The sequence below is a fragment of the Martes martes genome, assembly GCF_963455335.1.
Source record: "Martes martes genome assembly, chromosome: 9".
Lineage (NCBI taxonomy): Eukaryota > Metazoa > Chordata > Mammalia > Carnivora > Mustelidae > Martes > Martes martes.
In genome coordinates this window covers 84,925,011-85,069,189 of record NC_137896.1, presented here as the reverse complement: position 1 = coordinate 85,069,189, position 144,179 = coordinate 84,925,011, and the positions used below count along the sequence as shown (strand labels likewise).

The window sequence follows — 144,179 nt, the reverse complement described above, 5'->3', positions numbered from 1 at the left end:
ATTTAGAAAATGGAGATAATAACAGTATTTACCTTATGGCATGGTTATGAGGATTAAATAAATTATGTAAAATGTTTAGAATGGTGTCTGACACATAACATTATTTTTCTAGTCTAATATCCTTTTTTATTTGAGTATAGTTGACACACAAATGTTACATTAGATTCAGATGTACAACTCGACCTGGCAATGTATACATTATGCTATGTCCACCACAAGTGTAGCCAAATCTGTCCCATTACATCGCTATTATAGTATCATTGACTGGCACATAGCATTATTCAGTATATTTTGTTTAAAAGACAAAAATGGGGGTACCTGGGTAGCTCAGTGGGTTCAAGCCTCTGCCTTCAGCTCAGGTCATGATCCCAGCGTCCTGGGATCGAGCTCTGTACTGGGCTCTCTGCTCAGCAGGGAGCCTGCTTCCCCCTCTCTCTCTGCCTGCCTCTCTGCCTACTTGTGATCTCTGTCTGTCAATGAAATAAATAAAATCTTTAAAAAAAAAAAAAAAAGACAGAAATGGGGGAGGGGTCATCTGGGTGGCTCAGTTGGTTGGACGTCTGCCTTCCGCTTGGGTCATGATCCCAGGGTCCTGGGATGGAGCTCTGCATCGGGCTCCTTGTTTAGGGAGGAGCCTGCTTCCCCCTCTGCCTGCTGCTCCCCCTCCCCCTGACAAATAAATAAATAAGATCTTTTAAAAAACTAAAAATAAAAGAGAGGGCAAGTACATTTTGAAACAAAATCATTAAAAATGTCAATTTTTTAATTTAAGGGCTAAAACTCCTTCTTCCAGCATATTCCTGACATGGGCGTGGAATAATGGCCAAAGTTTATGCTCTATTTTGTAAAAAACAAACAAACAAAGAAGACCTCCCCCCACATGTATAGACAGTATTTTAATTATTTAGAAGTAAATAGCTTGGGGGCGCCTGGGTGGTTCAGTGGTTAAGCATCTGCCTTCGGCTCAGGTCATGATCCCCGGGTCCTGGGATCAAGCCCCACATCGGGCTCTCTGCTGAGTGAGAAGCCTGCTTCTCCCTCTCCCACTCTACCTGCTTGTGTTCCCTCTCTCACTGTGTCGCTCTCTGTCAAACAAATAAATAAAAAATCTTTAAAAAAAAAAAAAGTAAATAGCTTGAAGTATATTTTAAGATATGCTGGGAAAAGAAATTCTCTACAAACAGACTTCCCTAAAGTTTCTTTTAGGAAGACCCAGTTTTGAGTAACATGGAAACATGAGGAGGACAGAGTCGGAGAACTTAAAATCTGGTAAAGGTCAAGAACGATGTCTCAAGTTCTATTTGTTATTTCTTTTACTCCTCCTAACATTCCGTGAGGTAGGCAGCGCCTGTCCTATCTCCATTTTACAGAAGAAAAGTTAGTCTCAGCTACTGATAATTAAGGCTCAAGCTTAATCACCTAATTTTATAGGGAACTCCTTTCTTTGATCCTCAGTGTCTCATTTAGGAAATGGTGATAGCAATACCCCCATCACAAAGTGTGTCAGGATGGAATAACATATCGCATGCAAAGCATCTTCTTTCTCTTCTCCCCACCTCCTTCCTCCTGACACATTTCATTCAAAATCATTTCATTACGTGCCCACACTCCTCCAGTGTTTGTGTTTTTAACTCAGTAGTTTTGTCTACATTGGTTTGCAGCCTAATTAATTAATCACTTTTCACAAAGAAAACAACTATGACTCTCTTACATATGTATTATATATCATATATATCTCACATATATCATCTATATATCATCTATATCTCATATATATACATGAGACTTTAAAATTACTGCCGATAAATAGAAGTGCTCAGTTTCTTGAAAGTCAGTACTCAGTATAGAAATCTCTGGCACTTGAGGCACCTGGGTGGCTCAGTGGGTTAAGTAGCTGCCTTTGGCTCAGGTCATGATTTCACAGTCCTGGAATCATAGCCCTGGGATCAAGCCCCATGACCGGTCCCCTTCTCAGCAGGGGAGTCTTCTTCTCCCTCTCCCTCTGCCTTTCCCCCTGCTTATGTGTTCACTCTCTCTCTCTCTCTCAAATAAATAAGTAAAATTTTTAAAAAGAAAAAAAAAAAGAGATGTATGGCACTCTACACAGCAAATATCTTAAAGATGACATTTTCTCTTCAAAGTCATACTAAGCACAAGATGGGACAGCACAGTTTTTCCCTAACAAGTATGGTGTTCCATTCTCATTTGCTAATGGATGAAAAATGGCACAGTACGTTTGGTCCCTCCCAGGCACTCTAGATTCTGGCCACAGTGAACTTCTGCTTCTCCTTCAGATATACCAAGTCAGAACCAGTTCCTTGGCACTGCACAGCCTGTTCTCTCTGCTTGGAATTCTCCACTCCATTTTCTACCTAGCAAGCTCTCAAGTGCCAGCTTAAATGTCAACCCCGCTATGAAGTCGCTCCTGACTTCTCTAAAATGGTGAGTCAAGAGTAATTTTGAAATCTTGTTTACTCATATATTTTACTTTTTTTTTTTTACTTCATTTCTGAAAAAGTGTCATCAGCCTCCATCTAACTTCTGCTTTTCTTAAGTTTTCTGGACAGCTTCCACATATACTTACTGACTCAGTGAAAATGAGCTGGCTCAATAAAAAGGTGATGAGATTCTAGAAAGAGCTGGCTGGCTGGCTGGTTGGCTGGCTGAAAAACCAGCCAGTGAGAAATTTGGAATGTATTAACCCTTAGGGGGTTAGTTCTGCTCCCTCTTAAGGAAGGAAAGCCTACGAGAAAGAAAAAAAAGCTTCTGAATTCTCTCACTGACATTGATTTAAGTAAATATGCCTTTTAATGTGAGTATTGTTAGTGATGATGGTATTAAGATGTGTAGTTCTTTTAAGGAGTTTATTTATGGCAGGAGAATCATGTGTGCTCCCCACCAAAGGTTTCCAGCCTTCCCCTGTTTAAGCACATGATAGGATTGCACTTCTACAGCCCCGCTAGTGCCATGTGAGTGTAGCTCAGGCCAGTAAATTATGAGCAGAAGCGACTCTGTCATTCCAGCCTGAAATATCCAGCTGTCTGTGTGATACCCAGCAGAGCTCGCCTTCCCTTTGCCATGGCAACCAGCCACTTTCAAGTTGATCCGTCATCCTGCATCCTAGCATGAGAAGGTGTAGAGTGGAAGCCTAGGCAACATTTGTTGGACCTGTAGCATAAGTAAGAAATAAACTTTTCTCCCCAACCTTTTAATGTGAAAATGTTGAAATACACAGAAAACTTGAGAGAACTGTACAACAAACACCCACATACCCATCACCGGGATTTCACAGTTAACAATTAACGATATTTGCTTTATCACTTATCTGCCCATCCATTCATTCATCCATCCTTCCAAGCTGTATGAATTCATCTTTTGGTGTGGTTTTTTTTGTTGTTGTTTGTTTGTTTGTTTGTTTGTTTGTTTTGATGAATGAGACCTATCATAAGACGCCACTAAGATCTGGGGTTGTATATTATGACAATATAATTTAGACTTTCTTGATGGACAGCTGAGGAGCCTGACAAACTACTCTCCTTTTTTATTGAGGATCCTAAGGTGGAACTACACCAGAAAGAAAAGTGAATGTTTTCAATTCATTCTAAAACATCACTTCCTGCCAGGGAAAATTTAAAGTCACGGAATGAATCAGGAAACTGATTAAACCATCTTTTTTCTCTCATGGACTTAAAAAAATAAGATAAACTCTGAGCTAGTTGAGGTGGGGCTCGGGAGGTAGTGGAATGGATTAAATGGGAAAAGGAGAGGCAAAAATCACATTCAGGAAGTTGAATATGTTGAATAGGTTGTGGGGCAGACATATTTTATATACTATCTCATTAACTCCTCCAACTACCCTGTAAACTGTATATGATTTCCATTGTTAGAATGAAGATATTAAGCCCAGAGAAGTTAGACTGGCTGCCCAAGGTCACATAGCTAGTGTGAGTGGAAGAGGCAGAATGAAAATCCAGTGACTTCCACACACACACCCTCCTCTGGGAGTCTGCAAACTCTTGGTCTCTGACAGCCCCAGAACCAGTTTCCCTCATACTGAGAAAGTCATTCTTAAAAAGGACATAGTCCATGGAGTAACAATGGTGTTAGTGGCACCTGCCCTCATTGCTTGAAGAAGAATTTTAAATGTCAAATTACTTGAGAAAAAATATTTTTTGAATGTTCCAAAAGTTCAACAGGCCCATTAAACATAGGCAAACACTGAATTTTTCAAAGTTGAAAGCTGTTTTTTTCTTTGCCTATATCAGTGACTTTGCTTAAAAAAACATTCTAAAGTACTTTTTTTTTTCCATTTCTTTAGCTCTAAACCCAGTCAGAATTTTTATTTTTCCCAGTTTATTCTTTAGGCTTTTCTTTTGTTGTGGAGTAGATGTGTGTGTGTGTGTGTGTGTGTGTGTGTGTGGTGTGTGCACACGCTTGCATGTGTGTGCACCCACGCTCACACAGGCACACCAGGCACTTTTCCCCCCAAATCTAGATAATTACACCTTGAAATTTAGAGAAAAGACCACACTGAGACATTTTAGAATTTTGATGGCTGCAGCCAAGTCACACCCAAAGTAATGGGTACGACGGGTATAACTTTAAATCATCATCAGGTTTCCATTCAGGCTGGGATGTTCTTCCTGAAGCTAAGTAGCTCTTGCTTGCCAGGGTGAAAGGGAATTGCTCAGCCAGGTTGCCTGGGAAGACAACCTAAAAACGACCCATTTAGCACTTGGGATTATGGGAATTTATCCTCACCCTGCAGATGTAGTCCAACCTGAACAACAAGTTCCTTCGAATACTGAACATAGACTTTTGTAACTTTTTATAATGCTTAACCTTTCACTAGTGATTTTTACGAGATCAAGCCTTAAAGTAAAGCTTGGATACATGCAAAGAGGCAGCATGAAGGAGTTGCCTGGGGTGTTGAAACTGTTCTACAACCTGATAGTGGTGTAGTGATGGTGGTTGCACGAATCTACCCACGTGTTAAAACTCACAGAACTGTGCACACACACAAACACTCACATACACAGTTAATGTTACTTTATGTTTACTTTAAAAAAAAAATGAAGATGGGGCACTCAGGTGGCTCAGTCGTTAAGCATCTGCCTTCAGTTCAGGTCATGATCCCAGAGTCCTGGGATCGAGCCGCGAATCAAGCTCCCTGCTCAGCTGGAAGCCTGCTTCTCCCTAGTCCACTCTTCCTGCTTGTGTTCCTTCTCTCACTGTCTCTCTCTCTGTCAAATAAATAAATAAAATCTTTTAAAAAAAAACAAAACATGAAGATACTGATGCAAAGTGGCCCATGAGTCAAGAAATCAAGTTTTCAAGGTCAATCCATCTCCCTAAAGCATCAGGGAATATAATTCCAGAGGGACACTCCACTGAATAGACTTCCCAATGGGTAAATGCCAGTGGGTTGTCTCCTCTTTCCTTCAGGTATATAAATCCTTCTGGAAACTGATAAGAATCAAATGTTTCTCAGAAATCATCTGAGAAGAGTTAAATGATGGTCTGTTTTGAATCTGTATGTACCTTACTTTGACCTTGTCGTGGTGTTTTCACCCAGTCTGGAGTAATGAAGCTGAAGAGTGGATATGCGAAGGGCCACCTGGGTGGCACACTCATTAAGCCTCTGCCCCTTGGTCTCAGCTTAGGTTGTGAGCTCAGGGTCATGAGACTGAGCCCGATTCTCTCTCCCTTTGCCCCTCCCTTCATGCTCTCTCTTTTTCTCTAAATTAAATAAATCAATCTCACCAAAAGGAAAGTCCCAGGAATGAGGAGTCAGGGCAAGACCAGGTAGATCCAGGTAGCTACGCCGGAGCCCATGGACCACTGGGAGAGCTAGTGTGCTGCCTCCAGTGGGCATCTGCTGCCATCACTACAAAATCCTGTCATTCAGTTGTATGAAGTCTTCACTTGGGTCAATGTGTTCCTTGGCAGTCCTGCATTGTCTAGAACCTGGGAATCTTTTTCAGCTCATCTATCTGGGGAGGAAAATTTCTGAGCCGACTTGAAGGCAGGGGTGGGAGCCACCTGCTGAAGACGCCAGTGAGCATTTGGAAGAGTGGGTGGAGGAAAATGAGAGAGAGCCGAGGTAGGGGCTGGGAATTATCCCACTCTCTCCCTCTTGCCTGCATCTGGTGCCCCAGGAGCTGTTCTTGAGCAACGCCTCTAACGAGTTGGCGTGAACTTGTACTTGTTCCTCCCTCAGGGAATGAGGGAAGACAGGCTTAAAGCTGCTAAAATGCTTGGAGAACATCCAAAGAGAAGCTTAATACAAATGCAATATATTAATCAAAACAGCTTGGGTCTGGCTAAATAGTGACTATTCTAACAAAACAAACATATGGGACTTGACAACTGTTCTGAAAAAGAAACAGCCCAGCCCTTGGACATAAAGCTTGCTGCTTTTTTAGAGTCTCCCCTGAATTGACTGCGCTGCGGTTTTCTCAAACTTGGACTGCTATCTATTTATTCTGGGACTGCAAACACCTCAGAAGAACAATCACCTCAGGGGATCTCTTATGGGCATAAGCACATTCTTCAGGGTATGCCATCTCGAGGAACAAATGTTCTTTGCTTTTTCTTTTCTTTTTCAGATAATTTGCTTCACTATCCAAGGGAAGGCTTCTTCTACAGGCCGTCAGAACCATCTGGGATGCTGGTTAAAACATGGATTCCTGGTTGCCTGGGTGGCTCAGTGGGTTAAAGCCCCTGCCTTCAGCTCAGGTCATGATCCCAGAGTCCTGGGATCGAGCCCCACCCACATCGGGCTCTCTGCTCAGCAGGGAGCCTGCTTCCCCCGCCTCTCTCTCTCTGCCTGTCTGTCTACTTGTGGCCTCTCTGCCTACTTGTGATCTCTGTCTGTCAAATAAATAAATAAAATCTTAAAAAACAAAAACAAAAACATGGATTCCTGAACCCCACCTTCAGCAGACCTGTCAAATAAGGCAGACTCTCTTGAGGGTAAATCCAAAGCATCTGCATTTTAATAAGCACCTTAGATGATCTTTATCAAGTTTAGAAACCACTGGATCTATTCACTCTAGTTCTTCTCTTTAATGTTCGTTTACTCATGAACAAGCATTCATGTTACCAGCTCCTCTGCGGGGCGGGTACTACAATAAATATTCGGAGCGCTCATTGCCAGATAATTGCGGTAAAATGTGAATGCTATCCTGAAGGGGCTATGAAACACATGAAAGGATAGGGGAGGAGCTGCAGGAGTTGAAGGCCATGTCATAGGTGGTATTTGAGATGCATCTTGACAAACGAGTAGAATCTAATCAGGAAGACACAAGAAAAAGCACATTTCACGCACAGAGAAGGAATCGCAGGGCATTCGCCTATGAAGGCAGGTGATCCGCTCCGGAAGAAGGGATTCTGTGCAGCCAGCGTATAGGGAGCAGTGGAGGAGAAAAGAGGCACCGGTTGGGGCCAGGGTATGAGGAACCTTGCGTACAGGCAAATGGTTGAGGCTTTGCTCTGCAGAAAATTTTTGTAGAGCTGCAGGAATTTTTGTAAGCGTAAAATGACAGGATGACATGTGTGTTACAGAATGATTGCCCTGTGGCAGTTTGGAGGCAGGGAGAAGAATACAGAAGAAAGCTTCTGCAGTGGTGAGGAGTGAGGAAGGTACACTGGGACAATGTCCCATGCAGACTGGGAGTTTTCCGAGGTGGGGTTAGCGGACCATGAGAATGCAGGGGAGGAGGCTGCACGGAGGCAGCCTGCCCATTGCCAGTTTAGACCACAGCATGGAGAGGTAGAGGGACTATTGCTCAGGAATAGGAATAGGAGGTAGGGCAAATGATAATGGCTGGTCTTGAGTCAAGAACCACTTAAATGGGAAAACTTTTTTTTTTTTTAAGATTTTATTTATTTGACAGAGAGAGAACACGAGCTGGAAGGGGAGGGGAAGAGAGAGGGGGAGAAGCAGGCTCCCCGCTGAGCAGGGAGTCTGATGCAGGGCTCAATCCCAGGACCCTGAAATCAGGACTTGAGCCCAAGGCAGCCGGTTAACCAACTGAGCCACCCAGGGGCCCAAGAAAAGGCATTTTTAATGACCTTTTAACTCCTCTACCTCATTTGACAGTTGAGCTTATGAGCAAATTATAGTGCCTGGACCCACTTGTGATTGTTTCTGCTGTGCTAGGGACTAGGTATACTTGTTAAGTGAAAACAAGTCACCCCATAATACGTAGTATGATTCCGTTTATATATTTTTTAAAAGATTTTATTTATTTATTTGAGAGTTCCCTATGGGGCTCAATCCTAGGACCCTGAGATCATGACCTAAGCAGAAGGCAGACACAACCAACTAAGTCACCCAGGTTTCCCTCCCTTTATATATATATTTTTTTTAAACTAAGTGCAGGGACTTGTGGAGCATAAGGAATAACACAGAGGACATTAGGAGAAGGAAAAGAAAAGTGAACTGCTGGAAATCAGGGGGGGAGATGAAGCGTGAGAGACTGTGGATTCTGAGAAACAAACTGAGAGTTTTGGAGGGGAGGGGAGTGGGGGGTTAGGTGAGCCTGGTGGTGGGCATTATGGAGGGCACGTATTGCATGGTGCACTGGGTGTGGTACATAAACAATGAATCTTGGAACACTGAAAAAATAAAATTAAATTTAAAAAAAAAAACGATTGCAGGGAGTAAGAGAGAGTCAGGGAGACAGACGCAAAGAAGGAGAAAGAGTGCACAGCAGATTACTATTAATAAGGAAGACAAATGGGACTGGGAGAGGGAATGGAGGGAACCTTGACAATTTGCTCTAAATTCCTGTGCATTTTCAAGTTGTTTTCAACAATGAGTATTATAGATGTATGCTTTTGTGGCTCTTCAAAGACATTTGTTCAAAGATCCAAGATGCTTACACATCTTCTGGCTGCCACTAGGTGGTACTAGCGGCAGGACGGATTCGACAGCCTTTAAGCTTCCTGTGCTCACCCAGGACGCCTGCATGTGGGTCTAACTTCTTAACACTAAAGAGTATGACAAATTACTTCACCCACTATTATTATTATTAGCATATATTCTCATAACTTAAGGGCTCAAGGGTCCCCAACTTCCCTTTTATTCCCCCTTTGGATATGGGGTAAAAGATGTTTTTACTTCCTTTGTATCCAAATATTTTCAAGTAAAAAAATTCCTTTCTGCATCAGTGTAAGTTATACACAGTTTGGTTCACATATATTCAGATTTATCTCAAGATCTCGGCTCTAACGATAATATTCCCAATCCAAATTTTAATCAGATGCATAAAAATAATTTAAACCTTTTCTGTGATGTCACCCTTGACCCGAGGTTTCCTAATTCCAAGAATTAGGCCTTTCTTTTCATCTACTTACCCTTAATTCTTCTGGCTTAATTCTTACATCTTCCATGCCTCAACTGATGTGGGCAGGAGACAGAAATGTTACCACTTATTCTCCTTCTGTGTCCCATTAGAATGCAGTCCTTGTGATTTTAGTTTGGGGAGGGGAGCTTTTCCCCTTTAAAGCAGGGCATACCTCCTTTGATATCATGGAGTGCTCTGAATCTGTTGTCCTTGGTTCTAAAAGAGTATTTCATCCCCAAAACAAGTGCTGGAGACTCCCAGTCCTAAAGTTATCACAGCTTAGCAGGATGCAGGGGAAACACTCATGTGCTGTCTTCAGAACACCGGTGAGACCAAGCTGGCACACACACAGCGACTCAGTCCCAAAGGCTGCAAAGCCAAGAGGTGTCTGCAGCAGCTCTCGCTGGGCTAAGACAGCACACTCCTGGCTGGAACCCTCACTAGACCTGCTGTGATTCTTCGACCTTCTCACCCCCAACCCCTGCCGGACCCCTCCAGCAGGGACAGTACACTGAGTCAGCCTTTGGATCAAACCCAAAAAGAAAGTGACCAAAGTTATATACAGTTGTACTTGACACTCCCTGCATGGCTGGTTGAGCCACTGATAAATATTAGAGAGGAGAGTCGGGAACATTCCATATCAACAGCATTAGATATCAGATAGATATTAGGCACTAGCCAGACTACTGTTTATTTGAGCTCTTGCTATTTGCCAAGCTCTGTGCTAATTCTTTCATGTACTTTATCTTGATTTCCTCAACCATGCTGTAAAGTAGCATTATTGCTCCCATTTTACGGATATGAAAACTGAGAGTTGGGAAGGTTCAAGTGGCAGGCTCAGATTTATCTATCTTCAAAGCTTGTCCTTTTAATCCCTATCCCTTTCTGAAGATATTTAAGGGCCCTGATTTTTCAGAAATCTGTTTACAGCCCCATTTAATAGATTACTAAGGATCTCAGCTTTCCCCCTTCCTATTACCCCTTAGTTTACTATCTTTTGCAAAGGGGAGAGAAAATTTCAAAGCAAGAAAGTAAATGTAAACTTGTCCATGTGATTTGTACTAACATCTTGCCTCATACATTTTTAAAGGCAAGAACTATGTTTTGGGGGCACCTGGGTGGCTCAGTTGGTTAAGCACTCGCCTTTGGCTCAGTTTATAATCCCAGGGTGGTGGGATCGAGCCCCACATCAGGCTCCCTGCTCAGCAGGGGAGTCTGCTTCTCCCTCCCCCTCTACCCCTGCTCATGTTCTCTCTCTTGCTCACTTTCTCAAATAAGTAAATAAAATCTTAAAAAAAAAAAAAAAGAACTGTTTTTCATTTGCTTTTTGTTTCCCCTCAGCACTTCCTATGATGGCAGCACAATGGTTTCTCAATACTTTGACGCTTCAGTGACTGGCTGGCTGGTCTCTGGTTCACATTCGGGGTCAAGAAGGTTAGTAATGGGATATAACTCAAGGTTTGTGATTTTCTGCAGGCCAAGATAATTTTCTACCACATTTCCCTTTGCCATGAATCCTTAAGAATTAAATGAAAATTGGTTTCCAAATTGAAATATTTCATGTAGTGTTTTTAGGTAGGTCTAATTGTATTATTTTAAGGAAAAAAAACAACAGATCAAGCGTGGTATGGTTGTTTGAAAGTAGTAAACAAGAATAAAGCCACCACAACCTTCTCTTTCCTAAGAACTTGGAACTAGAACTTGTTTTCATGGTATAATTAGGTAGGGACTTCTGTGACTTAATTTAAAAGCCTGAATTATAATCACCTTTCTTTTTTTTTTTTCTTTTTTTTTTTTTCAAAACAGTTTTCTTCTCTGCTACCCCTGGATGAACCTGGCTGTGCCTCTCCAAATTCAATGATGTCAGGTCAGTAGGGAGCAAATTCAAGACTGTGCAATGCCCATCAGCTATTACCTGGGGAGATCTCCTCATCCCTAAGGTATAAGTTCAATTCTAAAGGGCATGTTTTCTTTTCAACATATGTGGTTATCCCTTATGAACAGTAATGGATGTTAAGTGTGATCATGAAGAAGGCTCTAAGAACCCCTAAGATTTTCCCAAGCCTGAATTTCACGAGGCCAGACTAAACACGGTTTTGCTCTTTGTCTCCATCCTCCTCTGTGTTCAGACAGATGGTGATACCTGACTAAGAGACTCCACGCGATGAAATGTCGACACAGGTGGCTTCTGCATGCGTCATCTCAAGGATGTTGGCTTTGAAAATGGCTTCTCTGTATAATTCTTGGCCATTGTGACAGTGCGAGGGAGGCGAGGGGGGCATTTCTGAACCGGGTTTGTTTTTGTTTTTGTTTTTTTCTGCCCAGATGTCCTACAACGTGTGCCAGTGAATGAGATATACTCAGTGCTATGTTGATGTCCTATCTTGAAATGCTTACTTCCTGGTCTACCTTCGGCTGATTGTATCAGTATTGGATACTCTGACATCATGAACTGAAAAACAGGGAACAACAAAAAAAAAACCCCTAAAATATGAATAATAAACTGTTAGAGATGAGACAGACAGTTCTAGAGGGCTGGCTCCACTTGTCCAAGAGGTGTATAGCAACATTAAATAAGCCAAAATAAGAGGCGGCCTTGTTTGTATAGTACTTAATAGGCCCCAGAGGGAAAAGAGCTCAATGAAACTATCTTGCCTAATTTTTTTTTTCTCCTTAGGTTCTTTGCTCTCTATTTCACAGACCTGATGATTTAGAAAGATCTCTAATACGCACTGGTTGTAAGAACACCAGTCTGCTAGCGTTCTTAAAAGTATACTAACGGCTTTAATCTTGTTGGATATACAACTATCAATAGCATTAGTTGGATTTGCATGAACTTAAACTCCGTAATTTCTGTCAGTGAGGGCCTAACTGATATTTCCAAATTCTTCACCAGAAAAAGAGTGGGAAATTATATGATTAATGGTAAGATGAAGACACTTTTCTTCTGAAATTATTTTATAAGGATGTAAACAATTCATTCTCTTCTTTGCCGGGATTAACTGACAAAAGACAAAAAGTCAACTTGTGGTTATCTTTTCATGACTGTTGCGCTCAATTCCTGGCTCAGGACAGAATACAAAGCAGTGAAATTGGTTTTGTCTTGTATGAGAAACTAAAATTAAAATCTCAGGAGTTACTTATTTTAACCCAGAAACAGGAAAGGAAGCAGTCTATCAGAAAAAATCATAGAGACAGTTTCTCAAATGTGTGGACCTTTTTAACTTAGTTCCAATCTTTGAAAAAAAAGGAAAATGAAACAGAAGTGGGGTTTTCCTTGGGTTTTTAAAAATGTTTTTTAAAAAATGTCTTTCTCTTGTTGCAACTGGACACTGCTACTGGCATGTCATAAACTCCTCTGGGGAATGACTAACTAAATTACTATATCCATAAATATTCTAGTGGAAAACATTTGCAAGGCTCATTTTCATAAGTACACTGTAGTACCTCGAAGTTGAGACCAACCCCATAAGACTAAATTCAATTCTATTTTTCTACCTTATAGTCAACGATTTCAAGGTGTTATTTTAAACATCACAGCTCCAAAAGTATGACAGAAAAGAGTTATAAGGATGCAATATAAACCAATCTTTCAGTTTATTATGGAAAAAAAAAAACCTACTCAGGGATGGTGAATTCCATTTTTCATACTACCCAATTCTGAAAGTCAAGCAGCCTCCAGCATTTATTCTTGGCTAGGTAAATGATTTTTTGAAAAACAAAATTTGGACAAATGTATGTTATTCTGGCTCTTGACACATTCAATCGCTTTCTGGTTTTTGTTTTTTGTTTTTTTTTTAATCATAAATCACACTCCTATTGCCAAATTTTTAGCTTTTGAAGAAGAACCAGCACTAGGTGCTTATTTGCCAAAGCTGAATAAGTTGAAGTCATCACAGCTAACTCTGGCTCATTCCTGGGATACTTCTAATCACACATTACTTGTTTAAAGGAGTAAATGTGCTATATTAACTGAATGCTTGAGTGAGTGAAGTTGTTTATACATTGTGTTACCCATCAGACAATATTCTATACTAGTCACTGGTCAATTTGTAATTGGAAGGGGAATTGCATTTCAGCCAATAAGTCTTTATTGAATGTCTTCTATACATCAAAGGATTGGAACAGAGAAAGAGATCACAAAATAATCTCTAGATTATCTTAGAGGTTACAATTGTTGAAACAAAAATGTGAAAGTAAAACCACAATAAACAAGTAAATAACTTATCTGCTAAAGAGGAAAATCTTTTATTTTCCTTTTTGCTTTTGGTCTTCATTGTTACTAAATAATTCTATTTTTAATCCACTTACTGTCATAAAAATTTTTTTAAGATCTTATTTATTTATTTGGCAGAGAGAGACACAGTGAGAGAGGGAACACAAGCAGGGGGAGTGGGAGAGGAAGAAGCAGGCTTCCTGCCAAGCAGGGAGCCTGAGGTGGGGCTCAATCCCAGGACCCTGGCATCAAACCTGAGCCGAAGGCAGATGCTGAATGACTGAGCCACCCAGGGGCCCCTACAATAACAATTTGAAGCTTACTAGGTAAGTTTAGATCTGAAAAATTGAAGTGTTAGCATTATCAACAAATAATTTGTGATGACAGTGCCTGGAAACAAAGAGCTAACATTTTTTAAGGTCTCAGTAGGACACACAACCACCCCCCTCCACCACACCACTATATCAATCTAAAGAGAAATAGGTATATTTTAATATGTGAGGAACAAGTCTCTTCCTTTTTTTTTTTTCTTTTAAAGATTTTTTTTGTTTAAGTAATCTCTACACCCAACATGGGGCTCGAACTCACAAACCCGAAATTAAGAGTTACGTGTTCCACTAGCTGAGCCAGCCAGGTGCCCTGGAATGAGTCTCTTCTTACATTGTAAACACACAGGGCTCCAATTCCAACCTCTTTGGTTCTCTTTTCTGGCTTGGCAACTTCTTCCACACATCCCCAGGGTAAATTGCTTTGTCTCATGGACACTTCATCTTCTTGCCTGGTAAAAGGATAATAACACTTTTACTGCAGAGGTGTTAGTAAGAATTAATTAATATTTATAATGTGCTACATTAGGGTCTTCAAGTGATTCATAACTTAGAATTTATGAGCACTTGATTGTTGTTTAAAGTATTTAAAACAGTTCTTGGTTTTTCAGTTTAGGCAAAAAAATGTAACAAATCTTTATACTTCAAACAGTAGGATTAAGCATAGGAACATTTTGGCTTTCCTAGGAGTAATCATTTTCCTGATTTGAAAATATTGCTTTAGGCTATGAAGAGAGTAGCTTTCATTTAGAGCTGATAAAAACCAAAGGAAGGAGGTTTCACAAAAGCCATTTTAATAGCTTATTCTGCCATCTTTGGTTGTGTTTTCAACCATTCACTCTTCAAGGGGAATCGGTACATCTATTTTACAATTATATAATTTTATCACTTAAAAGAAACCCAAGAAGTCATTTGGTTGATGTCCTCTACCTGTAGTAATAGTATTGAGCACCTATTCTGTAAAGTAACACTCTCATTTTATAGATAAGGAAAGGATAGCTTGGTGAGCCTAAGTAACAGAGCAGGGGTTTAAACCCACATCATTGGAGGACACAGCCCATTCTCTTTCCACTACATCAAACAACCACTACATCAAACAACTACATGAAAGCTGCCCTACCCTGTACAAACAGGCATTTCTTCTTCTTTCTGTCCCCATCCTTTCTCTGAACTTAAAAATTAAACTAAGATATTCTTTTTTTAAAATATTTTATTTATTTATTTATTTGACAGAGAGAGACACAACAAGAGAGGGAACACAAGCAGGGGGAGTGGGAGAGGGAGAAGCAGGCTTCCTGCTGAGCAGGGAGCCTGATATGGGCATCGATCCTAGGACCCTTTGATCATGACCTGAGCCTAAGATAGATGCTTAAAGGACTGAGCCACCCACGTGCCCCAAACTAATGAAACTACAGCCCCAACCCCAGAAAGCCCAAATCACGAGTTATTTTTGAAGTTGTTTTTGAAGGAAGGTAGTTTATAATCACTTAAAAAAAACCACTTTTACAAATTTTGAAAATTTTATTTATTTATTTGAGAGAGAGAGAGAGAACATGAGCAAAGAGGAAAGGCAGAGAGAGAAGTAGGAAGCAGACTCCCCACTGAGCAGGGAGCCCGATGAGGCCCGTGATCCCAGACTCTGGGATAATGAACTGAGCTGAAGGCAGCTGCCCAGCTGACTGAGCCACCCAGGCACCCCCACTTTTATAAATGCATATTGAAGAAACAATAGCTATATATATCCTTTCTTGAAAATTGACTTAGTTCACTCAGTTTCAGTAATTTTTTATCAATTAAAATGCATATTTTCAGAGCCTCTTAAACTTTGTATTGAAGTAAAATATACATACAGAAATGAAGTATACTGTCTAAATAAATGTCTAAAACCCATTTCATCTTCATCGTAAGACGTGATGCCATTTCTCATCTCAGAGAAATGTATACAAGTAATAATGAGCTCTAGTAATGTATAAATTACCTCATATACTTCGGAGTGCTCTGAAAGGTTAATGTCATTATTTAAATTAAGGTCTTATTGATAAAGTATTATTATAATTGTGGTTATCATTTTAAATGATAATGATGTATTGTCTTATGCCTTTGGATAACAGGCAAGACAGGTAAATATAATTTTATTTTATTTATTTACTTTTTAAAAGATTTTATTTATTTATTTATTTATTTAGAGAGAGAAGAAAGATTATGAGTGGGGGGAAGGGCAGAGGGAGAGGGAGAAAGACTCCCAAGCAGACTCTGTGAAGCACAGAGCTTGACCCAGGGCTCGATCCCACAACCCTGAGATCATACCTGAGCTGAAATCAAGAGTCAGATACTTAGCCAACTGAGCCGCCCAGGTGCCCCAAGGTAAAGGTAATTTTAAAAATTGTAGGCACCTCTGCACACTACCACTATCTGTTAACAGTGATTAATAACCCATACAAGGGTGAGTAGGTACAAAATTTTGTTCATACAGTTTACCTCCATACAAGTTGCATAAATCATTTTTGTTGCTTTTTAGTGAAATGATACATCCTTAAGGTCCAGAAATACCTAAAAACTTGAAAAGCAATTGAGGGAAGTTGGTCTTAAGTTGATACTCATCTTTGTCCTTTCATTTAGACTCATATTCCTCTGTTCAACATTCACTGACCTGTAAATAGAAGGAGAGACCTTTTCAAACTCACATCGTTGTCCTAAGCTGGTAAATATCAGACCCCCAACTACCGAGGCTCTGTGATGCTCCTAGGCTAAGAATACACATTTATGGGAATATCGTCAAAGAGCACAGGGCTTCTGTTGTACTTGGTCACCCTCTTCTCATCTCTAGACAGTGAGTCGGTCCAGCCCTACTTCTAACTTAGATAGAATATAGGCCACCAAATATTCTGCTCTATGCCAAGACTCAAATTAAACACAAACAACATACGTACACCTTAAAAGATTAACTTGGACTTAGTCCCTATTCTCGGTGTCTATTATGACAGGTTCAAGAGCTGAGCAGCCCTCTGGGTACCACGTCTCAGCTGTGCAGCTCCCTCCTGGTCATGGGGTTCTGGCACCATTAGCAGAAAACACCCTGAGAAGGTTCCCTAAGGGCCTGAACTCAGCTTTTGTCTGCCTGGTGAAAAACATAATTCTTCTCCAACAATTCCCCTAGGATTTTCCATTGGGAGTAACATATAACACCAAACTGACCTAATTTGAAGAACAAGTTAGCTAAATGAGAAAGAAAACAATGTCCCATCAATATATTTACTGAAACTTCAGTAGTTTGAGTTTAATTTGCTATCGGATTATATTCTCTTTCAGCACTGAAATCTGGCTCTAAGTTTTTAGGAAAAAACATATTTTTAGAAAATATTAAATATAGGGACGCCTGGGTGGCTCAGTCAGTTAAGCGTCTGCCTTCGGCTCAGGTCATTATCTCAGGGTCCTGGGATCAAGTCCTGCATTGGGATCCTTGCTCAGCAGGGAGCCTGCTTCTCCTTTTGCCTCTGTCTGCCGTTCCCCTGCTTATGTGCTCTCTCTCCGGCAAATAAAGAAAATCTTTTCTGAAAAAATAAAATACTAAATATAAATGCAGGTATTAAAAATATCATAAAAACTTTTTAGGAGCTTTGTTGAAAGTAATTTAAATTATGCATGAAATTTATTAGAGCCCAATCTAATCACCTACTTAAATAATTTGATTTTCTAACATTTTGCCTTAGAGTTGAAATTTTTACAGAGTTTCAGATAAAAAAGAATTTTTATTTACATGGAAATACTTTTAGAGATCTTCATTTTATAAACATTATATGGTCCCAGAACTAACTAACTAAATAAATAAATAAGTAAAATAAAATAAAATAAAACAACCAGCCAATTAACAAAAAGTTATGGAGTGAGGAGTGGAGAGAAATGAAAACTGATCTATTGCCATATAACACATTCTCCTACTAAATCAGACAGGAATTTTAGATCAGCAGGTAAAAAGCTGTTCCAATTTCCCTTATAAATGCTTTAACAACTGCCATGATGAAAAAGCATTCCTAGGTATCTCCCATTAATGATAAAAATGAGTGGTCATTATCTATATAGAAACACTGTACTTCTTGTACAATAAAATTCAAAAACTAAATTCATAAAGCGACTAAAAATAAGTAGACAGAAAATCTATCTGAACCTATTTCAGAGAGGAGTCTCTCAACTAATTCAAAAAGTATCAGTATTTGCTCCGCTTCAAACACTCACTTGATTTCCTTAACTTCTAGTTACATAACTGATTCTGTGACTTGTAAACAAACAGCCCCATTGCTTGACAATTCTGGATCTGTGGGTTTGTACTGCTGTTTCCCTGTGGAGGTTGAGAGCTGCATAATGATTTATTCTTTCCCCGCCCCTGCCTTCTTTTCCTATTTTGCTCCCTCTTTTTTTGTCAAAGTAGGTTAAAAAAAAAAAAAATCCAAGGGAACTAAATGTGAAAACAAACCCCAGTGCTATAGGATTGAGGCCAGCAATTTAAACACTCAAGTCTCAAGAAATGCAAAATATGAGGGTCTCATAACTCAGATGAACTTCCCACAGGGAGATTACTAATATGTAGTATTTTTCAGCATCCCCTGGACTCCCAACCATATGCTTCTGTGTAAAGCAGCTTTGATTCTCCTGATTTCCCACGCATGAAACTCTCACAGCTTCAAAGTGAGCTCTGCATGCAAAAGATCCATGGGGGAGAGTTCAGAGACCTGGGCCAGTAGGCAGGGTGTGGGTGAATTAACATTCCAGTCTGTGCTCTAATTCCAGGGCTACCACTCACTGGTGTGCCCCCGTGATAATATCAACTGCTGGCAAATTAGATGCTTTCTATTCTGATAATTAGTCCTAATCAATTATCCGGAATTGAAACATACCTAATTCCATCACAGAGAAAGATTCCAGATGGGACATTACGTGGTAGATTTGATTCATTTTTGATACTGTAGATTAAATACAATTTATACTGTGGCATGTTGTACCATGCACTTACTGGCACTTTGTGTTCCTGATGGAATCTTCAGGAAACGGTTTCATGACATATTTTAATGCAGGAAAAATAAGCATGAATAAATTAGGTATTTGGAATTTTTAAAAAATAGAAATGTAGTCTAAAGTAAAGACAGACAATAGAGCCTTTAAATACCTTCAATGATTATGAAATGTTAAGTAACTCTTCTTTGGTGCTTGCTATTTTAGAAGACCTTTTCCCCTAAATATTTTTAAAACCATTTTCTCTTCCACTTATCACTTATTCTTCTATGATTCTGGGCAGTGTAAATTATTTCTATGCCAAAGAATCTCTTGGAACATTAGCATCTAACGTCCAACCTACTTGTGGACTTCTTTTTTAAAAAGCCCCTGAAAAGGGCAGTCTGGGTGGTTCAGTGGGTTAAGCCTCTGCCTTCAGCTCAGGTCATGGTCTCAGGGTCCTGGGATCGGTCCTGGGATCAAGCCCCACATTGGGAATCTCTGCTCAGCGGGGAGCCTGCTTTCCCCTCACCCTCTGCCTGCCTTTCTGCCTAGTTGTGTTATCTCTCTCTCTGTTAAATAAATAAGTAAAATCTTAAAAAAAAAAAAAAGCCCCTGAAAGTATTTTATTAGCTGTAACAGGACAGAAACAAGGATCTTTTAAAATTGTAAAAGGCGTCTTCGAATAGTGTCTGGCGATTTGGTCTTGGTCCCAGTAGTGTTAATTGATTTGTGTTGAAGGAATATTTGTTGATCTCTTGCTCTCTCTTTTTTTTTTTTTAAAGATTTTATTTATTTATTTGAGAAAGAGAGAGAGCATGAGTGGGGAGGGTGGGGGCAAAGGGAGAGAGAGAAGCAGGCTCCCCGCTGAGCAGGGAGCCCTACACCGGGCTCAATCCCCAGGACCCTGGGATCATGACCTGGGCTGAAGGCAGACGCTTAACTGATTGAGCCACCCAGGTGCCTTTGATGACCTCTTTATAGGATGTTTGCCCCTTCCCTTTAAAAAACATGATACTGGGGCGCCTGGGTGGCTCAGTGGGTTAAAGCCTCTGCCTTTGGCTCAGGTCATGATCCCAGGGTCCTGGGATCGAGCCCCGCATTGGGCTCTCTGCTCAGCAGAGAGCCTGCTTCCCCCTCTCTCTCTGCCTGCCTTTCTGCCTACTTGTGATCTCTGCCTGTCAAATAAATAAAATCTTAAAAAAAAAAAACCAAAAAACAAAAAACATGATGCTGGGGTGCCTGGGTGGTTCAGCTGTTAAGCGTCTGCCTTCAGCTCAGGTCATGATCCCAGGGTCCTGGGTTTGAGCCCTGCATTGGGCTGCCTGCTTGGCGGGAAGCCTGCTTCTCCTTCTCCCATTCCCTCTGCTGTGTTCCCTTTCTGGCTCTCTGTCAAATAAATAAAATCTTAAAAAAAAAAAAATGCTGCCCTGGAACTTTTTTTTATATTAGTATACTCTAGCTTTATTTTTAAAATTTTGTTCACATGTATGTTTTGAATAAGAAAGCCTTATTCTCTCTGACCTTGATTCACGTGATCCAGGTTGAAGGTGGCAGGCCCCAGTTCTGGAGCCAGCAGACTAAATGAGATTCTGAAGCGAATTAGCTGCTGAACCCAAGAAACGAAGAGGTGCTTCTGTGTTCCTCACAGACTGCTGTTGCAGCTTGCCTGGTTTTGCTCTGGCAAGTTTCACGAGGTCCGTTAAAAACAATGGAAGCATAGATCTGTAGAGCTGCATGGTGCTTAGCCTTCAACTCTTCTAAATCCTTTATGCTAGAGATGAGAAAATGCATCAAGATTATGATCTTGAGAGGCATATTTTCTATTTTTGTTCTTTTTAAAAAGGTCATTTTTAATTCATGTTAACAATATTTATATACTACTAATGGACAGAGACCCTAAAATCTATAGTCATTGCGCTGTTCACATAGTAGAAGAATTAGATGGAAAGACTAGTTTGCTTCTGTTAAAGGACTGAGAAAATACAGAGCAAAACACTGGACAAATCTTAAGGACCTGGATGTGATTTGCCAGTCTCCATGTTAGTAAAACCAACTATCTGACTTTATATAATCACAAACTTCCATTATAAAATAGAATAATAAAATATTGGGGCACCTGGGTGGCTCAGTCAGTTGAATGTGTGCTCAGGTCCTGATCTGTAGGTCCTGGGATTGTGTACCCCCACCTCCCAAGCAGGGAGTCTGCTTCTACCTCATTCCCTCCCTTCCCCCGCCCACGCGCGCTTTCTCTCTCTTTCACTCTCAAATAAATAAATAAAACCTTTTTTAAAAAAAGAATAATAAAACATCATTATAGAGGACTACATATTTCTCCATAGTGGAACATAATTGGTATTTTTAAAAGGTAGTTTAAAAATTAACTTTCTTACTTCACATATCTGCTTCCTGTGTATCTTGGAACCCACATTTATTTCCTGTATAAACAAAGATGTAGTGTTTTAAAAGTTTACTGTTACTGATTATTATCTAATGAGTAGAAACACAATAGAGGAAACAGTGGAGATTATATTTCTGCTCTTTCTACACACTTGCCCAAAACATTCCAAGTGAGAAAAAGTTGGTGAAATTGTTGTCAGGGATATCTCCATGATTTAACTGTCTGTACAAAGTCAGAAATATTGGACCATTGTCCTTCTTCTCATCACTATTTCTGGGCTTGCTGTCGGATGAATGGCACGAGTCATTGGTAGATTTAGTATGGCCTCCTGGAACTGTTCTTTATGGGGGGAATTGGTTTTTATTTAAATATGGTTCTCAGGCTTAAGGTTATGTAGCTGGAACCATTGTTACCAGAGCTCTCCAAAGGCTAAAGTGTTATGAATACAATAGTGGTGAGGGAAACAGTTACAAAAGTGTGAACATCCTGTTTTTATTTTAAAAAGAAAATTAAAAATATAAGGGATAATGCACACACAGGCACATGTTTGTGCGCAAACACACACCCGCCCCCCCACAGTAATTCACCAAATAGCAGTATAACATTGTGGTGAAAAGCTCAAGCTTTGGAGTCACACAGACCTGAGTTCTACTTCCAGGCCCAGCACTTAATGTCTTCTCTTCTTAGACCCACAGAATGATTTTCAGGCAACTGAGAAGAATTAAAACTATGGTGCAGTCTTCAAAGTGCTTAAAATCATATCTTTATAACTATTCATACTCACTTCCATGCCCTTTCAGCCATACTTAACGATTCTTTATGACCTGCTAACCAGCCAAGCTTGGATTCCTCAATTCTTCTCTACTAATGCTGGTACTGGATGGCTCTACTGGGGTTCAAAGTTCTTAAACTCAGTGTCTATAGTGCCTTAATCTTCTACCCACCACTTTCTAAACATCCTGGAGCCCCAGCCTGTCCAGCGCCTGTTTATTCTGTCAAAAGAACATGCAGATCCAACCATTAGTTGATTTGAATCTTCTGAGACTCTCCTCGTGATCTCAGCCCCGTACTTTGAAGTCCTTACTCTTAAACCCACACCCTTTGAGCACCAAGATATCATTGTTTGGGGCCTCCAAAAACCAGTTTTAAATGGTAGAACATGTAGAATTCACTGAGGACAACATTTACCAAACATTTCATCCTTAGTCAAAAACATGCAATTTGTAAGTAAAATATTTTCTTTGAAATATAATCACCTTCCTCATTCTAATAAAATGCATAAAATACGTCCACATTGCAATTTCCAGCTGTAGCCTTGAGATTTTAGCACTAGTGCAATTTGCCAATTATGCAGAACTAACAAGTTCTATTTACAACATTATAAATTTTGCATATCTCCTACATGTTTATGAACTCTTTTCAGAAGAGCAAATTATTTTAAAAAGCATACTGATTAATTTTAGTGTTACAGTCTTGAATAGGCAGTCATGGATCATTTACTAAATATTCACAATTTATAACATTGTACTGTATATACTTATTTCCACAAGTATTTTTCTTCAAAATATGCCTTTTTGGTTATTCTTATATTTCCTGGAAGAATAGCATTATAGAGAATATGCTAGTGAGTATTTTAAATTTGATTCCACCAAGTTTGCCCTGGAAAAAAACAATTTTCTATGATAATTTTAATCATTACAAGGAAATCTGATATAATCAGTCAATATTTTAAAAAGATATTTCTAATTTAGAATATTGCACAAGAAAGAACTCATTCCAGCTGAAAAACAGAATGAGGATTAACTATCCAAAATAGCTATGATGTTATTTTTGTTGAAGCAAATTGTTTTAATATACTCATAAAATATAGATAAAGAAGAACTATGCTGTAGTTACTTCATGTATAAAATAATAGGCAAGTTTAATTTTCTATCAATTAGGATACCATGGAGAGAAAGAATGATATGATATAAAATTTTGTGAAATTTTCTAAGTAGTGTAGGTACTTCAATGGAGAAAAATTGTAAAGCAATATTATCACACAGAACATTTTATAACTATCTACATTACATGGGCTATGTGTGCAATTGGTACAAAATTATAACAAAATAATATAAACAAAATTATAACAATATAATTCAAAATTATAACAAAATAAAAATTATAACAAAATAATACAATAATCTAGGAGTAGATGCTAGATAATATGACACTTTCAGAAAATAATATTTTCAACTCTGAAGATCTTTTAGTTGTACTCAATTTTATGGTCTTGATGCAGGATTTGCATACATTATTTGCCTCTTCACTAAAGAATATGACTGACAGATCAGTTTTGCTTTTTTTTTTTTAAGATTTTATTTATTTATTTGACAGAGATCACAAGTAGGCAGAGAGGCAGGCAGAGAGAGAGGAGGAAGCAGGCTCCCTGCCAGGCAGAGAGCCTGATGTGGGGCTCGATCCCAGGACCCCGAGACCATGACCCGAGCCGAAGGCAGAGGCTTTAACCCACTGAGCCACCCAGGTGCCCCCAGTTTTGCTTTTTTAAAAAAAAGATTTATTTATTTTGGAGAGGATGTGTGGGGCTTGGGGAGCAGAGGGAGAAGGAGAGGGGAAGCAGACTCCTTGCTGAGCACAGAGCCCAGCAAGGTGCTCAATCTCACTGATCTCAAGACCCCAAGATCATGACCTGAACAGAAACCAAGAGTTGGACACTCAACCAACTGAGCCACCCACGAGTCCCAGTTTTGCTTATTTTTTAAGTCAAATGAAGTTTTGAATGAATTGGATTAGCTATTCAATAGAAAGAAATGTAAGTAGCCACTGTCAAGACAGGCTTAATTCTCCCTCTGCCTGCCTCTCTGCTTACTTGTGATCTCTCTCTCTCTGTCAAATAAATAAATAAAATCTTAAAAAAAAAAAAAAAAGACAAGCTTAATTAACTTATTCTTTGTATGGAAAAAGTGGGTGGTAATTTCCTAGATTTTTTACCTTCAAATCTAATCACCAAATAGATATAGATATAGATGTAGATATAGATATATATGATATATACATGGGTATATATAATGAATATATATGGATACATAATGTATACACACACACACACACACACCAATGCACTCAATGTAGAGAGAGATTAACAATATGAAAAAATAGTTCATTACTACCCAGAAGAATATTTATATAGTAAGGATATGAACTCTTTTGTTGACATCTTTATATTTTCTTCCATATACAGAACAGGAAAATAAACTCAGAAAATACAAGTCAAACTACAGGGGCACCTGGGTGGCTTAGTGGATTAGCCTCTGCCTTTGGCTCAGGTCATGATCCCAGGGTCCTGGGATCGAGCCCCACATCAGGCTCTCTGCCCAGCAGGGAGCCTGCTTCCTCCTCTCTCTCTGCCTGCCTCTCTGCCTAACTTGTGATCTCTGTCTGTCAAATAAATAAATAAACTCTTAAAAAAAAAAGTCAAACTACAAGCTTGGGTGAAATCATCATAACACATGATAAGGGGATCATACCCTTCATATACAAAGAGCTGTTATAAATCACTAAAAATGATAAATCCTCCCCCCAAAAGTGGGCAATGAACAGGTAAAGCACAGGGACATATTCTTATTATTTGAGTTGAAGGGTCAAAATTTAAGAAAAATGTTCAATATTACCAGTAAACCAAAAAATGTAAATTACAACAAGGTGCCCATTTTTAAAAAAATAACAACAACAAAAAACCCCTACATTTAAAAGAAATGGGTGGCTCAGTTGGTTAGGCTGGGGTCATGATCCTGGGGTCCCAGGATCAAGTCCCATGTTCCAGGATCAAGTCCCACATTGGGCTCCTTGCTTGGTGGGGAGCCTGCTTCTCCCTCTGCCTGCTGCTCCCTCTGCTTGTGTTTTCTCTCTCTGATGAATAAATAAAATCTTAAAAAATAGTAAAATAAAATAATGTCAATACATAGTTTGTACAGTTGTTAGGAAATGTGCAATGCTTCTTGGTATGGTGCAAACTTTCTTGAGAGTAATCTGACTATATATGTATATATATTTTAAAAATCTTTAACATTTTTATACTCTTTGGTTTTATAATTTCACTACAATGAATGTATCTTTAAAAAAAAATCAGAGATTTGCACAAAGATTTGCAAAGATGTTTAATATGCTATTGTCTATAAAAGGAAAAAACTGAAAGCAACCAAATTCAAAATTAAGTCATAGATTTATTAAGTGAATTATGAGATACATTAATATTATTGAATACATAAAAACTAAAAATCATATCCTTGAGGAATATTTACAGATGTGGTAAACATTACCAAATATTAAGTGAAAAAGTATGTTATAAAACAGTGGGTCCCAATTATGTAAATAATATATATAAATAGATACATAAAATTTTTAATGTATATATTCATTAAAAAGATTGGATATACATCCAAATAAAAGCAATGATTATTTCTTGGTGGTATGATTACAGATGATTTCCCTTTCTTTGTACTTTTCTGTATTTAAAACATTTTCTATAATAACCATGTTAATGATCCAGTGGTTTTCCCCCAAGAGTCCCTTAGAATTAAGCTATTCCATTTATGTCACAAAAATTACCCAGTGCTCAGCACCAGGCAAAAGAGAGAAAGGCTTGTTCAAAAGTGGAATGTTCAGAGTAGTTCGCTCTACTGGATACAACGGATGTAAAGGACCACTTACTAATGCCTAATATTTAGCCTTGGTGTTCCCTACTCTCTCCACACCTCCATCTAGAAAATACCATTCTAAGAACACCTGGGTGGCTCAGTCCTTAAATGTCTGCCTTCAGCTCAGGTCATGATCCCAGAATCCTGGGATTGAGCCTCACATCGAGCCCCACATTGGGTTCCCAGCTCCGCGGGAAAGCTACTTCTCCCACTCCCCCTGTTTGTGTTTCCTCTCTCGCTGTGTGTCTCTCTCTCCGTCAAATAAATAAATAAAATCTTTTTTAAAAAAAGAAGAAGAAGAAGAAGAAGAAGAAAGAAAATGCCATTCTAAGTTATGCCCTAGTTATGGTTTAACCATAATGGCGATGTAATGGCATTGCATTGCCTCCCCACTCACGAGAGAAATCAGTGGGGACCTCTGAGGTCTGCCACCTCAAGCCAAGTAATCTCTAGTACCTGCAGGTTATAATCTGTAAAACACTGTTTCCTTTTCTAGAGGTTAGCTGGCTTCTGAGTGTGTATCTTTTCAAACATCAGATGAGTTAAATTAATGAATGGCTATTGTATGCCAACCAATCTTCTTTTGCCAGTTTATTTATTTCCATGGAAGTCACAGTCTACAATGAAAACTCCCTGAGAAAAACCCTGACAATTGAAAGAACTAGATTTAATACGTTGCTTGCTCAAGGTGCTGATCAGCGGTAAGGATTGTTATTTTTAGATGGACCATAAAACTGAAATCTTGATCCTTTATTTATTAAAGATCTCTTAAGAATCTTTGTAAGATGGCAGGGTTAATACTTTATCCCCTACTATATTCTCTTTGCATTTTAGAATTTCTCTACAGTGTACTGATTGGTACTTAAAATTTATATTAATGGCATGGATAAAATATGGAATTCGAATTATAGTAAGAAAAAATCATCAATGAAAACTAAATAAAGTATTAATTCTATGTAATTGATAATAATACTTTTATAAATATACTTTTTTCAGTAAAAGTATTGAGAGTATTTTGAATTTTTCATTTTTTAATCTCTCAATACATACATACACAATTTTTTTTTCTGACATCGGCACATTTTTATTTGTTCAAATATACTTTTCTGGTTTATTTTAAGTGCCAATTATATATCAAATGCTAAGGACACATAATAAGTTTCAATTAGTTTGTTATGTGTAAAATTTTCTTACCCAAAATGAACAAATATTATATTTGTGGTCAGTGATAAATAATTTCAGGTAAAGGATTTAGATGAGTGCTGTCCAAAAGAACTTTATGTGATGTCCAATATAGTAGCCACTAAATATGTAGTTATCACGCATTTGAAATGTATCTAATAAGACAGAAGAACTGGGGATGCCTGGGTGGCTCAGTTGGTTAAGCGTCTGCCTTTGGCTCAGGTCATGATCCCAGGTTCTGGAATTGAGCCCCACATGGGGGCCCTTGCTCAGCAGCGAGCCTGCTTCACCCTCTGCCTGCCACTCCTCTCATTTGTGCTCTCTCTGTCTGTCTGACAAATAAATAAATAAAATCTTAAAAAAAAAAAAAAGACAGAGAACTGAATTGAAATTTCGTTTAATCTTAATTAATTTAAATTTAAATGGCCACAAGTGTCTGGTGGCTACCATATTAGACAATGCAGACTTAGACTTAAATGAACTATCCAAAATTCATACAGATACGGACTGGAGCCAGTGGTGGGATTAGAACTAGGGTCTCACTCTCGACTTACGTGCTATCTCATGAGTGGAGCACATATAGATATTTGTGAGCATGTAAGTATATAAATGTGTTAACAAGTGTGAAAAACAGGTCTTCTCTAGTGTCATAATATGTCCATTTATTTAAGATTTTATTTATTCATTTGTCAGCGAGAGAGAGAGTGCCCAGCAGAGAGAGTGGCAGGCAGAGCAGACAGAGGGAGAAGCAGGCTCCCCGCTGAGCAAGAAGCCAGATGCGGGGATTCTATCCCAGGACCAGGGGATCATGTCCTGAGCCAAAGGTAGACACTTAACTGACTGAGCCACCCAGGTGTCCCGTTTATTGATTGATTGATTGATTTTAAAGATTTTATTCATATATTTGACAGAGAGAGAGATTGAGTACAAGCAGGGGGAACAGCAGAAAGAAGAAGAGGGGGAGGGAGAAGCTAGATCCCAGGACCCTGAGATCATGACTTGAGCCAAAGGCAGACGCTTAACTGGCTGAGCCACCCAGGCACCCAATATGTCCATTTTATATTTAAATCCTATTTTCTGTTATGCTTAGATAAATATTGTTCAGGTTAATGCTACATGGTAAATACTCTTAGTAAATGTGTAAAGTGGAAATACTAACAAAATTGAAACCACAACTTATTCTTTTTTTTTTTTTTAAGATTTTATTTATTTATCTGACAGACAGAGATCACAAGCAGGCAGAGACGAAGGCAGAGAGGGGAGGCAGGGAGGGGAGGCAGAGAGGGGAGGCAGAGAGAGGAGGAAGCAGGCTCCCTGCTGAGCAGAAAGCCCAATGTGGGACTCAATCCCAGGACCCTGGGATCATGACCTGAGCCAAAGGCAGAGGCTTTAACCCACTGAGCCACCCAGGTGCCCCTGAAACACACAACATATTCTTGGTACTCACTTTTAAGTGGAAGACACCAAAGAAACAAATGAGACTTCTAATTCAGAAAAACTATTTCAAGACATCATCGGGGACATCTCAATGGAAATGTTCCAGGTGTATACGAACTGTCTTAACTTTTCCACCTGTCTTGAACCTCTTTGACATGCTGCTGGACCATCCTTGTCATCTTGAACTCCTCTTCTTCAGCTTCCTGGGCATTCTTGCTGGGTCTCCCTCCCAGAGCCTCGTCCATTATCTTTTCTCTCATTTCTTTCTCCTTGCATTACTTAAAAGTAGATGCTGCCTTTTGTTCTGCCTGTGGTCCCTCTCTATCGCTTCTGTGCTCTCTGATTTCTGTTTTTAACCTCATGTTTCAACATTCATCTTTATGCAGATAACTACCCAATTGTAATGTACTTATCATATGGAAAAATTATCAGCACAGAAAAAGAATTGCTTGTTATGTAAAGAGTGTTAACAGACTGCCTCTAAAAGAACTGTGGAATATTCCTCCAACACACAGATTTAGATGTGGATTCAAGAGCTTTAGGAATACATTTCACAAAGACTTCTTTCTCCTTTTCTTTTTGGCCCAGTATATAATATAAAAATAACTTATACAACCACTTAATCACATAATTTTGGGAAACTTGTCCAAATTTAAAATTTTTGTGTTTTATCTGAAAACTAAATGACAGAGGATTTTATTTTGAACAAATCCAATGTTATTAATTCTTAGGAGAATTACAGAAGTTGCACATAGGGATGTCTGGGTGGCTCAGCTGTCTTCGTCTGTCTTCGTCTCAGGTCGTGACTCCAGAGTCCTGGAATCGAGTCCTGCATCGGGCTCCTTGCTCAGCAGGAAGCCTGCTTCTCTCTCTGCCTCTGCCTGCTTGTGCTCTCTCTCTCTGAAAAATAAATAAACAAAAATCTTAAAAAAATAAAAAATAAAATAAAGTACTTTAAAAAAGTTGCACATGATCCGTAATTTAAAATACTTATGCTTAAAATTTTAAGAATTTCATCTAGTAATTGGTATACATTTTCTCCAAACTCATTAATTCATAAAGCCATATGTTTTTAAGAGCATTGTTTTTCTACCATTATGTTTTAATAGCAAATGCAGAGTTTCGGCTATATTTTAATTTAAATACGCTTTTGCAGAAAGGCCATTGTTTACAAAACTCTTTGTAAAATGGTTTCTATGGAGAAATGAGTTTCCAAGATGGAATATAGAATCCTTGGCTCAAACCTCTGCTGCTTAGCAAGAAGGGAAAGGAGCTACTTCCATGCTCTCTCAGGTGCTGAGGAACACTACCTCAACCACCCACTTGATTAAGGGATGACCTGACATTCCTGCTCTTTCCTTGGTACAAAAGAGGATTCCGGGAAGGAAGATGATTTATTCCCCATGCAACCTCACGCCCACCAAAAGAGAATTTTGTGGTGTGAAACTAGGTGGCAAAAAGGTACAAAATATTCTTAAATCTGGGATTCTTGAACTGGAATGTATATGTTTTATCTAGGAGGAGAGGTAGACATTTCCTCTAAATCTACATTAACAACAAACATGTGCTACAAAGGAACAGACATTACTTTCAGGTTGTTTTAACTGGCTCTCCTTTTTAATTGGCATTTTCGTCCTATGTATGAGAGTATAAAATTAAACACTGTTTCTAGTTCACATTAGTCAGTATAATCATGAATAAAAGTGTGGACACTTTGGGGTTATACTGCACTGGCATATCTTCAACAACTACAGGAGTGGTAATTTGTTTCTTGTCACCCTTAAATCTTATATATGAATAAATGGCAGTTACCAGTCCTTTAAGAATAAGGTGGAACCTGGGGAGCGTGGGTGACTCAGTTGGTTAAGCAACTGCCTTCAACTCAGGTCATGATCCTGGAGTCCTGGGATCAAGTCCTGTATTGGGCTCCCTGCTTGGTGGGGAGTCTGCTTCTCTCTGACCCTCCTCTCTCTCTCTCTCTCTCTCTCTCTTTCTCTCTCAAATAAATACATAAAGTCTTAAAAGAAAAAAAATGATAAAAAAAAAAAAAGAATAAGGTGGATTCTGGATATCACAATGATCTGGAGACTCTATATATAAGGTTTCCTGGGACACAAAGATAATTGTGGAGACATTGAAGCTTGAGGCTGTTTGTGGTTGAATAGGACTATAAACATTCTTTCTTAAAACTTTTTTTCTCTTGAATTTGCTTTCTGCTGAGCTACTTAATTACTATCTTTGCATTCTTCCTTTTTTCCTATCTCTAAGATAAAATTTGAAGAGTTCACTTTCAACCTGTTTTGAAGTTGATTTCCTACTCCCTCCTAACCTGCACTTCCAGCTCCTACTTAGATGCTCCCACTGAGATCTCTCATCAACAACTCAGCATTCCTTTTTTTTTTTTTAATCTTATTTATTTATTTGACAGAGAGAGAGAGAGAGATCACAAGTAAGCAGACAGGCTGGTGGTGGGGGGGGGGGGGCGGGAAGCAGGCTCCCTGCTGAGCAGAGAGCCCAGTACGGGGCTCGATCCCAGGACCCTGAGACCATGACCCGAGCCGATGACAGAGAACCCACTGAGCCACCCAGGGGCCCCAGCAAATCAGCATTCTTAAATCCAAACACATCTTTCTCCACTCAGCACCCAAACTTTTCCTGATTTGTTTCTTTTAATAACATCATTATTTTCTGTCATCCAAACTAAAATTGGTCATCTTTTTTCTTTTTTAAGATTTTATTTACTTATTTGAGAGAGCGCATGAGAGGGGAGAAGGTCAGAGGGAGAAGCAGACTCCCCAGCAACCTGGGAGCCTGAAGAGGGACTCCATCCCAGAACTCTGGGATCATGACCTGAATGAAGGCAGTTGCCTAACCAACTGAACTACCCAGGCACCCCAAATTGGTCATCTTTTATTTCTTCCTCTCCTTGTGCCCTACATCCACCAACTTTGTCAGTGCATTTTTGCTTCATGTCTTTCTTTACTCCTTCCTTTCCTTTGCCATTTGTACTTCTCATTACCTCATGCATGGCTGTTATTGTTCTTGTAACTGGGATGTCTTAAGTATGTCTCCCTCCAACTTACCTGACATAAAACTCCCCAAGTCATCTTTTAGTTCTAAGTTTTCCAGGAAAAAGATCCACTTGTTAGCTATGTCCTTTGTCTTTCACTTACCTAGTTAACTAAAAACATGTCTACTTGCTGCAGGACTATTTGGTACCTGGCCCCTCCCATACTAAGCTTTACACCAAAACTTAATGGAAAGAGACAAGGGGAATGATTATTATACTTTCTTTTTTGAACCTTAGGGCAAAAACCTGTATACTAAAGGTGCAGTTTAGGTTTGCCTCTTTCAGTGGATTCAGAATAGATTAGTTTCAGTGTCAGAGATGGAAACTGCTAACATGTCTGTATTTTATGCAGTATACACAAGGCTGAGAGAATTTAAATCGTGTTTATCTGGGAGATCTGTAGAATGAGAAGGACCAAGTAAACTTGGCCCTTGTGTCTCACGCTTTGGTCAGTAACAGAGGCTAACCAATCTTTCACAGTGCTTAGCTTTTGAATTTCTGATTTAGGTTCATAGTACATACTTGTTGAATGATGGTAGTCTAAATTGGCTCAAATATTCACAAAATTTTGGGTTATTCTAAATCTACTGAATCCCATATAAGTCAAATTCTTTCTTGGTATTTAATCCTCAGTCAAAATGAGAATTTAATTTTCATTGAGTATGTCCGAAAGACATACACACCAATGCAGTTACAGTGATTACCTCTAAGAAGTGGAGTTAAGGGGGAGGAATTTTTTTACATACTACTTAAAAAAAATGAGCATATCTTAATTTTATGATGAACTAATTAAAAATAATATACCTAAAAAACATAAATGACACACATTTTAGCTTAGGGAGTTTTCCCAGTTTTAGAAGGTAACATATTAGTATATAAATAGCAACATATATAAGAAACTTAAATAGCAGAGGGAGCAGTGTTATTTCTTGGCCTTTCCTTGAAGCGTTCACCATATGAGACAATTTGTTATGTCTTAGTTACTTTTCTTTGTTCATCTGGACACATAAAGTAGTTCCTAGAAAGAGAGAGGGAGAGACAGAGAGACCGAGGGCATGTCTCTGAGCCTCTTTCCTTATCATGGAAAAATAATTACCACAAAGAATAACATTCTTATGGGAGAAGCGTCAACAGACTGCTTTAAAAACACTACAGCTTTTTATAAACTATTCAAAAGATTTGTCAATAAGGAGTTTCTGACCACTCAGAAAACATTATCTCCCCGTCTTTCATACACATAAGCCTCAAGATTATAAAAAATTTGAAAAGGAATAAATGGTTAAAATAGTTGCAAAATGTTTTCTTCACTAGCCTTATCACACCTCTCCCGTCGGCTCCCCCCGCCCCGGCCCCCAATAACTTTCTTCCTTATGCTCTTCCATTTCCCATTACAGCCTGAATTTTCTGGGAATGGTAATTGCCACCAAAGCAGATATAGCCCTACTAAAGGGATAAGTGGGCAATCTATCTTCGAATGTGTTTCAAAAACAAACACCGGGCACCCCGTCAAACGGCAGCTTGGAGGGTTTAAGGAAAATACAGAACTGGGTGAGGAAGTCTTTGCGGGAGTGGGAAGCAGTCCTTCCACTCAGCTGTTTTGTGGCTCCTCAAGCCTCACGCTGTAGCCAGCTTTGGCTCTTCTTCCCTGCCTTTCCAACCTAGCTCCTGACCCTGCCAGCTCATACTGGGGTGTGGGCCTGCGGGTGCTGCACCGGGGTGACGACAAACAGTCTAGATGCGCCGAGCCATTCTGTAGTGGGTCCAAGTCGGTACACCGATGCAAAGATAGCAATCCTCCGGAGTAAACGGATACTCTTCTAGCTCCAGGGCTCGGATTTTCCTCTTTTTTTGTTTTTGTTCTTTTGGTGCCGTGCCTGGGTGGCTCTGACTCCTTAAGGCCGCTCATCTGCGGCTCCCCCCGCCACGAGGTTCCTACTCCTGGAACCAAGTACGCCTTCGCCCACAGCTCGGGCACCCCTCGCACTTCCTCCCTCTCACTGCACCCTCGCATTTCCTCCTCCTCCTCCCGATCCAGCCTTCCTCCCACCTGCCCGCCTCCAGCCACATGACAGGAAGGGCTCCGCCACGCGACGTCACCGACGTCCGCGCCCCCGTCCCTGTCCTCCCCCCGCACCGCACGCAAAGGGCGGCCCATGGTGGGGAGAACGTGGTCGCGCGCTCCGCGATCCCCAACCAGAGCTCGCCAGAGCACCCCGGCGGCCGCCGCGGAGCCCGCGCGCGGGTTCCCGGATGTGCGCCGCTCGCGGAAGCCCCGCCCCCCCGCCGGCTCCGCGCGCGCCCCCGCCCTCCGCCCCGCTGCGCTCCGCTTTCCCCTCCCTCTCCCGCCCTCCCCCTTTTTCGTGCCTTGAGGTTGCGGGTCAGCGCGAGCCACTGCAGTGAGTCCGTCACGGCTCCGGCGCGAGCGCTAGGCTGTACCCCACGAGCCGCCTGACCCCTTCTCCCCCCTCTCCCCTTCCTCTCTGCCTCTCTGCCTCTCCCCTTTCTCGCTGTCTCTCCTCCCTCTCTCTCTCTGTCTCCGAATCTCGACCTTAATTTCTCTTCTTCCCCGCCCGCTCCCGTGTGCCCAGTCACCCGGCCGGCGCGGGCCCCGAGGCACCGCCTCCCTTCCCCCAACCTGCACCCCCTCCCCCGCGGGCGTCCCGAGGGCCGCAGCCGCCACAGCCCAGCGCAGCTGGGCCGCCGCCGCCGCTTCCTGCGGGAGCCCTTCTGAGCGCCGACACTCTTCTCCCGCGCGAGCCGCCGACCGCCGAGCAAAATGGTGAGACCTTTGCTTCCCCAATGCACCATCCCTCCTCCGCCCGCCGCTTCCAGGGCCGGGGGCGGGGGCGAGCCTCGATACCCCCGGCCGGCTTCCCCCAGTGGAAAATTCGAGAGACCTGGCCCAGCTGGGGCCGCGGAGGGTCCGGGAGAGCCCTCAGCGGCCCAGGTGCGTTGGCGGCCGGCGGCGGGTGGAGGCGGTGGGCCGGCTACCTGACAGGACCGCGGGGCCCCCGCGCCCGCCCCCGGGCCCCCGCGGGGCGCCCCTCCGCCTCCTTCCTCCGCGCGCGCGGGCCGCGACCCCCTCCTCCTTGGCCTTCCGCCTGGCCCTGGCCCCTCGTCGCCCTGCATTACTTCTTTCCGGACCCTCCTGCACGTGGAGCCCCCCTTCTACCCCCCAGACTCACTCCTTCAAGTTCGGGCACATTCCAGAATTCTGGGGAAATAATACGTGGTAAATGGCTTTTTATATAAGACCCACTTTCTCTCCAGAGCTGTTCTCTCTCCCACTCCGTTTTCCAACAGTGAGCCTTCGCAGGGATCCTGCCACTTACTTCTCCCCTCTCCTGTTAGTATTTTGGTGCTGTTTGCAACCTTATGGGGTTCCTTTCGCCGCAGCTTTTCTCTCTGCACTGGCGAACCGGAAAGGTCCAAGGTGTATATTCCTGAAAACGCAGTCTCTAACTCAGTCTTTGATACATGGGGATACTTGTTTTCAACGCTTCCTTGCTGTCCACGGCTTTTCGTTTTCTTTGTTACCTTCCTAAGTCTCTCTTGTGGTTGTTTTTGAATCATGGCGATTTAAATTTGTCTTTCCTTACCCTCGCATTAATCCCTAGGTAGAATTCATTGCTGTAGTGTTTCAAACCGACGCTAGGGGTGTGTCTCCCGCCTCTGTCACTGTAGCCAAGAAATCAACGACGCCCTTTTAGCCTGTTACCTTACCGGTTCCCTCGCCCCGGGTAGCCGCTGCAGTTTCCTCTCTGCAATCGCGAATTGTATACGTAGTAGGAAAAGTTCGCAGGGCTCTTCCATATGTATCAGATATTCAGACATGTGATTTGGTTGTTAGGCTTTTTCCAAGAGTCTTCCAGCAGTTGTCAGGAGATTTTTTAGACCGATTGTTTGACGTTGGGTAATTTCTTGGATTGTATTTCACCCTGTATGTAGAATTTAAGTGTTTCAAAATAGAGCGGTGGATTAGCGAAGGGAGAAATCCTGTTGACGGCAACTTAAAATCAGTTCGATGGGATTGTGAAGGAACAAAGTGAAACTAGAAAATTCAAGGAAGTCAGCTTTTATTTAAAATAGAGGACAAATGATTAAGTGCACTTATCAGTATACTTAAAATCCAGGTTAGGAAGAGGCTTAATAAATGATTAGTGAGTGATATATGGAGGAAGTTTTTCCCTGCCAACTTGGGAGACAGCTCAGATACAACTTTGGCCCCCAAAGTTAGAAAACTTCGGTTTTTCCAGAGTACAACAGAAAACAGTTTAGATCAAGGCTATTAATAGTGCAGTCTTTTTTTTTTGGCATAGTTTTTTTGGAGTTATGAATTGCACTTGAGTGCTTTACTGCCACTTCCTTATACATATATTTTACTTGAATGGCAGGATCTTGAAGATCTTTGACCATTGCAGTGAATGTTTTTACAAGCATTTGTAAACAATAAGTTGTGAGGAATAATGATCCAGCCTTTTGTTGCTTATGTGTTATACATCAGAATGAGCTGGTTTGCAAGTGGTTTTTTTTTTTTTTTTCCTGTAGTGTCCCCTTAGGAACCCCCCCCACCCCTTTTTTTGACCAACGGATTGAATTTGGGAAATTCTTCTTTAGCTCTTAAATTTACCTTCCTCATACTCAGTGTTTTCTTATCTTAAAAGAATATTCTAAGGTTTACCTTTTGATATTGTTTCCTTCTAGGTCATCATTTCCCTCTTTCCAGTTTTCTTTTCAGTATTTTCTGATTTATTCTTCTTTCTTCTGCCATTCTCTCAATACCATTTCAGGACCTAGTTAATTTGTTGTGACAGTGGCTTCCCAACCTTAGAATTATTTTAGTCTGTTGAATGCAGCACTGGTTTGAAGGTATCAAGACCATACCTACAGGTCACCTCTGCTGTATGGAATATTAATTAACTCACATAATTTGGGCTTTGGAGTGATCTGGTTCATTTTTCTAGTTAATTGAGCCTAGAATTCTGAAAATTTTCACTCCCTTTGGAAAACTTTATTATAACTCTTACTGCGTATCATGACCATATTGACAATTTTGTCAGTGGGTTTTAATTTATGAATTAACTTAGGAATATCACTGATTAATTGAAGTAAGGGGTAAGTAAAAAGATTGGATTGAACTTACCAACAATCTTTTCCGATAGGTATTTATTTTAGTTGCTGTGTTAAAAGTAGTTTATTTCCTTAAAAAAAAAAAAATAAATAAATAAAAGTAGTTTATTTCTTTTTTACCCGAGAGTTAAGTCTTTCCCTCCATCTACCTCTTTTTTGAATCTTAAACTGCTGAGCATCCAGGTGGCATGAAGATTTTACATACACACCTGAGTACCGAGCTTCTAGGAATATCCACCCCGCATCCAGTTGTCTGATAAAATTGTGTATGTTTACTGAAGTAAATAACTAGATGTCTTCACAATTCTTTTCTCTGGGTAGGCATCTGTATTTTAGATAGAGTACTTCAGAGTTACTGCCATGCAGAAAAAGAATAAAATGATTGAACAGAAGAATGTTTGTTTAGGTCTGTATGATTGAAAAGTCTCCGAGTAATTTTTGGAGGAGTAAATTTTGTAGGGGCGTTATTTTATTTTATTTTCTATTTATTTTAATTAATTTTTAAAGACTTTATGCATTTGAGACAGAGATAGAGAACACAGAGAGTGAGAGAAAGAAGCAGACTCCTTGCTTAGCAGGGAGACCTTTGTAGGGCTTATCCCAGGACCCTGAGATCATGACCTGAGCCGTAGGCAGATGCTTAACTGAGCCACTCAGGCCCCCCTTTAGGGGCATTTCCAGAAACTTAGTTAACTTTTCATGCATCAGAAATAGTTTTCACCATGTACTTAGTATAATTTAAAAATAGGATTTATTTTGGGGCGCCTGGGTGGCTCAATGGGCTAAGACCTATGCCTTCGGCTCAGGTCATGATCTCAGGGTCCTGGGATCGAGCCCCGCATCGGGCTCTCTGCTCAGTGGGGAGCCTGCTTCCCTTCCTCTCTCTCTCCCTGTCTCTCTGCCTACTTGTGATCTCTGTCTGTCAAATAAATAAATAAAATCTTTTAAAAAAAATAGGATTTATTTTGGATGCATATATCAATATGGTGCGTAAGTAATTGGCTTTTTAAAAAAGATTTCTTAGGAAAACCTTTAATTTTATAAATGACGTTTTTATGTCTTTGTGTTTTTAAACTTTTTATTAAAATTATTTCCACAATCTGGGGTGCCAGGGTGGCTCAGTTGGTTAGGCATCTGCCTTTGGCTCGGGTCCTGATCCTGGGGTCCTGGGATGGAGCCTGCATTGGGCTCCCTGCTAGGCGGGGATCCTGCTTCTCCCTCTCCCGCTTGCCCTGCTTTTGCTCTCTCTCTCAAATAAATAAATAAATAATAAAGTCTTTAAAATAAAATAATTTCCAATCTGTAAATAGAATTCAAAACATTTATTGCTGTCCGTGATACCTGCAGTTGGAGTTGCATACAACGTATTTTAGTTCAGATTCTGTGACAAAGGCTGTATAGCAACAACAAAGTAAGCAACCTCTGTATTATGACCTGTAGAATTAAAATTCACAGTAGTCATGAGAAGAAAATTTCTCTGTTCATTATGTCCCATAGTGGATGAGAAAATTAAAAGGGCATAGATTGTAAGGTAAAGAAGCTGAGGGTCAGTCAGCAAAGCAATGTGAGGGACAGATAACTGTGGATAGATCAGGCATCATTCTAGGTAGTAAGGCAAGCAGAAGTACACGGTAGTATAAGGAGGTCAGCTTGGGCCGGGAGAATTAAGCAAGTCAGACCATGGGCCCAGAGGCTGGTCAAGCAACAGGGATTCATTCATATCACAAATACTTGTAGCTTTTGTCTGCTGTTCACTGGTTACTGTGCTTGGTTGTTGAAGATATTAAAATGACTAAGGCAGGTTTCCTATCTTCATTTAAATCTAGAAAATAATCAAATGCTAGTAGGTATGAAAAAAGTTAGTCCAAGTTACAATATGAGTAATGCACACAAAGCCTGATAGAAATTGAGGAAAGAGCAAGATCAGTTTTATCTGGGGAAGTTTTATAGGGAAAGTTTTATGAAGGAGGTGAAAATTAACTTGGGTCTAAAAAGGTTATTAAGATTGCAGAAGGCAGAGTTGGAGGCATCTAGGAAAAGATTCTTTAAATCCTGGAGACAGAGAAAACATTATTTGGAGTACTGATACTTGGAACAGCATTGTCAGCATCATCTGGGAACTCGTTAGGTCCTACCCGGACCAACTGAATCCAAAACTCTGGGGATGGAGGCAAGCAGTCTAAATTTTATAACTTTCCAGGTAATTCTGCTATATGCTAAATTTTGAGAGCCACTATTTAGAAAATAGCAAGGAATATGTTTATCTAAATTTTAATTGAGAATCTGTTAACATACCTCACACTGACTGTACAAACATAAGACACATTTGTAATTTCCAAGGAACTTAATTACATGGAGCAAACAAAACAACTATGCATTGTGGCCCGTGCTATTAACAAACTAAACGTGGGGTGCTTGAGTACTTAGTAGGGGTGGGGTGCCTGGCTGGTTCAGTCAGTGGAGTATGTGACTCTTGATCTTGGGGTTGTGGGTTCAAGTCCCACACTGAGTGTAGAGATTACTTTAAAAAAAGAAAAAAAAAAAGTACATGGCAGGGGAGAGGTTTAATCCAAACTGGGGTGAGGATGGGGCAGGAAGATGAATGGCACCCAGAAAGCTTCCTCAAGAGAGAGATGGTGTCTGAGCCTGAGTCTTTTTATTTTTATTTTTATTTTTGGAACAAGGACCAAATTTTTTCATTTCTTGTGTTTGAAGTATTCCTCGAGGACATCCTTTGCCGGATATCCTTTGCCATATCCCTTAACTACCACACAACTGCAGCCAGCCACTTCATGGGGTTTTTCCATCTCTGTCAGTTTTACAGAGGCCTATCCATTCGCCTTGTTTCTTCTGTCCTCAAGCTTGATTAGGTTGATTTGGTGTTCAGCACAAAGGGCCTCCACCAACGTGATATACATAGGCTCATCACAGTTGGATGCAAGTATACAAAGATGGGCTTGGTGCTTGTCTAAGTCTTTGGCAGTTTTGCCAGTTCCGTGTGCTAGGCCATCGTGGATGAGGGCAGTCTTCAGCACCTCTTGTAAAGCAGTATTAACATCCATTACGCCCTCAGCAGCAATGCCTTCCTTGGCTATGGTACCATGGCAGTGGATTACGAGTGTACCTGAATCTTGACTGCACCCAAGCCTCTGGCTCTGAGAAGCTCTGTGGTGGCCCGGAAAGAGCTGAGCTGAGTTTTAAAAGGATGAGTGTTTAGCCAATGAGAGAGGTGGTCTAGATACAGAACTTTAAGTTTAAAGCCACAGAGGCATAATATATATAAGCCAGTTCAGTATGGCTGGAGGGTGGAGGGTTAGGGTGATTGAGGCAAGATCATAGAAGAGTTTGCATATCATATGGAGGAGTTAAAATTTTTTTCCTAAACCAGTGGGAAACTATTATTTTTAAGCAGGAGAATGATATTGTCTCCTTTGTCTTATTAGAGAGATCAGCCTGGTGGCCATGTGTATAATAAAATAGGATAAATGAATATAGGCATGGTGGCCAGTTAATAAATTGTTACAGTACTAATGTGAGGACTTAAAAGACTATGGGAACAGTGGAAATGAAGAGGAGAGACCAGGTATGAGACACATTTTGGAAGGTAGAAGATAGGACTTGGTGACTGTTGGATTGTAGGAAGAAAAGGTGTGTACAGTGTGTGGCTTCTGGCTTGGGTGACTGGACAGATGATTGTGCCATCCATTCAGCAAATATTTATTGAGCACCTAATGGGTAAGATTCAGTTCTATAGATATAAGAAATGTTGTCCTGTCCTCAAGAAACTTGCAGTTTGCTGGGATGACTGTCATATTATTTCCAGCATTCTCATCATTTGGTAATTAATACTTGGAATGTTGTATTGCAAGATTCTGTAAGTTCAGTAGGATAGAGCGCTATGAAATATTAATGGTGCTTACTGAATAGCTATCGTGGCCTAGGATAGAGGAGACTTGTTAACCTGAAGGTGGGAAGAGGTAATATATGTTAGAACAGTGATTCTCAGTATGTGAATCCTGAACTGGCTGCATCAGCATCATCTGGGATTGTTTCAGAAATGCATTTTCTGTGCCTAGGAGGTATAGGAAAAGGAGATATGAGGGAGTAATGTTGATTTCTGTTTTGGACATGTTGAATTTAAAGTAGTTGTGGATTGGAGCGCCTAGGTGGCTCAGTTGGTTAAGCGTCTGCCTTTCTGCTCAGGTCATGATCCCAGGGTACTGAGATGAAGCCGTGTGTGTGTGTGTGGGGGGGTCCCTGCTCAGTGGGGAGTTTGCTTCTCCATCTTTCTCTCCCTCTGCCCTTCCCCCCCGCTCTTTCTTTGTCTCTCTCTCAAATAAACAAAATCTTAGGGGGAAAAAAAAGTAATCGTGGGTCATCTAGGTGGAAATGGCGAACAGGTCATTGGATCTCTGTGTCTGGAGCTCAGAAGAGAAATCTGGATTGAGATTTAAGATTTGTGCATTGTCTGTCCAGGTCTCTTAGTTAGTAGTTGAAGCCATGAAACTGGATGAAATCCTATGGAGAAAGAATGTTAAATGAGAAGAGGGTAAACCCTAACACTGCATTTAAGAGGTAAACAGAGGTTGAGCAATTCGCAAAGGTTGTCTGAGAATAAATTGCCAGAGAGTGTTGGAAAAGTAATAGAGTGATGTCAGATTTGAAGGAGTCAGCAGTGCCTAGATATTACAGAGATCAGGAAAGAGAAGAACTTTAAAGTTTATCTTGGAGGCATCAGGAGAGTTCTGGTGACCCTGGCAACAGTACAAGAAAACACCATTTTGTACTGGTAACAAGAAAAGCCAGGATGCGGTGAGTTGAGGGATGAATGGGTGGCCAAACATTGAGTATAGATATTCTTTAAAATTTTGACTGGAAGGAGACCAGATAAAAGCTATGGAGTTTAGGTTTGAGGAAGAATTTATTTTGGAGTAAAAGGAATAGTCTGGAAAGAGGGAGTGTTGAGGATTCAGAGGGAGAAGATGGAATTGTTAGTAGTTTGAGGTTACCCAAGAAGGTAGGATGAAATAGGACTCCCCTTAGGCAGTTTAAGAGATTTTTTTCTTAAATCCATTAACAAGAGAGGGAAGGAAATAAAAATGAAAACAGTTATAGAGATCATAATCTTTAAGACAGAACTTCACTTAAATCCTAGGTAATAGAAATTAGATTGCCGGGGGAAGTAAACACTGAGAATGCAGAAGCCTTGTCTTAGTTTTTTCATTGTTCTTTTACAAATACATGTTACATACTGGATATTAAGTAGTGTTTAAAGAAGGAATATGTGAATGAGTAAGTGGAATAAACTAGTGAGTGCTGATGAGACAGTGGAGGCAATGAGTGTCAGTTCCTTTTCTGAGACATTTATTAAAAAAAAAGGTTAACCTTTACTGGTTTACAGTTGGGATGAGTTCTATTTAGGATAGCAGATGTTGTATTCTTTATTTTCAAATATTTCACTTATTTGAGATAGCGTGAGTGGGAGAGCACAAGCTGGAAAGGAGAGGCAGAGGGAGAAGCTCCATCCCAGGACCCTGGGATCATGACTGAGCCAAAGGCAGATGCTTAACCAACTGAGCCACCCAGGCGCCCAGATGTTGGTATTCTTTAGATTTACAAGAGAAGCCCACTCGAGGGAGCCGTAAGAAAGGATAATTAATGGAATGAGTCCTAGAATGCGTACTAGAAGTTACAGAAAGAAGAGGGATAAAGGGAAAGAAGGGACATCAAAAGAGAGGGGGAAAATATCAAAGAGTGAGGTGAGTAGGCCATGGCAACAGATAGTTTTAATGGAGTTCATGGGAGGTGGCCTAAATTCTCTCAGTAATTCAAGATAGTTTGAGGCAAGATCATCTGAAGTTGAGATTAAAGGCTGAGGCAAATGCGGTGAGATTGAGAGAGCGGAGTATGGAACAGGATTATAATACTGATTTGGGGGAGATTTGATATGCAGTTAATAGGGTATTAAGTAAATGTTATTAAATAGTGGACCCAGGAGCAAGCACCAGTGAGTCAGTGACCCAGGGAATGAATCTAAGAAAAAGGAGTATTAAGAAGAAAAGAGGTTAATACTTTGTCAGTGTTTGTTTTAATAATTTCTGACAAAGTTACATAGGTCTAAAAAAACCCATTTTCTGAGTACAGATTTTATATAAGGGGAACATACAGTTGTAGATTGATATTCTTAATTTTTTTTTTGAAGTTGTAAAGACACTGTTAATACATTTGCTTAAAATTCCGTTTATACCAGAAGGTATAAAATGGCAAGTGAGCCTCTTCAGGGCATGCCTTTTTCTTTTATTGATCACTGTTGAGTTTCTTGTGTACTTTAACGAAAGGGAGGGCTTTTTTGGGGGTGTTGTATTCTTCCTTTTTTTTCTTTTTTTTTAAACTTGGGACAGTGTGTGGATTTATTAACTTCTTTATAATTTAGTTCTTATTTGAAAGATTATACAGGTCAACTTTAAAGAGATTTTAACAATACCATGCTCTAGTTGACTCATTTCAGTTAGTTTTATTCGAAGGTTTTTAACTATTTCATTGTAAGCATGACTCAACAATTGAGCATAATTTTTTGATCAGGTAGCAATTTTGTAATGACTGAGTTTTAACAAGGTTTTTGTTTTGTTTTGTTTTGTTTTAAGGATTTTATTTATTTATTTGACAGACAGAGATCACAAGTAGGCAGAGAGGCAGGCAAGAGAGAGAGGAGGAAGCAGACTCCCTGCTGGGCAGAGAGCCCGATGTGGGGCTCGATTCCAGGACCCTGGGGTCATGACCTGAGCCGAAAGCAGAGGCTTTAACCCATGAGCCACCCAGGTGCCCCCCGACAAGGTTTTAACTATGACAATATTTTGCAAAATTACTCTTCGGAGAAAAAAAATTTTAAGTAATTTCTCCATGCAATGTGGGGCTTGAGTTCATAACCCTGAGATCAAGAACCACAGCTCTACTAAGCCAGCCAGTCCCCCAAGAAAATAATTTATTACAAATTTTTTTATACTTACTTTTTCCATTTATCACCTTAGTAAGTGTTAACAAAACAAATAACCATTTCTTAAAAAGAGAAAATGATCTCCAAAGTGTAGTCTATCAAACATCTATTCTATTTCAGGCTTGCCAGATTAAAATTACTTCCTCACTTTTATACTTCCAAATAAACCTTTTATTCAACAGCTCACATCTACTCTCCTTTTCTGAATTTTCTCCTTGAACTCCCATATCCTTTTTGTGGTCATGAGTTGACAGCTAATGCATAGATCTGGCACAGGAATAAATTTTGAAATGAGGTATAACTAATATGTTTCTGGATTTGTCTTTGGTTTTTATAATCTTGTACTGTAAAATTTTTTTAGATATTTGGAGATTTCTATAGGAAACCTTTTAAAATTTAGCACTGAAAATTCAACAGTCCATAGGTTTTTATAGGTTCCTTCCTTAGAGTTTTGTTTTGTCACTTAGAGCCCTTTGTTAGGAGTGTCACAAGGAGGGCCATGTGATAATCTATTGCTATCCCAAAAACATTTCTGTGAGATTGACACTTTGATTGGTTTTGGTAGCATTATTAAACTTATCTGTACTCTAACCAGTTCTCTTTTGTCCTTTGTAAATAATACATAGTATTAATTTTTGTGTGTGAGAATTAGATATGCATTTTAAAACCTAAGTACAAGACTGTGAAGCATAGCAACCTACAGAAAAGATCAGATCTTTATCATTGGCCTTAACGACGGAGCTGTTAGCAGTTTTATTAATCCTTAATCTGTCTAGTTTCAAGGCTGATACATAATATATTTTTTATCCTATCTGCCTGAGTGTGATGCCACAAGGAATCTCCTGTTACAGGTGTGCAATAAGCTGGCATCCTGTAGTATTATTTACTTGTAAGGCAATCTTTAATAAAATTTGGAATGTCAGGAAAAACAAGTGCTAATAGGTAATAAGGGAAGTCTTGATTTTGTATCTGTATATAGATATATCTATATTATATCTATATATAGATTTTATATGTATTTGTGTTGCAACTGTTTTCCTAACAAATGGAGTTTTATGAATTATAAACTAACTCATAATAGTCTTTTTCAAATAAATAATGAATTTATGAACAATCAGATTACTTAAACTCTGTTGCCTTGTGGGGCTGTCACTATCTTTACCATCATACTTCTTGACTCTTTTGACTCTTTTAATGCTCATTTTCTTATTTTCAATATACTACAGTCTAGATTTGTGATGTGCTATTTAGTAGCCACGTGATTGTTTACATTTTAATTAAATTGATTAAAATTAAATAAAATTATAAATTCAGTTCTTTAGCCACACTAGCTATCCTCATGTGATTGTTTACATTTTAATTAAATTGATTAAAATTAAATAAAATTATAAATTCAGTTCTTTAGCCACACTAGCTATATTACAAGCACTTGGTGGCTCCTTGTGTCTAGTGGTTCCTGCATTCGTGTAGATATAGAACATTTCTGTCAGTACAGAGCAGAAATTTTTATTAGATAGCACTGGTCTAGAATGATTATGTATCTGAAGTTCACTGAAGAGTTATTGTATTGGCAGTAATCTACTAATACCAGCACGGAGTTGGGAGTTGGAAAGATTTGAATTTAGATTCTGGTTCTGCCATTCATTGGCTGTATGACCTTGAACGAATACCGTAAACTCTTGACCTTATTAGTAGTGTAAAATGGGAATAAGAGCACCTCAGATTGTGGTGATAATAGAGAGTATCCAGAAATCCAGTTGGTACTCTTTAAATGTACTTAGTTCTTCGTTCTTACTTGAGTTTTTGGTAGTGTTGGAACTTGTTGGAAACTCTTGGAGTTCTTTCCTTTTTGGGCATCTGTGACATTTTCTGCTAGTTGCTGTTCTACATCTCTGACCATTTTTAATCTTTGTTGGTAGCTTCTCATCTGGGTTTGGTCCAAGGCCCTCTTAAATATTGATTGTATTACTTTCCCACTTAAAATCCTATATATTATAGGATTAACACCACCTTAACATAGCACATAGACTCTATGGGTTCTACTTGTTGTTTACTTCAGCTTTTTCCATGTTGCTGCTTTTTCTCTATACTCTAGCAACTTGGTCTTGTTAACGTTTCATTCAATATTGTATGCTGGATTTATTCTGCCATCTGCTTAATCTACCATCAGTCTTTTGCATAGGCTATGTTTGGAATGGTTCAAAGTGCCTCAAGGAAGTAACTGAGCCTCCCACCCCCATGCCAGGTCAGGCTGTGTTCCTCTGTTATGCCAGCTGCCAGCATAGATCCCTCCATATTACAGGAATTTAATAAATATTTGTTGAATGAGTGAATTGAGTGAATGCATATATTCTTTGTTTATTCCCAAAGTTCCATCATCGTCTATGTACTGATGATTCATACTTTCAGCCTGCATTATTCTTTTCTGCTCCAGTCCATGGATCTGACTGCTTACAGGATATTTATCTAAATGAGGGTGTCTGTCAGTCACCTCAGCTCAGCATAACTAAAACCACATTCATTCTTGTCTTCCTATTCATGCTTTCATTATTCCCTAATTTTTTTTTCCTAGAAACAGTATCTGTTCATTCACTCCTATCTGGAAACCTGGTATGCCTTTTTCTCCCTTTACTGCTATTTAAGTCTTAAGCAGTCATCAGTTGCATCTTGTACTGAAAGAGTATAACACAGGAATATGTGGCCTGACCTGGTGTGGGGGTGGGAAGATAAGTCACTTACTAGAGGGATTTTTTGAGGAATTCCACCTTGGTTCTTGTACTACTGATAAAGAGGAAAATATATTTATAATGTTCCCAGTGTATTAATGCTTCTTTCTGTTAAGTAGTGGCCGCTGAATCCAAAACACTAGCAGCTAAAGTGGCAAGCTATTGAAGAATAACAGTATTGTATACTATCCATATAGCCCACATTCTTCCTCTTGACTGAGTGTGAGTGAATTACAAATTCACCTATTTGGTACAATTTATTGCATAATTCCCAGATGTTTGTCCCTTTTTCTTTTGTTTCTTTAACTTAGTTTCAAATACCCTTTTTTTCTGTTACTTTCATCTGTACCTTTAAAAAGTGCCATACTGATGAGTTAGCACATCTTTAACTATACTTAATTAGGATTTTTGTTGGTTTTGTTAGTACTCTGATTGCATAGGCTTTTAGTGTCTGCTTCCAACTCTGTTTTCCTTAAGTCATGTTATTTATGTATTTTTAAAGTAAGCTTTATGCCCAGTGTGGGGCATGAACTTATGACTCTGAGATCAAGATCGCATGCTCAACCGACTGAACCATCCAGGTGCCCTAAGCCATGTTACTTTTAATGTGTAGTTTTAAGAGCATGAAGTTTTTTCAGAAAGATTAAGTATCATGTTATAGCAAATGGTCTTCCCTTTTAGATCCTCCAGTGCCTCTTGAATCAGCTTCTTTATCCCTATTGCCACTGGCATTGTTAGGGTTTCATTTAGATCTCATGTGGATCATTTCTGTAGCCTACTTAATGCTTTGCTCTTTTTGCCTCCAGTTTCTTCCTTTTTCATTCTGTCTTTCATATTGCCACCAGAGTTTTCCTTCTGAAAAGGAAATCCATGTCACTGCCTTATTTGAAAGTCAGTGCTACATCTTACATTAAAAATTTTAATTCCTGGGTTGCCTGGGTGGCTCAGTCTGTTAGGCATCTGCCTTCAGCTCAGGTCCTGATCTCAGGGTCCTGGGATCGAGCCCCACATTGGGCTCCCTGCTCAGTGGGGAGTCTGCTTCTCCCCTCTCCCTGCTGCTTCCCCTGTTTGTGCTCTCTGTCAAATAAATACAATTTTTTTAAAAAAAGATTTTATTTATTTATTTGACAGAGAGGGATCACAAGTAGGCAGAGAGGCAGGCAGAGAGAGAGGAAAGCAGGCTCCCTGCTGAGCAGATAGCCCGATGTGGGGCTCGATCCCAGGACCCTGAGATCATGACCTGAGCCCAAGGCAGAGGCCTAACCCACTGAGCCACCCAGGTGCCCCCAAATAAATACAATATTAAAAATATAGATATATAAAAATTAAAAACTTTTAAAAAATGTGGAGTCCTTTGCTGACACTTATGTTCTGATCCTTATTTCTAGCTGTCTTTATGCTATAACCAAGTCAGACTACTTAGTTCTCAAGTGCCTCATCTTTTTTTTTTTTTTTTTTTTTTTAAACTTACTGGGGCTTTTGTTTTTTACTTTTTCTTCCGTCTGCCCTGTGCTTCTCCTTTGTCTGGCGGACCTCAAGATCCTATTCCAGGGGCACCCGGGTGGCTCAGATGGTTGGGCGTCTGCCTTTGGCTTAGGTCATGGTCTCTGGGTCCTGGTATTGATCCCTTCATCGGGCAGGGGAGCCCACCCCCCCCACCCCCCCCCCGCTCATGTTCTCTCTCTGTATCTTTCTGTCTCAAATGAATAAATAAAATCTTTAAGGGAAAAAAAAAAAAAGATACTATTCCAGTGGCATTCTGTGAAAACTTTTCCAGCTCCCTCCAGCAATTAATGGCTATTTGGAAATAACTTTCATAATAGTACGTACCATATTTCATTGTTTTTAATTGCTTCTCCTAACCTGTGGACTCCTCTAAAGCAGGGGATGCATTTTTATTCATCTTTGTAAAGCTAGTTACCATTGTAGTATCTCTCATGGAATATAAATGTAAATGATGGATACGTATAAGTAGACAAGCCAGCAAAGGTGCAACTGGATTAGGTATATTTATCGTCTAGGGCTAGGGAGGTCTGTGGAAGTCCTATGAATAAACAATTAGAAAGCTTAAGTGCATTAGCATAAGGGGAAAGCTACTGGAAAGGAAACTACAGAGTCTAAAAGTTATAGGACTTCTTTTATGCTTCAAAATTTTTTTACGTATCTGAGTAAATTGTTAGTTGCATTTGAGAATGTTACTTCATTTGTTAAGTGGTAAGTAGACTTTTTCATAAGTGAAACTCAGAATTGGTAAATAACATTTTTATTAAGCTGATTTATCATAACATTTTTGTACTAGATATATTTTAGAACAGCTGATTAAAAAATGAGACTGTTACTCTAAATCTTTGATTTCTTAATTTAGTGAACATCTATGTTTGCATTCTACACATATCAAACTTAGTGTTGAATACAAAGATAAAAGAAAAAAAAACTCCCAGAGACTTCACTTCATAGACTGAGTCAGGAATATGGAGGAAAAAATAGTGTATGTGTATGTAATTAAAATTAAAATAGAATATATAAATATATACATATGCACATATATATGTGTATATATATGTACATACATCCTCCCTGATAAATGTTTCAATAGCGCCATTATAAGGTGCTAGATTTCTTTTGATCACTTTGCTTGCCCAGTTTGGATTTGACATGTAGTAGCTATTCGGACATTTTTCTTACTCATTTGGTTCACATTACTTACAGATAATGTGAAACAGTTAAGCGCTGAGAGAATAAACATTTTGTTGTTATGTTGAGATATAATATGATGTGGTGAAACATGCAGGGTTAGAGAATTGGAAGATCTGTAATTGAGTTTGCTAAATGTATACACAGGCACGAACAGACACAAATAAATACATGTTTGTAAAATGGCCAGCAGACTGATTGATTTCAGAGTTCTTGTGGGTATTGAGTAAGGTAATTACCTAATTAACTAAGTTACTGGATAGAATGCAAAATGCTGTTTAAATTTTTATTTTTGTTTTTATTTTTTTATTTTAAATATTTTATTCTATTAGAGAGAGAGAGAGTGAGAGAATGAGTAGGGGGAGCCCAATGCGGGCTCCATCCCAGGACTCTGGGATCATGACCCAACCCGAAGGCAGATGCTTAATGAACTGAGCCATCCAGGTACTCCTATTCTGTTTTGTTTTAGACAGAGAGTGTAGGAGAGTGGTGGAGGGGGAGAGGGAGAGAGAGAATTTGTAAGCAGGCTCCTCGCCCAGTGCAGAACCCAACAGGGGGCTGGTTTTCATGACCCTGAGATCATGACCTGAGCTGAAACCAAGAGTTGGATGCTTAACCAACTGAGCCACCCATGTGCCCCCCTGTTTAAATTTTTAAAAACCAATGTACTAAACACCAGTATGTTGTTTTTTTGGCAGATTTGGGTTTTATAATCATTTCATTCTGATTTCTGTGTAACTCTCTGTCCAGTAATATACTCATTAACAATGTAGAAAATGTATCTGAGTGGCGGGCTTTAAGTAACAGAATACCTACCCAGCTAAATGTGGCCTAAATAATGAGGAATGTATCATTTCACAAAATGAGAAGCCTAGAATCAGAGTTACAGGGTGGTTCACAGTTCATCCAGTTTCATCAGGGACATAGGTCCAGTTTACATTAAAGCTCCACTTATCCGAAGAGGGCCACCACAATTTCAGACACCAACACCTGCCTGAAGAAAAGTGGGGAGCACTTCCTCAAGTGTCTCTTTTTATTAGATTGCAAGTCTCATTATAGGTTTTTTTTTCTTAAGGTCCATTGTCTTTTCCATGTTTCTTGCATACCAGAAAAAGACCAAATCTCTAACTCTGGCAGTTAAGTGTATCCCCCCCATCCCTACCCCCCCGCACAAATCCCACTTTTTTATTGACATACATCACTATAAGTTTAAGGCATACAGCGTGATTGTTGGATACATGCATATTATGAAATGATTGACATGATAGGTTCATTTAACATCCATGGTCTCATATAAATACAGTAAAAAGAGGAGAAGAAACTTTTTTTCTCCTTGTGATGAGAACTCTTAATAATTTTCCTACATGTTAAATAGCAGTGTTTGCTCTAGTCATCATGTTGTGCATTATATCCCTAATACTTACTTCCCTTATTATTGGAAGTTTGTACCTTTTGACCACCTTCCTTCAAGGCAGTTCTTATAAACTGTCCCTAGTTTACCTTCTGTCACCAGACGCTAGGCCTTATGTAGTAAAAACCATTTCAGTATTTTATTTGGTATTCTAAGAAGTCAGTGATTACTGATGGGATTGTAGGCAGTGAAAATTATATCTGGTTTTTGATGTTATACTGTATTTCCTCCCTCACCACTATGTAGCTATAACCCTGTATTGTCAGCCTCTTCACAAAAATATTTTCTCTACCTAGTTTACCGTAACCCAAAGTCTGCTTCCTTCCAAAGGATATCGTTTGCCTTACAGTTCTTCAGGTGAAGGAAGGAGTTGGAAAACTATTTCTGTAGAAGGCTAGACAGTAAATATTCTAGACACTATCTACCTGGGAGATTGTTTGGAAGATAAATGAGATAATGTATGTAAAGTCTCTAAAAGAATGCCCCACACCTAAATGTGATTTCATTTTTTTTTTTGTATTTGGTAAACTTTCCTTTTTTCCATACATATCTATATTTACAAAGCTAACTTTTAAAGATTTCTTCCTCAGCTTTTACCTTTTTAAAAAGTCCATGAGAACTAGACAGAGTATCATTTATTGTACTGCATGTTTAGTTTGAACTAAGGTAGTTATTGAAATTGAAATTCGTGCACCAGAAATGTCTGAAGGATATTAGGCCTTTATGTAAAGAATTGTCTTGAGGAGGAGTCAAGATGGCGGAGAAGTAGCAGGCTGAGACGACATCGGGTAGCAGGAGATCAGCTAGATAGCTTATCTAACCATTGTGAACACCTACAAATCCAACGGGAAATCAAAGAGAAGAAGAGCAACAATCCCAGAAACAGAAAATCGATCACTTTCTGAAAGGTAGGACCTGCGGAGAAGTGAATCCAAAGCGACGGGAAGATAGACCCCGGGGGGAGGGGCCGGCACCCGGCAAGCGGCGGAGCGACGGAGCACAAAATCGGGACTTTTAAAAGTCGGCTCCACTGGGAGACATCGCTCCAGAGGCTAAACTGGGGGGAAACCCAGGCGGGGTCAGCATAACCCCAGGACCCGCAGGGTCACAGAAGGACTGGGGGTGTCTGAGTGCCACAGAGCTCACAGGTATTGGAGCGGGGAAGCCGGCTATAGCGACAAAGCCGAGGAGTGAGCTCTAAGCCCAGGGTTACCTTGTGCCGGTCGCAGGCTGGGTGGGCTCCGAGCGCGGCCGGAGGCCACAGAGACAAAAGCGACCCGGCGCTTTTCTCCAGCTCCAACAATTGACTGCTTTCCTCGAGGCGCGACCGCAAGCCAGGGAGGCGGGACTGTTGGGCGCTTTGCTCTGAGAGCGCACTGAAGAGCGGAACCCCAAGCTCTCGGCTCCTCCGGGCCGAGAGACTGGGAGGCCGCCATCTTCATTCCCGTCCTCCGGAACTCTACGGAAAGCGCTCAGGGAACAAAAGCTCCCGAAAGCAAACCCGAGCGGATTCCTTAGCCCGGCCCCTGGCAAGGGCGGTGCAATTCCGCCTGCGGCAAGGACACTTGAAAATCACTACAACAGGCCCCTCCCCCAGAAGATCAACAAGAAACCGATCCAAAACCAACTTCAGTCACCAAGAACAGCGGAATTCCACAGCAGGAGAAAGCAAATCCTACCTGGACAAAATGACAAGGCGGAAAAACTCACCTCAAAAAAAAGAACAAGAGGCCGTACCGAAGGCTGGAGACCTAATCAATACAGACATAGGTAGCATGACAGATCTAGAGTTCAGAATGACAATTCTCAAGGTTCTAGCCGGGCTCGAAAAAGGCATAGAAGATATTAGAGAAACCCTCTCCGGAGAGATAAAAGCCCTTTCTGGAGAAATAAAAGAACTAAAATCTAACCAAGTTGAAATCAAAAAAGCTATTCATGAGGTGCAATCAAAAATGGAAGCTCTCACTGCCAGGATAAATGAGGCAGAAGAAAGAATTAGTGACATAGAAGACCAAATGACAGAGAATAAAGAAGCTGAGCAAAAGAGAGACAAACAACTACTGGAACACGAGGAGAGGATTCGAGAGATAAGTGACACCATAAGACGACACAACATTAGAATAATTGGGATTCCAGAAGAAGAAGAAAGAGAGAGGGGAGCAGAAGGTATATTGGAGACAATTATTGGAGAGAATTTCCCTAATATGGCAAAGGGAACAAACATCAAAATCCAGGAGATGCTAAGAACGCCCCTCAAAATCAATAAAAATAGGTCCACACCTCGTCACCTGATAGTAAAATTTACAAGTCTTAGCGACAAAGAGAAAATCCTGAAAGCAGCCCGGGAAAAGAAGTCTGTAACATACAAGGGTAAAAACATTAGATTGGCAGCGGACCTATCCACAGAGACCTGGCAGGCCAGAAAGAACTGGCATGACATATTCAGAGCACTAAACGAGAAAAACATGCAGCCAAGAATACTATATCCGGCTAGGCTATCATTGAAAATAGAAGGAGAGATAAAGAGCTTCCAGGACAAACAAAAGCTGAAAGAATTTGCAAACACCAAACCAGCTCTACAGGAAATATTGAAAGGGGTCCTCTAAGCAAAGAGAGACCCTAAAAGTAGTAGATCAGAAAGAAGCAGAAACAATATACAGTAACAATCACCTTACAGGCAATACAATGGCACTAAATTCATATCTCTCAATAGTTACCCTGAATGTTAATGGACTAAATGCCCCAATCAAAAGACACAGGGTATCAGAATGGATAAAAAAACAAAACCCATCAATATGCTGCCTACAAGAAACTCATTTTAGATCCGAAGACACCTCCAGATTTAAAGTGAGGGGGTGGAAAACAATGTACCATGCTAATGGACATCAGAAGAAAGCTGGGGTGGCAATCCTTATATCAGATCAATTAGATTTTAAGCCAAAGACTATAATAAGAGATGAGGAAGGACACTATATCATACTCAAAGGGTCTGTCCAACAAGAAGATCTAACAATCTTAAATATCTATGCCCCTAACATGGGAGCAGCCAACTATATAAACCAATTAATAACAAAATCAAAGAAATACATCGACAGTAATACAATAATAGCAGGGGACTTTAACACTCCCCTCACTGAAATGGACAGATCGTCTAAGCAAAAGATCAACAAGGAAATAAAGGCCTTAAATGACACACTGGACCAGATGGACATCACAGATATATTCAGAACATTCCATCCCAAAGCAACAGAATATACATTCTTCTCTAGTGCACATGGAACATTCTCCAGAATAGACCACATCCTGGGTCATAAATCAGGTCTCAATCGGTACCAAAAGATCGAGATCATTCCCTGCATATTTTCAGACCACAATGCTCTGAAGCTCGAACTCAATCACAAGAGGAAATTTGGAAAGAACGCAAATACATGGAGACTAAACAGCATCCTTCTAAAAAATGAATGGGTCAACCAGGAAATTAAAGAAGAATTGAAAAAATTCATGGAAACAAATGATAATGAAAACACAACAGTTCAAAATCTGTGGGACACAACAAAGGCAGTCCTGAGAGGAAAATATATAGCAGTGCAAGCCTTTCTCAAGAAACAAGAAAGGTCTCAAATACACAACCTAACCCTACACCTAAAGGAGCTGGAGAGAGAACAACAAAGAAAGCCTAAACCCAGCAGGAGAAGAGAAATCATAAAGATCAGAGCAGAAATCAATGAAATAGAAACTAAAAAAACAATAGAACAAATCAACAAAACTAGGAGCTGGTTCTTTGAAAGAATTAATAAGATTGATAAGCCCCTGGCCAGACTTATCAAAAAGAAAAGAGAAAGGACGCAAATAAATAAAATCATGAATGAAAGAGGAGAGATCACAACCAACACCAAAGAAATACAAACAATTATAAGAACATACTACGAGCAACTCTATGGCAACAAATTTGACAACCTGGAAGAAATGGATACATTTCTAGAGATGTATAAACTACCACAACTGAACCAGGAAGAAATAGATAACCTGAACAGACCCATAACCAGTAAGGAGATTGAAACAGTCATCAAAAATCTCCAAACAAACAAAAGTCCAGGACCAGACGGCTTCCCAGGGGAATTCTACCAAACATTTAAAGAAGAATTAATTCCTATTCTCCTGAAACTGTTCCAAAAAATAGAAATGGAAGGAAAACTTCCAAACTCATTCTATGAGGCCAGCATCACCTTGATCCCAAAACCAGACAAGGATCCCACCAAAAAAGAGAATTACAGACCAATATCCTTGATGAACACAGATGCGAAAATTCTCACCAAAATACTGGCCAATAGGATCCAACAGTACATTAAAAGGATTATTCACCACGACCAAGTGGGATTTATTCCAGGGCTGCAAGGTTGGTTCAACATCCGCAAATCCATCAATGTGATACAATACATTAATAAAAGAAAGAGTAAGAACCATATGATACTCTCAATAGATGCTGAAAAAGCATTTGACAAAGTGCAGCATCCCTTCCTGATTAAAACTCTTCAAAGTGTAGGGATAGAAGGCACATACCTCAATATTATCAAAGCCATCTATGAAAAACCCACCGCAAATATCATTCTCAATGGAGAAAAACTGAAAGCTTTTCCGCTAAGGTCAGGAACACGGCAGGGATGTCCGTTATCACCACTGCTGTTCAATATAGTACTAGAAGTCCTAGCCTCAGCAATCAGAGAACAAAAAGAAATTAAAGGCATCCAAATCGGCAAAGAAGAAGTCAAACTATCACTCTTTGCAGATGATATGATACTATATGTGGAAAACCCAAAAGGTTCCACTCCAAAACTGCTAGAACTTATACAGGAATTCAGTAAAGTGTCAGGATATAAAGTCAATGCACAGAAATCAGTCGCATTTCTTTACACTAACAACAAGACAGAAGAAAGAGAAATTGAGGAGTCAGTCCCATTTACAATCGTACCCAAAACCATAAGATACCTAGGAATAAATCTAACCAAAGAGGCAAAGAATCTATACTCAGAAAACTATAAAGTACTCATGAAAGAAATTGAGGAAGACACAAAGAAATGGAAAAATATTCCATGCTCATGGATTGGAAGAACAAATATTGTGAAAATGTCTATTCTACCTAAAGCAATCTACACATTTAATGCAATCCCTATCAAAATCCCATCCATTTTTTTTAAAGAAATAGAACAAATAATCCTAAAATTTATATGGAACCAGAAAAGACCTCGAATAGCCAAAGGAATATTGAAAAAGAAAGCCAAAGTCGGTGGCATCACAATTCCAGACTTCAAGCTCTATTACAAAGCTGTCATCATCAAGACAGTATGGTACTGGCACAAAAACAGACATATAGATCAATGGAACAGAATAGAGAGCCCAGAGATAGACCCTCAACTCTATGGTCAACTAATCTTCGACAAAGCAGGAAAGAATATCCAATGGAAAAAAGACAGCCTCTTCAACAAATGGTGCTGGGAAAATTGGACAGCCACATGCAGAAAAATGAAATTGGACTATTTCCTTACACCACACACGAAAATAGACTCAAAGTGGATGAAGGACCTCAATGTGCGAAAGGAATCTATCAAAATCCTTGAGGACAATGCAGGCAGCAACCTCTTTGACCTCAACCGCAGCAACTTCTTCCTAGGAACATCGCCAAAGGCAACAGAAGCAAGGGCAAAAATGAACTATTGGGATTTCATCAAGATTAAAAGCTTTTGCACAGCAAAGGAAACAGTAAACAAAACCAAAAGACAACTGACAGAATGGGAGAAGATATTTGCAAATGACATATCAGATAAAGGGCTCGTATCCAAAATCTATAAAGAGCTTATCAAACTCAATACCCAAAGAACAAATAATCCAGTCAAGAAATGGGCAGAGGACATGAACAGACATTTCTGCAAGGAAGACATCCAGATGGCCAACAGACACATGAAAAAATGCTCCACATCACTCGGCATCAGGGAAATACAAATCAAAACCACAATGAGATACCACCTCACACCAGTCAGAATGGCTAAAATTAACAAGTCAAGAAATGACAGATGCTGGCGAGGATGCGGAGAGAGGGGAACCCTCCTACACTGTTGGTGGGAATGCAAACTGGTGCAACCACTCTGGAAAACAGTGTGGAGGTTCCTCAAAAAACTGAAAATAGAGCTACCCTACGACCCAGCAATTGCACTACTGGGTATATATCCTAAAGATACAAACGTGGTGCTCCGAAGGGGCACGTGCACCCGAATGTTTATAGCAGCAATGTCCACAATAGCCAAACTGTGGAAAGCGCCTAGATGTCCATCAACAGATGAATGGATAAAGAAGAGGTGGTATATATACACAATGGAATACTATGCAGCCATCAAAAGACATGAAATCTTGCCATTTGCGACGACGTGGATGGAACTAGAGGGTATCATGCTTAGCGAAATAAGTCAATCGGAGAAATATAACTATCATATGATCTCTTTGATATGAGGAAGGGGAGATGCAAGGTGGGGGGGTTTGGGGGGAGGTAGGAAAAGAAAAAATGAAAAGATGGGATTGGGAGGGAGACAAACCATAAAAGACTCAATCTCAAGAAACAGACTGAGGGTTGCGGGGGGGAAGGGGGACGGGAGAGGGTGGTGGGGAAATGGACATTGGGGAGGGTATGGGCTATGATGAGTGCTGTGAAATGTGTAAACCAGATGATTCACAGACCTGTACCCCTGGGGATAAAAATACATTATATGTTTATTAAAATAAAAAATTAAAAAAAAAAAAAAAGAAAAAGAATTGTCTTAATTTGATGAAAATAATGTAATTGTTAGAAGTCAAACCAGATGAAAAGAGCCAGCAGGTTTTTGTTTGTTTTTGCAAACCTACACTTTCAGAAAGATCTCTGCTTTAATAAAGCTTTTATCATGTGTCTGTTGCTACTTGAGAGGTGTCTTACACCTTTGGGAATGAAATCTTATTCTTAAATCCTTTTCATTAATTGCTTACAGTGGACCAGACACTTTGTTAAGATATCATTCTTAACTTTTTGGACATACACTCAGTTTCAGTCCTGGAAAATTTTAGGTTGGCGTAAAAAGGAAGATTAATTGGCAAATGGACTCTGTTTAAAGTTCATATAACAGTTGTTTGGAACATAATACATTTTTTCAAAGAAATTACAAAAAGGGATTTACTTTGTAAATTATAAAAGCATATTTCAGTGATAATTCAAAAATATTTATTAATAAGTATTTTCTATGTTTCCGTGCACTGGAGAATAACTATAGTGGGGAAAAAAAAATACAACCCACTGAGGGTGCCAGGGTGGTTCTGTTTGTCAAGCATCTGCCTTCAGCTCTGGTCACAGTCCTGGGGTCTTAGGATCCAGTCCTACATCCAGCTCCTTGCTCAGTGGGGAGCCTGCTTTTCCTCTGTCTCTCCCCCTGCTGTGCTCTCTCTGTCTCCCTCCCTCCCTCTCGCTCTCTCTCTCAAATAAATAAATCTTTAAAAAAAAAAAAAAAGAATACAATGTACTGAAATTTGTGGGATGTAGGTAAAGCTGTGCTGAGAAGGAAACTTTTAGCACTATATGCACATTTTAGAAAAGAGGGAAAAAGTGTAAATCTGAGCACCCATCTCAAGAACCTGAAGAAAAAAAAAAGAGAAGCAAAATCAAGGGGCACCTGGGTGGCTCAGTTGGTTAAGCGTCTGCCTTCAGCTCAGGTCATGATCCAAGGTCCTGGGGAATAGCCCCACATTGGGCTCCCTGCTTAGTGGGGCGTCTGCTTCTCCCACCAGCCTGTGTTCTCAATCTCATTTACATACTCTCTCTCCCAAATAAGTAAATAAAATCTTAAAAAAAAAAAAAAAAAGCAAGATCTACCTAAAGCAAGCAAGAAGAAAATAAAGATAAAAACAGAAATCAATGGAGTTGAAGACTAAAACCAGAATATCGATGGTTCTTCAGAAAGATAAATAAATTGACAAGCCTCTACCAAGACTGGGAGGATTAGAAGAGGAAACAAGTTATCAGTATCAGGAATGATGTGTAGGGTATTACCATGGGCCCTTCAGACATGGAAAAGATAATATGGAGATACGATGAACAACTCATACATAATTTTGACAACTTTGATAAAATGGACCAGTTCCTTGAAAAACACATACTATCACCCTTCACCCAATATGAATGAAATAATGAAATAATCTGAATAGTCCCTATTACCTTGATACCCCCTCCAAAAAGCAGTACAAAAACTATCAATTTACCCATATGTAATGCAAAAAATTTAAGAAAATGGTAAAGAAAATTAAGCAGTATGGGAAAAAAATTGAATACCATTAGCAAGTATGTGTCACTGCACAGATACACAGCTGGTTCACCATTTGAAGCTCAATATATATATACCACCGTATTAACAGCTAAAGAAAAATCACATGATCACATAATTTGATGGAAAATGGCATTTAGTAAAATTCAGGACCCATTCATAGTTTCTTTAAAAAAATAAATATGTATGGGGGAACTAACTCAGTTGGATAAGGAATATCTATATAAATCTATAGGTAACATTATACTTAATGGTAAAGACTGAATGCTTTTCCTATAGGATCAGTAACAAGGTAAACCTGCTCTCACCAGTCTTTCAACACAGTGATAAAAGTTCTACGCACTGGAATAAGGCAAGAAAAAAATAAAGGCATACAGATTGGAAAGGAAGAAAACTCCCTATTTGCAGATGACATGATTGTCTATATAGAAAATTCTGGGAAATCTATAATAAAAAATAGAACTAATAAATGAGTTCAGCAAGATTGTAGGATACAAGATAAACATACAAAAATCATGGTTAGTTTTGGGTGGAAAAGACAAATAGGATTGGTTAGGTTAGATACTATTCAATGGACAAATTTTAAACTGTGAGATTGAATAATATGTATCACTATTTCAGGCCCCATCATGTGGTGGTAGGGTCTTTTTATGCAGTAGGGTCTTTGAAATAGTTAACATATTATGTACCCTCAAACACTGGCTAGGTGAAGTTACAGAGTATAATTTTGGCAACATTTATCAGTCTAGAAAATTTTAGAGTTTTATTTTCCTCCTAAAATAATTTGACAAGTATAGATGTTATTGACTCCTTTTGGAAAACTAGTCACTGTTTAACAATGGCATACTGTGTTAATGAACATTTCTGCCATATGATAGCATCATAACTAATTTTTATAGAGTATCCATAAGACCCCTGGTGCCAGATTTGTTGCCACAAGCAAGGTCATGTTTGATTTGTATTGCTAACAACTCTGCCTCTGAGATTCATTGCCTTTTTTTTCTTTTTTTAAGGTTTTGTTTATTTGAGAGAGAGTGCTCTTCTCTCTCGGACAGAAGAGCATGGGCGGGGGTGGGGGGTGCAGAGGGAGAGGGAGAAGCAGACTATCCTCTGAGCAGGGAGCCCAATGTGGGGCTCTATCCCAGGACCCTGGGATCATGACCTGAGCTGAAGGCAGAGACTTAACTGACTCAGCCACCCAGGTAGCCCGGCCTTTCTTTTCTTATACTGATTGTTTACTGGCCTACAAAAGAACATAATACAAAGTTAAGCATATTCTTGGGAAATTTTTGTCTCCTGGACCAACAGGATGCTTGAAGGCATTTCTTGACATTGTGTTCTCTCTCCCGTTCTCCCTCCCTCCCCTTGTAGCATCTTCATTAGTAGTCCAAAACAAAACAAAACAAAAACACCAAAAAACAAACCACCACAAACCCAAAACACAGCTGGAAAGGACCCCTTGAAATCATCTAGTCAAATTTTCTTATTTCCTGCATGGAGAAATCAGTGTCTAGAGTGAGGGGTACTCGTGAACTCAGCTTGATGCAGAGACTTGGAAGAGTCCTTGAAGTCTACTGATAACCAGCGATTTTTTATCTCTTGCTTCTTTCCTTTGATCTTTCCACTTCCTTTCACCCAAATTTACCCATCCACAGTTTCACACCTTGTTTTATACTTCTGAAATTAAGGAATATCTGTCCTGGAGCATTAAGATGGTCAGTGATTTTTACCCTAGAAATTGATTTCCTTATAAAAATTACATTAACGGGACACCTGGGTGGCTCAGTTGGTTAAGCGGCTGCCTTCGGCTCAGGTCACGATCCCAGCGTCCTGGGATCGAGTCCCACATCGGGCTCCTTGCTCGGCAGGGAGCCTGCTTCTCCTTCTGCCTCTGCTACCACTCTGCCTGCCTGTGCTTGCTCTCTCTCTCTCTCTCTGGCAAATAAATAAAATCTTAAAAAAAAAAATTACATTAACTGTGGGAAGTGGGCAAACTTTGTCTTTCAGCAGATGAAAACATTTGTATTCTAACCTTCAAGTCCATATTTTTAGTATTTTTAAAATTTACTGTTTTATGATTATCAATTTTAATACACATTAAATCAGGAGGAACAGAAATATAATTTCTAAAATTTTCTGGAAAGAAATGAAGAAAGTATTTTTGGATCTCTTATCTCCTTTTGTTTAGAGTTACTTTGATCTTAAAATGTCTAGATGTGAGAGAATAAAAATAAATTTTATAGATGCATGCTGTAAAGTTTAGACTATTTTCGAAGGGCCTGCTGTCAGATTATGTAGACATTTATCTTTAGGAGACTTTAAGAGGTGACAACATTGTCTTATTTGGTTATAGGCTCTTCTTGGGAACTATAAATGCTACTTATGTATTAGAGTACCGCTTGCTTATTTAAAGTGTACGGAGATTCAGATGCTTAATAGATACTCACTATGAAAAGTGAGCATTAAGGAAAGCAGAAATCTAAAGTTCTTTAATAACTGAATTTTTAAAAGAATTTATTGAATCTCTTAATATGTCCTTAATCTAACCATGTTGTGTAATACATTGACGCTTAACATGCAACTTAAACCAAGTTTCTTAAGGCTGTATGGATTTTTACATGCACCTCTAAAATACTTCCTTACATAAGTTAAGGACAGTGTTAAATCTGGCAAGGAGTATCAAAAGATAATAAAACAATTACTGCCTTCATGGAATTAGAGATCTGAGAAGAGGACTAAGTAAAGGATGAAAGAATTATAAGGATCAAGATTACTATAAGTTTCTGATTTCTCATGATATTGTAAAATTAATCTGAAAATACATAATTTGCTACCTTGAAATGAGTGTGTAAGTTACAAAAACAAAAATCCATATACTTTGATTGTGAATAATAGTATGACAGGAAATTTACTATTTTAAAGAAAGTGATGAGATATTTCAAATAAAAAAAAGTAGGAATTTAAATCTATGAGTTATGAAGCAATTCCATTATACTTGAGACTCCTACTGAGTTTTTAAAAACAAGCTTTAGGGGCGCCTGGGTGGCTCAGTTGAGTGTCCAGCTCTTGGTTTCGGCTCAGGCTGTGATCTCATGGGCCATGAGATCGGGCCCTGTGTGGGGCTCCACACTCAGTGGGGAATCTACTTGAGATTCTCTCCCCTCCCTTTGATCATCATGCACACACTCTTTCTCTCACTCAAATAAATGGGGGAAAAAAACAGCTTTATTGAGGTATAACTTACATAAATAAAATTAACCAATTTTAAGTGTACAGTTAACATGTCTTGACAGATGTATAGTTTTGTAAGCATCACAACAATCAAGATGTGTAGAACATTTCTGTCACCCTAAAATGTTACCTGCTACCCCTTTTCACTGACCCTCTTAACCCCTGGCAACCCCTGATCTTTTGGTAACTGTACTATTTATAAATGGGATCATGCAGCATGTAACCTTTTGTACCTGGTTTCTTTCACTTACTGCTTTTGAGATTCACTCATTTATTTATTTTTTTAAAAAGATTTTATTTATTTATTTGACAGAGACACAATGACAGAGGGAACACAAGCAGGGGGAGTGGGAGAGGGAGAAGCAAGCTTCCCATTGAGCAGGGCCTGATGCGGGGGGCTCAGTCCCAGGACCCTGGGATCAGACCTGAGCTGAAGGCAGACCCTTAACGACTGACTGAGCCACCCAGGCGCCTCAAGATTCATTTATGTTGTTGTGTGTATAAGTTGTCTTTTCCTTTTCCTTAGTACTCCATTGTCTGGATATGCCACAGTTTATCCATTTGACAGTTGATGGACATTTAAGTTGCTTCTTATTTGGGCTGTTAACAGAGCTTCTGTGGACATGTGTACAAATCTTTGCGTGGACATGTTTTCATTTCTGAATGTTATATGAAACTTACTATTCAGAATCCGTCAAACTCTTCCAAAATGGCTGTGTCATTTGGGGTTTCCACCAGCAATATATAAAAATTTCATTTGTTCCATATCTTCACCAACATATGTTATGTTGACATTTTTACTTTTAGCCACATATACTGTATGTCTGGGTGTTAATTACTGTTGCAGTGTTACAAATTCCCTTAAAACAGGTGGCTTAAAACAGCACCTAGTTATTATTTCATAGTTCTGTAAGTCAAAGTTCAAATGGGGTCTCTTTTCAGGGAATCCGAAGGCTGAAATCCAGGTGTTGACCAGAGTGAGCTCTTGTCTGGAGGTTTTGGGGAAGGATCTGTTTCCAGGCTCATTTAGGTTGTTGGCAGAATTCAGTTTCTTGCTGTTGTAGGATTGAGATCTCTGTTTCCTTGTTCACTTGTCAGCTGGAGGCTACACTCAGCCTTTAGAAGCTGCCTGCACTCAGTGGCATGTGGTGCACTCCCTGGTCTTGAATTCTCATGGTTTGAATCTCTTACTTCCCCTCTTTGCTTTTAAGAAAGCTCTTGAGATTAGAACAGGTCCACCCTAATAATGTTATCCTAAGGTCAGCTGGTGTGGAACCAAAATTACATGTACAAAATCCCTTTGAGCCAGTACCTAGATTATTATTTGAATAACTGGGAAAAGATGTTTGTATACCTAGGGTTGGGAATTTCAGAGGGGACTGTCTTAGAATTCTGCCTAGCACATAACCATTTGTTCTACATTTTCAGCAACATTTGGTATGCCAGTTTTAAAATTATAGGCATATATATATATACTAGTTGCAAGTATTGTGGTATCTAATTGTAGTTTTAATTTGCATTTCACTAATGTCTAATGATGTGAAACATCTTTTCATCTTGCTTATTTGCTGTGTCTGTTTTTTTTTTAAGGTTTATTTATTAGAGAGAGAAAGACAGAAATAGTGACAGAGAGCATGAGTGGGGAGGAGAGGAAGAAGCAGGCTCCCCGCTGAGCAGGGATTCCCTTCGTGGGGCTCAATCCCAGGACCCTGGGATCATAATCTGAGCTGAGGGCAGACGCTTAACTGACTGATCCACCCATGCACCCCTGCCTATATCTTTTGTTATAAAATATCTACTCGAGTGTTTTTTTCTTTTCCTTTTTTAAATATACTCATTTGTTCTAGCATAATTTGTTGAAAAGGTTTTTCCCCCCCCCCATTGAATTACCTGGACACCTTTTTGTCAAAAACAACTTAACTTTGTGTCTGTGTGATCTTTTTTTTTTTTTTTTTTTTTACGATTTTATGTTTATTTATTTGACAGCGAAAGAGGGAGGGAGTGGGAGAGGGAGTGGGAGGGGGAGTGGGAGAGGGAGAAGCAGGCTACCCGTAGAGCAGGGAGCCCAATGTAGGGCTCAGTCCCAGGACCCTGGGATCATGACCTGAGCCGAAGGCAGATGCTTAACACCTGAGCCACCCAGGTGCCCCTGTGTGTGTGTTTTACATTTTATTCTGTTGCATTGATCTTTATGTCTAGTCTTCTGCCGATATCACTTTATTGACAACTCTAGCTTTATAATAATTCTTTAAGTCAGATAGTGTAACTCCTTTAACATTGTTCTTCTTTTTCAAATTGTTTGGCTCCTTAGGTCTTTATGGAAATGCATTTGATTTTTATATACACCTTGTATTGGGTGACTTTGCTTCATTCATTTATTAGTTCTGATAGTCTTTTGCAGTTTGTTTAGTATTTTACGTACAGACGCAATCATGTTATCTGCAAGTAAAGGCAGTTTAACTTCCTTTTTCCAGTCTATATGCCTTTTATTTCTTCTCTCTTGCCTCATTGCACTAGTGCAGATATCTTACCATGTTCCTTATCTGAGGGAGAAGGCATTTAGTCTTTCACCATATTAAGTATGATGTTAACTGTAGGCTTTTTGTAGATAGCCTTTATAGATTGAGGAAGATCCTTTGCTTGCTGGATTGTGGTTCTTTTTTTTATCATGAGTAGGTGTTGAAATTTGTCAGATGCTTTTATAGTATTTATTGAGATGATCATATGGTGTTTTTTCTTTTTAGTCAGTGTAGTGAATCACATTGATTTAGAATATTAAACCAACCTTACATTGCTGGGATATTCCTCATATATGAAATTTTATTTTTTAAAATTTTTTTCTGGATTTGCTTAAATATTGTTAAGGATTTTCGCATCCATTGTCATGAAGAAGTATGGGAGTATAGTTTTCTTTTTTGTAATGTTATTGTCTGATTTTGGTGAGCGTAATATTGGCCTCATGAAATGAGTTGAGAACTATTCCTTTCCCCTTCTGCTTTCTGAAAGAACTTGTGCAGGGTTGGCATGTTTTTTACTTCGAATATATGATCAAATTGACCAGTGAAGCCATCCGGGTCTGTAGTTTTCTTTCTAGGAAAGTTTTTAACTCAAATTCAGTGTATTTTTTTTTTTTTAAGATTTTATTTATTTGACAGAGATCACAAGTAGGCAGAGAGGCAGGCAGAAAGAGAGAGGGAGGGAAACAGGCTCCCCGCTAAGCAGAGAACCCGCTGTGAGACTCTGTCCCAGGACCTTCTCATGACCTGAGCTGAAGGCAGAGGCTTAACCCACTGAGCCACCCAGGCGCCCCAAAATTCAGTATATTTTAATAAAAAACTATAGAGCTGTTCAGCTTTTCTCTTTTATCTTGGGTTAGTTTTGTCATATACTGTCTTTCAAGAGACTTGTCCATTCATCTGAATTATAAAATTTTGTTTTCATAACATTTAGAAAATTCCTTTATTTTTCTTTTAGTGTCTATGGGATTTGTGTTGATTTGCCTGGGGGCTTACTTATTGATCTTTTCCCAAAAATGGGTTTTTGTCTTTATTGATTTTTCTTGTTAGTCTACTTCTATTTTATTAATTTCTCATTTTTTTTTCTTTCTTGTTTTCTCTTGATTTGACTTATTCTTTTTCTAGCTTTTTACTTTAGGAACAATTATTTTGTTTTGGACCTTCTCTTGTAACAGCATTTTCCTCAAAACACTGTTTAACCTGTATCCCATAAATTCTGATAGGTTCTGTTTTCATTCTATGCAAAATATTTTCTGATTTCTCTTGTCATTTCCTCTGTGACTCATGGGTTATTATTTAGAATTGTCCAAATTCGAATATTCCTAAATACCTTTCTAGTTTAATTACATCCTACTGGGAGAATATATTCTGCATGATTTTAGACCTTTCTATTGAGACTTTTTTAGACTCAGAAGAATGTCTTTATGATTGTTTCATGTGCCCTGGAAAAGAACATTCTGCTGTTAGTTGATAGTGTGTTGTTGATTTTTTGTTGCTGTTTTACTTGTTTTCTGTCAGTTACTGTGAGAGAAATATTAAAATCTCCAAAATGATTGACTGTTTGCCCTTCAGTTCTTGAAAGTGTTTGATTTCATTTATTTTGAAGCTCTGTTCCTGTGTGTGTATTTGTAGATTTAATTATAGTGTGGTGGTGGGAGTTCCTCACATATACATACAATATCTGCACATCAGCTGGATATCCAATAATTCAACTCAATTCTGACACCATCTGTCTACAGATAGCATCAGATTCCACAGGTGAAGGGCTCATCTAGCTCTGTCCTGTTTTTAAAGTAGGCTTCTTGTAGATAGCATACAGTTGCATTTTCCGTTTTTTTTTTTTAAATTTTATTTATTTATTTATAAAAAAGATTTTATTTGTTTATTTGACAGGGAGACAGCAAGAGAGGTAACAAAAGCACGGGGAATGGGAGAGGGAGAAGCAGGTTTCCCGCCTAGCAGGGAGGCCGAGGCAGGGCTCCATCTCAGGACCCCGGGTTCATGATCTGAGCTGAAGGCAGACGCTTAACGACTGAGTCACCCAGGTGCCCCTAAGATTTATTTTAGAGAGAGAGAGACTGCCTGTGTGTGTTTGTGAGCCAGGGTCCAGAGGGAGAGTGAGAGAAGCAGACTTTCCACTGAGCAGGGATCCTGACTTGGGGCTCAATCTCAGGACCCGAGATCATGATCTCAGCCAAAATCAAGAGTTGGATGCTTAACAAGGTGATACACCCAGACACTCCTACAGGTGAATCTTCTTTAATTGTAGTTCTTAGAGTGATACACCTAATAACATTGTATCATTCTCAAAACGTTGGATTTAAATCTGCCGTCCTATTTTACTTTCAATTTTTTCCACTTTTGTTTTTGTTTCTTTTTTCCTATTTATCTGCCTCCCTTTGGATTGAGTATTCTTTATGGTACCATTTTATTTATCTTTTTATTAGAAAGTGGTTGCTCTAGGGTTTGTAATACATATCTTCAATATTATGCTCTACTTTCAAATAATATTGTAATGTTTCCCTCATAGTGTATGATCTTGACAACATGCATCATTCTTCCTCTCACATTTGTGCTGCTCTTTTCATACGGTTTACTTCTGCAGTATACATTATACACCCCCGAATACATTTTTATTATGTTTGTGTTAAACAGTCAGTTATATTTTAAAGACATTTGAAAATGAGAAAAAAGTCTTTTATATTTACATAACATGTTTACCATTTCTGGTGATCTTCATTTCTTGGTCTAGATCCAGATTTTCATTTAGTGTCATTTTTCTTCTGCCTGAAGAATTTTCTTGTGACATTTCTTGTAGTGCATGTGTATTGGAGCTCAATTCTCTTAGTTTTTGGTTATCTGGGGAAAGCATTTTGGCTTAATATTTGAAAGATACTTTTGCTGGGCCCAAGATTAGACAGGTCGAGGTTGAAGTAGTCTTTTGGATATATGGGTTCTAAGTTTGGGAGGCAGATGAGGCATTCAGTGTTAGTGGATAAGCACTGAAGGGCTCCAGCTGGGCTGGTCCTTGGGTTTTGTGGATGCTGGCTAGCTGGGGATGATGTAGATAGGGGATGGATGGTATCATTTATAAAGAATTGATAACATTATGAAAGTCAGTGGGTTGAAGAAACAAGGACCTGGTTCCTGAAACTACCAAACTACCATATGACCTTTTTGCCCTCACTTCTTTTTTTCTTTTTTAAGTATTTATTTATTTATTTAAGTAATCTCTACACCCAGCGTGGGGCTTGAACTCATGACCCTGAAATAAAAAGTCATATGTTCTACTGACTGAGCCAGCCAGTGCCCCAAGCCCTCACTTTTAAGACAATTGTAATATTAATAATTATCATCAAAGAAACCCAAACCAAAACAAACCAAACCAAACAAAAAAACCCAACCCACTTCAGAATGACAATCCAAAGTATTATTGTATTCTTTTTTTTTTTTTAAAGATTTTATTTATTTATCTGACAGATCACAAGTAGGCAGAGAGGCAGGCAGAGAGAAAGAGGGGGAAGCAGGCTCCCCGCTGAGCAGAGAGCCCTATGCGGGGCTAGATCCCAGGACCCCGAGATCATGACCTGAGCCAAAGGCAGAGGCCTAACCCACTGAGCCACCCAGGCACCCCTGTATTCTTTTTTTTGAGAGCCTCTCAAGAAACATACTTATTCTTAAGGTAGAATGAAGTTTTTTGTTTTGTTTTGTTTTTTTAAAGTGTATTTTAAGGGGCTCCTTGGGTGGCTTAGTCACTTTGTTGGTAAAGCATCTACCTTCGGCCTCAGGTCGTGATCCTAGGATGGACCCTGCTTTCTGGTTGGCAGGGAGCCTGCTTCTCCCTCTCCCTCTGCCTGCTGCTCCCCCTACTTATGCTTGCTCCCTCTCTCTCTCAAATAAATAGATAAAACCTTTAAAAAAAACCTAAATTATAAATTAAAATGTGTTTTAAAAATTCAGGCATGAAATATGTGAGGCAGTCAAAGGTAGGAATCATAGTAAGGATGTTAAATCAAGTAAGGGGCAGAATAAGCAAAAACATTGTCTCTGCTCATTGCTATCAAGTTTTATTAATTTTTGCTGTTTCTTATATTTTTAATATATATTTGATAAAGTAACCTAAAATTAACCAGTTCTGAAAAATTGCAGTTATCTGCCATACTTTTCAAGGGAAAGACTAATCATTGGTGATATAAGAATTGAAGATGCTAATTTACTGGTAACCTTTCTTAGATGTCAAATTTATGTAGTATAAGATACTTTCAAGAGTAAAAGCTAAGGACCCAAACTAAAATATTTTTTCAGGCTGTATTCAATAATTTCTTAATCTCTTATGAGTATATTCTTATGTTAATCCTATTGTACACTGCTAGACAGGGTCAAGATTAGGTAAATGGAATGAATATAGGATGCATGCTACTCTGATTTTATCACTGAACTTTAAGAGCTTAATTTACATTATTTTGAATTCTGTAGACTTTTTTTTCAAAGACTTTATTTACTTATTTCAGAGAGGAGCTGGGGAGCAGCAGAGGGAAAGGGACAGGCAGACTCTATGTTGAGCCCAGAGCCAGGTGCAGGGCTTGATCCCATGACCCTGAGAGCATTACCTGAGCCGAAATGAAGAGTTGGATGCTTAACTGGTTGAGCCACCCAGGGGCCCCTAAATTCTGTAGACTTTTTAAAAGATCTTCATGATTTTGGGGTGCCTGGATGGCTCAGTTTGTAAGCATCTGCCTTTGGTTTGGGTCATAATCCCAGCATCCTGGAATTGAGCCCCATATTGGGCTCCCTCCTCAGTGGGGAGCCTGCTTCTCCTTCTCCAGCTCCCCTGTGCTTGTGTGCCCTCTCTCACGCTCTCTCTCTGTCATAAATAAGTAAAAGCTTTAAAAAAAGATCTTCATGATTTTTATCTCATGTTAGTCTGTTGTACCGAAGTTTTTACTGTTTTAGAACTACTCTTGGTTTTATCACTAATCAAATGGTGTGATCATCCACCAGGTACTTTATCTCCCTGGGCTCAGTTCCTTAGGAACTATTAAATGTAGGCTTTGGGCCAGGTCTGTAGTTTTCCTAGAACTCTTTTTTTTCTTAAAATAGATTCAGATGGAATCCTGTATAGAAAACAGATGATTACTTTTACATATTTTATAAATTAGGAATTCAGATAAATTATATCAATATGAAGTTTATCCACTGAAATAAGATTTCTCAAGAAAAAAACCTGAATTGGCTATCTTACATTGGACCCACCTTCCAGTGACTATTTTTCTTATTTTATTGCACAGCATATAGAAAATTGTTTCAGTGCACTTATTATAAATGTTTTTGGTTTTTTCTTTAAAGAGTTTTACAGTTTCAGAAAACTCTTCATTTAAATAGAGGTGGCAGCTTTTTTCTGAGCTCTGTCCCCAACTGAATTCGGTTAGAGCCTTGATAGTCTCCAGTGTGTTACAGTTGGGTATACAACATATTTAGGGCATTAAAAATATTTAAAATAAATTTTACTCAAATGTTTGTATAAGTCACACAGCTCAGGCCTCTTTGATTCAAGAGCTCTTTCTGTCATACTGTATAATTTTTTTCATACCAAAAAACTTAATTTATAGATCTAGCTACTTTGGTTTTTGGCTTATTTCCCTATGTTTTGTAACTCAAAATATTTAACCTTTTAAAGAAATTTGTGCCAGTTTTGTGACTAATTATTATTTATTTCTTTTCTCCAGGGAAATGAGGCCAGTTATCCTTTGGAAATGTGCTCACACTGTAAGTCAGATATTCTTGGTATCAAGAATTTCTTTTATTTACACATCCCTATATATGTATGTATATATATAATACCCCTCTATATATCTTTATAGCAAAGTTAGACCTTAACTATTTAATGGATAATGAATTTGACTTATAGTCTTTTTTTTTTTTTTTAAGATTTTATTTCTTTGATAGGGAGAGACAGTGAGAGAGGAAACATAGGCAGGGGGAGTGGGAAAGTCAGAAGCAGGCTTCCTGCCGAGCAGGGAGCCCAACGCGGGGCTTGATCCCAGGACCCTGGGATCATGACCGGAGCCGAAGGCAGATGCTCAACAACTGAGCCACCCAGGCGCCCCCAGTCTTTTTTTTTTTTTTTTTTTTTTTTTTTTTAAGATTTTATTTATTTATTTGACAGAGATTACAAGCAGGCAGAGAGAGAGAGAGGAGGAAGCAGGCTCCTGCTGAGCAGAGAGCCCAATGTGGGGCTCGATCCCAGGACCCTGGGATCATGACCTGAGCCGAAGGCAGAGGCTTTAACCCACTGAGCCACCCAGGCGCTCCAACTTACAGTCTTTTTAAGTTACCAGAGTAGGGAAATTTTTTTTAATAGAGCTGCTCTTTATTATTTACACTGAGCTGTAGTTAACAAATCAACCCTCAAATCTCAGTGGAGCAACCCAACAGAAATTTTTCAGATTAACAAAGTGTCAAATAAACAGCTAGTTTATTTATCTTTTGGTAACAAAAAATGTTTGTTGAAGGCAAAACTTCCATAGACCAAGTAGCTGTTGCAAAAGATGTTTCTCAGGGCAATGAGGAGTGTGGGTGGTTTGGTCATTTCAGACCATATTGGAGAACGTAAAAAAGGAAAATGACAGTTTTAGAAATTCTTGATTTAAGGATCAGTCAGAGGATCAGGGAGGTTAAATAAAAATCATAAAGTCTCTTGTGTGGAAGGGCAATGATCGGGTAAGGGAGAGATCTTCAGAATTGAAATATAGACTTTGGGTAAATTTAGATGCCATCATGAGGTCCCAGAATCCCTAAACCATTCTGAATCTTCCTTGTCCTTTCTGCCCCTGTTTGATGTAGCTGGTTCTTGTTTGGAGACATCTTACCTTGCAATGAAGTGTCACTTCCTTTGTGTCTTACTAAAACCATTTTCCCAGTTGTTCTTTATTGTTTCATTGGTCTCCTTTCTTTTCCCAGAACACATGTCAGTTTCATTCTCTTCAACACCTTTGCTTGCTTAATGAGCTCTGGGTAGAACGCTGTTCTGTCAGCTCTCTAGTTGACTTTGTTGTCATTCAGCTGTCAGCATAAATGTCACCTGTTTGGAGATGTTTCTCTCTCTCTACTTGGCTTAGATTCTATCTTTCATGAATAGTACCCTGTTTATTTTCTTTATAGCAGTTTTAATCTGAAATTATTTATTAATCATTTATATTTTGTGACTTCTGCAACTAAATTTTTTTTTAAATGGTCATACTCTAGACCCAGATACCTGTAATTCTACCATCCTAACTGCTGTTTAAATTTTATTTTACTGTTTCCTCCCAGTCTTTTTAAAATGAATTTATTGTGTAATTATGATCATATGTAGGTGTTTGTTTCTATTTTAAACATGAGTATAAATTGTTACATCAGCATATTGCTAGAATTAACTAAAACCAAACCTAATTATGACACTATAGATCGGGGGTTGGTAAACTACTGCCTAGTGGGAGTTTTTGTTAATAAAGTTTGCTTGGAATACAGCTGTGCCCATTTGCTTATATACTGCCTGTGGCTGTTTTCATGCGACACGTGGCAGAATTGAATAGTTATAACAGAGACCAAATGGGTACACAAAGCCTCAAATATTTACTCCCCAGCCTGTTAAAGGAAAAGTTTGCTGAACTGTTACAGACTGTTGTGGTCTTCTGGTTTGGAGAACTGTCAATTCTGTCAGTGTCTAACCTACCTCTGAAATATGATCAGTGTTAGAATAGTTACATACTGGTTCCCCAGGTGTTATGTAGATCTGTAATTCTTGTCTCTAGCAAAGTTACTGTGTCAGTTTTATAGTTTCTTCAGAATTGAAAGGATTCTGCTCAAAATTGTGCCTTGCCATTTAGTGTTTAATTTGAGCATATGACATAATTATTTCTCCAGTTGCTAGTGGGCAAAAAGGAGGTCTGGAAATCTGTAATTAGCTGGGCTTCAGACTGCAAATAGAGTTGGGATTGGCTGTTGGGATTGCAACAGGAAAGAGGTCTTCAGAAGTTAGTTTTTGTTTCTTTGCCAAGGAAAGAGGTCCCTAAGGGGACACACATCCAGGATGGCAAAGGCCAAGTTTTTTTTTAAATGTGTGGGGCATTTAACATAGATTTCATACACTGTTAAAGCTTTGAGTTTTATCATCAGAACTGTCTTCTTTCTTAGGACTTCATTTATGCTTTTATGAAACTGTTGAGCCTTGTCACTAAAGCTTTGTACTTGTCAGTGATTGTTCAATCCGCTATGAATCTTACCTGGATTTTTTTCTGTTCCCTGTTTGGTTCACTAGAATAAATGTGCCTTTACCAATTTTATACATGATTTGGATGAATTTCCCCAAAGTGAACCTGTCCTCATTAAAACCACTACTTTTGCCCCACCCACATGTTGCAGGAAACTCTTTTTGCTCATTTAAGAAACCTCTTCATTATTGGGAGAGCTTACTGTTATCTGTGAATAGCCACCATTATAGATAAGAATGTTAAAACTAATCCTTGAGACGCTTCACTATTTATACTTACCTGTTCAGGTAAAATGATGTCATGCCTCTCATCCCTCCAAGACCTACCTCAATTCTATGTTCTTCATGAGGCCTTATATACTTGTCTCTGCCTTGAGTGGTCTTCTTAACTCTTCTAGTAGTTACTGTCTGTTTTGTTCTTTTAGTATTTAAATTGTGCTTTTTAAAAAGGTAAGAAGAGGGAACCTGGGTGGCTCAGTGGGTTAAAGCCTCTGCTTTCGGCTCAGGTCATGATCCCAGGGTCCTGGGATCGAGTCCCGCATCGGGCTTTCTGCTCAGCAGGGAGCCTGCTTCCTCCTCTCTCTCTGCCTGCTTGCCTACTTGTGATCTCTGTCAAATAAATAAATAAAGTCTTTAAAAAAAAAATAAATAAAAAGGTAAGAAGAATCTCAATTATATCCTGTAAGGTACTGTTTTTGGCCGTGTGATACACAGAGAAGTAAACACCCACAAAGTGCTTACAGTCTGGCTCTTGGGAGAAATGACTACAGTACAAATAGACCACTATGAGAAATGAAAACTAAAGTTCTAAGGAGGGAAGATTACTTTTGGTTAAGGACATTAAGAAAAACTTAATGGAGTGGCATCCTGGGTGACTCAGTCAGTGAAGCGTCTGATTCTTTCCACTCAGGTCATGATCTTAGGATCCTGAGAGTGAGATCAAGCCCCTTGCCTCGCTCCACTCTGGGTATGGAGCCTCCTTAAGATTCTCTCCCTCTCTCTCTTAAAAAAAAAAAAAAGAAAGAAAGAAAAGGAAGAAAAGCTTCGTGGAAGGGGTGATCCTTGAAAAATCATTTTGAAAGCTGTATAAGATTTGAATGCTGACTAATTCTTTACCTGTCTGGTCTTTTTTTACCCCCAGTCTCCTTAAATTCCATCCAAGTCTTCAAGATTCTGTCCAAATACCTACATAATCCTTTCCAGTACTCTGCTTTTAATCAGCGCTTTGTCTCCTGATTCTGAAGAAAACTGGAAACCTTTAAGTGTTAGCCTTCCCATGCCCCCACCTCCACCTTCCACCCCTGCCTGCTAATTTTCCCAGTCCCATTCATACTTAACGAACTCCTTCTGGCGGTGTCCGAGTTTGTGTTACAGCTCCCTTATTCAGGGTCAGCCTCTTGTGCTTTTAACTTCATCTAGTCTCATCTCTAGGACCTTATTTTGTTTCTCTGTTTTTTCCTATGTCTTCTGTGTCTTCAGCCTCTTCATCTCTCTTCAGTTTACACATACAACCAATATGCTGTGATTCTGATCCTGTGTGTCCCTTTCACTTTTTCTTATACTTTTTTTTTTTAAAGAGCATATACAGTTATATCCATTTCCTTATTTCTGCTAATTTCTTGGCCTGCTACATTCTGGGTTTCTCTTACTACTCTCATGAAACTGTTACTATTAAGGTCACCTTTGTCTTATTGACACATTGCCTTTTTTGCCAAATCTGGTGGATTCAGAAAATGTGTAGTGTCACTTGTGATGCTTGGGGAAACTGGAGCATTATTATTTAATGTCAAGGAGTTAATTATTAATTTATTAATATTTTTCAAGTAATGTTATTGTGATCTTTTTAAAAAGAATATTTTAGAGTAAATACTAATCAATGACAAGGAAATAGTATGTCTGGGATTTGCTGTAAGATAATTGAAATGGGTGTATAAATAAAATTTCTCATGTTAATTGAAGCTGGATGATAGCTATATGGGATTCATTAAACTATTTGATTGATAAATTATTGTATGTGTCTGAAATTTTCTGTTATTGAAAGATTTTTTTTAATGAATGGAAAAAGGGAGAGGTAATATCAAGGAGAAAAAATTGTGTTATAGTTAAGTATGGCATGCATCACAACAAGCTTTAATAATATTAAAAGGCTGCTTAAGCACATTTCACCCATAAAGGAATGGAGGCATTGACAGTAGAAACATAAGTGCAATGCCTGGCATAAAGCAGATGCTGAATAAATACCTGTTAACTGAATAAGCTAGTAAGGGCTCATAGCTGGAGTAATAGACAACTACTTGGATAATTTTAAAGGCTGTACCTTTAGGAAAACTCAGTAGTTACCAATCACTCCATTTATTTTATTAAGTAATCACAACAAATACTTATGGCATTTAACATGTGCCAGGCACTATTCTGAGCAATTTACATACATTAACCTTTTTTTTTTTTTTTTAAAGATTTATTTATTTATTTGTCAGAGAGAGAGAGAGAGAGAGAGGAGCGAGAGTGAGCAGAAGCAGACAGAGTGGCAGGCAGAGGGAGAAGCAGGCTCCCTGCCGAGCAAGGAGCCCGATGTGGGACTCGATCCCAGGACGCTGGGATCATGACCTGAGCCGAAGGCAGCTGCTTAACCAACTGAGCCACCCAGGTGTCCCTACATACATTAACCTTTTTAATCCTTACAGTAGCCTCATGAGAGAGGTTTACTTTCCCTGTTGCACAGGTGAGAAAACAGGAGGTAGAGGGACCTTTCGTAATAGGCTTAAGACCACACATCAGCAGGTGAAGTAACAAAACCATGAGTTGATCTCAAGTAGTCATGCTCCAGAGTCAGGTTTTTAATCACCTTCCTTATAGTAGGTTTTACAAGATCCGTGTTATATTTGTGTGTATAGAATGATTTTAGGTAAAACTGGCCTTGCCCAACACATAGATAGGTATTTTCCTCCTCTCTTCCTGCTCTTGCTCTGCCTCCTCCTCCTCCTCATTTTTGTCTCTCAATTCATTGTTCACTTCTTATTGAGTTAAATTATTGTAGGCCATTGTGACTTTGTTGTCTGTTGGGTAGCCTGGCTGGACTAGGAAATGTATACTCACTCTTTTGGGGTGGTTTGCTCAAAGTTGAGACCTTAGTTGTAAGTTGGCATGATAACTTGGAAAAGTGGCTGAGTGGAAGATACTATTTCAGATAGTTTAAGCAGAAGACTAAATGGAATAGTTGGAAGTTTGAGTGGAAACTCAGATTCAGCTAATTTTTACTGCTGATAAAACCAGTGTAATTCTGAATGTTCTGATAAAATTGGTGAACTTAGGTCTGGCTTATTTTGTAGACTGAATGTAGATGAAAGACAAATCTCTACTTTTTTTTTTTTTTTTTTAAAGATTTTATTTATTTTAAAGATAGCATGGGTGGGGGGTGCGAGAGGGAGAGAAAATCCCAAACATACTCTGCACTGAGCAGAGTCTGATGTGGGGCTCTGTCCCACAACCCCAAGATCATGACCTGAAATCAAGAGTCAAACGCCCAACCGACTGAGCCACCCAGGTACCCCAAGAAATCTTTTATCTAAAAAGATTTCTCAGTTTTCTTTTCATTAGAAGGTAACTTAAGAAGAGCTTGGCAGATTCTGAAGGCATGTCCTTTTGCATAAAGAGCTATGTGTAGAAACCTTGAAGACCTGATTAATTAGCCTTTAGGACACTGCTCTCATTGTGAGTAAACAGTCTCATATTCAGGCAATTTTGTTTACGGTTTGAGTATTTACAGGTGACTTGAAAGTGTAGAGACTTTACCTTGTGCTGTTAATTTCTGCTCTCAGATGGTCACAGGAAGTTTACATAGTCATAGTCTTTAGAATGTAGTTTTTTGTTACGAAAACTTTTTCAGAGAAAAAGTTAATCTAAGGTGAATTTAATGTCTTCTTTTATTTCTGTATTCCTCTTTTCCCTTTCTTATATGGACTCGCTTAATTTCATTCAGTATTTATTTATTTTAAAGATTTTATTTATTTTAGAGAGAGTGCACCCATGAGAGGGAGGAGGGGCAGAGGGGGAAAGAGAGAGAGAGAATCTCAAGCAGACTGCCTGCTAAGCGCAGAGCCCGATGCAGGGTTTGATCTCATGACCTGAGCTGAAATAAAGAGTTGGGTGCTTAACTGACTGAGTCACCCAGGTCCCTCTCATTCAATTTTTAAATTATGTGTGTTCTAAAGAGTGATTTCTGGTTGACTCTCAAACCTTTATTCATCATCTCAGAAATCTTTGGAGGAAACCTTTTTAATATCAATAAAAATTCAGTTTGTGCACAGCTCAGAATGTTTTAAAACATTTTATTCCTATAGGGGTGCCTAGGTGGCTTAGTTGGGTAGGCGTCTGCCTTTGGCTCAGCTCAAGATCCCAGGGTCCTGGAATCGAGCCCTGTATCTTGCTCCCCGCTCAGCGGGTAGTCTGCTTCTCCTCTGCCCCATCTCCCCCTTACCCTGCTCATGTTTGCTCTCCCTCTCTCTCTCACACACAGATAAACAAAATCTTTAAAACAAACAAACACATTTTATTTCTACAATACTATTTAGTATTAAAAAGCTTTTTCGCTATTAACTTTGAAATTGACTTTTACATTGTTTCTTTGATTAAGATATTCATAAATGTGGGGCGCCTGGGTGGCTCGGAGGGTTAAGCCTCTGCCTTCGGCTCGGGTCATGATCTCAGGGTCCTGGGATCGAGCCCCGCGTCAGGCTCTCTGCTCGGCAGGGAGCTTGCTTCCCCTCCTCTCTCTGCCTGCCTCTCTGCCTACTTGTGATCTCTCTCTCTGTGTCAGATAAATAAATAAAATCTTTAAAAAAAAAAAAGATATTCATAAATGTATCACATAGTTAATGTTTCTTAATCTAGCAGCCATGATTTACCATTTATTTAGTGATTTAGTGATCCTGAACTCTGTTTTACCTAGTCCACTGAGAATTACTTACATTCTGCTTTGAGTAAAACTTTCGAGCTGAATAATGGAGAGAACGATGAAAAGTTTTCTAAAGGATAGTGTAGGACTTGAACATCTGGGTTTTGAGATGTTTCCTTGTTTTGCATTATAGATAACTTTTTAAAAAAAAATCCTGGATTGTCTGCTTGGTTCTAAATATTTTAAGTTTTTAGGCAGGTAGTCTTAAGAAAAACTGAGGGGCCAGACTATCCAATTTTGGTATGGTAGCATTTACAAATTCGAGGTTTTAACAGTGAAGTGCATGACGTGTAGTGATGTGATAGTCTACCAGAATTTGAATAATTTTATAGCTGGTATGCAGAAGTCAGTTACTTTAGCTGGTGAAAAAGCCTAGCCAACCAGTTAGCAAAAGTATGATGAATTCTTGGATCTCCTTCAGAATGTTAGAGCAAAGAATAAGGAAAAATATACAAAAAAGGAAAGATTTGGGCACAAATACAGCAAGTAATAGTATCTACCTAGAGTAAATTTCAAGGTGTGTAAATAGATAAAATAGAAGCAAAACTCATCAGTGAGATAGATAATTTTCCTCACCTATAAAATCAAATATTCTGATTGAAAGAGCATTCTGATAACCAAGAAGTTTAGATTAAAAAAATCAACATTTAGTCTCAACTTCTTTTGTAATTTTAAAAATCCAAGAGTAGAAAGAAAACCCTACAAGTAGACAGGGAAAAAAAAATTACCTAAAAAGAATAGAAATCTTTTGGTATTGGATTTATTAGCAGAAAGCTGTGGAACATTTTATTCAAAGTTCTGAATTCCTCAATCCAAAATTTGATACCAGTTTAAATGATTTTTCAGGTATGAGATCAAATTAAAGACATTTTCAGATATTTAAGGACTTGGGAAATTTATCTTTCATAAGTTCTGGAATATGTACCTGGAAAAATGAAGTAGAAATTAAAGAAGATGAAATGAGATCCAAGAAACCAAATCTCTGAGACACCAGTGAAAAGATGTTTTAGAGAAAATGGTAACAGCTATGCTAGTGGGTCTGGAAAACAGTTGGTACAAATTTGAGCAAGAAGCTAGAATTGTTTGTGAAGGATATCTTCAAGAATAAAGAAAAGCCTTTATATAAATTGTGTGCTGGAACCTGCCTTCCTTCTCTTCCTCCCTTCCAGAATTTCTTAACATAAAAACCAAGTTAATAAGAAAAAACAAACAAAAAAACCAAAACCCTGCGTATGTAGTGTCCCATTATTGATAAATGAGATTGAACTCTGGAGCAGCCATAAATAAGTTGAATAATTGGTGTTGAATGTAATAGAAGACTCTTAAATACATATTCTTGCATTTTGGGGGGAGTTTGGGATGGGGGGTGGTACAAAGCTGAAGAAAAGTACAACTAAGTGTTTAAATGCAACAGAACATAGGAACAGGTAAGAACAAGACGAAAACCTCGAAAATATGATGTGTAATGGATTTGGGGTTGGATTTGACTTATAAAACAATGGAAATCTTTAAGAGCTATATCTTTTGAATAAGATATGTTACTGACCTACACAGCGTGCACTTAGGTTTAAAAAAAAAAAAGGTGTGACTTTTAAGCTATGGTTATTAATAACAGTGAGAAAACTTGTGTTTTTATGATCTTATAAATATATCTTATAAACATACACTTTTTTTAGTAGCTTATTGCCTATTTTGATTAGAACCACAATATAGATAAACCAAAAGAAGAAAAACAACATCAATATAAACACCTTCAGTAGGAAAACCAGTAATGTATAAGTTGGAGAACATCTCAGAATTATATGGTTTAATTTTTATCTGTCTGGAGGAGAACATTCTTAATTATTCCCCTTTCTCCACACTTAGCCCGAAAATGCAGGTTGATGAACAGCAGTGTCTGATATCTCTTAGCCTAAACGTCTGTACTAACTGTTCTCATGGAGCTAACATGGGAAGAGAAATTAGATCAGAAAGTATTTCAAGAAATCCCGTCACTTAGCTTTGTCATCAAGCTTTATCGCTTTGAGCAACTTATTTAACTCTCTGGGTCTGTTTTCTCATCATGAGTGTTTCATCTCCAAGGTTTCTTTGAACAATTTACATTACACGGCTTTTCTATGACAAATTTTCTTCTGAAGCTCAGTTAGCTCTGAAAACAATTTTAAGAAAGAATTTTAAGATTACTCCAACTGTGTAGCTTATTTTAACATTTTGGACAACATTCATTTGCCTGAATGAGTTCTGTGTGATGGATCATTTTTGGTTATGCCTTTTATATAAGGTAGGAAGAAGTTAGTGGAACATACAGCATCACATTTTGAAGGAATACTGTAAAAGAAAGAAAACACAATTACCAATATCAGTAACATAAGAACTGAAATTATTACAGATCCTACAGATGTTAATAGATAACAAGGGAACATTATGAAGAATTTTGTGCCAGTAAGTTCTACACCTTAGAATAAATGGAAAAATTTCAGAAACCTTAAAGCTGACACAAAAGTAGTAGAAAATCTTAATAGAATTGTATCTGTTATTGAAACTAAATTCTTATTTAAAAATCTTTCCACAAAGAAACCTAGCCATATGGCTTTACTGGTAAATTTTAGCAAACATTTAATGAAAAAAATCATAATCTAGATTCCTTCAGAAAATAGAAGCTAGCATTACACCATTAGCAATATCAAAGACATTATAGAAAACTATATAGACCAACATTCACCATGAATGTAATGCAAAAATCTTTCAATTATTTGTAAATCAAATCCAGCAATATGTAAAAAGGACTATAAAACACGACCAAGTGGAATTTATCCTGAGTATCATTTTTAAATTATAAACAATCTAATTCACTATTGGCCAGAATAAGAGGAACACAACAACAACAACAACATGATTTTATCAGTAGATGTAGCAAAACTTTGACAGAGTTCAGGGGTAAATCTCTTAGCAAATTAGGAATAGAAAGGAACTTCCTAGTTCTGATAAATCATTTATAAAAAGCCTATAGTTAACATCTATGTTTAATGATGGAAGACTGAATGCTTCCCATGTAAGATTGGGAAAAAGGCATGGTTTTTCACTCTGACCAAATGTAGTCAAAACTGTACTAGAAGTCCTGGTCAATACATTAGATCCAGAAAAAGAAATAAATTACGTTCAGATTAGGAATGAAGGAGTAAAAAATAGTCTTTATTTTCAGATGACATCATTGTATATATTGCAAATCCTGAGTTACTAGAAATAATTTGGCAATATTGTAAGATACAAGAACAGTATGCAAAAATCAGTGGAAGTTTATAAATCACAATTAAAATGACATTGACAGAAACACCATTTGTAAAGGAAAAAATGAGTTATTCATATAAAAATTTAACCTAATATTTGTAAGATTTGTATGTGTAACTATAAAATATTACTAAGAGAAACTTAAAAAGACTTCAATAAATGAAGAGAGAGAACCACATTCATAGATTGGAAGACTTGATACTGTTAAGGCATCAGTTCTACTCAGACTGATTTATAGAGTCAAGCCAATCCTTAGGAAATTCTCAGTAAGCTTTTTGTAAAAATTACCAAACTAATTGTTAATTCCATATGGAAATGTATAGGCCTGAGAAAAGCCAGAACAATTTTGAAAAAGAACAATAAAGTATGAGGACAGTGCTCCCTGTTTGAAACATTTATTATTAAAACATAAGTCTGGCATTGGCATAAGATAAATTAATGGAACACAGTAGAGGGTATAGATCCATATAAATACATAACATACATACATACATACATACATATACATGCATATGTAGCTTCACTGGTAAATATATATATATAATTTGATTGGTTTCTAATTTTTATTTAAATGAATATAATTGAATATAGTTGACATTGTGTCAGTATAACAATATAACTGTGTAAATGTAAGGTGTACAACATACTGACTTGTATACTTTTTTTTTTTAAGATTTATTTATTTATTTATTCATTTAAGAGTGCACCAGTGGGAGGGGTAGAGAGGGAGAGAGAATCTCAAGGTGACTGTGTGCTGAGTGTGGAACCTGACACAGGGCTTTATCTCACAGCCCTGAGATCATGACCTGAGAAAATCAAGAGTTGGATGCTCAACTGACTGAGCCACCCAGGTGCCCCTGTAGAGTAGATTTTTCACAAATGCACCAAGGATGCCATTATAAGGGCTACTTTTCAACAAAATACAACTGTATTTCTGTATGGAATAAAAATCTGCCTCTACCCTGATACCATATACAAAAAATTACATGGGTCATAGATACACACATAAAAGCTAAAACTATGGAACTTCTAGAAGAAAACATAGGAGAAAATCTTCACAACCAGGATAGACAAAGATTTTTGGTATACATAAAACATGAATCATAAAAGAAAAAAATGGATTTCATCAAAATTGAACATTTTTGCTGTTTAAGATTTTATTTATCTATTGAGCACGAATTGGGGGAGTGGCAGTGGGAGAAGCTGGGGGAGAGAGAATCCCAAAGCAGACTCTGCACTAAGTGTTGAGCTCGATGCAGGGCCCAGTCCCATGACCCCAGTATTATGACCTGAGCCAAAGTCAAGAGTCAGATGCTCAACCAACTGAGCCACCCAGGCACCCCACATTTTTGGTCTTTAAAAGACATGAAAAGGCAGGGGCTCCTGGGTGTCTCAGTCATTAAGCATCTGCCTCAGCTAGGGTCATGATCCCAGGATTCTGGGATCAAGCCCCCATTGGGCTCCCTGCTCAGCAGGAAGCTTGCTTCTCCCTCTCCCACTCCCACTTTGTGTTCCCTCTCTCGCTGTGTCTCTGTCAAATAAATAAATAAAATCTTTTTTAAAAAGTCATCAAAAAAGACATGAAAAGGTAGCTTAACAGACTGGGAGAAAATACTTGAAATACCTACAGAATTTCACAGCTCTTTCAGACAACTCAGTTTTTAAAAGAGAAGAAGATTTAAACAGTCACTTCACAAACGAAGATAGATAAATTGAAAATAATCGCATGAAAAAGGTATTCAAGATCACACTAGTCCTTAGAGAAGTGCAGATTACAACTATACATACTGCTGCTACCCACTAGAATGGCTGAACTTAGAATGACAGTACCACGTGTTGACAAGAATGTGGAGCTCCTGGAGTTCTCCTGTATTAATGATGAGAATGAAAAAAGGTACACCACTCTGGAAAACTTTGTGACGGTTTCTGAAAGTTGAACATACATTTACCCCGTCTGACATAGCAAGCCCGGGAGAACATTTGTTTACAAAAAAGAATTTGTGACTATTCTTAGCAGTTTTATTCCTGATAGTCTCAAACAGGAAACAGCAGGTATGTTTAGTAACCGATGAATGCGTTAAAAAGTGTATATCCATATAGTGGACTGTACTATTCTGCAATAAAAAGGAACAAACTAATGACATATGAATTAATGTAAAAAAAAACCTAGATGAGAAAAAGTAGACACAAGAGTACATCCTATATGATCTCATTTGTATGAAATTCTAGACACAGTTACAGAAAGCAGAACAGTGGTTACCTGCAATTGGTGGTAGGGCATGTGATTGATTGCAGAAGGGCTCAGGGGAATGTTTTTGGATGATGGAAATGTGCTTTTATCTTGATTGTAGTGATGCTTTAGATAAGTGTATATACTTGTCAAAACCCATAGAACTGTGTATTTAATAATATATTTTTGGAATGTCCGTTATTTCTCACAGTTGGCTTAAAATTTCTTATAAGCATTTTGCAACTTGATAATTCTTGGTGCTGATGTCTAGCTTTTGCATATTTGACAATTCATTTTTTTTTAAAGATTATTTATTCATCTGAGAGAGAGCAAGCAAGAGCATGAGCAGGGGGAAGGGTTAGAGGGAGAGGGGAGAAGCATACTCCCTCTGAGCAGGATGCTCAACCTGGGACTTAATCCCAGGACCCTGGCATCATGACATGAGCCAAAGACAGAAGCTTAAGCAACTGAGCACACCCATGCCCCCCTATTTCATTCTTAAATTATATAAAAATTATAATCTAGAAACACTAAAAGTGCATGTTGCCTCTTGCACTAGAAAATTATGATATACCCCTAAAATCTAGACCTTTTAAGTGGAGGAAAATTTTTCTTTGTAAGAAAAGACTGCGCAAATTTGTGTGACTATGTGTTGTTATTTCATAAAATACTTTTTCAGTTTTCTCATGCTATTGGTAGGGTTCTTTCTTTCTTGTCAAACAGTTACTTGCAGAATATAAATATTAAACTGCTAGTCTATACACAAGGTCATTACAGAATTTGGGGGTTTTTTGGAACTGTTTAATGAAGGTTTTATCTGTGACCATCTCTACTGCGCCCTCTGGTGGTTTTGCATCTTATTTGGGGTAACATGAAAATACATTACTCATTACCTTTGTAGGAGATACATTTTACACAAAACTTTAAAACTTTAAAATCAAACTTTTGTTGAGAAACTACCCAACTCCTTGTATTGATAACACTATAGTGCTTTATTCTTGTGATAGTCTTTATGTCATTCAGTACATGTTTCTTCATAAGTAATTTTGTCATGCGTGATGGCTCTTTCCAAAATATTTCTAAGATAGAAATTCTAAGATTACTTATTAGAGTAATCTTTCCTAATAGTTTTCATTCTATAATCCAGTTCTAAATATCGTGCCATCCAAAATAGATTGGGGAAACTCTGCTTGGAAAATACCATGTATAGTCAGGATGAGGCTGGAATATCTTATGGTGCCAGAAATTAAGAAGGTGCTCAAAATGGGGATTGTTGACAGGTCATGCAGGAGCCAACTTGAGGTAGTAAGTACCTAAACAAAGCTGGAAATTTTTGATTAACAAGTAATGACATTATTGGGTTTTAACCTATAGAATAAAATAATTATCTGTGAATCCATGCCATAATATGAATAACTGACTAAAGAAAGAAATGGGGAGAAGGGACCATTTTTAATTTTTTCTTAAATAGGAACATTTCAGTTAATGTAGGAAGAAAGGGGAAAAGAAGATCAATACTAGGCAAATACCATAGTAATAAATTCTTACAAGATTAACCTATGGATGCTAAAATCAGGTCACAGTTTTAGGAGAAACAGGATATTTGCATGGTCTTAAAGTATTGTGCCCCCTCCCCCTTTCCCTGATATTTTTTAATATAAAGGGAAAGGTAGTAGATTTATAGTGGAGAAATCGGGCAGACATCACCCTGCCCAAGTGATCAAAGTTAACATCACTAGCAAAAACACATTGACATTGTGAATCCTTTGATAACAGTGTGCTGATAAGGACACAGCATCATTTCTATGGTATATTTGCCCCACATGCCCAAGTTCATCCTAATTATGAGAAAACATCAACAAGCCCAAGCTGAGGGACATTTCACAATATACTGGATTAAGAGTTTCAAGATTGTGGAAGACAAGGGAAAAAATAAGAGCTGTCACAAATTAGAGGAGACTAAGGAGAAACTATTAAAAGAAATTATAAAGCCTCAGTAGAGTTCCCAGGTATCTCTTATCTAGCTTTCTCTAATATTAATGTCTTACTAAACCATAGTACAGTTACCAAAATCAAGAAATTAACATTGGAACAGTACTATTAAAGTGCTTATTTTAGTGAAAAACTGGTGACATCTGAAAAGTTTTCTTTTCCAGGATTCCACATTACGTTTAGGTGTCTTTGAAAATATTATTACTGCTAGAAGGACTTGAAAAGACAATGTTTTTGTTCTTAGATGACTAATAGACTAATAGTAAATTATTTATAAATTGGCTATTTAAAAGAGTTTCCTTAGGGAGGAATAGTGTTGTTTCTGTTGACTACTACACAATTTTTGGGAATTGGCTAAAGTTAGTGGAAAGTTAATTTTCTGCCATTCTGCTTGCTTCTTTTCATTTTGAGAAATCTCGGAATCACCTAAAAGGGCTTAGACTTCACAGTTGTTTTTCTTTTAACCCTAACAGTGGAGTAGCAGTTGGGGTGTATGTAGTAATAATATTAATGCTTTAGCAGCTAGAGATTTAGATGTCTTCTATATAATACTATTTTGGAATCTTCTTTTATTCTTTTTTTCTAAGTGAGAAAAAATATGAAGGGAGATGGTTGTGTTTCTTTATCTGAGTGATGAATGAATATGCAACTTTACCTCTCAGTATTATATTACTCTGGTACTAATATGTCCAGTTGACAGTATTTTTTAAAATTTACTGTAGCTCTCTTCAATATATGTTGTTGGGAAAACTGGACAGCCACATGCACAAGAATGAAACTAGACCACTTTCTTAAACCATACATAAAAATAAGTTCAAAATGGATTAAAGATCTAAATGTGAGACCTGAAACCATAAACATTCTAGAAGAGAATGCACAGGCAGTAATTTCTCTGACATCAGTTATAGCAACATTTTTCTAGGTAAGTCTTCTAAGGCAAGGGATAAGTTTTCTGAGGCAAGCAAAAATAAATTCTTGGGATTTCATCAAAATAAAATAAAAAAGGAAATAATCAAAACTAAAAGGCAGTCTACAGAATGGGAGAAGATACTTGCAAATGACATACTTGATAAAGGGTTAGTATCCAGAATATATAAAGAACTGATACAGCTCAGTGCCCCCCAAACAAATAATCCAATTAAAAATGGGCAGAAGACATGAAAGACATTTCTCCAAAGAAGACCTACAGGTGCACCTGGGTGGCTCAGTGGTTGGGTGTCTGCCTGCGGCTTGGATCATGATCCCAGGGTTCTGGGATCGAGCCCCATGTCAGGCTCTCTGCTCAGTGGGAAGCCTGCTTCTCCCTCTCCCACTCCCCCTGTTCGTGTTCCCTCTCGCTATGTCTCTATCAAATAAATAAAATCTTTAAAAAAAAAAAAAAAGACCTACAAATGGCCAGCAGACATATGAAAGGATGCTCAACATCACTCATCTTCAGGGAAATGCAAATCAAAACTACAATGGGATACCACCTCACACCTGTCAGAATGGCTAAAATAAAAAACCCAAGAAACAAGTCTTAATGAGGATGTGGAGAAAAAGGGAACCCTCTTGCCCTATTGGGGGGAATGCAAACTGGTGCAGGCACTGTGGGAAAACACGGAGATTCCTCAAAGGGTTAAAAATAACCCTACAATCCAGTAATTGTGCTACTGGGTATCTACCCCCCAAATACAAAAACACAAAAGGGATACATGCAGCCCTGTGTTTATAGCAGCATTATTTCCAATAGCTAAATTATGGAAGGAGTCCAAGTGTCCATTGATACATGAGTGGATGAAAAGATGGTATACATATACAGTGGAGTATTGTTCTCTGCTATAAAAGAATGAAACTGCCATTTGCAGCAACGTGATGGAGCCAGAGAGTATAAAGCTAAAAGAAGTAAGTCAGATAATAGAGACAAATACCATAAAATTTAACTTACATGTGGAATTTAAGAAATGAGCAAAGGGCAAAAAAGAAAAAAATTTAAGAAATGAGCAAAGGGCAAAAAAGAAAAACATTTAAGAAATGAGCAAAGGGCAAAAAAGACTTGAACCAAGAAACAGACACTTAACTCTAGAGAACTGATGGTTACCAGAGGGTAGGTGGATGGGGTTTCAGGAGTGTACTTGTGATGAACACTGGGTAATGTATGGGATTGTTAAATCACTGTACTGTACACCTGAAACTAATACAACACTTTATGTTAACTATAGTGGAATTAAAAACAAAACAAAAAAATCCTATGTATCAATGCAAAAAATAAAATTAACTGTAGCCAGATGGGCTCGCTAAAAGCAAATGCTTAATAATTTTATGTGTTAATAAGATTCCTGAAATCACTTGTTAAAATGAGTAGCCATCTAGATTTCACTTTTATCCCTGGGTATAGTCACGGTGCACTGATCTGGGTAAGGTCTCAACAGTATAATTTGGTGTTTTCTGCATTGGCAATCCATCAATTCCTTATTAACAACTTTATATTTCATAAACTGATGAAAAGATCAACTTTTTAATGTCCTGCTTAAATTTTAGATAATGATGTATATGACTTCATAAGATTATTTTATTACTTTGTATAATGTGAATAGGTGGGCATTTTCAACTGTTAAAATTGATAGTCCTTTCAAAAAGTAGAAGTCCTTAGTTAGGTTAAAACGAGGTCATCCTGGATTCAAATGGACCCTACATCCAATGACTGGTGCCCTTTTAAGAAAAGAAGAGGATGCACGGAGACAGATAGAGATGCATAGGGAAGAGGACATGTGGTGGCAGAGACAGAGATTGGAGAGATGCAGGTAGAAGGCAGGAATTGCCAGCAACTACCAAAACCTGGGAGAACAGCACGTGGCAGATTCTCCTTTAGAGCCTCCAAAAAGACCCAACGTTGCCAATACCTTGATTTCAGACTTCTGGCCTCCTGAGCTGTGAGAAAATAAATTTCTCTTGTTTTAGGCCAATTGGTTTGTGGGAATTTGTTATGGTAGCCCTGTGAAACTAACATAGTGACTCTGTGTTCTTCCTCCTAGAATTGTTTCTTTTTGCTCTTGCTAATCCTACTCAAACTTTGGGTCTTGGCTGAGGTGTACATCTTCCAGGAAGTTTCCTCTGATTGTCCCAAATCTTGGTTCAGCATCTCTCCTATGTGTTTGTATAGAATCTCGGGCTTTCTCCATCTTAGTTTAGGACAAGCCTTAGTATAATACCTCATTTACTTGTCTTTTATTTCCCAACTGGGAGAAGGATAAGCTTTTCTTTCTATCTGGTTCTGAGAACAGTAGGATTGCCTTGTATAAAGCTTTGATTTGCATATGCTGCAATCTGTACAATGTCATTTGTTGGTCCTGATGATTCTTCCCCAATCCTTGGTGCCTAGAAAGGTCATGGCGTGTAGTAGGTATTCAGTTGTTATTTTAAAATAAATGATTGGCAAAGTCAAAAAAAAAAAAAAAAAAAAAAAAAAAAAAGAAGTCCTTACAAAAAGTAAGAATAACATGTTTTAACTTGGCAAAACATATGAAAACGAGTATCTCTGAGTCACAAGATGAGTCAAGAGGGTGAGGTTTGTTTTCTTTTTCCCCTTGTCCATCTGTTTTAAGGGAGTATGATCCCAAGCAGTAGAAAAAAATCTTTGATGAAAGCTGGTACCCCGAATTGGAATTCGTTCTTTAATATTTAACTTGTACGAAGTGCAGATCTGAAACATTTAATGGTACTAGTGGGTTTAATCTGAGAGATCTGTGTGTAATTTGCAGGAGATTGCTAAGTGCCCATATTTCAAGAATTGAGATGCCGTTTCATACCTGAGCATACATTTAATCCTGCAACACATCTTCTCTGCAGTGCTGGGTAGTGGAAGTGCTGCTTCTACTGGCGACAGTAAAGACCAAACCGATCACTTTGTTCCATACCAAAAATAACTGTATTTACCATTTGTTTTTTGAAAACTAGCTTTCTTTAATCTTGGCTTTAAAAAATATTTATGGCATTGCCTTCTAGGCAAACCATTTGAAAATACTGTAACTATTTAGGTACAGAGTCCTGCAGTTGGTCAGCTAGCCTCAACTATAATAAGTACTAAGCAGTCTGTTGTGTCTTACCGTTGTGAGGCAAGCAGGAAGGAAAGGACAGAAAGGAGGAAATAAATGGGTGGTTGGAGAATAGATATGCCTTCTTTCAAATTAAACTGGTCTCTTAAAGAATCTCAGGGTGAATTTTGGCTGCAAGGGATATGTGAGAATGGTGGTGAATAGAAAATTACATAGAGCTCATTCCCTTCAGATCTTACTTCAGGGGCTTTAAAAACGCAGTTATTGTTAAAGTGTGATCGCTGGCATGTTGCTTTGTCTTTGAGGAACGTTGTAACTACTCATCCAGAATAGGTATCGACTGTTTTATATCATTTAAGATATTTAAAGCAAAAGACAGAAAATGGTTTTAAATGTTGCTTTAAGGGCTTTTGCCAGAGAATGCATTAATGATACTTAATAACCACAGGGCACACAGTTAGTATCCCCCTTTTTTTTAATCAGAGAAAAATTGATAGGGGTCTCCTAAATGGAGAGTTCAGGGAAGGACATTCCAGTAAAGGATATATAAGGAAATGGATGCATGAATTTTATGCTATCTGAACAACTGTGCTGAGAGCAGTGTAGCTAAGGTAAAGATAATGGGGGAGAAGAAGGATGGAAATTTATATTTTCTGGTTTGTGTTTGTGGAAGCTAAATATTGTCAAGGGCTCTAGATTTTTTATCCTGGTTGTATTAAGAAGCCACTACAAGTTTGTAAGCACAAGAACTAGCAATTTGGCTGAATGTACCTTTTAGAAAGATTACTGCTGGCAGTGTAAAGAAGTATATTTATTTGATGGCTTATCTTTATGTTTAGTATTTCTTATTCATCAGGACCGGAATGGTTTCTTCTGAATTAGTGGGGTTTTCTGGGTCACTTAAACAATAATCCTTCACCTCAGTTTCAGTTTCATAATGTGACTAGATAAACTGTTACTTATGTGCCAGCCTTAGTAAATGGAATCTTAAGTGTCCGTAAGTAATATGGTGCTACGTTACTGCCTTTGTTCTTTCCAACTGATGATATACTCCAGAGCTGTTGCTGTATGAGATGCGGTTGATGGACACATGTCTTTCCTTTTCCTCTTACGATGTACTTTGAGTTCTGTTCAATTTCCTCATCACCTTTTCTGGTTTGTGGTTGTAAACTAAGGCAAAACTAAAGGTTACTAGAAAAAAGTAGTTAACTCATCCGTGGTATGTAGAGAGAGAAGAGTAAGTGCTTTCAGCAAAATCTGAACTTGGAGAAACTGTTCTGAAAGGTTTGCTAATTGGTGTCTGACTAGGTAAGTAGTTCTACTCTAAATTCTGATGGCATTTTGATCATTATGTTTTAAATCTGAAACCCTTAGAATACTCATTTAAAACATTTATTGAGCAACTTTTATATATAGTGTACAGGAGAACAATGAAAAGTGATGTTTGGTCTGAGGTGGCACGGCAAACCTGTAAGTAAATAAATGAAAAGCATTTGAAGGACTTAATTTTTTTTCTCCAAGAGTAAGGGTATCCAGTTTCATCACAGAAAATTAGAAAATAAGGTTTATTTGAACAGTTTGCTTTTATCATCTGTTCATTAAAGAAGGAATACTTTTTAATAGAGGGATAAAAAGCTCTCTGCAGTTGATGTGTTTATGAAATGTGTATTTTGGTGTTGGAAGCAGTGTTTAGATGAATCATTAAATTAAAGGCATTTCTCTTACAGTAAAACATATGTATTCTTGCAAACCTCAGATGTTGCAAACATCATGTGTCTTGGGGAAAGTATGGATTAGATAGACCACTCATTATGCCGCTTTGTAACAGAGTACATAGAAGAACTGTTATGGTCTTTAAAATTTTAGCACAAATAACCTCTGGCATTTGTATTAAGCACCATAGCAATTCATTTGTTAGCCTTAAACTAGGACTCATGCTTCCTATTTTGGATTTTCCTCAAGGTCCTTGAGGACACCTGCTTTGGTAGAAACTAATTTTGTAAAAATTAAATAATGAGCCAGGGTATAGTCACCTTCGTTAATTGTGTTTTGAGGCTCTGTGGTGGGGAGAGGCGGAGGTGGAAAGATGAGGAAGTATCTTTGCAGCTTGTTCATTTGTTACTGGTACTTTTCACCAGATAACAATGTTGGAAAGCCTTAAAATTTTATCAAGACTTGGTCTTTAACTTGAGAAAACTTAGTTCCTTTCCCTTCCTCCATAACATACGAGGAAAAGTCCCTCTGCACCACTGACATTTCTGTGCTCTACTGAGTGACAGGACTCCCTTTACCAGTTGCATATGAACTACTTCCTGTCAGCAGCATGTGGTAGTTGTACAGTCTGTGCTTCAGTCGTTCAGATAATTATAGTTTTTATTCCATTTTAAGATATTTTTATATTTAAAAAATCTATTCTTTAACTTTTAAGTTTTTATAATGAGGATGCCATACATTTGAATTTTCAAAAACAGTTTTGCAGTCTCAGTCTCTAATATTGTGGGCTGTAATACATGTGTACTCGGGCTGTGGAACATTTGACTTAATTTTTTTAGAAAAATTTCTTTTGGGAAGTTATAGCTTTAAATATATTGGTATTTCTGATATCAATTAAAATTATTTGTGTGAGGGGCGCCTGGGTGGCTCAGGGGGTTGAGGCCTCTACCTTCGGCTCAGGTCATGGTCCCAGGGTCCTGGGATCAAGCCCCACATGGGGCTCTCTGCTCAGCGGGGAGCCTGCTTCCTCCTTTCTCTCTCTGCCTGCCTCTCTGACTACTTGTGATCTCGGTCTGTCAAATGGATAAATAAAAATCTTTAAAATAAAAAAAAAATTATTTGTGTGAGTCTGATATCTTAAAGGAATGAAAATAGTAATGTAATTTAGAAGAAAATTATCTTTTTTTCAAGACCATATATGCTGCTGAGAGACCGGCTACTGAATTTTTATAGAGTAGTTACAAACTAATGCAAACATTTCCTAAGTTGCTTTTCTTTAAAACACTGAAAAGTGAATTTTGTTAGCTGTGGTTCTTTTGGTTAAAAAAAGTAAAATGCCCGTGTTCTATTTGCTCATACTTGCTAAGACTCGCTCTGGAAGAGTATTCAAGAAACTGGCAACATTTACAGGGTGGGGTAGGAGGGAGGTCTTGAATTTTGAACCATGTTCAAACCATAACTATTAGAAATAAATTAAACTTTAAAAAGATAAGTGAAAAGATGCTTTGGTGTACAGAACAGAGATTGACTTAGCCTGCCTAGTAGAAATCACCTGACTTCCATAATCAGCTTAGCATTGCAATCCTATAATATCTTGGTGCAGTATACAGTCTGTTGTATGTAATGGCAGGGTCAGGCCAAAAAAAAGGTAACCAAATAAAAATATTATGACTTTATCTGTTATAAGGAATTAACCAATAGTATATGTGACTCTTCTAATTAAACTAGGAATTAAACTTACTATTGATTAACTGCTGGATTTTTTTCCCTGTAATTTTGATAAAATCATTTATAAATCTTGCTCCTTCTTTTGGTTTGCTTTTAGTTGATGCTGATGAAATTAAAAGGCTAGGGAAGAGATTTAAGAAGCTTGATTTGGACAATTCGGGTTCTTTGAGTGTGGAAGAGTTCATGTCTCTGCCTGAGTTACAACAGAATCCTTTAGTACAGCGAGTAATAGATATATTTGACACAGATGGGAATGGAGAAGTAGACTTTAAAGGTAAGAAAGTAGTTTAACAAGTTATGTAATCTATGACTTATTTTACAGTTTTGTGTATGGAAACGTCTGACAAATTTTGTTTTTTAAAAATGTGTGGTGATTATATAATTGTTAATTCTCAATTTGTGGTATATGAACCTTAATGAACTAAGATGTTTTACTCTTTCATAAGTGATGAAATTGTCCTTTAAGGTAAGCTTAAAAAAAAAAAAAGATAAATTTAGTATTTCCTTTGTTTTTAGAAAACTAGTCTTTCTTACTCTAGGGAAACAGAATATTAGAAATACATTTTTATTTATATTTTAAAAAGATTTTATTTATTTATTTGACAAGAGTGAGAGAGTGCAAGCAGGGGAAGCGGGAGAGGGAGAAAATAGGCTCCCCACTGAGCTGGGTGCCTGACATGGGACTCGATCCCAGGACTCTCGGATCATGACCTGAGCTGAATGCAGATACTTAACCTCTGAGACACCCAGGTGCCCCAGAACTGTATTTTAAGATGCCTTTTTTTTTTTCTTTAAAGAATGAGACTTATACTAACCAATATAAAATTGAGGTGTAGTAATTAGGATGTGAGCATTATAAAAAGGATTGTTTAATCTAAATTTTTATGTAAAATGATAGTACTTTTGCTAATATTACCATGGTACAAAATTTTATATTTGATTCCATGATTTGTCATCAACAGATTTTGTTGTTTTTGTTCCAGGAACCGAATTTTAAGTGAAGGGGAATGATCTAAAGCTGATTTTATGACTTAAATGTGTAGCAGGCAGTGAGGAAAAAACGATCATTTTCACAAGACTTTATTTAAATGGGTCTGAATTTTGGAACCAGAAATGCAAAATTATTTTTGTTCTGGCAGACAATGTATAATCAGGGTGCTTGGCCGGCTTAGAAGAACACGAGATTCTTGATCTTGGTGTCATGAGTTTAAGCCCCATGTTGGGTATAGAGATTACTTAAATAAAACAATTTTAAAAACCCAAAACAATACATAATCTTTTTATAATACTTTCTTTTTTAAAGATTTTTAAGTAATCCCTACACCTGAGTCAGATGTGCTGCCTACCTATTGAACCAGCCAGGTGCCTCATGATCTTTTTATGTTTTTATTTTTATATATATATATATATATATTTTTTAAAGATTTTATTTATTTATTTGAGACAGACAGTGAGAGAGAGCATGAGAGGCAAGAAGGTCAGAAGGAGAAGCAGACTCCCCGTGGAGCAGGGAGCCCGATGTGGGACTTGATCCCAGGACTCTGGGATCATGACCTGAGCTGAAGGCAGTTGCTTAACCAACTGAGCCACCCAGGCGCCCTTTATGTTTTTATTTTTTAAAGGTTTTATTTATTTACTTTGAGAGAGGGCAAAAGAGAGCACAGAGGGAGAGGGAGAAATAGACTCCCCACTGAGCAGAGAACCCAACACAGGGCTTGATATATTTTTTAAAAGCCCCACTTTTATAGTCACATCCCCCAAAAAAGAGTTAAACAGCTTAAAGAATGTTTTTTCCCTTAGTGGTAAGCTCAGTGTTACTTAATAAATACTGTTCAAATTGATTTGACCTTTAGAGAACTCCAAGTTCAGATTAAAAAAAAAAATACATAGAACCTTGTTTGTTGAAGTTTCAGATTTGGCATTTCCAGTTTGAAACACTGCTTAGTAGTAATTTTTTTTTTTTTTTTGCAGCAAGGAAAAATCTTTTTGTGGATATGTGAATTTGTGTGTGGGAGGTATATATATTTTTATATTAAAATTGATTTGTAAACATTTCTATTCTTATTCAGAATTCATTGAGGGAGTCTCTCAGTTCAGTGTCAAAGGAGATAAGGAACAGAAGTTGAGGTGTAAGTATTTTTCTTCACTGAGTTCATTCTCCCTCTTATGCCACTACTACCCTTTACTACATTATAACCTTTTAAGATATTCGAAAAGATGTCTTTTATTCTAGATGCTTAATATATATAACAGCAATTTTATATTCTGCAGAAAGTCCTTTTAGGACATTTACAACTAGTGTTTTTTGAAAACAGTGTCATTGTTGCTTTTTAGTTGGATAGAAACAAAACAATTTCCTTCTGAAAACAGCTACATAAACTATGCATCGTGGATAAGAGACTTTTTCATCAAAGTTTGAAAAAATGTTCTAATTTAATTAGGTAAGCTTCATTTATATGCCTATTTAGCCAGAAGTCCATTATTCTGGTTTTATGTAGCCAGCCTCTATTACAAGTAAACATCTGATACCTTTTTAAGGTATTCAGCTCTTAACTAGAGAGACGTTTTACTTAATAACAGTTCTCAGGGGCATAGGACATATGCAGACATCCTTTGTAAATGAACTCAATATAAATGAGAATAATAGTAATAGTAATTGCTGTCATTTATTGAGCTTTTGCCATGTTTCAGACACTGTTCTAAGCAATTCATATGTATTATTTGTCATCATAAAGTACTCCAAAGAACCTGGGACAGTGGAACTGTTATTATTCCCTATTTTATGTGTAGAAACTGAAGGTTAGCAAGGCTAAATAACCTAACCCTCAGTTAACGCTAATTGGCCAAGCACTCTTGACTCCAAAGCACATACTCTCTTTTTTTTTTAAAGATTTTATTTATTTGACAGATCACAAGTGGGCATAGAAGCAGGCAGAGAGGGGGCAGGGGGCAGGCTCCCTGCTGAGCAGAGAGCCCAGTGCAGGGCTCGATCCCAGGACCCTGGGATCATGACCTGAGCTGAAGGCAGAGGCTTTAACCCACTGAGCCACCCAGGTGCCCCACCAAAGCCCATACTCTTACCCAACTGTGTTTAACTGTTCCTAGAGGCAGGATCAAATGTGGGAAGGAGCTATCATCATAGTTCTAATTCTAGATATTTGAATGCTTACTTTTTTTCTTCCTGATTAAAGTATTTACTTGTGGTTGCCTTATAATTGTCATTGATTTTCCTTACTCTTTTTTTTTTTTAGTTGCTTTCCGTATCTATGACATGGATAAAGATGGCTATATTTCCAATGGGGAACTCTTCCAGGTGCTGAAGATGATGGTGGGGAACAATCTGAAAGATACACAGTTACAGCAAATTGTAGACAAAACCATAATAAATGCAGATAAGGATGGAGATGGAAGAATATCCTTTGAAGAATTCTGTGCCGTAAGTACAAAAGAGCTGGTTCTTCCAATAGTTGGGTTTTAAAAACTTACAAACTTACTTACTAGAGAATTCCTTATACATTTTTTGCCCTAGAAATTGATATATTTGATTTTGCCGAATGGCCCTTGTTCCTTGTGATTGTTAATAAGTTGTTATCATTAGGAATTCATATTCTCAGTGATTATCTGATAATACACCACAAGAATGGTACTAATAACTTATTGTTGGTAGTCCCTCAAATTATAACTGGGGTATATTCTTAAGGTTTATTTTAAAATAAATATGTTTGAAAACCTTGTGGAAGGTACGTATGTGTTGATGAGTTTCAGCTAGGCATCTGGAAGGTTGGCTTCATGAGGACAATAGAAATGGAGTCTACATGGATTTTAGACTCATCAGTGAGGCAGTGTAAATGGTGATTCTAACCCTCCCTGCTCCCAAGCTATTGCTGGCTGGTTCTTTGTGTGGTAGGGTAAGGGCCCCCAGTTATGGAGAGTCCTAAGAAAACTAATGCGAGGTAGAAACTGGGGCCACAGTTTACCTTGCAGTTCATTGCCTTTCTTCAGTATGTCCAGGGTTTTGCCACCACTCACTGCTTCCAAACAGCAACACAACCATTCATCTTCTTTCACTATTTTGCCCCTAAAGCAAAGATACTAGCCTTTTGATATATTATAAGGAGTTTTAACTGTAAGCTAGGGACGCTAGAGAATCCAGAAGGCAAGGCAGAGATAACAAAAACATTTTGAAATTTTTCAGTTACTATTGGAGGCTTCTATAGGAAGATTTCCTTTCTTCTTTTCTTTTCATTTTTTATTTAGACCATACAAAGAAAAACAAACTGGTTGTGTGTCATGTAAGGACTAAAGTTGCGATTTTGGCATTTAAGTAAGAAGTTCATATTATCCTTTAAGTATTTTCTTTCATCTCAAGGGGGTGCTGTCTGCATGTTGTTTGAAAAAGTAGGGTGGTACTCTAAAGAACAGATGGGGTCTTTTTGGAAGAGAGTTAAGCTTGAGTAGGAGGGAGAGGAGTCTAAGATTGTGGAGGTGTAGGAGACCTTAGTATTGTCTGGTCCCAGGAATTGAGCTAGATAGTTACAAAATCATTCTGAGGGGCGCCTGGGTGGCTCAGTGGGTTAAAGCCTCTGCCTTCAGCTCAGGTCATGATCTCAGGGTCCTGGGGTCGAGCCCCATGTCGGGCCCTCTGCTCAGCAGGAAGCCTGCTTCTCTTCCTCTCTCTCTGCCTGCCTCTCTGCCTACTTGTGATCTCTGTCTGTCAAATGAATAAACAAAATCTTAAAAAAAAAAAAAAATCATTCTGAACACCTGTGAACTCAGCCAGAGATCTAAGGAAAGAATTGCTACAATTCTACAAATAGAAAAGTGACCACTTTCTGCAAGAATGACAAGACAAAAAAACTCACCTCAAAAAAGAGAACAGGAAGCAGATCCTTGACTGCCAGGGATCTGATCAACAAGATAGATACCAGAACTAGAGCTCAGAATAACGATTATAAAGATACTAGCTGGGCTTGGGAAAAAAAGCATAGAAGGCACTAAAGAATCCCTTTCTGAAATAAAAGAACTAAAATCTAATAAGTCAAAATTAAAAGAGGCTATTAATGAGATATTAAAAAAAATGGAGGCTCTAACTGTTGGTATAAATGAGGTAGAAGAGAAAATTAGTGATAGAGAAGACAAAATGATGGAGAATAAAGAAGCTGAGAAAGGAGATAAACTACTAGATCATGAGGGGAGAAATTGAGAGAGAAGTGATACTATAAAGTGAAAAAATATTAGAATATTTGGGATCCCCAAAGAAGAGGGAAAAGATGAGGGTGGGAGGGGCAGAGGTATATTGGAGCAAATTATAGCTGAAAACTGACCCAATCACAGGAAAGAAACAGGCATTCAAGTCCCGGAGGCACAGAGAACCCTCCTCAAAATCAATAAAAATTGATCATCAGCCAGATATATAGTAGCGAAACTTGCAAATCTCAGAGAGAAAATTCTGAAAGCAGCTCCAGAACAAGAGGTCTGTAACCCTGTAGGTTATATATATAACTATATATAAGCTAACCTTATATATAAAATACAAGCAATATATAATAAGCTAAAGAATAATACGCTAATATAATAATCTTAAATATAAAATACAAGCTAACCTATATTAGATCGGCAGCCGACCTAACCACAGAGACCTGGCAGGCCAGAAAGGACTGGCATGATACATTCAGGGTACTAAATGAGAAAAATACGCAGCCAAGAATACTTCATTCAGCTAGAATGTCATTCAGAATAGAAGGAGAGAGATGAAACTTCCAGGACAAACAGAAACTAAAAGGATTTGTGATCACTAAACCAGCCTGCAAGAAATATTAAAGGGGATCCTTTAAGCAAAGAGAGAGCCCCAAAGTAACAAAGACCAGAAAGGAACAGAGACAATCCACAGAAACAGTGACTTTATAGGTATTACAGTGGCACTAAATTCATATCTTTCTGTAGTTGCTCTGAATGTAAACGGGTAAATGCCATAATCAAAAGATAATTAGGGTATCAGATTGGATAAAAAAGCAGGACCCATTGATACTCTGTCTGCAAGGGACTCATTTTAGACCCAAAGACACCTCCAGATTTAAAGTGAGGGGGTGGAAAACAATTTACCATGCTAATAGACATCCAAAGAAAGCTGGGGTGGCAATCCTTATATCAGATAAACTAGATTTTAAGCCAAAGACTGTAATAAGAGATGAGGAATGACACGTATTATAATTAAAGGGTCTATCCAACAGGAAGATCTAACAATTGTAAATATTTATGGCCCTAACATGGGAGCAGCCAATTACATAAACCAGTTAATAACAAAATCAAAGAAACACACTGATAATAATACAATAGTAGGGGATGTTAACACCCCATTCACTGCAATGAACAGATCATCAAAGCAGAAGATCAACAAGGAAACAAGGGCTTTGAATAACACACTGGACAAGATGGACTTCACAGGTAATATTCAGAGCATTCCATCCTAAAGCAACAGAAATACATATTCTTCTTGAGCACTGCATATGGAACATTCTCCAGAATAGATCACATGCTGGGTCACAAATCAGGTCTCAAACCGTACCAAAAGACTGGGATCATTCCCTGCATGTTTTCAGATCGCAGTGCTTTGAAACTTGAACTTAATCACAAGAACATTTGGAAGAAACTCAGATACAAGGAGGCTAAAGAGTATCCTACTAAAGATTGAATGGATCAACCAGGAAATAAAGAATTTTAAAAATTCATGGAAACAAATGAAAACAAAACACAACTGTTCAGAACCTTTGGGATGCAGCAAAGGCAGTCCTAAGAAGGAAGTATATAGCAGTAAACACCTTCTTCAAGAAACAAGAAAGGTCTCAAATATACAACCTAACCATACACCTAAAGGAGCTGGAGAAAGAACAGCAAAGAAAGTCTAAATCTAGCAGGAGAAGAGACTTAATAAAGATCAGAGCAGAAATCAATGAAATAGAAACCAAAAGAACAGTAGAACAGGTCAATGCAACTAGGAGCTGGTCCTTTGAGAGAATTAAGACTGATAAACCCCTGGCCAGACTTATCAGAAAGAAAAAAGACCCAAATAAAATCATGAGTGAAAGAGGAGAGATCACAACCAACACCAAAGAAATACAATTGTAAGATCATATTATGAGCGACTATATGCCAGCAAATTGGACAGTCTGGAAGAAATGGATGCATTTCTAGAGATGTACAAACTACCAAAACTGAAAGAGGAAGAAATAGAAAACCTGAACAGATCCATAACCACCAAGGAAATTGAAGCAGTCATCAAGTATCTCCCAACCAACAAGGGTCCAGGGCCAGAGCTTCCCAGGGGAATTCTACCAAACATTTAAAGAATTAATACCTATTCCTCTGAAGCTGTTTGCAAAAAACAGAAATGGAAGGAAAACTTCCAAACTCTATGATGCCAGCATTACCTTGATCCCCAAATCAGACAAGGGTCCCACCAAAAAGGAGAATTAAAGACTAATATTCCTGATGAACGTGGATGCAAAAATTCTCACCAAGATACTAGCCAATAGGATCCAGCAGTACATTAAAAAGACGATTCACCACGACCAAGTGGGATTTATTCCTGGGCTGCAAGGGTGGTTCAGCATTTGCAGATCAATCAACATGATATACTACGTTAATAAAAGAAAGGACAAGAACGATATGGATCCTCTCAATAGATGCAGAAAAAGCATTTGACAAAGTACAGCATCCTTTCTTGATTAAAACTCTTCACAATGTAGGGACAGAGGATACATACCTCAGTATCATAAAAGCCATCTATGAGAAGCCCACAGTGAATATCAGTCTCAGTGCGGAAAAACAGAGCTTTTTCCCTAAAATCAAGAACACGACAGGGATGTCTACTCTAACCACTGTTGTTCAACACAGTACTAGAAGTTCTAGCCTAGCAATCAGAAAACAAAAAGAAATAAAGGCATCCGAATTGGTAAAGAAGTCGTCAAACTCACTCTTCACAGATGACATGATACTATATGCAGAAAACCCAAAAGACTCCACCCCCAAATTGCTAGACCTCATACAGGAGTTCAGCAAAGTGGCAGGATATCAAATCAGTGCACAGAAATCAGTTGCCTTTCTATACACTAACAATGAGACAGGAGAAATTAAGGAGTTGATTCCATTTATAATTGCACCAAAAACCATAAGGTACCTAGGAATAAATCTAACCAAATAAGCAAAGGAAACTATAGAACACTTATGAAAGAAATTGAGTGACACAAAGAACTGGAAAAACATTCCATGCTCATGGTTTGGAAGGATAAATATTGCTAAAATATCTATGCTCCCTGGAGCAATCTATACATTCAGTGCACTCCCTATCAAAATATCACCAACTTTTTTCACAGAGCTGGAACAAATAATCCTAAAATTTGTATGGAACTAGAAAAGACCCCGAATAACCAGAGGAATGTTGAAAAAGAAAAGCAAAGCTGGTGGCATCACAATTCTGGACTTCAGACTCTGTTATAAAGCTGTAATCAAGACAGTAGGGGACTGGCACAGAAACAGACACATAGGTCAGTGGAACAGAAGAGACTCCAGAAATGGTCCCTCAACTGTATGGTCAAATAATCTTTGACAAAGCAGGAAAGAATGTCCAATGGAAAAAAGTCTCTTCAACAAATGGTGTTGGGAAAATTGGACAGCCACATGCAGAAAAATGAAACTGGACCATTTCTTTACACCATACACAAAAATAGATACAAAATGGATGAAAGACCTCAATGTGAGACAGGGATCCATCAAAATCCTTGAGGGTAACACATGCAGAAATCTCTTTGACTTCAGCCCCGGCATCTTGCTAGACATGTCTACAAAGGCAAGGGACTGTTGGGATTTCATCAAGACAAAAAGCTTCCGCACAGCAAAGGAAACAGCAAAACCAAAAGACAGCCACAGATTGGGAGAAGATATTTGCCACAATGTCTGAATCAGATAAAGGGCTAGTATCTAAAATCGATAAAGAACTTATCAAACTCAACACCCAAAGAACAAATAATCCAACCAAGAAATGGGCAGAAGTCATGAACAGACATTTCTGCAAAGAAGACATCCAAATGGCCAACAGACACATGAAAAATGTCCAGTGTCACTTGGCATCAGGGAAATACAAATCAAAACCACAATGAGATACCACCTCACACCGGTCAGAATGACTAAAATTAATAAGTTAGAAATCGACAGATGTTGGTGAGGATGCTGAGAAGGGAGAACCCTCTTACACTGTTGGTGGGAATGCAAGCTGGTGCAGCCACTCTAGAGAACAGTATGGAGGTTCCTCAAAAAGCTGAAAATAGAGCTTACTCTATGATCCAGCAATTGCACTAATAGGTATTTACCCCAGAGATACAAATGTAGTGATCCAAAGGGTCCCCTGTACCCCAGTGTTTATAGCAGCAATGTCCACAATAGCTAAACTATGGAAAGAGCCCAGATGTCCATTGACAGATGAATGGATAAAGATGTGTAATACACATAGAATACAATACTACTCAGTCATCAAAATAATTGAAATCTTGCCATTTGCAATGACGTGGATTGAACTAGAGGGTATTATGCTAAGTGAAAGTCAGAGAAAGACAATTATATGATTGCACGCATACGTAGAATTTAAGAAACAACAGGGTAGCGTAGGGGAAGGGAGGGAAAGATAAGACAAATCAGAGAGGGAGACAAATCCTTAAGAGACTCTTAATCATAGGAAACTACTGGAGGGGAGAAGGGGGGGATGAGGTAACTGGGTGATAGACATTAAGGAGGGCACGTGATGTAATGAGCACTGGGTGTTACATAAGACTGATGAATCACTGACCTGTTACCTGTGAAACGAATAATGCATGTTAGTTAATTGAATTTAAGTAAAAAATAAATTAGAAGGAAAAAAAGGAAGAGAGTTAAGTGTGAGATTTGGGACTTTGAACTGTTGCCTGGTGGTACTGGTACAAGGGTTTGTCATCTGTCTGTCTCTTCATTGCCAAAGATCACAGAATGACTTGTGTCAGAGTGAGTGTGACATGAGACCAGGCTGGTAGTGGCAGTACAGATAGTACCCAGCTTTTAAAAGAAGGAAAGAAGAAATCCTAAGCCTTGAGGGAACAAATAAAAATGGAAGACTCTTGCCCAGTGATGTAGAAGAGATGTATAGAGATGGACTCCATTTATATTTAGTAAATATAAGATGTAAATTAAAATTATATATAAATCAGTAGTCAGTGGAAGGAAATTAAAATACATCTGTAGTTATAGAAATGATGCTAAAGACATAAGCTACGCTTTGAGTTCATTTCCGGTATTTATGATAAATTCCTTTTGTATTTTTAAGGAGCACAGTTCAGGAGTGTAGAAAACTTTTGTGTTTAAACCAACTTTACTGATCATCGATCAAGCCCATAACTTTGGCTTCATTGAGTCCTCCTTAATTCTGGTTTCTCAAGCTATAGCAATGAAAGATGGGACGTTACTTTAAGAGACCACATGCCTGTTTGCTTCTTTAAAATTTTCAGAATAGTTAACATATACAGATAAAATAGAAATAATTAGCGACAGGATTAAAGTTGGGGTTGATCTGAACATGCGTACAATTGACTTTTGAACAACACAGGTTTAATCTGTACTTGCCCACTTTTGTGCAGGGTTTTTTTTTTGTTTTTTGTTTTTTGGTAAAGTATTGTACATATTTTTTGTCTTGTGATTTTAATGTTTCTCTAGCTTACTTCATTGTAATACAGTATGTAACACATATACCATACAAAATGTTTTGTTTATGTTAATAGCTAGGCTTTCAGTTAACGGTAGGGTATTAATAGTTAAGCTTTGGGAGAGTCAGAAGTTACACATGGATTTTTGACTGCATAGGGGGGTTGGTATCCCTAAACCCTGTGCTGCTTAAGGGTGAACTGTATTTACTTTTGCTTGCTCTCCAAACTCTAGTGAAACTAAAAAGGTAAAGGTTTATGAACCCACAGGACAAGACAGTAGGGAGGATAACAACTAGATTCAATAGCCTGTAAGTCAGTATGCTGACTTAACAGGAGAAAAAAATGAATTCTAAGCTATCAGCCCGGAAAGCTGAGAAGCAGCTTGATTTATAATGCAGAATCCCTGAAAGGCTCAGAAACTGGTGGCTCAGAGTAAGTGAAAGTGGGGATGAAGGTGAAGCTAAAAACAGAATGGCTTAGTCTAAGAGGCATTTAGCTCACTAGATCTCCTTTCCTGCTCTTAAGACTCTCCTGCCCTGTAGTGGGAGATTGGAGAGGGTGAAGTCTGTAGGCTGGGTAACGGGAGGCATAGATTGGGGGGTGAGGGTTGGAGTAGTGGGAAGGGAGAGTAAGTAAAGATAAGCATATTTCCATTTTGATACCTCTGAAACAAAAATCTGTCATTCTCAGGCATATAATATACTGAATCCTTAAAACTTAGGTAATATATGAGAGTTCTTGGAAATTTAAATTTAGAGATCCATTGCAGGAAGTCTAACACCTGAATGCTAGGATTTCCAGAGAGAAAATGGACGGAAGGAAGTCACTAAAAATGAATCAAAAGTAATGAACCAGAAATATTGTTTCCTGACTGAAAGGATTACTGAGTATCTAGCATAGTACATAAAAATACTCTGGGTCAGGGCGCCTGGGTGGCTCAGTGGGTTAAAACCTCTGCCTTCAGCTCAGGTCATGATCCCAGGATCCTGGGATTGAGCCCCACATCGGGCTCTCTGCTCAGCAGGGAGCCTGCTTCGTCCTCTCTCTGCCTGCCTCTCTGCCTACTTGTGCTCTCTGTCTGTCAAATAAATAAATAAAATCTTTAAAAAAATTTTTTTTTAAATTAGAAAATACTCTGGGGCTAGCACAATGTCATGGAATTTTAAAAGGGGAAACGAGATGGCGATCCAACTTGCAAAGACCAGGGGTAAAGAGTGGTGGGGAGAGGCTTTATACGAAGACTCAAAAATCGTCAGGACAGCAGACTTCTCAGCAGCATAGTAGGAACTAGAAGACAGTGGAGCACTGCCTTTGCAATTCCAAAGGACAGTTATTTCCGAAGTAGAATTCTCTACAAACTCAACTGGATGGCAGAATGAAGACATTTTCTAGTATTGCAAGGCTTCCCTTTTTGGGAAACTACTAGAAGATGTGCTCCCACTATAATAAGGTTGTAAATCAAAAATGATAATGAGGGGTCTAGGAAGCAGAGATCCAACATGAGAGAAGGAAATTTCCAGGATGGTGAAGCAAGGTCCAGAGATGACAGGCCTGGATTGTAGCAGGTGGGAAAGCTCTGGGAATAATTTCAAGATAATAAAATTGATAGAATTACATCATATATTTGAATGTATTTAGAACAAAAGTTTGAGACTGAACTAGTGAAATACATAAAATACCCAGCAACGAAGATAATTATTAACTGTAGCAGAACAGATGTGCAGTATGCAATTCTGTTTTGCTGTAAATAGTATTTTATATAGTTATAATTAAAATGCTGAATTTGCCTAATCAAAATGAAGCTGGAACTATTGGAAGGGTGGTGTGGGAAATATTTGGGGTGGGAGATAAATGGAAGAGATGTGTGTATGTGAGAGCTAAATCTTCCTCTTGTGTGGTGGGAAATCAGTGGATAATGCCTACAACTTTAAACCAAAGAGAAGGCAATGTTGGAATGTTATTCAGAGACCTATAGGGAAATACTGAATATTAGCTGAAAAGTCTAAATGATCATCTCTATGTAAAAGGACACAGAGAATGAGGGCAGCATAGCAACCTGATGTTTTCATAGCAGAAGTTGCAGCACCAATTGGCTGTTCAAGCTTTATTTTTCAAATAAACGTTTAAAGTAAGTTTAAACTGAAAAATAATACAGATGCAGTTATACCCAACAACATGGATTAGCAAAAACATGTTCAGTGAAGCAAGTCAGGCACGAAAAAGATCTCAAACTAATCCAGGTTGTTAAAGTCACAGCAGTGGCTCCCTCTGTGTGTGTGGTAGGGCAGGAGGAGGGAGATGGCTGGAAGGCAGGCCACAGAAGAGTCCCGGTGACGATCTGGGTGCTAGTTACTTTAAAGGGTGATTACTCTGGGAAAATTCATGAAGCTGTGAACATTTATGACTTATATACTTTCTTTAGGTAGATTGTACTTAATAGACTGTCCTCCAAATATAGGTAATTACACTTGTAGATTACCATGTCATTATTCACTGAGATGTCTGTAACAACTCAACACATCTTCAAGCCCATGGGAAAATAATGTGCAGAAAAGTTTACTCATTTGGTACCTTTTACTACCTTCTAGAATAGACTGACAAGCCCATATCTGGATTTTGTGGATACATTTTTATGCGGACCTCTGGTTATTACTTGATATTAAACTTTATATAAAAGCAGGGGTTGGCAAATAGAGTGGGTCAGATCCTTCCCATGGCCTGTATTGTGTGTCTTTGAGCTTAGAACAGTTTGCATTTTTAAAGTGTTAAAGTAAGAGAAAGGGGCACCTGTGGGTGGCTCAGTCAGTTCAGCACCTGCCTTTGGCTCTGGGTCCTGGGATCAAGCCCTTGCTCGGCAGGGAGCCTGCTTCTCCTTTTCCGTTTGCACCTCCTCCTGCTTGAGTTCTCTCTGTAATAAATAAAATCTTTTAAAAAAAAAAAGTGGGAGAAGGAAATGCAAGAGAAATTACATGTGGCCTACAAAGCCTCAAATACTCTGGCCCTTTTAAGTTTGCCAACCGTTGTCCTAGAACACAAGAAAATGCCTATTATCCTGGGAGAAAGAAGCCATGAAAATTCTAACTAGAGGTAGGTGGTACAGGTTTAAAAACAAAAACAATCAAAATAGCCAATTTCTGAGAATAAAGTGTAGTGTATTAAATTTTAATTTTGGTTCAGGTTGGTTAGACTAGTAAAAAGGAGTTTTCAGACGTGGTTAAGCTTGATTTGTTCCTATCTGTTGCAGGTTGTAGGTGGCCTAGATATCCACAAAAAGATGGTGGTAGATGTGTGACTCTTTTTAAGAGTACCACCCAACACTTTTGCTTTCTTCTCCATCTCTGAAGATCTGCTCAAGACGTCCAGCAATGCTCTCTGTGTATTTAAATGGAAGTATTTTTCTCTGTGAAGCCACATTTTCCAACACGAGCCTCATGAAGCCAACTAAGTGTTATTGAACTCTTACTCTCTCAATAACTCAGTGTAGCACTTTAAAGTCTGAAGGACAGCAACATGAAAAGAGCATATCAATGTGGTGAAGAAAGGGAAGGGGTTGGCTTTTTAATTTATTTTTCTTCATCTTTTATAACGAGAAAGTATCTATATATACATATGTAAATATTTATATATAGATATATGTAGCTTTCTATATGTGTAGTAGGTTGGCTTTAATTTAATCTACTTGATTCAGAAACAAAATGATAGAGTACAAAAGTGCCAAGCAGAACATAAAACATCCTTACTTTTATTTCACACAGTTTTATATATAGATAGAAAATTGTACGACTTGAGCCGGGTGTTAGGCCAGCTATTTTCCTTTTCCTGTGCTTTCTCCTTTGAGAGATTGACAAAGCATTTGTTAACGTCCTATTTACCTGAATTACAGTTTTGTAACAAAGGAGTTTGTAATTTTATTTATACCTATGAAGATATTTCCAGGGACTATGTCTCATTGCTGAGCAGCTTTTACTATATCCCTGCTTGAGGAGAAAGTGTAGTGCAGTGCTCCTGCCAAGAGCTCATTCTTGTGTTCATATAGTCACTGCACAGAGCTTGTGGCTGCTTCGTTGTTATTGCTTAACTAGGAGCCATTACATTTAGTAGGTGTCCCTGAATCAACGTTAAGTTATCAGTTGTGGAAAGGCCAGAAGCCATTTGAGGCAATCACGATTTTCCTTAGACATTTCTTAATAATACCTGATGGAATCACGTAACTACTTAAGATATCCATTCGTTTCAGTATGTGGGTAAATAGTTTGTCATTAAACTTACCTTTGAACCGTAAATTTCCCTTCTGTTTCAAAAGACTTGCAGCTCATCTAAAAATTAATGATACTTAATGTACATGTGTGTATCTTAACGCCCACATATATTTGTGACTTAAATGGAAGAAGTCTTACTAACTTTGATGCCACAGAAGAGCAAAATTTTATCTAAATTTATACCTTTTGAATGTCTTTACGACAAGGCATAGAGAGTGCATGATGGTTTTCTTTCTTGATTTGCCCGTATTTGTAATGGATGCTAACTTACTAAATGTGTGATATAAAAGTAGCCTATCATGTTCCACCACTTGATATTATCCCTTCCCTTTTCTGCAAAGGTACTATTGGCTGGAAGAAAACGTTTTGGTTGGCTTTCTAGGAAAGTAGTCTTCCCCTGTATAGTTTTTCTAGAAAAACGGTTTTATAATCATAAGTGGAAAAGGGCAGGTTGAATCAAGGTAAACGAATCTTAAATTGGGCACACCTGCCTGCCATCGCTGTTCCTTCAACTGAGTGCTGCACATCATGGGCTCTGTCTGTGAGAGAAAAATCCCGGTGCTTGGTGTCCTTGCATGACATGGAGTTTTGCATGTAGATCAATTTAAAATGTACCTCTTGTTTACATAATTTGCATAATTTTAAAAGATAATGTTGCCAAACTTTGGAAATGTTAATGTTCAAACTGAAAATCTCCACTACATGTAACTTTCTTCCTCTGGATCAGTACGTGGCTTATAATCCCAGCCAGTGGTTTGATCTGTTCCAGTGTCAACTGCCATGTGCTCTGCTTCAAGGGGGAACTAGTCTTTTGTGAATTTTTTGTACATAAGTATTTGTTACAAATATTTTAGCAAATGCTTTCTATTTCTCTTGCTTGTGCATATCTTGGCTGGCGTTACAGAAAAATAGTGCAAACATTATTTCCTTACTGGGGAACGAGGGTTTTTTTTCCTTTCCTTTCCTTTTTTTTTTTTTTAGTGTGGGTGGGGGAGGGGTTTATGTTGAATGTTTAGTTTTTCTTCTGCATGAAATGTCATGTTGTGGGATCTTTAGAAAACTTCATACTGTATGAATAAGAAAATAAAATATTTGAAACTTGCCTGTGTGTGTTCATAATTGTCTTTGCTGGGCTTCCACAGCCATGAGATAGTATTTTTTTCCTATGAGGTAGTCTTTTTTCCCTTCTTTTGGATTTAAAAAAAAAACAAACCCTGATAAATTGATGTTTGATATTTGACTATAAGCTATAAGTAAAGATAGATCTGCTTTATCACTGGTTAAAAACACAAATCATGGGGCGCCTGGGTGGCTCAGTGGGTTAAGCCTCTGCCTTCGGCTCAGGTCATGATCTCAGGGTCCTGGGATCGAGCCCCGCATCAGGCTCTCTGCTCAGCAGGGATCCTGCTTCCTCTTCTCTCTTTGCCTGCCTCTCTGCCTGTTTGTGATCTCTGTCAAATAAATAAATAAAATCTTTAAAAAAAAAAAAAAACCCACAAATCATTACAACCTACAAAGCCCTAACTGATTGCTTTACTACTCACTCTTCCTCTGCTTCCCACTGCCTTTGCCTCCTGTGGTTCCTGGAGTTTTGGGCCTGCTGCTGCGGGCCTTTGTACCGTCTCCCTTACCCCAGACCTCACAGCTAATGCCACCAGGTCTGTTCAGGTGCTTCCTGGCCACCCCATGTAAACATATCCCTACACCTGCGTCTCCTTTATCTCCACTCTTTTCTTCCTCCAGAGCATTTTTCTCTCTGCTGACAGAATTTAGGTATTTTTGCACATTTGTCTTCCTTGGTTATTGAAATAGAATGAAAACTCCACAAGAGCAGTCATTTTTTTCTGCTCTTTGTCCACCAACAGCCTCAATTGTCCAGAATTCTACCTACCTCTTAGTGTTTGCTACGATTAAATACTTTAAAGATTAACGCATTAAATACTTACCAAATGAGTATTTGAATAGGCAGACACTAGTTAAAACAAGCTCTTATATTTGCAGAATTTTGTAGTTTTCCTGGTAAAAACCTTCTTTTACCATATTTTACCTTCACCCAAACATTGGTAAGGTCGGCTACTTTCATCGAGTGCTTATTTGAAAAATAAAATTCCTTCCTCACATCAACTTTGTGATGTCTTTAATTTTATAAACTACAAAAGAGGTAAAAAGATTAGCCTTTGTTCAAAACAGTGTTTCCAAACTGCTGCTTCTAAAAAGCCCACATACCACTCAGTAGTGTCAGGATTCAGAGTGATTTTGTAAGCTGATTGTTTTAATTACACTCCATAGACAAGAAATGTTTATAAATTTATAAAAAGTTATAAACTTATAAATAAATTCATATAGGACTGTTTAAACAAGTTTCTCAATAGGAAAATTATAAACTAAATCTTTTATTTAAAATGAAGTGACAAATTATAATTAATGTATAAGTACAATAATGATAATAAATTCAGACGGGAATTATCCTCAAGTTGCTGCATGTGAACATTATCAAACCTTTCTGTTGATGCTTCTGGCTGAGAACAGAAGAAGTGATGGAGGCTTAACGTGACTGAAAAATTCTTTGTGTGGTTTCTTATAAGCATGTGCAGAGGGCAAGGGCTTTTTCTCTAAGAGTCCAAAGACAAAAGGTCCCTGATTTGAAATCAGAATCGATCTGCTGCTCTGCTAGCCACAGCTCGGATATTGCCATAAACCTTAGATGGAGGATTTCCTGCAGAGAAAAAGAAACACATCTATACAAATATACTCACATAAATAGAAGACACATGATAGGCGGTCTACAACTAAAGAGCACATTTTCCAGTGGATCACTCTTAAATCAAAAGAAGAACCATAAATCATACCCAAATATTCTCCAAAAATATTTTACATCCTAAGAGTCAAAGGCACTGACTTATCTAAATATTTCAAAAAAAGAAGCTAGTCAGTCAGATCTGGGCACTGATGGAAAATCCCATTTAAAGCAAACTACTACAATCCTATATCTGGTACCAGAAGTTACTGACTTTGCTGCACAGTTTGAAAAACAGGACTGGGGCCTCTGGATGGCTCAGTCGGTTGAATGTCTGATTCTTGGTTTTGGCTCAGGTCATGACCCCAGGGCCGTCAGATCGAGCCCTGCCTTGGGGTCTGCCCTCAGCGCAGAGTCTGCTTAAGATTCTCTCCCCCTCCTTCCAGTTGCTCATGCTCACTCACCCTCAAAAAAAAAAAAAAAAAAAAAAAGACAAAGTGCATCAATTAAGTTGACTGATGGTGATCAGCAGCTCTCTCTTCGTTGAAGCCTAAAACACACTGCCTGCTATTCTGGAATGGCTTTTCACTGCACCTCAGGGGAACACAGCAAAGATTTAAGCACTATAACCCAATAAACACTTTTCTCTAGCAAACTGATAAAATCTAAGCAAAAATATTCCTTTTTTTCTTTAGGTCCACATTTGCCAACCTCTAAGAGTTTCTACTAGCAATCTTTAACATTGTGCTTAATTTGAGCTGATGTGCAAACGAGGTTTGAGTTCTAAATTCCCTATTAATATTATTATAATTATACATTATTATTACCCAGGATGAGGTTGCAAATGGCAGTTCTTGCCATCTTGATGTTTTGGAAAGAGCCAAGGATGTGAACTTTCCTGCAAGAGAATGTGAGACAAGTTAGCAACAAAAGCATTTCCTTAACTAAATCCCATGATCCAGAAATTCTGGAAAATCACAATACAGGTTCTTAAATAAAAATGGTGGTGATGGTAGCACAACTCTTAAATACACTAAAAATCATTTTGAAGGGGAATTCTACGGTATGTATATTATAGCCCAATAAAAATTACAAAAAACAATTTTAAGAAATGAATTTTTTAATATTCTTGGCTAATAATGGCTACCACCAAGTGAGTAATTTTTATGTGCTAGGGCTTTATGTGTTCCCTTTTAATCCTCACATGAGTTTTATTAAGGTAGGTGGTATTCCCATTTTATAAATGGGGAAAGAAATTTACAAGTAAAAAAACAAACACACCTGCCCATGATTACACAATGGCAGAGGTGGTATTAAGTACCCAGAAATGGAAGTAACATTGCACTTAATTAAAGCATCTGGATTTCAACTGCAAAGCTTTCTCAAGGTTATCTAAATTTCTTCACTACTCAGGATCATCCAGACCCTACTAAGGGAAATTCTTGGCTGACTGACTTAAAATGAATAATACAGTGTTTTGTCCTTTTGAGCCCATCTTCCAAAATGTCAGTAACTGACACCAAAACTGTCAGTGGGAATATCGCAGAACATTCAGTCATCCAGACAGGCTCACGCATGTTGAAATGGGGGCAAAACTGACAGTCTGTTCAAGATGATCTAGATTTTCTTCCCCACTCTGTATACAATCAGGCAACCACCCCTTGTAACTGGCAAAATTATGGGGGGGGGGGGGCGGGATGCGCGGTGTTGCTCCCTGGGAAAGGTAAAAGACCTGGTGTCTCAACCAGGGGTCCAGGTACAGCTGAAGTAGTAAAATCATGTTAAAAATGGGCAACAGGAAGTAAATATCTGCACACTGGATGTTGAGACCTTCAACTATCTTCCTTAACCAGGCTTCAAAGTCTGGCAGCAAAGAGCCTAGAGAATGCTTCTCTGCGGGAACCTGACCTGCTCAATAAAAAAGTCCAAAAGAGAAGCGGCCTGGGTGGCTCAGTTAAGCGTCTGCCTTCGGCTCGGTCATGATCCCCAGGTCCTGGGATCGAGCCCCACATCTGGCTCTCTGCTCAGCAGGGAGTCTGCTCCTCATTCTCCCTCTACACTCTCCTCCTCTCTCTCAAATAAATAAATAAAATCTTAAAAAAGACTAAAAGATGCATCAGAAACAGCCTGGCAATTACCCTAAGCGAAGCCTACGGTCAGCTGGCATCCCCCATGCTCCAGACCCCATGAGCTCAGGGCTTCTGGTCTTTTTACTGCCCCCCCTCTTCTACTTGGGGCGCACACACGGAGGATCTCCAGAATCCGATGGAAGCATCTACTACAAAAAACAGAGGCTACAACCAGCAAGATGAAGAAAGAGAAATGGAGAACAGGGGAAAAAGAATGAAACAGCAAAAACAAAATCAGATCAGTAAGGTCAGAAAAACTACTTTCATACACCCATGAATCAAGGGTATGATGTTAAGAATAGAGTTACAGAAAGGAATTCCAGATAGGAAGGGGGAAAGAAAAGCGAGACCAAAGTAATTCAAGAAAATTTCTGAAAATTGTAGAAAATGAGTGTCTAGTTTGAAAGGGCCCAGGAAGATAAATAAAAATAGACCCACGCTAACACATAGCACTATGAAATTTCAGAACACACTGGATGAAGAGAATACAACTGCCAGATAGGACACTCGAAGAATCAGGTATAAAAATGGCGCTGGACCTCTCAACAGCAACACTGAAAGCTTGGATATAGCAAGGTCTTCAAAATTCTCAATGGATGTGATTTATAGAACAGAACTGTATAGTCGGCCAGGAGAGAGGACACCTTTGGAACTAGAAGTTCTCAAAAAATGTTAGCTAAGCTAGCTCATGGACTATATATGGCACCAAAATGAGGTGTACTCAGGGGTGGCAGGGTGTGCAACCTGAATGAAGGGGGTCAAACAGCACAAACTTCCAGTTAGAAAAGAAGTCCAGGGGATATAAAGTACAGTGTGTCAATCTAGTCAATTACACCGTGCTACATGATAGAAAGTTGCTAAGAGTAAATCTTAAAAGTTTCACACACAAAATAACAAATTTGTAACTGTGGTGATGGGTGTTAACCAGATCTACCGTGGTGCTCATTTTGCAATACATAAAATTTCAAATTAAAAAAGAAAAACAAAAGAACCTTAAGGAATACTCAGGAAAGAGAACCCAACAACCAAGAGATTCACATAGCGGAAGGGCACAGATGAAAGCAGAACCTAGGACGCCAAATGGGCGCCAGGCAGAGAGGGTAGCAGTGCTTCTGAGGAAGGAGGCTCCAGGAGAGGCTGCTCAAACGTTTGATGCACCCAGATACACCGCGGGGCGATACGACAACGTACAGCTTTTTACTCAATTGTACTGATAATCAGAAAGCACAAACGTGAGTAAAAATCTTTTCAAGTGAAAACAAAGTGGTAAAGGGCAGACAGAATAATCACAGAAGCACGGTCATCACCCGGGCTGGCTGCTGACACACCGAGCGCTGACCCTGTGCACAGGTAACGCTGAACACTGGTCTCACAAAACCCACAGCGTATGGGGAGCTCAGGGATGCATGAGCAACCTGGTTGTCAGAAGGGCTGAGTACATGGGGTAGAAGTTGGGGGAGAGATGAAAAAAAGCTAAATTTTCATCTTTCATAGTAGAAAGACAATGATGAGGGAAAAAAAAAGCTGGTATATAAACACGATATTTGAAAATCTGGAGATGAATAGTTTTTAAAAATTACCTGGAAGAGGTGAAATTAGTTCCTCTGAGGAAGAGGAAATAGAGGTTGGTGGTAGAAATCTGGGGCTTGCTCAAGTATGTGTGTGTCTAACTTTGATAAAAACTCTTGACAATGGTGCAGGAAAGATGAGGAACAGTGAGCACGAATGAAGTGTGAGCAGTTTTGCTGCCAAAACCACCAAAGTGATGGGGCAGTGGCTGGGATATTATGGAGGTCTCGGGACAACACAGGCAACACTATTTCCCATTTGAAGCACTGAATACATTGGGAATAGCTTTTAGTTTTTTATCTTGCTCACATCATACCGTATTTTACCACCAGGTTATCAGCAACTCATCAAAAACACCTACGGGTGTATACCAGTCCACATTATGGTTATACCATAATTAGTAAGTGGAAGAACGTGTGGATTTCCAATTAGCCTATTTATACTGAACACTCAAGACAGTATACTCAAGTTCAAGTTGTATGCAATTCAGTTTGGGGGAAAAAAACCCCGAAAGATACAAAAGTAATTCAAAAATAGCCAACATTATTCATAATAACCCAAACTGAAAACAGCCCAAACGTCCATCAAACCTGAATGGATAAACAAAATGCAATACCTTACAAGAGTACTTGGCAATAAAAAGAAATTACTGACATACCCAACGAAATGGAAACTCAAAACAGCATGCTAATTAAAAGAAGCCATACCCCAAAGGCTGCATACTGTGTATTTCCATTTATATAAATTTCTAGAAAAGGTAAAACCATGACAGAAAGATTAGTGATTGCCTGGGACTGAGGTGGGATCAAAGGACTATAGATTTGGCCCAAACTCACTGAACAGGATATTAAATACGGTAATATTTTTTGTATGTAAATCATACTGCAGTAAAGCTGTTAGAAAAACCAGCTCGACTAGTAAATTTATGTTAACACATCAATATACTTAGAATTTTTTTTTTCCAAAAGATTTTATTTAAAAGAGAGAGAGAGAGAGATCACAGTTAGGCAGAGAGGCAGGCGGGGGGGGGGGGGGGGGCCGGGGCGGGGGAAGCAGGCTTATACTTAGAATTTGATACTCATAATATCTATAATTTGATTAGCACATCAGTTGCATTTTTAGATTTCTAAATTAGCAAAAGTTTTTAGGGCTACGTATGATACTTCCAAATGTGGTATGCATTTCAAAATACTTTAAAATGTCTAGTGCAAAACAAGTTTTCCTCATGGCCCCCTCAGGCTCCCCTCACAAAGATCAAAATTATAATAAACCTGTCTTCCAGTAACCGAGCATCAACATAGTATCATTGTTATCCCTGGAGTGTAAAACAGTCTAAAATTTAGGTTCTAAAAAGTGGTGAGACCGAGTTTACAGCCAAGTTAGTGTGATTTTAAATATAATTATTTCTGTGCTTAGCCGCAGGCACGTCCCTCCTCTTGTCAGTCACCTGCTTTGTCCCCCAACTTCACGGCATTATCTAATCTCCACACCATCTGCCAGCAACCCCAACCTGGCCCCGCAGCAGCTTCAACCCCCACGAGGGCTAATCCCAGCTTGACTTCCTGCACCCTTACTTTAAGCCTGTATCATCATCTTTCTGTTCACATAGAGCTGCTCCCAGGTTTTTCACCCAACGTGCAATACTCATTGTCCTTTTATGAAAGGACTTTATATATAGTTTTAAAATATGTATAAAACTATACACATATATTTCTTTCTTGAAAAGGAAAGTCACAATGGCATTAAAAAACCCCACTCCTTGCTGTCTCCTATTGGTTTAGGAGTCCCCTTGGATAGTATTTAAATCTTCACCTGTCATGTAACTTCTTTAAATAGTAATTCTAAACATTTCCTTTATTTATTTATTTTTTTTAAGATTTTATTTGAGAGGGAGAGACAGAGAGAATGAGCATGAAGGGGGGGAGGGGCAGAGGGAGAAGCAGGCTCCCGGCTGGGCACAAACCAGACTGAAGGCGAACCCAACCGAAGGCGGGTTCCCAGCCCAAGGGAACCCAGACGAAGGCGGACACTTAACCGACTGAGCCACCATGTGCCCTTTATTGTTCTTTATTGCTAACCGAGGAAAAAAAGCTAGAATTCCCAAGATTTCCTCAGATAACTTAATCTGCTTTCGAGGTAACTACGTATTTCATTCAGAACCATATACTGACAAAGAGTCAGTAGCAATATTATGCTTAAAGTACAAACTTTATGACTTCTTGAAACAAGCAAAAAGTCAAATATAAATTAGGACAGTAATTTTCCCAAGATCAGATACTTACACATCAGCCAAAACTATCCGTGTCCGTGTCACGTTCTCTATGGTGAATTTGGTTTTTCCTCCTTTACCAGCGATTCTTCCTATTGCCCTTGACAGGTGGTCTCCCTTTAGGGGTTTCACTAAATGAGAGATCAAAGCCTCAGGAGACATGCAATTCCAGGATACCACCTGCTCCATAATGAACTTTAATCACTACCTAAATTTCCCTACTAAAAGATACAAAAATATATATTTTTAAAACCTGCTAATACAGATCAACTGATGCTATTAGAAAACTAAGAGTCCCCAGCAATACAAAGTCGGCAGTACAATAGTTAACAGGAAAAGACCACCTTATACTCACCATCTGTAATTTCAAAAGACTCTAGGAAGAGATCATCCAACCTAATGAGGGCAAGTGCGTCCTACAACATAAATATAAATGCTTTGAAGCCCTTCCGTTTAGATACCTGAGAATAACTATTAAGTTAAAATTCACCAGACCTAGAAAACTCAATTTTTTTAAAAAGCCCAACCACTGAAACATTCGTATTAAGTGTGTGTGTGTGTTTTAAAAGATTTTATTTGACAGAGAGAGCGCACACAAGTAGGGGGAGCAGCAGACAGAGGGAGAGGGGGAAGCAAGCTCCTCAGAGAGTGGGGAGACCAGTGTGGGGCTCAATCCCAGGATCCTGGGATCATGACCTGAGCTGAAGGCAACACTTAACCAACTGGGCCCCCCAGGTGCTCCTCATATTAAGTGTTTTTAAGCACCTATTTTAGATGTCATGGAATCACTTACCTCCACCTGAAACCCAAGAATAAAGGCTTTCACAAAATCAGCTGCTTTTGTCAGCGCACTAACATCCTTGGTTTCTTTACAAGTCTGTTTAAAAAAAAAAAAAAAAAAAAAGAGGCACATATTATGACTGGAGATGAAAATATTCTAGTACAACACTAGGAGTGATCATCAGCTTATAATCATCATCATATGCTGATGTTTCCCAAAGCACCAACTCCAGGACTAACTACCACGAATGGTTTAAGCAGGGATCTTGTCCTTAAAAGCTTTACTAGATAACTGCAGAAATAGCTGCTATTCATAAAATCCCAGCCACTGAAAGTGACAGGCACCGCAAAGGTGCTTCACACACAACAGCTTCTGAAAGTTATGTAATACGATAAGTTCTATATTTGAGAAAATTGAAGTACTGAAATGTGAAAAAGGCAGAATTCTGAAACAGGTCTGATTCCAAAAGTATCATTTCCATTCTTCCACAAAGACTCCAATTTAGTTGAGGAGACCACATATTTGACAAATTTCTAACTACGCAAGGTTGTATAATGCACGTATAAAACTAGCTCCCAGTTCCAATCTTGTATGTAAACTTGGGAAAGTACCATAGGTGCTCCAGGTCTTAAGTTTTCTCATTTGTAAAATAAAAAGGTCAGAGTGGGGGATCCTTTCAGGACTAACAAGATTCACCTATTAGTGAACGACTTTGATGACTCTGACTAACCTACTCCTTTGACTCAGTTTCCTCACATCTAAACGGTGGAGATATGACTACTTCACAGGCCTGTCTGAAAGATTAAAAAAAATGACGTGGGGCATGCCAAAGCACCACTGTGTGCCTGGCATCCTGCAGTCCCAACAGGTGTGAGTGGAATCCAAATTGATGACTCTGCAAGTCGTAAGACAGCCCAGCACAGTAAGAGTGCAGGCTCCGCAGAAACGACTGAAACACACAGCAATCTTAAAGAAGAAAGCACTTGAGCCAGACTCCAAGGGATGCCTGGAATTGAGGCTGGAAAACAGAGTACGGAGTACTCATGTTCAGGGACATCTGGGTGTCTCAGTTAAGTGGCTGCTTTCAGCTCAGGTCATGATTGAAGGGTCCTGGGATCCAGCCCCATATCCAGCTCCCTGCTCCGCTAGGAGCATCATAAAATACACGCACAGGCATAACCAATATTTTGGTTATGACCTTTTGTCCACCTTATGAATTCAACTAGTATTTGTGCTGAAGCAGATTTTGAAGACATTCAAGAAGTTCAAACTCACTATAGTACTTGAGAAAACTGTATAACGACCCACTTAACAAAATAAGTCCCATTAAGGAAAGTCTATTCACGCCTTTTCACCCCTGTAGGAAAGAGAAACCCTAATATATTGGGAATGGTTGACATTCTCCTTACCCTAATTTCTACATTCCTCGACTTCAAGTTAAACCGTATCTGAAGTCCCAAATGTTCTACAATAGGAGTAAATATCTTCATCCAGTTCTCTTTTAATGGCGTGTATCTGTTAGCTGGGACTGGAATTTTCCTGGTTTCTTCTTTCCCACTCTACAATAAAAGAACACACAAGTCGGAGATGTATCGAGGGATGGAGGTGGAGCTGTAAACTGACAGCTCTTCCACAAGAAGCTTTAATTGAAAAACTGAACTTCGTGCAAGAGAGTCACTTCTTTAAGGACGTCAGTAAAGAACAGCCCCCGCACTTTTAACATCTCCCAGAGACCTGCTTGGTCCACCGGCTTGGCCCACCTTTGGCTCCGGTCCCTTTCCCGTCCCACGGTCCCCGCTAGTACCAGGAGTCCATCCCCGGCGAGGGGAGGGAAAACGGGCCTCTTCGCGGGGCGGGCCTCCTCCGTGTCCATGTGGCCCGCGTCCCCGCCGTCCCCCGCGGCGGACAGCTGCTCAGCCTGCCGTTTATTCGCCCGCCGGCCACCCTTGCGGGTGACTTGGGTGAAGCCGTCCTCGGCCCCGGCGCTCTGCGCCTCCATCTCCGTTTCCATGCCCGGTTATCTCCAGCTCCGACATGTGCTTCCGGCTCGAAGGCGTGCACCGCCGCACCGCGCAGGCGCGCCACGCAGGGTCCAGCGTCCGCCAACCAGCCCCAAGTCCCCGCCCCGTTTCCTAAGAAGTCCCACGCGGGGGACCTAAAGCAGGGTTTTGTGCGTTTGCTGGGGTAGGAGGGAGGGGACATCCTAAAATATGCCTGATTTCTATTGTGCCCCTCTGGCTCCGCCACTCACAGCCGAAGCAACTGCCATCTCCAATATGTGTACGTGGGAATGGCAGTAGGTAAAGACGATGAGTAAGTTTGTGCTGTCAGTGAAGAACTATTGGGTTGACTTCAGTAGCGCATCAGGCATTATCTGAGACAACTAAACCCAGCTCGCCCGGGAGAACAGGGCGACTACGGCAAGTCGGGGGGAGGGTGGGGAACCGTCGTCTATGTTTGGAGTTTGGTTTCCCGGTTAGTGTGTTGTGAGGCTCTGGAGGTGCTGGTGGTTGGAGGGGAAACCGGCTGGACCATGTCGGCCTTCGAGAAACCTCAGATCATCGCCCATATCCAAAAGGGCCTCAACTACACGGTATTTGACTGTAAATGGGTGCCCTGCAGCGCCAAATTTGTGACCATGGGCAACTTCGCCCGGGGCACCGGCGTCATCCAACTGTACGAGATCCAGCACGGGGACCTAAAGCTGCTTCGGGAGGTGGGTGCCGGGCGAGACTGCCTAGTTCCAGGATCTGCCTTTGGTGAGGGGGCGAGTGCGGATCCGGGGGTGGGGGAAGTTTGCATTTCTTTTTGCCCCAGCCTCCGTCCAGCGTACGCCAAAAGCACAGCTCGAGCTGCGCGGAACCAGCGAAGGTGATCGCAGATTGAGGAATACTTCCGACGTAAAAGGCTTTGGTTCGAGTTCTGAATTCTCGCCTGGCCAGTTCACCTCCCTGCTGGCCCCTTCCTAGAGCCACTCTTCCCATTCCACCACGAGGTCTCTGGGAAGTGACATTAAGACTTCGTATCAAAATTCGAGGTGCTAGGCTGTGGGCAGTTGTTTGTGGAGAGTTGATTTAAATAATAATATAAATAGTAAGTAGAAAAATATTCTTTCATACAAGCAGAGACAAGGCAGGCACCGGGATGCCTGCACTGTAATTGGAGGAGACAACCCAACCATTTATCATTATTTGTTAAATATTTATCTTTATTTATTCATGAGAAACAGAAGAGAGAGAGGTATAGGGAGAAGCAGGTTCTCAGCGGAGCGGGGAGCCGGATGTGGAACCTGATTTCTGGACCCTGGAATTACGACCTGAGCCAAAGGCAGACGCTTAACCGACCGAGCCACCCCAGGCGCCCCTTAACCATTTATTCTTTCAACAAGTTACCAGTTGCATTGCCTAGTAATCCCAGGCATGTGAATGAGACTGTCTCCGGTCTCATGGAGTTTATTTTCTAGTGGGAGAGAGAATCAGTTAGATAATCAAACCGATGATGCATAAATACAAACCGAGATGTATTCTCTAACATAAAGTAACACGGTTCTGTGAGAGTGAAACAGATTTGGGATGAGTAGAAGCTAACTAGGCTAAATTAGGAGGTGGTAGAGGAGGTGGTTTCCAAAGAAAACAGCATCAGTGGAAGCTCCGGGAAGGGAGCAGACTTTGCAAGGTCTGTAGGTCATTTAAAAGATCTACTCCTTTTTAAATGGTACATCACTGAAGGACTTTTAGCTGGGTGTGGCAAGATCAGGTTCACAAGTTTAGTGAAGATCATTAGTGAAAGAATTAGAGAATAATGATGTTAACATTCTCACACTTGTTTTTAAAATGCATCGATTTCAGGTGATCAGTAATAAGTATTTAGTGTTCTAGCAGACTACAGAGAAGGCTGAAAACTCCAGGGCTTAAAACTATGGAGAGAGGGCGCCTGGGTGGCTCAGTGGGTTAAAGCCTCTGGCTTCGGCTCGCGTCATGATCCCAGGGTCCTGGGATCGAGTCCCACATCGGGCTCTCTGCTCAGCCATGAGCCTGCTTCCCTTCCTCTCTCTCTGCCTGCCTCTCTGCCTACCTGTGATCTCTGTCTGTCAAATTAAATAAAATCTTAAAAAAAAAAAAAAACCACTATGGAGAGAGTCGGCTTGGACCAGATAGGCATTAAGCTGGTAGGTAAAGGATGAGTACAGTTTGGCAAGCTTGGATGTGAAGGTATATAAGGTCCCATCTCACTTTAAATTTCTATGAGTGCCAGTTTTCTTGTTCAGTTTGTCTTTTCTAGCCAGGAACTCAAGAATTCCTAAACATGGCTTATTCTTTCTACCTTGCCTTCGGTTGCACACCAGTTAGCCCCTTTGCATCTGCTGCTATTTTAGGGTCCAGTTCAGATTATTTGAGTTAGGAAATCCCTTTCTGATCTCCACACAAACTTCTCTACACTGCATTCTTCTGGTGATTATTATCTGCTCCAGGAGTATGTAATTGTGTCCCATTTATTTCTAATTAGATTGTAAGCTCCTGGAGAGTAAGGATAGTGTCTTTTGTTAGTGTGGTTTGTAAGGTTCAGCCATTCAATAAATTGCTTGTTAAAAAAATGAGTGAATGTATATCTGTATAAGGATATAACTTGGGAAATTTAAATATTGGCTTATTGATCATTAATCAACTGGCATCAGGGTTTGAACAAATGGGAAACATTGGAATAGCAGACAGAAACTGACAGGTAAATATCAGGAACAAATACCAAATACCATCAAATTTCACCAGAGAGCATTTACAGACTTGTGACTTTTTAAAAATAAAATATAATTTGAGTACATTTCGGGAATACACTTGTTCCACAAAGTGAAATAGTGCCCTTTGTCTCTATCTATTGGCAACCTACTATTTCAAAATACTATGTTAAAGAAGGACAAAAGGTACTTGAAAGATGAGTTTCTTCTAAAGAGCCTCCTGTCTAAAGAGAGGATAAAACTAATGCAAAAAACACTTTTAAGAACTTAGATTACATTTGGCTGTGATGGTGCAGTGGAAAAGGGTATCAGTTTAATACAGGCTCAGTGATTCTCAACCCTCACTGTGCATCAGGATCAGCTGAGTATGTTCTGTTGTCGCTGTTGTGTGTGTGTGTGTGTGTGTTTTAAAATACTCATGCCTTGGTCCCACCTTAAGGAATTCTGATGCAGTGGGACTTTTTTTTTTTTTTAAGGTTTTATTTATTTATTTGACAGACACAGTGAGAGACGGAACACAAGCAGGGGGAGTGGGAGAGGGAGAAGCAGGCTTCCCGCAAAGCAGGGAGCCCCATGTGGGGCTCAATCCCAGGACCCTGGGATCATGACCTGACCCGAAGGCAGATGTTTAATGACTGAGCCACTCGGGCACCCTGCAGTGGGACCCTGGCAACTACCCTAGAGTGAGGCCTAGATATCAGTATTTTTAAAACTTAACGAGGTGAATCTAACAACTACCAGTGTTGACTACCATTGGGCTAGATGAATTATTGAAATACTTAGTTCTTCATTGTGGAACCACCTCAAGTCATGTGTTCCACAGCTCATGCATCCAAGGTAAAAATGTGTGAAGGAAGCAAATAGGTCTTCATAGACGGCTGCCTTCTCTTGTTACTAAGGACAGACAGGGAGTGAGGGCCTTCATGTACAGCTGAGCACTTTGCTCCACCACACACAGGGTTGCAGGGTTCCAGGGAAAGCTGAAATCGGTTTCTTTCTCATCAAACTTGACAAATGTGAGACTTCCTCATCCTATAAATGGCAGCTTTTCTCTAATTGGCATAAAGGACGAGGGATGGCCCTGAAAAATGGAATCACAGTTGTGGATGTTTATACTGTAAAAATAATAAGGTAATAAATTTCTCTTTTTTTAGTTGCTGGGCCACTGAGTTCAGTGCTTGTTACCACTTGGTTGACTAACCCTTTTAATGTTAATTAAAGTAGTGCTGGGATATGGAGGAGGAAATACTGACAGGCTGTACTAGACCCACCCACAGACAGAACAAAAATAGCTCTCATGGGAATTATCCATCATGGGCTTCCTTAATCCTGTTCACTTATTGTAGCAAAGAGAACCAACAGCTAGGTCCAAAATGATCATCTATGGTGTGTCATACAGCTAAAGTTGTTAATATATACCAAATTTTCTTTGTGTAACACATTTTATAAAATCTTTTTAGCCAGGTTTTTTTTTCCCCCCCCAGCAAGAGAAATTTAAGTAACCACTGGATTTTTAAAATCTTTCTTTTCAAAGATAAAGTATTTAACAGGCAGGGAGGGAGCCTTTTTTTAACTATAGAAAGTTGGCTTCACTCCAGCACCCCTTCTTAAGAAAGCTATTATGATTTCCATGAATATCTTAGAAAGAGAAAACACCCCTGTTTCTGTAAGACCATTTGCCAGCAGAGCTCAGCCCTTCTCAGCCAACTGCAATCCTCAGTGTCCTGCAGATGATAAGATGTTTATACATTTGAGGTTTTTTTAATGTTCTTATATTTTGAGTTGAATTTGACTTTTGGCACAGCAGACTACCACTACCTATAAATCTCTTTATTTTTCTTTGATATACGGAGAAAAGACATGAGGGAAGCATAAATACCATATATTTATATTTTGTGAAGATACGAATCAAGGTAAAAACTGAAGGACACAAATCTGAAAGTAGATTCAGTTCGTGACTATACCATTTCCCTCACCAATCCATTTCAAGGTTGGAACATTTCTTTGGTACTTCTAATGACTCTTGGGTTTATAGAATGGGGGCTACATACTAAACTTCATTTAATTGATTTACATGTAGATCTGGGGGCAGCCTAGTTTAGTATAAAGAGCTTGGAGTCTTCCTGGCTCTAGGAAACTTGAGCAAGCCCCGTCCTCTGAACCTGTTTCCTCATCTGGAAAGGAGTGTTCCAAATACTTCGCTTGCAGTTGTGTTAGGAAGAAAAGGTATGGCCTCGCCATCTAGAACATATCTGATATATGTATTCAATATATGGATGCTGTTTTCATCATTGCATATAAATGACACCAGAAACTACATGGTGTGTCATGTGAAAATGTGGGAGAAATGAGAATATGGACTTCAGTAATGGTTTCTCTCTCCCCAGCACTAGGAATGAGAGATTGATAGTTATTCCTTTATGCTTTGAGTCAATGAATGTTGACCACCTACAAAGTGTTTAACAGATGGCACAAGGTCCAATTCTCATGGCACTCATTCTAGAAAGGATGGGGATAGAGAATTGAATAAATAATTTTATTGGTAAATGCAATAAAGAAGGTTAAACAGGGTGAGTGATAGTGATTTAGGGGTTCCACTTCAGAATGGAGGAGCAGGGAAAGTCTCTTAAAGGAGGTGACACTTAAACTGAAATCTGAATTAGGAGAAGGAAGACATGATGATATGAGGGAAGAGCAATTCAGGCAGTGGTAATAGTAAATGCAAATGTCCTGAGGTAGAATTGACTTTGTTGTGTCTGAAGAGCAAAAAACAAAGCTGTAGATGTGGCTGGAGTGTAATAGAGAGGAGAGAAGCAGGAAATAAGGCCAGAGAATCAAGGCAAGATTTCAAAGAGCTTTGTACCTTTTGTCTACCACAGACCTTGGTGACACTCTGAATGTAGGTGCATTTTATTTCATTCCATTATATTTCAATAAAGACTGACTTTCAGAATTTGTACAATGACACATGGAAATATCTAGTGTAGGATCTATTGTAATAGAGTGGTTCTTTGTTTGGTTTCTTTCCTTTTAAGGTTGGGATTCTCAGATGTGTTCAGGAGCCAAAACGTCTGAACATTGTGGTGCTGTTTTTGGAACTCCATAAAACATTGGAATAATAAGTTCTAATTCCTTACAAAGAAGGGGTTTTACTGGCTATTTTATCACACTGTGGTCTTTATATCACATGAAATAACCATACATAAATTTTTAAATCTTCATTTCCCGGTTTTCTTACTGGTGTACATTTTCCAATATTTTCTAATAGGCAAGCTAAAAAATATCCAAGAAAACATAAGTTTGAGAAAAACATATCCATTAGCTGTTTTAAGTTTGTGTGTGTGTGTGTGTGTGTGTAAATTTATGTTGGTACCAGAAGATTGATGTGTTCCAGGAGCATGGTTTGAGATTCTCTGCTCCAAGTGGTTAAAAGGTGAAAGTTAGATAAAGAAATCACATAGGGAGGGGGCACCTGGGTGGCTCAGTCAGTTAAGTGTCTGCCTGCCTTGGGCTCAGGTCGTGATCCCCAGGGAATCAAGCCACGCATCAGGCTCCCTGCTTGGCGGGAAGTCTGCTTCTCTCCTACTCCCCCTGCTTGTGTTCCCTCTCTCGCTGTCTCTCTCTTTGTCAAATAAATAAATAAAATCTTAAAAAAATAATAACATAGGAAAGTTTTTGCTTCCCAATTTTTTATTACCAGTCTTCAAAGAACTATGTGTGTACAATAGGAACTGAAAAGTAGAGGTTAGCTTTGAAGGTGAAACTCTCCTGTGGCTTAGGAAGAAGACATACCCCATCAGAGACCCTAAGGGATAGTGGAATTGTGGGAAGCAGCGTGCTTTAGGTGGTAGAAGAGGAGAACATGCGAGACCACTCTTCCCAGGTCTCTGAGAAGAATTTTCCTGGAGAGTTAATACATGATGCAACCTCCCCACAGCTGCTAATCCCTTGAGTCCCTGGAACCATGTTCCTGTCTATCCCGCTGCTTACCTGAGGGGCCCATCTTCATCCTGTACCTCCAGCTGTAGGAACTATGACTGGTGATTTCTTGCTTGGCGCACCCAGGCCCAGCGTGAGACAAATGGAGGAAGGAGTTGGTGTCTATTTCATCAGTTGGCATAAGCTGGAACTCTGAATTACTTTAACCCTAGAAATTGTGCCACAATAGTAACTAAGGACTATATCACCATTGATACATAATTTTAGTTACTTTTATTTAGGGGAGGTGGAGGGTGGGGAGCATATAAGTGATCTGTTGTTGCAAACTACTTTGGCTTTTTGTTGTTTTCTTTTTGACAGAGATCACAAGTAGGCAGAGAGGCAGGTGTGTGTGGGGGGGGGGGAAGCAGACTCCCTGCTGAGCAGAGAGCCCAATGCGCGGGGCTCATGAGATCATGACCTGAGCTGAAGGTAGAGGCTTAACCCACTGAGCCACCCAGGCGCCCTGGAAACTACTTTGTTAAACTGACAAAATTTTGATTCTTGGTGTTGCTGCATTATAAGATAACTTTTATAAAATTGGAAAAGTAACTGTGAAATGAATATCAGTTTTCTGAATAACTAAACTATCAGACCACATATGTATTACAAAGAAAAATATGATTCTGTGATTTTGTGCTTCTCATCAGTGTGGTCTTTTACAACTGTGTTATTATCGATGACTGCTTTTGATTACTGGGCAATTCCAAGGAGGCTGTGAATGCTTTCTTGTAGACCTGGCTACATTGTGACTTGCTAATTTCTCCCAAACAGTGAGAAAGCTCAACAGGCTGGGAGTTTCCAAAGCCCTGCACCATATAATCATATCTTTTGAGTCAGGAAAGAAAAGTTTACAGTTTGTGTTAAGTGAATTTTATTTTCTTTTTCTTTGAAAATTGCTATGTATACTCTGTATGGAAGTGCTCAGCCAAACACTGGAAGTGCCAGGGAAATTATTTAAATTATATGAAATAGGCTAAACCTAGTAGGAGGGATGCAGATTGGCTCGGAACTGAAAGGTTACAAGAAGAAATCTAGAAACTGGAGCTCTCTGTGGAGAGAAAAAAGTATATCCAGAATACTGTTATGTCAAAACAAAAGAAAGTGAAATGAAAATATATTATGGGCCTTCTTATATTAAAGCAAACCTATGTATGCTTGTAAATGTGTAGAAAAAGGTCTAGAAGGATGGGGAGTACTACCGGGGAGCATCAAAAGGAAACTCACTTCTTGATGTTTTTTTTTGTTTTGTTTTGTTTGAATTTGTATAGGGAACACGTATTACTTTTGTACACACAAAACTTAGAGTTTAGAAGAGATTAAATAGGAGGAATAGTTTTGCCCTGTTGAGGCCAGCAGTAAATGGAAGGATATAGGGCTAGAGTATGGTGTCAGCAGGCATCAGGTAGCTGCCTCATCTGGTTCCGCATTGCCCAGAGTTCCCAGGGTTTAAGGCAGCAGCACACTCCAGGTGGGACTTCAGTGGCCTGGGCAGGTGGGGTCGGGGTGAGCGGGGTCGGGGGGGGGGGGGGCGGGCAGCAGACAAATGGAAAGCATCAGGAAGTAGATTAGCAGAGGCCCCAGAGAGGTGTGGGCGTAGATGAGAGTAGCATAATGCATAGGTGTATGTGGGAGGAGTCAGAGAGGTACTGATGCTTTGATTTTAAACTTCTTGAGGGCATGGCCAGTCTCCTTCATGTTTGTATCCTATTCTGCCTAGTCCATTGATTCGCATTTAGTAGGAACTCATTAAAAATGCTGAATGCCTGAGTTGGGCAAATGTATAAAGCTGTATGCTTCAAGCTCTTTGCTTGTGGCGGGATATGATATCATTTCCGAGGACCCTTTTGGTGATATGGTCTATACATGATTTCCATAAGCCACATTAATTAAATAGTACATCAGTGTGTAGTTGTTTTACTACTGTGATTATATGCAATACGGGGAGCAGTTGCTTTTTAAAGAAACATCAAAATACTGTCTAATCCATACCAATAGCAGTGCCTTTGGTACTCACATGTATACAAATCTCTATGCATTGATAAGGTCCCAGAGAGAATAAGGACATAAACATTCTCAGTTTATAGGGTCCTGAAGGGAAAACTATAAGAGACACATAAACATTTTTGTTCCAGTAGCCATCTGGAAAGAATAATATCTTCATTATGTTCTCATTTCTGCTGAGGATCTTAAAGAAGAATGGCACATTAAATGCTGAAATTTTCATATTTGCAAACCAATGGAGATGGTATACTTGTCAGCATTTGAATGTCTCATTAGTGAGATGAGAGGAAAGGCAAAATTAAAACTCATTCTCTTTGACAGTTACATACTTTTAAACTATAGGAAAGTGACTAGAGGAAATGCATGATAATTTTGATCAGAAAATGTTTTAATTGCTTTTTATATTATGTGTCTTATTAAAGTCCCATAATAGAGCCATAAATATCATGAATTATAAATAGCTGCTTACATAAATAATGTATCCTCTCTTCCTCCCTTCTGTCAAGATTGAAAAGGCCAAACCCATTAAATGTGGAACATTTGGTGCAACATCTTTACAGCAGAGATATTTAGCTACTGGAGATTTTGCTGGAAACCTTCATATATGGTAAGATTATTTAATCAATATTAAGACATGAGGTAGGCTATTCCTTTGATAGTCTGTTGCTCTTCCTCTGAAAGAGAGAATTCTAATTTTAAAATGTTTCTTGTTCAATTTTAACTATTTATAAAAATGCAAGAATTGTCTTTTAATACACATTTTTAGATTTTATATTCAAAACCCCTTTAAAAATACTGTTTTTCTTTAGATATTTTGCATAATGTTACCAGTATTTATTTCCACACCAGCTGTTTGGTGCTAGCATTTAATACTTTATAAGTGTACATAAAGGGTTCTTCCCCACACATGTGTAACACAGAGAAGTTTGATATTGTTAACATATCAACAGGACAATTGGCATTACAGAATAATCTACTGAATTTTTTTTGTTTAATTTTTTAATGTAGAATCCTCAATTTTTAAAAAATTTTTAAATACTTTAGCTAACATCTAAGCACAACTTTTTAGGAAAACATCTGTTGAACAAATCAATATAAACCTGTTATAAATGAACAAAACTGTAATTATGCCAAATGTTTGTAATTTTCATGTTCTACCTAGAGTTATTTCCTCATATTTAAGTTAAATTGCAGGAATTGATATTTCTCCTTAATTACTTCCAAGAATATCTCTTATTTTAACTGTTTAAAGTATGTATAGTAATGTTCTAGAAAGAAATGATCTTCTCTGCCTTGTGTTTTTGAAGGTGACCTTTCTTGATTCTCACTTAGAATCCGTTGCTTTGTAATTGAATTACTCTAACAGATTTATCTTAGAATCACAATATAAAACAGAATGAAGCTATATTTTAACTTCCCTTTGCTTTAACTGCTGAATACTTAAGTTTGCATTTGTTAGAATACACTGGTTCTTATGTGCTGTGTCATATTCTTTCAAAGAAATGGGGAGAGACAAGTCTGATTGTTTTTAAAAATAACATATTTCAGGGGCACCTGGGTGGCTCAGTGGGTTGAGCCTCTGCCTTCGGCTCAGGTCATGATTCTGGGGTCCTGGGATCGAGCCCCGCATCGGGCTCTCTGCTCAGTGGGGAGCCTGCTTCCCTCTCTCTCTCTGTCTGTTGCTCTGCCTACTTGCGGTCTCTCTCTGTCAAATGAATAAAAAAAAAAAAACATATTTCAGTATAAGAATATGCAAAAAATATAAACTGTTGACTGTCTTCCTAATACAGTGCCCTAGTATAGTTACAGGTATTACTGACTTATTTTCATTGTTAAGTCTTATAATTCCATGTTATAAAAAGCAGTGTTTTAAAGTCTGTAAAAACAGTAAAACAGTTCTTTTAAGTAGAATCTCAGCCCTGTTTAGTCTTGATTCTTTCACAATGATGCTACAAAGATAAACAGTGTCTCTTAACTAAGTTGAACTACCTGAAATTTTAATTAGGGAGATTTTACCAATAAATCTTGGCCTTAGTAATAAGGTAGGATTATATTTCATGGATAGCTACATAATTTTTTTTAAGTGTAGGTTATCAGAAACTGACTTGTTTTAGAGAAATGTGGTTTAGAAGCTCTAGTAGAAAAAAGGGAGGCAGGTGAAGGGGTATAGTAACATAACCTACTTGAGCCATTCATCACCCTGCCATCTTGGGTGGATTCAGGCACTCGTGGTGGGTACTTTAGTGTGTTCCTTTCTCTTAACTAACTTACATTTAGACACACTTGCCTTTGTTTTGACCAGCATGATGATACACTGAAAAATATGTAAAGAGAGGAAAATAGTATGGAATTTAGTGAGAAAATAATACATTATAAAGGGAGAAATGTATACAAAGTAAACACTACTCATATTTTATCCTTCCAAAAGATCTCAAGATCAGACTTCCAAGACCTATTTGGAAAAAGCATTCTGAATTACTTTGAATTTACTCTGTTTAAAGTAGTGATTATTAGATTTCAGTGACCCAAAGGGTTAGCAGATTTGGGGCTCCTCATCCATTACATATGCGGAGGAGCCCACAAATCTGCATTTATTATCAAGCTTGTCTGGTAAGTCATGTGCAAAGGTCCTAGATAGATTATCTCCGAGAATCACTAAGTGGGCTCAGGACGTAGAGTTCCAAGTTGAATTATGACAGTTCTCGTTGAGGGCTCGAAAGAAGCTCAGCTGGAGAGAGAATATTGGAAGTAAATGTATAAATTAGCTTCACAGTAAAGCCCTTATTTTTAAACAAAAATCTAAGTACAGTATGTTTTCTTAAATTTCAGTAGTGCACTAAATGTTTGGGACACATGGAGTAAGTAAGAAGCTGTGTTCTGTTGTCTAGGAATTTGGAAGCTCCAGAGATCCCAGTATATTCTGTAAAGGGCCATAAGGAAATTATAAACACCATAGATGGTGTAGGTGGACTGGGAATCGGGGAAGGCGCACCAGAAATTGTGACTGGCAGCCGAGATGGTAAGTTAAAGTATTCTATGTATTTCAAAATTTTTTTTTCTTTAGATAAATCTTTGTGCAACAGTACATCTTCTCTTATGGAAATCCTCTTTGGTAGCCATGACTCCCTAAATCTAACTATACTTTTTTTAACAGGCAAGTTTAATTGCATATCCCTCAATTGCCTCAGACTTTTGGGTGTTTTGAGATAGAGGCAGAGCACTTACTATTTTAGCTTTGAGCTAGTTCAGATCCTAACAATCATAGTTTCCTATGAACTTTGAAAGATTTAAAATTTCTTTACAGGTTTTTGAGACAGCTGACAATATAAGGTGGGTGGCAGATTTTCACATTTTTGGGGGTGGGGGGGGCAGAGGGAAAGAGAGGGAGAATCTTAAGCAGGCTCCATGCCCAGTGCAGAGCCCAACCCAGGGCTCAGTCTCATGACTCTGAGATCATAACCTGAGCTGAAATCAAGAGTCGGATGCTTAACTAAGCCGCCCAGACACCCCTCATTTTCTTTTTTTAAAAAGTAGAATTAGTACTTGTGAAAATTATCATGTTGACAGCTGGCTGAACATCGAAGTTCTTCCACTGAGCATTGTGAAAGATCCAAGGGCACAAACTCTCCTTTTCTACCTTTGGTGACTAACAGGGGCCAGGTCTGTTGGTGTTCAAAGATGTTCTGAATGACTGTAAGAGGAGTCAGAATTTGTTGCTTCATGATGGGTACATAAAAAATTTGGTACCTTAGTGGGTTTGGCTAGTTTTTAATGGCTGCTCAAGACCATGAGGAAATTGTTTTAAAAGAAGTGAGATATATTTTTCTAATAGTTATTCAAGAGTGTCTGTGTTTCAGAAATCATTTATTCCTTTTAATAATAGAAGAAATATGAAATAGGGGAGGAAAAATACCATTCAATCTACCACAGTAGCATAACCCTTAGATTTGTTTTCCTTTCCAGTCTTATATACCATTTTATATAGTTGTCAGTGTGGATATGATTTTTATCTTTTTTTATTTTGTGTTTTGTCATATGCGAATGTTGCTGTTTCCATCATTACCATTCTGATGACTGTAATATTCTATCCTATGGATGTGTCACAGGTGCCCTTAACTATGTCTTTGTTAAGCATTCAGTTTGCTTTAAGTTTTTGTTTATTGTTTTGTGAGAGTGACTATAAAATAATGAGGGAATGAGTATCATCATGTATATAACTTTTTAGAATAAGCATACTTTATGATTTTTAAAATTTATTGTCAGACTTTCCAAAGTACCCATGTCCATTCTGAGCTATGATAGATGAGGTGGATTTCCAGTCTATTCTACCAGCATTGATTTTCCTTTTTTCCCCTAAATTTTATAGATAAAAATAGTAGTCCATTCCAATTTGTGTTAACTTCTTTCTACATCTGTTTTTCAGTTAGTTTTGCTTTGTGAATTTTGTTTATGTTCTTTGCTTATTTAACTATTGCAAATTTCATATGCATCTTATCAATTTGTATGAACCCTCTAGCGTAATAAAATAATCTCTTGCCACATTTGTGAGCATTTTATTCTCTTTAAAGTAGCCTTTTTAATGACCGACTTTATTTTATCCTTGGAGATAAATCTAGTGGGATATCTCCCCTTTTCCTGAGTTTATTATCTCTTTTAAGGACTTTTCACCCTTGTCCTGTTCTCTCTTAAGTACTTGCCTTTTAGCCATTTTATTAAATGCATTTGTATTTCTCATAGGCAGTGGTGAGTTTAGTTAGTAGTCCTGCAGTTTGCATTAAAAGGAGAAGCAATGAGAAGAAATATGTGTTAATTTTATTTAATATTTCCCTCATCTCTACTGCCACAGGGAAATTAAACTTAATTGTATGTGAGATAGTATTCTAAAACCCCATATAAGAAATCATAAATGTAAAAATTAGAGTTTGTTCATCTGTATAAGAAAAATGCCCATGATTATATGATAGTATGGAAAAGAATTAAAATAACACTGATATTCTTCTAAATAAATAGTACATTAGGTTTAGACTCAAAGACATGATTTGAGTCAGTAACATTTGTGTTTCCCTTGTCAGGTATACCTTGTTGGTAACTTTAGAACAGTCGTTGGCTTTTCTGTGTATCTATTAACTTGGAAATCAAGTCTGATGGTAACATATGGGTTGTATCTCTGATATTAAATACAACTTGCCCAGGTGCCTGGGTGGCTCAGTGGGTTAAGCTCCTGCCTTCAGCTCAGAACATGGTCTCAGGGTCCTGGGATAGAGCCCTGCATTGGGCCCTCTTATCAGCAGGGAGCCTGCTTCCCCCCACCCCCACCTGCCTCTCCACCTACTTGTGATCTCTGTCTGACAAATAAATAAATGAAGTCTTCAAAAAAAAAAAAAACTTTAAATACAGCTTGCCCAAGTAGAAGTCAGAAATATATGAATATTTTTAAGTGTTATACTATCTGTAATATGGCCGTATACACAGGAAGTCATAGGAAGAGAATGCAGAAAAGAAATGTCATCAATCACTATTGAATTTTGCCAACTCACTTATATGCACAACAGGAACTGTGAAGGTGTGGGACCCAAGACAAAAAGATGATCCTGTTGCTAATATGGAACCTGTACAAGGAGAAAATAAGAGAGACTGTTGGACTGTGGCATTCGGTAAATTATTGAAGAACCTTGCATTTGAGGTATCAGATGGTAAAAAGCACAGTGCTTCCAGAAATTCCCAATAGTCTCATCACACTATGTTTTGTGGATACTTCTGATAGTTTATTGAGGCAAATAGAGGTGGTGGTTAACGTCAGCCTTCGGGGCCTCGGTTTGAATCCTCGCTTTGTTATTTCTTGGCTGAGTGAAGTGGGCAATTTACCGAGCTTCTCTGTTCCTTAGTTTCTTCATTTATAAAGTGGAACAAATAATAGAATTTACCTAATAGTATTATGAGGATTCAATGAATTAATACATGTAAAGTGCTTAGAATTGTGCTTAAATTATTAAGTGCTCAAAAATATTTGCTACTATTATATACTTCTGTTTAACTAGATAATGTTGACCTACTTTAGAGCCAAATGCCATTAATGGAGCCAAGCAGAGTTTCAGATGCTCAAATGTGACCTAACATCTTACATTATATGCTACACAGAAGATATTTATTTTCTAGAACATAGTTATACCATTACAGAATTATTTGATATAATTTGATAAATATGTTCTTTGTTACTATACATAAAATGAATATTGACTTTGTAGGACTAATTGATGTGTGCCCTAGTATCTCTTACTGAGAGCCATAATTAAAATAATTTTTGCTACTAAAGAATATGGGTCATACTTAGTTTGAAACCTGTATGTTCTTTCTTCTTTTTCTTAGTATAATCCTGTGTTGATAACAGATATTAAAGATTTGATTTAACAGTATATGTGAACTGTTTAACTTTCATATGTTATTTTAAAATTGCAGTATTTTGTAATCAGAGGAAAGTTTTAGGTTTCCAATTAAAGAAAAAATAAGTTCTTGTATGGGAATTACTGTGTTTGTACATTATGAACAATAATATATAAACTTAGCACATGTACAGTTTGGTGAGAAATTTCAGGATTTGTATTTAGAATCATCATCTAAAATTTGATATAATAATTAAAAAGTAATTACCTGTGGGTCCATTAATGCCTTTCATCTTTGATCTAAGGGATATAAGTGCAGTTTTAAATTTGGGACATTAAGTTTGAAAAATAATCCATTATTTTTACTCTTCTATGAATGTCAGGTATGTCCAGAATACTGTGGACATGCAAAGGTGAGAGAGATTCCTAGTCTTGCCTCAAGAACCTTGTAGTTTAGTAAAGAGGGCATGATATCCACACTAATTATAGTACAGGGTAGGAATGATAAAAGGTCACAAGACGTGTGGATGAATATAGAAGGAATCTCGAGACTTCTTAGTCTGCAAATATGGTAGAGAAAGAACATTTGCTTTGAACTTAGACTCCAGTGAACACTTTCACTTACCCCTTCAGTAGAGAATCTCAGCAAATGAGTTTTTTAAAAAAAAAAATGTTAGATAACCAACTTAATAATCTTGATGTCCTGTCAGGATTAGCAAAACGGGATTCTGCCTAGTGTGATTTTGTGTGTGTGTGTGTGTGTGTGTGTGTGTGTGTGAGAGAGAGAGAGAGATTTGGTATAAGCTATATGTGTCATTTTATAACATTATTTTAGCAGCCTTCAAATGAGCATTTGTACAAATCTGCAATGTATCTTGATTTCTAGGCAATGCTTATAATCAAGAGGAACGTGTTGTTTGTGCTGGCTATGACAATGGGGATATCAAACTGTTTGATCTCAGAAATATGTCATTGCGGTGGGAGACAAACATAAAAAATGGGGTAAGGTATATTTGGTTGCTTTATAGCTTGAACATGTTCGTGTCCACCTCTGAACTATTTCATAAGGAGAGCGCCTCTAATGACTCATCTTGTACAGCCCCTCTGCCAGTGGTTTTTAACTTTGGGGGCTGTGGAGCCCTTTGAAAACTTAATGAAAATCATGGAGCCTCTTTTCAGAAAGTGAACACATACTCAGATGTGGTATGACAATCCCTGGTGAGTCACCAGTCCCTGTGGCCTATCTGTGGACCCCTGTAGCTATGCAGTGTGATATTAAAATGAGCTAGTAAGAGGCCCTTTTTCCTGCTAATATTAGAAAGCCTGAATAGTAACAGCCTCCCCAAGTACTTGGAGATTTTTGGGTCCCGAGTCGTATACCGTATACCGTTAGTAAAGAATGTGGTTCCTTCCTGTTTTCTAAAATTAGCTTTGGTTGCATTATATAAAATAACTATGTAACAACAATAAAAGATTATATAGCTTTCCAAATTAATCTTCTAGACAGGGGAACTCAAAATGGTTTGTTGATCCTATGAACCAAGAAGAAATTTTTTCAGTTAAAAGTGTTTGAGGGATGCCTGGGTGGCTCAGTCAGTTAAGCCGCTGCCTTCAGCTCAGGTTATGATCTCAGGGTCCTGGGATCGAGTCCTGTGTCAGGCTCCTTGCTCGGCAGGGAGCCTGCTTCTCTCTCCGCCTCTGCCTACTTGTGTGCGCTCGCTCTCTCTCTTTCTCTCTCTGACAAATAAATAAATAAATAAAACCTTTTAAAAAAAAGTATTTGATGTATTGATCCTCAAAAGATAAAGTGATTATTTAAATGCTTTCACATGAGCTGATACTTTTAAAGTTGTTTTACTTAGTTTAAAAGAGCCTCCTGAATAATAATTATTAGGCTATCAATAATAAATATTTTCTATTTCAGGTATGTAGCTTGGAGTTTGACAGAAAAGACATAAGTATGAATAAGTTAGTAGCTACATCACTGGAAGGAAAGTTTCATGTTTTTGATATGAGAACACAGCATCCAACGAAAGGTTTTGCTTCTGTTTCAGAGAAGGTAAATATGAGCGAAATGTCTTTCTATGAACAGGAATGTTCATAGCTTGTTTTAGACTAATAAATAGAATTAGTCACCAAGGTTCCTTCCAGGTCTTTATATGAAAGGAGCTATTTTTAATATATTCTTGTGGGAACTTGACAAGTTTTTCTGTGCAGAGAGTACTTTCTCAAAGTTTATCAGTTTTAGATTTCTGGATTTTAATAAAGGCCTCAGTTGGCTAAGAATCTTATTTTGTACTTTAGGAACAATCCCAAGACAACTAGCTGATGCGAAGAATTAGATCAACAAAATCTAGCCTGGTGTTTTCTAATAAATATATAATATTTGTGTTAGTATCTACAAATTTTCAGAACATATCAACATATATACCTTACGTCATTTCTTCACATTTTATATTCTGGTTTGCTATATTAAGTGAAACTATTTAAAGCATCAATCATGGGTGCATAGTAGGTTCAGAAAAATTCTTCAGTCACTTACACATATATACATACTTTACCTTATTCCAGAAGTATTTGAGGTAGCTTAGAAGGAAACATATGGTATTACAACCTCAAAAATAGATGAAGAAAGCAGAGCACAGGGAAAATACTGGTTAAAGAAAGAAAAAAACTATGATGAAGCCTGCAGTAAGGACTGCTTCAGACTCAAGCTGAAACACCCTGTTGTTGGCAGAGACGGGTTGGGAATGTGACTCTACCTTCGTTGAATGTGAAAGTAAAGATCAGTTACAGATTTGTAGTTTCTTTAAGATTAAAATATATAAGTTGCTCAGGAAATAAAAATTTACTCTCTTGCTCTCTCCCCCTCCATTGTGGATTCAGTAGTACTTCTCAAACCTTCCTATTTTGTCTTGTTATTACTGTTACTTATTATTAGTACTGCATATAAATTGCTGTCACTGCCTGGTGAACTAATTCTTAACAAGGCAGCTATAAATTGCAATATTGTTTGCCTTTGTTATTTCAGAATATACTTATGTATCTACAAACAATATAAAACACTTTGTTAAATTATCCCTTATACAATTATAACACTTTTCTCATCCAGTATATATTTTAAGATTTTATTTATTTATTTGACAGAGCAGAAGTAGGCAAAGCAGCAGGCAGAGGGAAAGGGAGAAACAGGCTCCCTGCTGAGCAGAGAGCCCAACGCGGGGCTCGATTCTAGGACACTGGGATCATAACCCGAGCCAAAGGCAGATGCTTAACCAACGGAGCCATCCAGGCACCTCTCATCCAATATATTTTAAGAGGTCATGTCCCCTCTTGCTTTATAGTTTTGTTTTGTTTTGTTTTTTATCAGCTTTCAGAATCAAAAGAGAAGTTTTAAATTGAAATAGGTTTTAACAGCTTGAACCCACTCAGTTGAGGAGTCGTCTTACACACTTAAAGGGTATATTTTGAGATATGGGATTTTAATCTGCTAATGGTAATCCTTTTACAAGACTATTAAGTCAAATGCCAAGACTAATCACTCACTGAAATGTGAAGTATCTAAGAATGACTTAGATCTAGTTGGTCTCACTGTCTCTGCAAACAGAATCTTTCCTGTCTCCCGCCATCTGACTCTCCTCCCTCCTTTCCACTTCTATCTCCTTCCCTGCCTCCCTCCATTTCTCTCTCTTTCTCTCTCAAATTCCATATAGTGAATATTACACCATTAACACTGATTTATTAGCTGTTGTCGAGGTGCTAACAAACTATTACCTTCCAGTTGCCATTTTTGTCTTTTAATTTGACGTGACTGATAAAGACCCTGGCTTATGGCTTTAAACACCATTTATAAGTCTTGTGATCCCTATTTTGAAGACTAGACAGGTCAAATGGTATAAATTAAAGATAAGGCTCTGGGAGCTTTAAGTTAAAGTTCATTTGGTGTATGGGAACTTCTTGTAGTTCCCATTCAGTTTGCTGGAAACCTGAAACTGCTGTAAAAAATTAAGTCTACTTTTTTTTTTTTAATTCAGTATCCTTTTTTTTCCCTTAGGAGGAAGTATATGTGTTTGCATTTCGAGTTTTCTTCTCTCTCAGAGTGAGCTAGAGATACTTAAATGTGTAAAAATCTATTTGCATAATTTATATGGTACTATAAACTTATATGGACTTTTAATCTAACATTTTTTAATCCAGTAGAACTTTGTTTCATAAAGCAATAAAGAAAAATGATGCTTTTCTTAATTTGTGATGGACTCCTATAAATCTCTGTAGCCCTTATAAAGAGATGTGCCAGAAATACTTTACTTTTATAACAGTTGAAATTATAGTAGTAAAAAAATTTTTTTTACAGAGTTTCTCTTCTAGGGCAGTCTTTGTTTATCATATAAACGTAAAAACTAGTTATGTGCCTCTCATCCTCATAGGCTCATAAATCAACTGTGTGGCAGGTCCGACACCTGCCACAGAACAGAGAGCTCTTTCTGACAGCTGGAGGTGCCGGCAGCCTTCACCTCTGGAAGTAGTAAGTCTCTGCCTGTGCACATTGCTGCTTTTTAAGTTACTGGTGGGAGGAAAGTAGGATTGGATTGAACTTTGTTGTCTTTCTTCCTCCTTTGACTTAGTTCATTTTGAAATGATTTTAAATTAAATGGTATTACATAAGTGTTATTTTTGTCAGCTTTTTAAAACATTAATGTACTTACTTTACACTTAGTAAATATTAACCTTCTTTTGACACACTGCATATACTTGTCATTGTAGTTGTGTCTTACATATATCAGGGTACCTTACATTCTTTTCATAGGTTTAAAATCATGGGTTTTTTTTATTGAAATTGTTGTTTTTGTCTTTTTTGGTTTTGATATGAAAAATGTGACTGAAGGCTCTTTGGAAATATTACCATCTGGTCATTACAACACTACCTCTAGAGAATAAGAAAAGGTTTGGAATTCTTTTTTTTAAGATTTTATTTATTTATTTGACAGACAGAGATCACAAGTAGGCAGAGAGGCAGGCAGAGAGAGAGAGAGAGAGAGAGAGAGAGGAGGAAGCAGGCTCCCCGCTAAGCAGAGAGCCCAATGTGGGGCTCGATCCCAGGACCCTGGGATCATGACCTGAGCCCAAGGCAGAGGCTTTAACTCACTGAGCCACCCAGGCACCCCAAGGGTTGGAATTCCTAATTTTAGATCCCGATAATTCACTTGCCCAAGTTCGGATACCATTGTAATGAAAGAACCAGAAGAGCGCCGAGGCCCCAGTGGGTCTTCAGGAAAAGGCTGGTCATTGAGCTTGCTTTCTGTGTGCTGTGGGCTGCCTGAGTTACAGCTATAGATGTGCCCTGAATCCCAAGTCCCTAAGGTGGCATGTACGAGGTCAGCTGCTCATTTAAAAGGCTCGATAAAAGATGGGAGTGAATGGTATTTCTTTTTCCATCACTCAAGGGAAAAAAAAAACCCTAACATCACAAGCCCACAAATGAAAGATACTTCAAAAATAAAGTTTGATTAATGATATAAGAAGAAAACCACCAGGGGCGCCTGGGTGGCTCAGTCGTTAGGCATCTTCCTTCAGCTCAGGTCATGGTCCCAGCATCCTGGGATCGAGCCCCACATCGGGCTGCTTGCTACGCGGGAAGCCTGTTTCTCCCTCTCTCACTTCCCCTGCTTGTGTCCCCTCTCTCGCTGTGCCTGTCTCTCTGACAAATAAATAAATAAAATCTTAAAAAGAAGAAGAAGAAGAAGAAGAAGAAGAAGAAGAAGAAGAAGAAGAAGAAGAAGAAGAAGAAAAACACCATCTTCAGTATAGCTGGGACTTTCACATTTGCAAAATACATGTCTATTTATTAGCTCCTTTTAGAAGCTAGCAGGGAAGCTGAAAAACAGGGCTACATTTGAAAAGTGTTAAGGTACTTAGGGATCTAGCTGACCAAAAAAAACCCCCAAAAAACCAGAGTGAATACATTAGATCAACACTGTATAGTTTTTGTGAGTAAAAAGCAGAGGAAAAGTTTTAAGAATTCTGGGAGCATGCCGGGTAGACAGACCATTTGGTAACTACTGTTTTCCTAATATCTTGCCCATCGTCCTTCCCTGATTTCTTCCAGCCCAGCCTGCACTCCCCATTAGGCTCTGCCTGTGTCCTTAGTTAAGCCATGCAGCAGCACGTCACTATTCTGCCTGGGAACCAAACTCCTTAGGCTGCTTCCTTGAAGAACTAGTTCCCGTTTTCTTTGTAATCCACATATGGAGTTGTATTCCATGTGGTGTGCAAACACATTTACAGCTAGAATTTTTGATGATTGGGCACTTGTGTGTAATTAGAAATTGGAAGCTTATCTCAGTATGAACTTTAATCCTTACCAGAACAGATACCTAGTATAATCTTCAAACCGGTTTGGAGATTTGCTGTTGGAGTATTATACCAGCAAAAGAGATTTGGTTTAAGTAAAATGATACTTAGCTTTATTTCCATTTGCCAGTCTCCCTTAGTAGTAGTGCAGTTAAATTATATTACTGAGCACACGAAAGTTCCTAGAGCATCTCATCTAGTTAATTCAGAAACTGTTTTTTGAATGAATGGACCCCAACATGCTGATTTGTGTGTGTATGTATTTGAAACACACACACACACACACACACACACACACCCATATATTCTCTTTAGTGGTATAAAACAACATTAGAAAGATTCTTTAAGTAGTTATCAGTTGTAGTAATCAACATAGAAGTAAAAATAGAGCTACTGGACTATATGCATGTAAACACAGTGTGGAGAATGCTAAGATTTATCTCCTTACTACTCTGGCCTTGTTCACAGTGAATACCCTATTCAGCGGTCAAAGAAAGATTCTGAGGGAGTAGAGATGGGAGTTGCAGGCTCCGTCAGCCTTCTGCAGAATGTCACCTTGTCTACTCAGCCCATTTCCAGTTTGGACTGGAGTCCAGATAAAAGGGGTCTCTGCATCTGTAGTTCCTTTGATCAAATGGTAAGAGTATTGATTATCACAAAACTCCATAAAATTTGATCTGAAGACTTAGGACTTGAAACCTTCCAGAGGAACACTCCTAGTATTTAGGACATGCGCTGGGATCCTCTGACCCTCACTGAACAGAGCTGGATTTGACTGATGAAAACAGGCCCCAGATGCCAACGTCCAGACTAGCCTTTCTGTGGGTGTGAAACACGGAGTGCTGTCTTCCAGTGACCGGACTCAGAACTGGTTTGCTGCAGTGGGACACCACTGTCCGCCTTCCCTCCATTTCTAAGAAGAAGTTGATACTTGTCTGTATTTTAAATTTGTTCTTCATCCCCGGAGTTACATATTTTACCGTAACACTTGGTTTAAAATAGTTCTAAAAGTACTGTGAATTAACTTCATAAATATACTTCGAGAGATTTCAGTGTCAGTAAGTTTCAGTAAAGAATATTACTTTCTAAAATCCCAAAATGGCATGGTCAGACTGGATTTGGGTAACTGTTTTCAGCTGTATAACTCCTAAAATGAAATATTACTTACCAAGTGAATATTTACAATGATCTCTTTTTACTTAAAAAAATAGGAGTCGAATTAGACTTTTGGTTATTGACTGGTAAGTGATGTTGAGATGTATAAGATTATGGAGGTTTTCTAGCCTTATTTTTTGTCAAATCTTTTCATATATTTTATGAATAAATTTGTTTTTGAAATCTATGGAAGTTTTGATTCTGTTAATTTAACAGTAGTGATAAAGCCAACACCATCACATCTTTGTTTTGTAAACCTCTTCATTCAGTAGGCTTCTTTAATGCTCCCCAGATCTTTCACATAGCTCAGAGGCACTCACTTTCGTTAAGCCTACCCTCCCTCACTCCTCAGATCGGGAATCAGCTACCTAAAACATTTGAAATATGTAAGAGTCCTGTGACTTCATGGGTTCCTGGAAAGTCATTAATCTGGAATATTAAATTCAGAAAATTAACCTTTTAAAAAATCCCCAAGATATTTTTTTGCTGTGGACATAATTATGGAAGTAAAAATTAAATTGAACTTAAAGCCTTTACCTGCTGGTGTTCTGGGTTTGGGTTTTGTTTTTTTTTTTTTTTCAATTTTCAAAGAAAAATGAAAAATTTGTGAAATTCTTAGAAAACTTGTATTTGGTGATGTAATTAGAGAGGTTTTAAATCAAGAACAATAAATACTTTGATTTCATTAAATCTAAGATGTCATCAATTGTAAGATGAACTTGAACCACTGAGAAAGGAAAACACTGTCCTAGAAACCCATACACACTTCTTATGACTCAGCATTTCTTTAATGTTCATTGGATATTCTTTTTTTTTTTTTTTTAAAGATTTTATTTATTCAACAGAGAGAAACAGAGTAAGAGAGGGAACACAAGCAGGGGGAGTGGGAGAGGGTGAAGCAGGCTTCCTGCTGAGCAGGGAGCCCGATGCGGGGCTCGAACCCAGCACCCTGGGATCATGACCTGAGCCTAAGGCAGACGCCCAACAACTGAGCCACCCAGGCGTCCCTGGATATTCTTTTAAACTTAGATATATGTTCTACTTTGTGCATCCTTATAAAGGAAGACATATAAAATAAATTTCTCCCGATTTCTCCCGATTCAGAGTCTGAGCTTTCTAAATCACCTCTCAATATTTTCCTTACAGTACTGTCCTTTGTACCATAAAAAATGGAGACACAGCCTCTCTTTGAAACATGCTTCTTTATTGTCTCCATTTGTGAGACACTTACTCTGCAAGTTCTGGTGTACACGTGCCGGTGGTGACAGCTGTCATGATTACTGCCTGGTTTACCAGAGGACCATTTCAGTTGTCTGTTGCTGTGTCACAGATCGTTACAAAACTTAGTAACTGTTCTCTATGCAGCATCACTCAGGCAGCCCTCCTTAGGGCTGGAGGATCTGTCTCCAAGGTGGCATTCAGGTTGTCAGCTGGGACCTCAGCCAGGCCTGAGAACCAGGGCTTCTCCACATGGCGTGTGCTTCCTCAGAGCAGTGGTGGCTGAGTTCCAAGGATGAGCATCCCAAAAGAGAAGGCCAGGTAGAAGCAGTATCATTTTTTAATGGCCTAGCTTCATCATTCACTTAGCATCACTTTTGCCACACACTATTAGTTGAGGTAGTCACAAAATCCTCCTCTCTCCCCAGTTCAAGGAGAGGGGACATAAATTCCAGTTCTTAATGGGGGCTTGGCTAGGTTCTGGAAGAGTGTGTGAGACTTAAAATATTTTGTCCACTTTAAGAAGATACAGTCTGGCTTGGTAAGGTTACAGAATGAATCACAATTTCAAAGATGTAAAAATGGGGGAGGAGGGTCACAGACTGGTTAAAATGAATGAAGTTTGTTACTTGGAATGCAGCCCTCCTGTACCACTTACCTCTATACACACCTCCCTGCCCCTAATTTAGTATGGCTATTACTAATCACTAATGGTACTAATTTTCTCTGAGTCTCACAAGCTTTATCATACAACTAGGACCTACTACCAGCTGTTGGTGATACCCTAATGGAGTTCAGGTAGTCTCCTGGACCAGGCATTACTTCAGTGTGGACTCCCTCAAACCTTGGTGCTGTTTTTTAATATCCTAAGCAATGATGAGAGTGTCCTGCACTAGATCATATAAACCAAACATGCAAAAATGAAATGGCACTTTATTTGTATACCATGAGAAATTAGTCTCTTAGCTACCACAATGCTTAGGTTTGCCAGCTGGGG

The 144,179-nt window shown here is 38.7% G+C and overlaps 3 protein-coding genes and 1 pseudogene across 5 annotated transcripts; 2 read left to right on the top strand and 2 right to left on the bottom strand.

Annotated features, from left to right (window-relative positions):
• The first annotated feature begins 34,028 nt into the window (after positions 1–34,028).
• Positions 34,029–108,981, top strand: PPP3R1 (protein phosphatase 3 regulatory subunit B, alpha). Its single transcript, XM_080813778.1, has 6 exons — positions 34,029–34,447; positions 70,433–70,472; positions 92,994–93,170; positions 94,966–95,025; positions 96,148–96,332; positions 106,865–108,981. The coding sequence occupies exons 1-6, from the start codon at positions 34,445–34,447 to the stop codon at positions 106,910–106,912; spliced, it is 513 nt and encodes a 170-aa protein (XP_080669904.1). The 5' UTR covers positions 34,029–34,444; the 3' UTR covers positions 106,913–108,981.
• Positions 39,495–39,884, bottom strand: LOC308349771 (small ribosomal subunit protein eS12-like; annotated as a pseudogene). Its single transcript has one exon. The product of its transcript is annotated as a small ribosomal subunit protein eS12-like (transcript).
• Positions 108,982–110,240: 1,259 nt separating the features above from the next.
• PNO1 (partner of NOB1 homolog) lies at positions 110,241–119,491 on the bottom strand. Its single transcript, XM_080813777.1, has 7 exons — positions 119,169–119,491; positions 118,774–118,923; positions 117,377–117,460; positions 116,939–116,999; positions 116,597–116,714; positions 111,444–111,514; positions 110,241–110,595 (listed from the first exon to the last, which is right to left on the bottom strand). The coding sequence occupies exons 1-7, from the start codon at positions 119,373–119,375 to the stop codon at positions 110,528–110,530; spliced, it is 759 nt and encodes a 252-aa protein (XP_080669903.1). The 5' UTR covers positions 119,376–119,491; the 3' UTR covers positions 110,241–110,527.
• A 281-nt stretch (positions 119,492–119,772) lies between these two features.
• Positions 119,773–142,151, top strand: DNAAF10 (dynein axonemal assembly factor 10). 2 transcript variants are annotated; one of them, XM_080814420.1, is made up of 8 exons: positions 119,773–120,080; positions 128,585–128,685; positions 130,967–131,097; positions 133,631–133,732; positions 135,345–135,460; positions 136,383–136,517; positions 138,886–138,983; positions 141,278–142,151. In XM_080814420.1, exons 1-8 carry the CDS (start codon positions 119,898–119,900, stop codon positions 141,483–141,485), a joined length of 1,074 nt encoding a protein of 357 aa, XP_080670546.1. In that variant the 5' UTR covers positions 119,773–119,897; the 3' UTR covers positions 141,486–142,151. The 2 variants fall into 2 exon arrangements, with proteins under 2 accessions (XP_080670546.1, XP_080670547.1); XM_080814421.1 differs by lacking the exon at positions 136,383–136,517 and having other exon boundaries at positions 119,798–120,080.
• The last annotated feature ends 2,028 nt before the right edge of the window (positions 142,152–144,179 follow it).

What these genes read in the sequence shown, in the direction of transcription:
- DNAAF10 (XM_080814420.1), top strand. Translation starts at nt 119,898, where the DNA reads ATGTCGGCCTTCGAGAAACCTCAGATCATCGCCCATATCCAAAAGGGC. An exon ending in CTGTTGGACTGTGGCATTCG is followed by an intron (nt 133,733 to 135,344) that starts GTAAATTATTGA and finishes CTTGATTTCTAG; the next exon opens with GCAATGCTTATAATCAAGAG. An exon ending in TTGCTTCTGTTTCAGAGAAG is followed by an intron (nt 136,518 to 138,885) that starts GTAAATATGAGC and finishes TCATCCTCATAG; the next exon opens with GCTCATAAATCAACTGTGTG.
- PPP3R1 (XM_080813778.1), top strand. An exon ending in TAAGGAACAGAAGTTGAGGT is followed by an intron (nt 95,026 to 96,147) that starts GTAAGTATTTTT and finishes TTTTTTTTTTAG; the next exon opens with TTGCTTTCCGTATCTATGAC. An exon ending in CCTTTGAAGAATTCTGTGCC is followed by an intron (nt 96,333 to 106,864) that starts GTAAGTACAAAA and finishes TATCTGTTGCAG; the next exon opens with GTTGTAGGTGGCCTAGATAT.
- PNO1 (XM_080813777.1), bottom strand. Translation starts at nt 119,375, where the DNA reads ATGGAAACGGAGATGGAGGCGCAGAGCGCCGGGGCCGAGGACGGCTTC. An exon ending in TCGCCGGGGATGGACTCCTG is followed by an intron (nt 118,924 to 119,168) that starts GTACTAGCGGGG and finishes CTTTTATTGTAG; the next exon opens with AGTGGGAAAGAAGAAACCAG. An exon ending in GTCTTTTGAAATTACAGATG is followed by an intron (nt 116,715 to 116,938) that starts GTGAGTATAAGG and finishes TCTCTCATTTAG; the next exon opens with TGAAACCCCTAAAGGGAGAC.